Source organism: Dermacentor silvarum, chromosome 11, assembly GCF_013339745.2.
Source record: "Dermacentor silvarum isolate Dsil-2018 chromosome 11, BIME_Dsil_1.4, whole genome shotgun sequence".
In the NCBI taxonomy this organism is placed as follows: domain Eukaryota; kingdom Metazoa; phylum Arthropoda; class Arachnida; order Ixodida; family Ixodidae; genus Dermacentor; species Dermacentor silvarum.
The window spans coordinates 104,751,508-104,861,945 of record NC_051164.1 but is presented as its reverse complement, the minus strand read 5'-3'; the positions used below and the strand labels follow the sequence as shown (position 1 = coordinate 104,861,945).

At 45.7% G+C, this 110,438-nt stretch overlaps 2 protein-coding genes across 4 annotated transcripts in view; one reads left to right on the top strand and one right to left on the bottom strand.

Moving 5' to 3' along the window:
* Window positions 1-8,764: 8,764 nt before the first annotated feature.
* On the bottom strand, window positions 8,765-65,461 carry LOC119433019 (A disintegrin and metalloproteinase with thrombospondin motifs adt-1). 3 transcript variants are annotated; one of them, XM_049658622.1, is made up of 18 exons: window positions 64,823-65,461; window positions 62,799-62,953; window positions 57,511-57,574; window positions 56,328-56,512; window positions 55,303-55,428; window positions 54,504-54,711; window positions 47,127-47,274; window positions 45,912-46,182; window positions 44,218-44,301; window positions 38,165-38,283; window positions 36,312-36,361; window positions 34,435-34,576; window positions 27,464-27,595; window positions 26,021-26,180; window positions 25,820-25,915; window positions 24,037-24,258; window positions 11,934-12,045; window positions 8,765-11,233 (listed from the first exon to the last, which is right to left on the bottom strand). In XM_049658622.1, the coding sequence occupies exons 2-18, from the start codon at window positions 62,910-62,912 to the stop codon at window positions 10,794-10,796; spliced, it is 2,673 nt and encodes an 890-aa protein (XP_049514579.1). In that variant the 5' UTR covers window positions 62,913-62,953; window positions 64,823-65,461; the 3' UTR covers window positions 8,765-10,793. The 3 variants fall into 3 exon arrangements, with proteins under 3 accessions (XP_049514579.1, XP_037556098.2, XP_049514580.1); XM_037700170.2 differs by having other exon boundaries at window positions 8,765-11,230; XM_049658623.1 differs by lacking the exons at window positions 8,765-11,233; window positions 11,934-12,045 and having other exon boundaries at window positions 24,043-24,258; window positions 25,816-25,915.
* Window positions 65,462-91,278: 25,817 nt separating this feature from the next.
* The window catches only part of LOC119433731 (vitellogenin-2-like), a 34,184-nt gene continuing 15,024 nt past the window's right edge, over window positions 91,279-110,438 (top strand). Inside the window, 16 exon segments of the mRNA XM_037700991.2 lie at window positions 91,279-91,387; window positions 92,853-92,873; window positions 93,858-94,000; window positions 95,705-95,839; window positions 97,664-97,864; window positions 98,630-98,815; window positions 99,352-99,494; window positions 100,069-100,252; window positions 101,166-101,350; window positions 102,044-102,212; window positions 103,108-103,278; window positions 104,703-104,903; window positions 105,857-106,077; window positions 107,404-107,425; window positions 107,427-107,511; window positions 108,414-108,703. Of these exon segments, the coding sequence (XP_037556919.1) occupies window positions 91,345-91,387; window positions 92,853-92,873; window positions 93,858-94,000; window positions 95,705-95,839; window positions 97,664-97,864; window positions 98,630-98,815; window positions 99,352-99,494; window positions 100,069-100,252; window positions 101,166-101,350; window positions 102,044-102,212; window positions 103,108-103,278; window positions 104,703-104,903; window positions 105,857-106,077; window positions 107,404-107,425; window positions 107,427-107,511; window positions 108,414-108,703 (2,400 nt within the window). The 5' untranslated portion in view covers window positions 91,279-91,344.

Below are 110,438 nucleotides of genomic sequence, written 5' to 3'. Positions count from 1 at the left end.
ATCGATAACGGCTTATAATGATCGGAACGTAATCAATGCACCTGGCACCGCCCACCTGCCGTAGTTTGCTTACGTCATCAATTAACCTTGCCCCGCCGTCCGCAGCAGAGCGCTACCGTTTGTGCTGGTCGGATCAGGTTTCATAACATTGATAATGACACCGGGCTGCGTGGAGATGAGCTAGTGGCACAATGCTTACGCATACTTGGACAAATCTCAGAGCAGTTACGGCGTGAAATGCTTAAAACAGCAGTTGGTGTAAACTGCAGCTGCGGCAAAGGTCGTGACATTGTGAATGCACGCTCAAGAGATCTATAGCGTTCGGGTATAGAACCTACTTCTATTGCATGTAAAGCAAGGCATTTCAATACTAAAAAAAAAAAAAAGAGTCAAAAATGCTAATTTCTATACTGGGTCTGCCGTTTGGGATACCCTCCATGGTTAAAGACAAATCAACGTGATTGTGCACTTGTGCGGTGACAAAGTACGCAGCCCCTTCTAAATCGCCATCGGTCGCAGGATGGAATCCCCGCCGCGGCGGCCGCATTTCGATGGAGGCGAAATGCAAAAACGCCCGTGTGCTTGCGTTGTAGTGCACGTTAAAGAACCCCAGGTGGTCGAAATTAACCCGGAGCCCTCCACTACGACGTGCCTCATAATAAGAACTGGTTTTGGCACGTTAAACCCCAGAAAAGAACAATATATCGTTCGTTTCTAGAGCGTACTGCTTCCATGGAATAAAAAGCTAGTAATCGCAATAATAATAATAATAATCATAAAAAACGCTTCAGATCTTCTAATTTCTATATTGAGTCTATCGTTTGCGCGATACGCTAGGGTTGGCGCAACGCCATTGCGATCGTATACTTCTGCGCTGACAAATTATCGGCCCATTCTGCGATCAATTCGCGGAATTTCCGTGGGAGGAAAGATTCACATATATCCCAAGTATCGTGATTTGGCGTGCGTTATAAAGGGGCAGGTGGCCAAAATTATAGCAAAGTCTTCCAGACCAATCCCCCCTCCCTCCACCCTTCTTCATCTATAACGTCTATCACAACCCGGGTGTTACTTTGAGACACGTGGGTATCGCGAGATATGAAGCGTATACGCTTCCTTTCGCCTGACTCATGTTTTCGCCCTTCCTCAGCGCAGGGTAGCAAACTCGTCTCATCCTGATTATTCTCCCTGCTCCTTTTCCCTTATGATTTCTGTCTCTTTTGCCTCATCGATGGAATGACGCACTTCGCATTTGCTGTCATTCTCTGTAATGCGACTGCCAGTACATTTGTCCAACCATCGGTATCAGTGGTGTAACTTTAGAGGCCATTATTTCGTTCGTTGTAACAAAGCACACAAACGAAGGGCATTTCATTAATGGAGAGACCCGTGACACCTTCGTCACTGTTTGCGTCACCCCTCCCCCTCTCCTCTCTCTCTCACACACACACACACACACACACACACACACACACACACACACACACACACACACACACACACACACACACACACACACACACACACACGCACACACACACACACACACACACACGTACATATAACCCAATGTTGTCAGTAAAAAAAAACAACTAATTCTGATTCGGGAGACGATGCTAGCAGCACAACGCACGCACACACAGCGAAATGCTGTCATTAGAAAACTGAAACATTCTGCCAAAATACCGCGCAGTCCTTGGCTGCGATTTTGTTTACGATAAATCTCGTACGGTTCTACCCGACATTTCTTCTCGCAACTGAATATCACAGTCCGATCTACCGCTCGGTCCACAAACAGACGCATTTCGCTCTTTCTTTTTTTTTCCTTTCCAGGAATCGCCACGTGTGTCCCTAATGCCTGCATTTGTCCCTGCGGTGTGCAACTTGCGTGCGGCCTTTTGTGGCCGAACGCGGTTCGTTACCCCATTGTGCCGCGCGCAACTCGGATCGCGAACTGCGAGCCCTTCTTTCTGAGGACACGAAGCCAAAGCCGTATAACCCAACGGCAGTTGGGCGGCGGCGTGACCGCGGCAGCGGATTATCGCGCGTGTGTAGCACGCGACTCGGTGTATGTTGTGTTCCTTTGGCGGCGATTTGACGGTCAGCTCGCGCCGCGAGAATTCCGTGCCTGGCCAGTTGGCCGAGGTCGTATATACGAGTACGAGGAAACGAGAGAAAGGCTGCGAGTCAGCGCAGAACGCGGGTCGGTGGGAGGGTACGGTTATGCACAGGCGCCGGTGGTCCGGTTTCTTCCTGCGGGGATGACAGTGCTTATATTGTCACGGGACAGTTATCCAAGCACGCGCGACGCAGCGGAAGAAAGACGATGAAGGCGTGCCTCGGCTCGTGCGTGGATTTCGCGATATCGCCTGTTGTACAGTCAACCCCAAAAGTTTACGGATCACGGGGTCTCAGAAAACGTTCCATTACCGAGCAGCCTGTAGCAGTAGCCAGTAAAACTCTATACGACAATGTTGTTAGCATATTCTAGTCGAGGCCCGAAATGCAAATACCATGCTGCGGAGATATTCAGCTTTTTATCAGATTTCATGGTCCGCAATATTTGTGGTTGACTGTGCATACGCTACTATAAATACACATTTCTCCTCTCGCGTTCCTTGTTACGTTTTGGTGGAAGTGCTTGAATAACTATCCCCGTGACACGTGTCAATATTACGTCGACACGGAGGAAAACTCTCGGATTCCAATGATAGCCACCGGTCCCACGGAGTGATGAACAGCGATATATGGCAAGGAATGTCGCGGAAGCTGATGTTTCGACAAGGGGAGTTGTCTTCTCCCTGAAGAAGCTAAGTCGCCTTGTCGAAACGTTTCCGCCAGCGACATCCTTTGTTGTATCTCTGCTGATCACGCCATGTCTCCATCTTCATGTGAAATTCTGTCCTGTTTGTGTTCCGGTCCATGGAGTCATTTACTGCCTTAGAACGTAGATACGAAGCTTACCCGATGCTGGTAAGTGTGCCAATCACCTTCAACGTCCCCAATTTTTTTTTAATTTCTTAAACTGTAGCGCAAATTCCTAAAAACTGAACGAAGCTTTGTGCCAATGTCTTCTAATGGTTATAATACTCCTTCAAATCTTTTGCAAAACTTGTTTAGTTACCCTACTCTGCACTGTCTTTTTACCCCATTTTACCTTTCTGAAACAAACTTGAATTGTTTTCGGCCCCTCTGTCTACATTTTGCATAGCTGTTGGAGGAAAAACTTGTTACTGCAAGCGTATGAAAAACAATGTTTTTAAAGCTACATCATCTGGTTGCTAAACAAAGTCGACTATGATACACGGGACACACAACCAAAGATCTGGTCTGGCCTCCCAGGTCTTATACATTCAAGGGACCACGGAATGCATTTCGCCACCTGCAAGTCAGTGTCACCAGCTGTATATATTTACATAAACACGAAAGGGAGAACTGTCATAATACCCCGACTGAATAACCCGACTGTGGCACGAAGGTACAGAGTAAACATAATAGGGAATTTTCGGAAACCTTCAATAAAACTTCATCCAGCTTGAAGGCTTCCACAGAAGTGATTTCCCCATACCTATATATAATATTGATGTCGACAAAGCGTCAAAAGAAATAAGCGTTTTCTCTTTCTGTCTCCTTTAAAGCTTCTCGCCAAATAACGAACAAAATAATAATAAAAAAAGGTTTAGCGGTCGCCAGAATTCCTCGGTGCTCTTCCCCGAATAAATCTCGCAATTATTCTTTTCGCAGGAATTTCCAAAACGTCCTTTATTCAACCGCACAGCAAATGGGAAAACCAAGCCGCACGCAATAATCATCGTTGTGTAACGCGAAAGACGTTGCGAACTGCTCACTTTTATAAACCGTGCACTTTTTTCACATGAAAAGCAGCATGGTAAAAGTGAAGATGCATTTCCGTCTGATGAAGTTGAGGGTTATCAATGAGGGTAGGGATTTGGCGCCTTCCCTGTGAGTTCCATTTACAGCGTCATGCAATAAAGGCGATTCAGGTGGACAATATTGAAGAGATATCCAGCAAGGCCACATTGAAATATTGCTCCTACACCTTGCGACAAAACTAACTAGATCAAAAATACGAATGGGAAACTTGAAGGAAGGCATTATGTTAATCATTTCTTTCCCCGTGCCTGTTAATATGAACAGGACCATTCTTTTACAGTTGGTATAAATGACGGCGCCAAATACGACGATAGTACTCTCTTAGCATGCTCAGCAAAGACTCGTTCCTTTTGGCTAATAAGTAGCCATATTTCTCTTTTCTTCACCCTTACTCCGCTGCAACTAACAATGTCATGTATAAGTTGAAAGGCTTTCCCAAAATAGACTTGGTGCGCGCGTGGCTTTGACAGGATAGACGATGAGACGAATTGCCTGTTCCTGCAGGTCATGTAAATCTTTTTACTGGAACTTGCAGCTGCTGTAGGAACGTGCAGCTACCGCCTTCAAAGACGGCCGACGGGCGGGAGGAATCAAGAATCACGACTCCTCGTGGGCCAAACATTTGAATGCCGCAGTCAAAGGCGCGCGTATCTTCGGCGCGTTGCTATTCATGTTCTCTTACACGCGCGCATGTCCGACCAGCTGAATGACACGCATTTACGGCACGCGTGTGTTTGTAAATCAAGGGTAACACTTCTTACCGCCCCTCAGCCAGACGTGGCATCCTGCCTTTAGAGGATAGTCGTTTGACTATATCGGAAATGAATGAAACGCAAATGAATGAAACGACATAGCAAATCAGTTTACGCGTGTATTACTCCAGCCTGCCAATTGTCGATCGCGCGTTATGGTTGACGGTTAGTGTCAAAGCGCGAGACACGACACCCGTTCCCAGAGCGAAGGTAGAAACCTTATGAAAGAGCGCGTGTTGTGAGTCAAGTAGGGTTTTCAATCAACACATGGAAACATACCTAGCATACGCTGGAAAGATTGGATTTTGGCATCGTCGTACGCGTGCGCATATAATTGCGGTGCTAGTCGGGTAGAGTCATCATCATCATCATCCAACAGCAAATGTAAAAACTTTATGAAAGAGGGCGTGTTGTAAGTCATGTAGGGGTTTTCAGTCAGCACATGAAAACATACCTAGCATACACTGGAAAAATTGGATTTTGGCATCATCGTAAAAGTACGCATGTACTTGCTGCAGTGTTGCTCTATTAGAGTTATCATCATCATCATAATCAGCCTATTGTTATGTCTCTGATTGTTTTATATCTTTGATAGGTTGCGGTGGTAAGCACAAGCGCTCGCAGTTATATTTTTTTTGGAGGAAAAGCCCCAATAGCGACACTTTCCTGTCCAAGATGTTTGCCACTTGCGTTTGGTCACACGAAGTAGCCGAAAGTCGGCATGCAAAGAGTTGCGATTTGACTTGACGTTATGATAAATTGATGAAGTGCGTCCGGCGTCTACAGGTCATTACAGGTGCTGACCGCTGTCCAATGTTGGACGAAAACTCGTCAGGCGAGCGTGGTACATGTCCGAAACAAAACGAGCACTTGAAAAGTATAGAAAAAAAATGACTGGTGAGCTTTTTTTTTTTTTTTGCAAGTCCTTGTGAATCCACTGCCCAGAGCTTCCTGCAGAGCGTACTACAGCACATCTTTTACACAGTAGAGAGCATGAGAACCAAAATGGTGGCAAGTAAAATGTTGGATTGTTAATCGGATCGAGTTTTGCCTTGTGGTGAAGACGTTTGAAGATAGTTGCATGAAAGATGCGCATACGACGTGGCTGATGTCTCACAGTTGAATTCGTAGTTTACGTGACGGTAGTTTATTTGAATTTAACTGAAACGCAAGTGAGCAAGTGAATGAATGAATGAATGAAGCAAGGAAGGGTGGAAGGAAGGAAACGCCCTTATATTGGTTTTTTGAAGGCGTGAGTTTTTCCGAAGGCTGTCACACAGTCAACTCATGGGAGATTGAAATTCTGTGGTAGCAGATGAGATATACAAATCCTCATTCTAAAATCAAATGCTTGAACGGTCTATTGGATCAATCTTATTTTTAGCTAAGGCTGGTGCATTTATTTACACCAAACCAATTAAAACGCCAATTTAAAGTAAACGTATGAAGTTCTGGTTGCCTTGTGCTTACTGTAGAATCTTAATACAATATCGAGGAAAGTTACTAAGGTCAAGAGTGTTTTAAAATTTGGCAAATCCAACAAACGCCACGGCTTATAAATACGCCTGCTCACCCACGACAATAAAAGCGTTTAATTGTACCTCCTGATAAAGGCCAAGAATACGGTTGCACTCTCCTGCATTCGCGAAAACAAACTGTACATGACACCCTTCAAGTTTTTGTTTTACGGCAGCTTCGAATGAAAGTTGATTGGAGCTACCAAAAGTCTTTCTTTCCTTTCCCCTGCCATTATTTCATATAGTATGCACATTTATATATGTGGTAGAATATTCTTTTTGACTATGGCAAAACTCGATTGCGGTTAGCGCATGAAGGCCCATGAATGTCACATCTGGCGTTAAGTAACTGCTCTACATACCCTTCCTCGAAACAGATATGCCGAGAAATGTAAATCTCGAGACCTGACAGACACTATAGAATGCTCTAGCGCATGCAGACATTATAGCATCTTTCTGAAATTCGGCTATGGGGAGTAAAATGCGGATCAATGGTGACAGGCGCATTTACCTGGTTAAATATCTGCAATAACTGGCGCCTCGTTAGATACAAAAAGTGTTTCTGATATCCCCTGTCAAGCGTTGGCTTTCACGTCCAGTCGGCTTTCAGCTCACGGTCCCCGGTTACTGCTTGCTGTATAGGAAGAATTCAGTTCGTCACCGGTTTAGATCTTTTGCTGTGAGTGGCTGCGACCCTGTAGTGAGGTACGCGTATATTAATCGTTATTCAGTTGTTATTTAAAATGCTTCATGTGCTGTTAAAGAGACCGCAATAGAACGTTAGCCATAAAGCTTTAAATGCGCATTGAAAGGAGGCTCTGAATTGGTTCTGCATGTTTCTTTTTGCTGTTAAACAAAACTTGTTGAAAACATGACAATCAATAAATTAATTAAAAAAATGGTGAGGTCCTAGAAAAAAAAAAGTCGTCGGCCATTCCCCTCTGTGGGTGGTTGACCAGCGAAGCTGTATAAAATCACCGCAGGTTCTATTCAGAGAGAGACTTTTAAGAGAAGACATTATATATATATATATATATATATATATATGGTGTCCCAGCTATCACGCAGCACGATCTTACAAAAGAGGAACGGCTTTACGCGAAGCAAACCTAGTGCGTATTGTTTCCAATACAGTGAAGTAGCCGATAGTAATTTTTTCGTTACTGAGATTTACTTCGCTACATTGTAATTAATTATCTAACTCGAGAAGTACTGTCCTATATATCTAAGTGTCAATGAGAAAATTGTAGAGGGACAGGAAAAACACATGTGTTTTTCCGAGTGTGAAAGGAGCCCGCGAATACACGCAGAATTGTCCGCGCGACAGGTCACTCGGGGACACTTTGCGTCTATTCGCGGCTTTCATTCACGCTCGGAAAAACACTTTTATGTCGCACGTACTGAGCAACAGAAAGCTGTAGCGGGAGTTTTTCACGTTGCTCTACAATTTTCTCATTGACACTTTGATAATTCGGACAGTATTTCTCGAGTTAGATAATTAATTACAATTAGCTAATTAAATCTCAGTAACGAAAACATTACTGCCGACTACTCCACTGCACTGGAAACAATACGCACTAGGTTTGCTTCGCGTAACGGTGTTCTTTTTTTAAAATCGTGCTGCGTGATAGCTGGGACACCCTGTATATATATAACATAGTTTTCTCTTTTGACGTCTCATTTATTCCGTAACGCACGTGACGACGGCTTTATGGTCACTGTGATAGACGGCCCTGGGCTCTGCGAAGACACTAGAAAGGTGACACTAGAATAGACACTAGACACTAGAAACGTTGCCGCTCGAGCCGAAATGACAATCGAGAAAGTATCTTTGGAACCTGGCGTATGCGCCCTTGAAATCTTCCAAGTTGCACCTTGGCGCCGAAGGCGCTTTGCGGCATTCTCTGACTCACGATATGCGTCATCGGTTCTCGCTCGTCGCTTACGTGCCGCTGACGTGGGCAGTGACACGAGCGCGTTCGCATAGTTGCGCCTAAAGGGGCGCCAACCCTTTCCCCTTGGTTACCTTATCAGGCGCACACTACGTCACGCACTACGTCATACATTCACAGGGACACATCATTTTAGACACAGGTGGCCGTTAAATCGAGCTCCGACGCGAGCGGTGATATGCGTTCGCTTTTGTTGTTGGCTCTTTCACTCAATTTTGGGGAAGAGTTTTAGGGGCAGTTTTTCCGCGCTGACAGTTACTTTTTTCGCGCGGACGCCATAAAATCCCGGATTTTAGCCGTAGACCACTTCGCTATAAAAGTTTTTTAGAATGTTGCTTTCCGAGGCTGAAGTGCGACCTTACCGGGAGTTCCGAAATCTTTAGTTAAGCTGCGTCGTTAAAAGTGAATGATTTACTTGCTCGTATGAGAAGTATGTACAGCCAAGCCGAAATAAGATGAACATCGAACTGAAGGACAAGTACAAGCCAATAACAACAACAAGAAAAACGTGGCAGGATATATTAACGGCACCAAGCTTACTGCAACCCAGATGCGTGTGTCTTCTATAAACCTGCAGACTTGTGACAACCCCTGGTAACAAGCGGCATTGTCAGAAGTCTTTCAACCCAGGGAAACCAGAAGGAAAGTACACTCCTTGTTTATTTACAAAGTAAAGACACACAAAAAACAACAGTACAAAGGCTTGGAATGTGCTTCTTGATACAAAGCAGACTAGATTAACTTGGAGGTTCTTGTTTGACACCATAGTGACGGGGTTTTGGTTCAAAGCACATAAAGTGTCTGGAGGCCAGTGGTGTTACCTTTCTCTGGTTGTCACTTTTCTTGCTTGCCGCCTTCGCCGTCTCATGCAGTCATTGAATGGTAGGTCGCCTGTGCTTGTTTATTTGTGAATGACGCCTGCGTTCGTCGTGCACAGAGGAGACGTGTCCTGGAGGTTTCTCTCATGCAGGAGTGCCGTCACAGCTCCTCGTTCGCGCGAGCATCACAACCGCCCGAGTAACGCACCGACTGCTCCTTATCAGGACTTATCAGCAAGCTTATCAACAGCATCGGTGTTATTCCTCTAATGTTTCCATAGTTTCAATTGCTCTTTGTTATTCAGGCTTCGAGGAAATTTAAAAAGTGTGGCTGGCAATGTAAAGTTTGTTCCTTCTACATACATATCGGAATATTGAATTCGCACTGCATGACGTGACATGAACTCAGAAGCGTTAGCGCCACCATATTTCTAATGATCGTTCTTTCTTCGGTTCCTTGGCACATGAGATGAAATACTTACATCGCGCTAAGGATATTGTTTCGCAGGACAATTTGGACGTTTTGAACAAAGGCACCTAAGTGCAGGTTGTGAAATCTCGCGGTAAAACGCGCTGTCTCTTGCATACAAACGCGTCAGCCCCAAAGTTCAGCCATCAGTTTCCATCGGAAAAATAGTGGCCACACGTCATAGAGCACAGCCAAGCATTTCGAAACTGCAAGCCAAGTACTTGCACGGGATGATCGGTTGAGGCCGCTGGCTCGAAGTACAGCTTATTCATCCTGGTTTCAGGGGCAACACGTGATGTGTATTTTCGTAGCTACGGGAGTTGCAGATCATTCACATTGTAGGTCATTTTAGTTTGCGAAAATAAAAAGAAAAGCGTTCGACAACCAAGTATCCTGAACTCGAAAAAGAAGAGAGTAAAAAACTTACGACACCCGAATAGCGTTCTAATCTTCTCTTGAGCGTGCCTGCAAGCGTCAAGGCACCTAAGTTAAGATATCGCTGACCGCTGGTTTATCTCTCGCAAATGAAGCCGTTGCCATTTCTATGTTACTTAAGTGCATATTCTGTTTGGCTCCTTCTCGACTCATATAAAGATCTGAAGCGTATTAGATGGTGTGTTAGCGAGGCACCGAAGAGGCGCACTTCACAACATATTATGCTGCGCTGCACGATCATGAAGTTGGGTTAGCACGATCAGTTGCGTTGTGTTATATAATAGTCGCAGAATTTGTTTAAATTACCCTTGGTCTATGGAAGGCATTATTACGTTGGGTTGTCCAGCATAACTATCATAATCATCAATGGCAATGTGAAGAACTGATATTTTGCTTCGAGAAACTAAAGCGGAGGTTTGCGTGATTAAATGCCACCAGTAGTTTCAACCAGTGGAAAATGCGTCTAGTCCACAATCGGCTCTTGGCTCGCTCGCTATTGTATGACGTAGGCTTTGTCCACATACACTTTGTCGTTAGAGCGTCTGAAATGACTAAACCTATGAAAATACCTCAAATTAGTCATGGTATGATGCTTTTTGAGCTTCTCACGCAGAGGCGTGTAACATTTGCCCACGTACTGCCGGTACTCTCCTGGTCGATGACATTCGCGAAACATTTGAGCCTGCAGAAACACCTGTAGTTGGCTAACACGTAGTATCATCTAGGTCTTCCAAACGTTGTGATGCCGTCTTAGACCGTGCACTCTCTGTCTGCGTAGATAAAACTTGTGCAAAGTCCCTATTAGAATGCTTCTAGTTGTCCAGCATATAGTGTAATCTAGAGTTTCATGTGGCCTGCCATAGTCACTGTCCGCCTACTCCTGGTCGTCTGGCAGACTTTGAACGCCTCAAAAGTTCGAATCTGCTAAAGTCGCTCCAGTTTTCTACCGTATAGTATTATCTAGGCTTGTCGGATATCGTGACGTAATCTTTGTCCGCGTATTCTTGGTCTTCTGCGTCGTCGGAGCCCGCGCCTGCACTCGTCGTCTGAACGACGCCGACAGGTCGCGAAGAGTCTTCCTCGTAGATGAATGCAGCGTCGTAGATGGGTGACGGGGGCGCCCGCAGCGACGATAGGGGACGAGCATTCTGAAGACGTGGCTCGACGTCCACGTCTTGAAGGAGCCACAGGGCGCGTCCTTTGGACGAGGACGTCTTCGGCGGCTCGGCTTGGCACACGTGGTTCTGGCAGTAGAAGTCCTGGCGTCCGTCATTGTGGCACCAGGTGCCGTCCGGGAAGAAGGATCCGCCGAGGTCGTTCAGTTCGGTCCGCGGCGTGTACCAGGGCCCGTTCGTGATTTTGCAGTAGACGGCGCACGCCTGCCAGGGTCGGGCTGCTTCGTGAGAAGGAGAGAGAAGAGTTGCGCGCGAATCAGAGATCTTATATGGGCAGCACCAGGATAACACTGAATGATGGCGCGCGGTGAGGAGTGTGTACCATGTGCTTCTTCTCTTTTTGCCTGCATTACGCAATATTGTTCGCACACGATTGTTTTACTTATGGCTTCACTACAGAGCTATGCTGATGAAAGTGATCTCCATCATGTTCAAGGTGACAACCTGAAAAACACAAGGAAGCTGGGCCAACATTGAGATTAATTAAGTTCTGGCTACTGAGAACGTTACCGATGATAGGTACAAATGAATACATGCTCACACAGTCCATGTATATATGTTCATGTCTGCACATACATGTTCGCCTATTTATCTCATTTACGCCACCTAAATACGCGTACAGTTCTGCCATTTTTCATTTATACAAGTCGTGTTGTAGCGACACTCAACTTAGGTAGCGGAGATTGTCGTTGATCTGAATAGCTTCACTTAGTTAGAAAAGCGTCCGCTGATTAAAATGTACTCATAGGCTGGTTAGTTTGACTTAGTGATATTTTTCAGCACAAAGAAGGAACGACCGAATAGACGAGACAGCGCTTTGTGTTGCCATTGTCTTGTCTATTCGGTTGTGCTGTGTTTGCACTAGAAAACGGCACTAAGTTAACTGACACTTTGCCTGATCTTACAGTGAGTCACACTTACTCGGGTTGTGCCTGACTTGGGCTCCTTTCGAGGATAGGTCCTGGACAAGGGTCTTCCATTCTGCGCACTTGCGACTTGCGTAGACCACAGGGTTCTCCCGACGCTGGCAGATCTGCGCAGAATTGTTCGCGAATACTTTATACCTGAAATAAGAATCTTTGCCATCTTGGAAAGCCACGAGTGAACACCTCGTTCCCTCGATTAAATTATGTAACCAGGAGAGCTATCAGTTGTGGAAAAAAAGAACGCAAATTATTGTGAGCCCATCGTTCTCTGGGTCTGTTTAGGTACGCAAGGAAGGGGCCACTCATTAAAACAAAATGAAAGAAGCCCGTTCCGGCGATAATCATTTCAAGTCGTCAACAGAAAGAGCACTGGGAAGTGGCTAACTATTGGGAGCGCGATTCGGTAAACATAATATGTAACAGATATAAATAGATTTGTACTAAATATAACAAAATACAATAAACGACACACATGCAAGCTAGCAGTTTTATCGGGTGCTGCTGTAATGCGGTAAACCTAACAGATATGTTTGGTTTTGTACAAATGCTGCGTGATTTAGAGCAATTTACCGAAATGGTGTAAGCAACCACAGATATACAGATTGATTAGGCTCGTAAGAGCTGAGACGTGAGGCCCGTCCTTTGAAGGTAAGTAAAGTGAATAAGCACTATCTTGCTTGCTCTCCCGATGCCCTGCAACTTCCGCGCTGACCGCTCTTGAAGCACATCATTTCATAGCATAAATGAGAGGCACTGTTTGGGTTTGTCGCATAACGACTGTTTGTAAACTTCGGCGCCTGAAGCTGTCCCCCCGCCCACACACACACACGTAATCATGTGTCAATACACAGAAGGTTTCGTCCATCCCAGAGTGGTCTCGAAACATTTGGCAAACACTGCAGCTTTGTCTCAGATGCTCATCGCTGCAGACAGCGCCGAATATACTATAGGACGAACAAATGTGTACGTGCATTAGCTACTCTCGATGTCCTGAAGAGCGTAACATGTACGCATAATACAGAACTCGATACTTAGGGCACTCGCGTAGGCGAAGGTAAGATTCAGCATCTCCAAGGATGAGCATTAATCATGTGGGACAGGTTAAGCTGTAAAATCGTAATTAGAAGCTCGACGTGTGCCAAGTGAAAACTATTAGTACCATTTACTGTTCGTGTAATAAAGAGCCCGAATGAGGCACCAGCGAACGGAACAGAATGCACAATGCCTTATTGCGTCATCACATTTGCCTACGACCCGACGTTCTATCGTATCCATCTGCGTAACTCGCGTAATGAACAACTTCACCAGTTGCTCGCGTGGTTGGCAACGCAATACAGCGTACGTTTTCCTCTTTCGTATAAGATATAAAGAAACTTTAATGGCAGAAAGGTCGAGAGGTCGGCCTGAGTGAGGTTTCTCTGGCCTGCTACTCCACGCGAGGCCAGGGTCGTTCGTATAAATTTATCGCGTTTCATCACGGGTCGACAGACGCTCACTCGTTTTGCTGCGTGAACTACGTAATGCACGAGTTTAACACAAGCTATGTAATCACGGCACGGCGGGCAGCTTCTGTCATGAAACGTCAGGCTCAATCCAGCCGTCGATGGCCGCAAAAGTTCAGATCGAATGGTGTGAGAGCGGGAGAGGTCCCTACAGTTTGCCGTGGGTTTAGAGTTGCTCACTGTTTCTGTTGATTGGGTTTGACGTGGAGAGCGACACGTTGACATCGGCCGATGAAGTTGTCAGCAACTCACGTCAGTTCATACACCTTGAAAAACTGTGCTCCGGTTCTAGACTAGCGAAACGACGTCGGGGGATATAAAACTCTATGGTTTTGTTTGTGCTAGTATAAAACATCTGCGATGTAACAACTGTTCATTTACGCAGCGAACAGAAGGACGGAGGAAAGAAAGTCGGGTTGGCTGTCCTTAAGGGTGCAGCGGCCGTGGGTTACGTGAAACATCTTGTGCGTGCAGCAGAGGGTGTATATGGGCCCTAGTGGCACAGGAATTACGTAAACAAATACAGAGCGGACTATTATTCCCGCATTCGAAAGCTTACATTCCTAACTCATGTTACGGCTAGTGGGACTCATGGTCTAAATTTGCAATTGTGCTCACTCTCCATTCGCAGCGTAGCGAGATATGCTGACAAAAAAGGGTTCCCCTCTGCCAGCCCTTAGGTGGAAAAGCTCCAAAGCCAATGCATACAGCTGTGCCGTTTTCGACCACGACCGAGTTGGAATGCTAGCACTTTGTCTCGACAAGTATGTCGAACACAGTAACTGAAACGCAGGTGGCATGCCAACGGCACGGAACTCAGCGTGAGTTGCACACAAAATGTCAATAGATACGCACAAAAGTTCGAGGCAATTACGCCCGAGAGAATACAGCAATCTCTCGTGCTTCGTGGATGCTCCACAGAGACGTTCGCATTCTTTAAATATGGGACTGACATCGCAGGCGGGACACCTGTTTACGGAGGTTCGTTCTGAGAAATTTCATCAGTAGGTAGCGTTGGCATTGTTCGATTGGTATTAATACGAATGGCGTACGCGAATAGCAAAGGACTGTGATGCGCATGGACAAAGGTGAGTTGGCGCTCTCCCTCACAAACTGAAGGAATATATGGACCTATATTTTGCAAGGATTCTTTTTCCCGATGCACTATTGCTGGCTATACATCCTTGTTCAATGAGGCTTGCGTTTTTATTATTATTTTTTTTGCACCAGAGTTTGCTTCAAGCGTACTTCACGCTCTCTCGAGGATCTGAGTTTTAACGATAGTCAAACCAATCAGATAACCAGTACCAGTAGCCCATCCAAAGATGGCTCTGGCTCGGCAAATCGACAGATGAATGTGAACGTAGGTTCCGTTCATGTATAGGAGATTCTTTACGCCATATATAGCTACGAAATGAAGGTTGCCTTTGTAATTAAATGGCTTCGAGCATTACTGTGCTACTTACGGATTGTGTGTGATGTGTGACAGTGGGGCAAAGTTTCAAAGTTTCAGCCTAACGAAAGAGCTGTGCTATCACTAAAAGGAAAACAAAAGAAGTGCGACGTAAAACCAGAAAAATAAGAGGCATGAAAACACACGCCAAACTCAGCTGTTCAAGATTAAAATGAAAACATCTAACACGCTGAAATTATAGTGGGGCAAAAGTTCTTTTTTCTATGTCGCATAGTTCCTACGTGTTGTTCATTGTTTCTTGAACTTTAGCACGTTTAGGTGAGTTTATAGAAAAAAGACGGCTTAAATAAAAAATCTGCCCGCAACAGTCACTAGAATCTAAGTTTAAGCGTAACAAAATAGACTCCAATCCGCTTAACCAAAGCATTTAGGCATTTCAAATGCAGCGGTTCGAGCGCTGTGATATACGAAATCAACTTACAGCAATTTAGAGTTCAGGCAAACGTCCTTTCCCAGCAGCGAAAACTAATCGTATACACCCAAACAACAGTTCAACTCTGAACGCGAAGAGTAATTGCTTCGATGGCTATGCGAAACGTCTTCTTTCTTCTGTGACTGACTTTCTTTACTGTACGCCGTGCGAAAGGCTTGTGAAGGGAGGGCGATTGGCTTATTTGTAGAGTGGCAAATGTAGGCACCACCGACTTCTTTGCAACAATGACTTGTTAGGAAAAAGCTTGCTCTCCCGCAATAACGCCATGTGCGCTTAAAGCTTTATTATAACAAATTCCCGCAGTGCCCCCCCCCCCTTCCCCCCTCACCAGAATAAAGAAAAAAAAGAAACAGAGAACGTGAATGTGGAGATATACTGCGAAATGTGGAAACCTTGCTTTCACGTTTTCTTTAAGATGCATCGCGCAGGCTCTGCGTCGTGCACGAGCGGAGTGGCGGACGAGGATGTAGCCCACGTATTGCTGGGCCGTTCGTTGTATGCCAACAGCTACGCTTCAAAGCTCATGGAATCATGAAACTTGGGGGTTCTGGCGAATGGGGACGATACTTGCAACGTGGCCAGTATAGCGGTCTTGAAATGACCGCTTTCATTGCCACGCAATTGTTTTTTTTTTTTTTTTTTTTTTTAGAAATAAGTACCGGACATGCGCTCGAAATACTAGCGACAGTTTTATGCAGTGATTCAATTTCGTTGTTGATATTCCGCCGTTTATTTTTCTTTTCAGTCTTCTATGTATGGGTGTTTCTGCGTGCTAAAGTGTCACCTTGATGATCAATTTTTTATGTGTGTATCATTGTTGCATTGAAAAAAAACATATAAGTTCAATGGAGTAGCCGAAGGTCGTACTGCTTTCAACTTCTCCAGTTGACCCCATTCAGCCGAGCCTACCTGTAATCAAAGCCCACCTGACAACACTCTCAGTTAAATGCTCAGCATAAAAAAAAAATTGCGGAATAACTCATCTCCCGATGACTGTCAATGGTAATGCGAATAGCAATCGAGCAATGTAGCGAATTCAATTACACTAATTTCTTTACCCCTCCCCCGGTACAGGGTAGCCAACCGGAGATAATGTCTGGCTAACCTCCTTGTCTTTCCTTTGCCTATTTCTCTCTCTTTCTCTTCCCTCCTAATGTCAACTAGAATGACAGTTACGTCCGCGTTCTTTGTAATCGACAATGCTCTCTTCATGGCTCTTAACGTCACGCCTAATATTTTTCGTTCCATCGCTCGTTGCGCGGTCCTTAACTTGTTCTCGAGCTTGCTTGTTAACCTCCAAGTTTCTGCAAAATTTGTGAGCACCGATAGAATGTAATGATTTTTTCTTTTCAAAGATATCGGTAAGATGGCAGGTCATGATTTGATAATGCCTGCCCTATGCAGCCTAATTTATTGCAGGTAGGCTTAGGAGCCCGTCGGTCTTCCTAGTCATTCGGAGCGTTTCTGTTATTTCTGTGGTGAATAGGTGGCGACGCTTAGACAAAACGGCTGTCTCATTAAATAACATTATTATTACTGTCCCAATTTAAACTATGCTTCGGAATATGTGAATGAGCGTTTACTTTCTCTCGTTTTTTTCACCGCGAGCATTCGGGAGGCCCTGTAATTTTTTTTTCTCTTCACATAGCCGGTAGCGAGGGTTAGGCCCAAGGAGGTTCTAAAAAAATTGAATTTTTTTAAGCCTCGTTGGTTAGGCCTAACCTAAGATTTCGAAACCACCGTGCTATTGATGGCCTCCATGTACGGTAGTAAACTTCCGCGGTCGTTGTTCTGTTCTTGTTTGTTGTCCGGAAAAGGAGGACGTAATCCTTCCACTTGTCCTGGTGAGAGATGAAATGGATTTCTGTCGTTTTGTTTTCGCGTCAGATCGTTCATTTTCTTCATTGGAGCAAGCGTCAACATCGACTAGGTTCTGCGACCAACTCCACTGTGCGCCGTGCGAAGGTCTGGTATACGTTGCACCGTATATAGCTATACAATGTGTAGTGATTAGGAAAGTGGCATGTCGTCTAGGTGATCACGGGATCGAAACCAGCGTTTGTCAGAAAACTTTCTTAATTTTTAAATAGTCTCACGCGACTGACAATAACATGTAAAACATCTCAAATAATCTCTCATTACAGGTTTCGATTCAAATCCTAACTGGAAATCTTCGTGGAACGAAGGAAAACCATACCATAAAGGAAACGACTTGTTAGGTGCGTCTTTGTTCCACGTTTCACGTTCGTTAGAAAAAAACGTCTGTTGCGATAAGGAGTTCTTGTATTTTTTCCCTCGTGTCCTTTAAAAGGAACACCGTGTCGCGGCAACGCTACTACGATTATTTACGGCCGGATTATCGAATGCTTTTGCAGTAGAGGATCAACCAGCCAGGAGGTTTGCCGCTTCTATCTCGACATGTGTACAGTCACTTCGGAAACGCTTCGACAATAGTTTTCGCTGTGGAGTGCTCGCTCGAGTACCGCAACTCGCTTAATTAACACGGTCGCATGTCGTCTGCTGCTCGTGATAACAAGTTCAAGGGCGAGAAATGCATTAAGCTGCGGCCGCCGCGTAGTTCACTAACCCTGTCGCCGGCATTTCGACGATAATAAAAGAATGGGTAAATTCGCCAGAAGGGCGAACCACTGACGGCAATAGCAAAGTCTGGCGTTGCTCTTGAACTGCTCAGACCGTGCTCCAACTATACGCGTGTGCGACTAAACGCGAATCAAAACAAACAAGGGTGCGCGTAGTCTAAAGCTAAATACCGCGGCGGATAAACAAACAAGGACAGTTGATGGCTCTGAAAGCAAACCACGCACTCCCGTTGACACGTGCTCCGCTGCACACTTGATGAGTCGACAGCACGAAGGAGACGGTCACGAAATTAAAGCAGCTTAAAGGGAAACGAACACACGAGAGTGCACGGCATGCCGCGTCGTCGGGAACACCTTCGCGGCTTGCGACGTCTTCCTGCACACAGCGGCCATGCCATGCCGCACTTTCGCGGCACTCGCGGATCCCGCTGCAAGCGGCGACAGAGCGAACGAGCGGGGAGCCCCCCGCCACTCCTCGAACGAAACAGTCTTCGGCACCTCGTCATCGTCATTAGAGGCCCATTTACTTCGGCGGCTCGGATATCGCATGCTTCGCTAAGCGGCGGCCTCCCATTCGCGGTATGGCTTTACCTGGCACCGGCCTCGCGGGCCTGTGTGCAGCTGGACAAAGAAGTTTCGGTGCGCGTGCATAAAGGCTTTCCGATGCCGATGCCATAAGTAAACGCTTATACGCTTGCCGCCCGCGTATTCTAAGCCTCTGCGGCTGGTATCGGGTAATAGCTTGAACACAACGCGCTCATTCGTTCGTAGAATAAAAGGAGAGGCAGAGGTCCCTTCTGCCACGCAAGGCCTCGATGGTCTTCGAATTATCGCGCCGGCCGATTTACGCTTGCTGGCCGCCTTTTCTCGGGCAAATCGTATTATGCGAACGGGCGGCGCGCTTCTTCTGTCATGCTCGAAAGGTATAGTCTCGACTGAGGGGAAAGAAAGAATAAAGAAAGTGTTCGTGAACGCTCGTTATGGGTTTCCTGGACTGCGTTAGATCTTAGTTATTGGGTTTCTCTTCGCTACCACGTTTCCGGGGAGCATGTACGGAGAGTGCGACAAGGTGTCCACGACACGGCGCGTCTAGTGGGAACAGGCCGAATGGGTTCTTTGAGGAAGAGAATAAGTGCTTCATGAGCCATAGCAGGAGTGTGAAGGCGTCATGATGCTCTTCTAATTAGGCCTGGTGATTCCAATAGTCCTCATGGTCTAGCAGAGCGTTTTAAGGAGGCAGCCTGGCTATATAGCTCGAGACACGTTTTCTTTTTTTTTTGTATTTAGCTTCTGGAGGGCGCGCTAAGCGCGATATAAAGGTGCAAGCACAAGCGGAAACCGATCAGTATCGTTTTGGTCATGATTTCTGGAGACTGCATGAGGGGAAGGGGGGGGGGGGAGGGGGCGAGAGGATGTATACCTGTCGGGTTATACTTGCATGACGACAACAGGCGTTCTGGCCAACACGGCGACACCGCATTGTAGAAATTGAAATCTGGATGACATATTATTATTTGGCGTAGTGACAACCTGCTTGGATGTGTCACATAGCTGCTATACGAATGCATGCACACGCACGCACGCCCTCTCCCCCCTCCCCCGCACACACACGTACACACGTACACAGGCGCACGCACATGAGTTAACAGCGATCTCTTGAAAGAAGTGCGTTGAACGGGAGATGCCGGCGAAACCGGATTAGTGCGTAAGCACGCAGACTTCGTGAATGCTACGGTAAGCCGTTGTCTGGAGCTCACGCGCGGAAGCCTTTCTTGGGGACTGGAGCAGCTTTGGTCTCAAAGGAGTAGATTGCAGCATTGTAAATGCAGCAACTTTTGCTTTCTTCACTGATGCGGCCTTCATCAGTCTGTGTGAATATGCGAATATTAGCCGTATACACTTAATACACGCCAGGTTTTTCGGGCTTGCACGTTCGTGCATGTGCCCCTTTGTGCCTACGTTAGTCTATTATTGCTTGGTTCTTTGCTGCTTCGTTACTACTATTGCAACAAAAAGAGCTTATGCTTCTAGGGAGGCAATTCATTCTACTTCCCCAGTGAATGGTTCTCCATTCTTTACAACCATAGCACGGGTTTTCGTTTCCTCGTTAACGGCGTCATTTGGAAAAGTCTATTGCCGTACCCCTATGTGGTGAAGGAGTTATGGATGCTTTATATTATTCTAAAGCGCATAGACCCCGGGGGACTGGAGAGAATGGTTTGTTAAGCGATGTCTGACAGCCTCTAAGGAACGCTTTAGCCTTCTGAGACCCGAATACTGATTTGGGGTATATTCGCTCTTCAAGCTGGCTCTTATTGCCTACGGGTATGTTACGAACGTGAAAAACATTTTTAAAATTTAAATGCCACGATAAAGTGTTGAAAGCTGCATCTCCATATACGTAGAATAAGTAACCATCTCTTCATGTTTGCTGTCATAAAAACAGCATTTCATTACCTAAACGCAGAGATGAAGATGAACTACGTGTAGTACATTACCATGTTGTTGCTCCATCCTGGATTTTCACGCAATCTCAAAGAATTACAAATACACCTTAAGCTTGTTTTCCACTGTCAGTGACAAAACAGAGGTCTAGGCCAATTTGGAGTCCAGTTTCTCGAAAGAGCACGCGAAGAATAATGAGTAAACTACTTCTGCACTGTTCCCTACGCACCGGACATTTTTCGCTGGAAACTTTTTCGCTGGGATCTGTTTCGCTGGGATAACGCTAATAGGTATCGTGCTGCGACCTATTGGCTTGTGCATCGCAAACGTTTCTTTCTCAGATAACGTGTATCAAACCGAATTCCCAGAGCTTGCTAAATCCACTCACAACGTATTATTAGCCTCGATTTCCTACAACAATTGGGTGCCAGAGTTGACTGCGGTGCCGGCGAGCTTTTCCTCTCTCCTCTTGCCAACCAAGCTGCTACTTGTTCACGCATTCGCGCCGTCATTGAAGATGCTGTCTTACCGGCACGTTCCTTATCCCCAGTGCGAGTCGCTGCTTGCGGTGCCGACGCCGATACATTTGATGCTATTGTTGAGCCTGTGCCTTCGATCGTTGTCAAGAAAAGTGTGCCCATGCCTCGATGCGTCCTTCCTGTGGCCTGCGGAACAACTACACTGTGAGTGTCAATTTTATCCTCCCAGTCTGTTGTGCTACCCAGAGGTATGCGAATGGCCTCTTTTGAAGCGGGTGCTAGCCTCAACATAGACGCTATAACAGATTACACGTCACACGAAGCGCGAGCGCACGGGCCTGGCTCCGGTGTCCTTGAAGATTCGTGGCCGTTTATAAAAAGGATCAAGAAGTCATTGCCTTCAGAGAAGTGTCAGGTCTTGGTCAGCGTCCGTAGGAAGCATGCTTCATTGTTAAATTTCACCCAGAACGCTCACAATGTGCGCGTTACAACTACGCGGGCTCACCACAGAATGGACAGAGGATCCATGGATTCCATAAGACAGAAACCTTACCGCATGTCCTCATCGGAGCGCAAGATCATCGCTCAACAGGTCAACGGCATGCTAGCCAAGAGTATCATCCAAGATTCCTCTATTCCGTGGGCTGCGCCGTGATCATCCTTGTGAAGAAGAAGGACGAGTCCAGGAGGTTGCGCGTAGACTATCGGCGTTTCAATCCTCTGGCGAAAAAAGGATGCGTATCCACTTCCCTGTATTGATGACGTTTTCGACTGCCTCCATTCCGCATCCCACGTTTCATCTGTGGATCTCCGATCGGGTTACTGGCAGATACTCGTGCATTCAGCCGAAAAAGAGAAAACCGCTTTTGCGACTCCACATGGCCTGATCGAATTCAGCGTCATGCCGTTTGGTTTGTGCAACGCGCCTGCGACATTTGAGTGTTATGAACACAGTAATGCGCGGCCTGAAATGGGAGATTTGCTTATGCTGTCTTGACGCTGTCGTGATTATGGGTCGCACATTTGCAAAGCACAATAATCGTCTTGACGTTGTTATGACTCACCTTGCACAAGCTGCCCTTACCCTCAACTTGAAGAAATGTGACTTTGGCCAACGAGAGGCGCTAATGCTTAGACATGTAGTCGACAAGCGCGGTGGGCCACCAGACCCAAAAAAGGTCGCTGTAGTTAGTGACTTTAAACAACCGCAGTCACAACGCGAGTTGAGAAGTTTCTTGGGTCATTGCTCGTACTTTCTACGTCTTGGGCCCAACTTTGCCGATACAGCCTACCCTCTGATTTCATTGTTGCGCAAGGATATGTCTTTCCCCAGGAAAGCGGACTGCGATTCCTCGATTTCTCAACTTAAGTTCCTGCTCTCTTTCAGACCCATACTTCATTCTGAACCATCTGCCACAACCGAGTTGCACACCGGCGCTAGTGGAATCGGCCTCGGCGCCGTCCTCGTCCAGCGTCTTGGTGACGCCAAACTTGTCATTGCTTACGCCAGACGCTCATTGAGCAAGTCCGAACAGAATTACACCATCGTTGTTAAAAGTGCCTTGCTGTCTCTTTTACCGTCTACAAGTTCCATCCGCAAGTTTTGTACGGCCGCCGCTTTACGATCGTTACTGATCACCATTCACTAAATTGGTTGGTTGGTCTCCGCGACCTCTCTGGCCGTTTTGCTTTATGCAGGAATTCGTTTGCAGGAATTAGAATTTGCAACCCGTTACAAGAGTGGCCGCCATCATGCGGACGCTAACTGACTTTCAAGACTCCCTCTACTAATAACTGCTTGTGACGCCGATAATTTCAATGAGTTCCTGGCCGCCATTGACGGCATTCTTTTTCCCGACCTGCCCCTTACCGGGAAGAGCAGTGCAGCGACAGCAGCTTGGATGCGTTCTTCGCCTCAGCTGCTCAGCCGACAGGTAACAGTCGCTTTTTCATTCAAAATGGCCTGCTCTATAAAAAGAATTATGCGGTTGATGGCACCCACCTCCTCTTAGTCGTCCCTAAGAATTTGATAAATGACATGCTTCCTGCTATGCACGATGACGCGACCGCTCGGCACATGGGTTTCACTAGAACATACCACCACATTCAGGACCGATTCTACGGATACAGAATGCGACAGAATACAGAAAAGTACCTGGCCAGTTTTGACAAGTGCCATCAATGTAAGCACCATACTACTGCTTCGGTCGGACTCCTTCACCCTGTAACACCAACATCATCTCTATTCGAAATTATTGAAGTAAATCTTCTCGGCTCATTATCGCGCTCAACAAAGGACAACCGTTGGAGTACAGTCTTTGTCGACCACGTGACACATTATGCTGAAACCGCAGTGATACCATCGGCCACGGTTATAGATGTTTCGTGTTTCCTACTGTCCTATGTTATACTGCGTCATGGAACCCCCATATTATCGTGAGCGATCGTAGTCGCCAGTTGATGTCTGGCGTAGTCGAAGAGTTCTTGCGTCTATCTGCTTGCCAGTTTCGCCACGCGACCCCGTATCACGCACAGACAAATAGCCTCGTCGAGCACGCCACACAGAACGTTGACCAACATGATTTCGATGCACGTAGATTCTAGGCACCGAAATTGGCACAACATCTTGCCTTTTATCCCGTGTGCCTCAGCTCTGCAAAGCGTGAAACCACCGATTACCGCCCCTTTTATTTTCTTCATGTTAGGCCACCCCACAGCTTCCTTGACACCATTCTACCTCTTACTCCTCATGCGGACTCTTATATTGCCCAGACTCTCTGCGGCGCCGAGGGAGCACGTGGCATAGCTCAGTTCTGTAAGCTGGCGTGGGGACGGTGGCGCGAAGTTCCGGACAGAAGCAGGTGAGTCCCTACGGTAATTCACCTGGTGGTTCGTTCTGATATCGGAGTCAGAAGGCTAGCGTGTCCCGTCAATTCGCCGACTGCAACGCCAATCACTACGTGGTCGTTCAAGTGACGGTGGTGACGTGCCAACTTACATCGGCCACCGAATACTCTTCCCGTCAACTTTTGCGGCCATTTGTACATGACTCCCGAGATCTCATATTTGTAACACGGCGGCTACTTAGGGTTGCTAAGGCCACGATTTTCACTGACGTTTCACGGACACACAGCACTAGGAGCGAGCCCCGGACCCCGCACTAACCTTGGAGTCGTCGCAGAGTCTCGTTCTGACCGAGTCCCCGCGACAGGTGGTAGCCGTGTTGCGCGGCTTTGGCCGGTCGCAACGACGACGATCCCGGCTGAATCCTTTGGCGTTGTCGAGGCAGCCAGAGTGGCAGGAATCACGTCGCCAGGGACCCCATCCGCCAGTCACAGTCTTCAGGAAGCCAGCGCGGGCTGGCATGCACTGACCGTGAAGGCACCACTGCGCATGTGTAGAGAATGTTTATTAACTAGACTTCAGGCTCGCCATTTTGCTAGTTCATGTTCTGCCTATTCTTGTCTCAATTATCTGTGTTTGCTGCTTGTCTGGTGGCACCCGTTAGAACATAGAAAACACTCCACGACCGCCACCATCTTTACCGCCAATAGAAGCATTGACATATTTCCATCAATTGCCACATAGTGGCTTCAAATTGGTAATCTAATGAAATTCAACAATCACCTGAACAGATGTGGGTTGAATAAAGAGTATGGCTTATTCCATGCAAGTCCCAACGCTTTTCGTTGGGCAGAAAAACCGGAAAGAATTTAGCATTTAAGTGCCTTGATTTGGCAGCAACAAAGTGATTTTTTAAGCTGTCAAGGAGCCCTACGCTACCACGATAACTTGAACTTTCTAGTCACTACATCACGTTGATAGAAACACTCCATGTATGAGTCGTATGCACACAGCAATCAATCTAGTACTTCACTCAGAAGGCCACTTTTCCTGCTTTGTGTGGGCTTTTTCAAATTCCAGACATACTGTGACTTCACTGTTTTGCTGCTTGACGCGAAACAATTATGCTTAATTGACTCAATTAGGTCAGGCTCGAATAGCCAATTGAAAGGCAAATGTCATCGCGCGCTGATTGGTCGTGATAGCAAAATAAACCTGACCAAAGATCAGAAACCAGGGTGAACGTTAGCAATACCACATCTTAGGGCAAGAATACACCGTTGCGAAAAATACGTTGCACGCTGAGGTTGCCAAGAACGAGCACCAATGGGGCGCGGTCAATAAAGGGTCGATGGATAACAGCATCAATGACAATAACACTCCTAAAAGACGTTGCTAGTGTAACTTTGTGGCCCCATCAGGCAGGCAGGCTAGCAAGCAAGACATTATCGATCAACCACCGAACTGTTCAGTGGTTTATCCGTGAACGAAGGAACAATTTCACGCTGCTGACAGTGACAAATAAGCGGTATAGTCATTGTTGAATTCAATGCAACGGCATAAAAGATGCCGGTACCAAGATCGTCGCCATTCATTGTTTCTTGCATAGGTATTCCTTAGTTAGAAATCTGCCTGGTTCGACAGAACCCATATAACAAACCATATTTGAAAACAACATTAAAAACGATAAATCAAGCCCTGCTCATACTTCGCAGCCGAGATCGCAGTAAGTGTGACAGAGTTCCTTGAACGATTCTTTCTTATTCATTACTACTCAGAATGCGGGCAGCAAATTTCACTAGCAATATTGAATTTTGCCCCCATCAAAAATGCGGGTATTAGACTTTCGTGTATAGTACGAAACAGGAAAAACCTAAATAGACTTAGAGCATTTTATGTTTAAAGGTTAGCTGCCTTATACATAGAGTAATCATTAGTATGCTTTGATGCAACCGACTAGTGAGCAATTTGCACGGCCGGGTGAGGCCCATCGGATGAATTATCACAGCGGATGGCGCACTAAGCCAACGGGAGAAACGTGGCACGCCAACAAAGATGTCACGTGACATTTACAGCGCAGACTATTCGCTTGAAGCTCACACACGTTGTGGTCGCCACAGTATGTTCCGTCCAGAGCAGGCCCGGCCTTGTAGTAGCCTTGGCGATTGTGCGTCCTGCAGATGACTTGCTCGCAGACATTCTGAAAAAAAAAGAAAGGATAGGACAGAGAGGTGCAAGTGTCAGAGCTTAAGTGTGATGGGTACGTAATTTCAGTATTTCATTTTTCGGAGTTCACGAAACTAACGCTTATTAGACTCGTGTTGTACAGCAGGGCATCGTGGTCCCGGAGAAATATCTTGCACTGGTCGTGGGCATCCCATTCCTGTCCGGGAAGACTCTGTGGATCGTCTAGGTCTGGTAGGCCGGTCACTCCGTCCGGTCTGTTCGACAGGCATGTCCTGTCCCTGTATAATAAAAAAACTCAGGGTGACACAAAGGGAGGGGCTTCGATCGGTTCTTACTGCTCATTTCGAAGGCAGCATTTATATTCAAAAGTTTCAATTTCGGATAGTGGAATGGAAGTGATTTACGCTATTGGTAACCACGACACTACACTGTATTTTGTGGTTTGCTTCTATAGGACAGAGCTTCGGCACGCGAAGGAGTTTGATGTTCTGTGCTGAACTGAAGGAAGGAAGAAAGAAAGGAAAGAGTGGAGAAGGAAAGGCAGGGAGGTTAACCAGTTTAGCCCAACCGGTTTGCTACCCTACACAGGGGAGCGGGATGAAGGGGAATGAACTGAACTGAATAGTGCACTCATCGGCTAGTACGCTAACAGAAGGCGTAATTCGAGGAGTATAACAAAAATGGGCAATGGCGAGGTCAAACAAGCGTCTGTAATTTTTCTAGCTTGTTTTCATTTTGAAAACGAGAAGATGAGATGGCAAAGTATTTCTTAGCGTCTTGATTGCGATTTGACACCCGTGAATTTGGTGGTTCATGAGGAAAACACGCCGCTACTGTAATTTCTGATATGGGTTTATGCTGGCGCTACAGCCTCACTGCGTTCATCCCGCTTCCACTGTTCACACCAGATGCAAGCTTTCAGAGTGAGCTTCAGTTACTTCAAACGAACTATTACAGAAACTTTCTCAACTAAAATGTAATCCGCATTTCCCTGAAGTTAGGTATAAAAGAACGCTTGGTTGTCCGATTTGTCTCCATTTTCGACGCTCTCGAGTGCTGATCGTATCTTTTCCTTGTGCCTGTTTTGCTATAATGTATAAGTGAAGATCATTGTCGGCAGTTGTTATGCCTGTTCTCCGTCTAATCGAGTCATACACGGATTTATTTCATTCACTTCTTAGTGAATATTGGATTAAGAATGGTTGATAGTTTTACAAATAGTTCATAATATAGATGTTGTTGTGTTTCCTATTGCACTGACAGCCTGATTTTTTTTTTTCTTTTTTTCATCCCCGACGGATTTCAGCGGCCTTGGCCCCAGCAGGTGTGACCGGCACACAGCGTTTATTTATTTACAGTATAAGCTCTTATACTGTAAATAAATAAAAACTGTCTGACTCTGCGTGTTCAACGAGAGGACACCACAAAATTCACTCTGTGAAGCTATGGGATCCTGCCACTTTACCGAAATATCAGCTGCATACGTGTTCAAATAAACCACGCATCTTGTGGCGGCTCGCTGTTGCAAGGGTATCAATACTCGAAGGAATGTGGCACGAACCCCATCTTGTGGACGACGAGGGCGCTACAAGGAGACCACGTGGTCTCTCCTTTGGTGCCCCGGCTCGGGGACATGATGAAGCCGTTGGACGGGCAGTCGTTGTGGGGCCAGCCGTCGTGCAGCATGCCAAGACTACGCAAATAGCAATACAAATAACAAAAGCACACGTGATCGTCGGGTCTGGTACATGAAAAGGTTGGGTATATAGGAGAGTTAGGAGCGTTTACGATCCAAAGGTATGGTCCAAGCCTTACTTATCAACTTACGATAAATAAGACAGTTCGACGCATCCGCTAACACGGGTCAGATAGTATGTCAGATAGTAGATATGGGTGCCTACAGCACCCATACCATCATGCCACGGTGCCTTAGCGCGTGCTGATAGTTGTGGTGTTGCTCCAGACAAAGTTAGTCTGGCAATTTTAATGTACCAGCAATAGCAGCGCCTGAGTTTCGCTTCCCAGATCAAGAACACGTTTTAGCACCTAGTCCATCAAACCAATGCCATGAAGAAAGGCCAGTCACACGCTCGACATCTCCAATCGCATTGCCCTCAGTCGCTCTGTGAGCACTACTCGTGCAGATGTATTTGAATATCACCTTGGAGCTGTGAGTGTATGCATGATATCTGTTTCTCTCTTTATATATTGTGATACTCTGACGTGCGTTATGGATTTAGGCCTCAACAGGATGTGGGGCATCCAAGAGGGGCGTTCGGAAGAAGACGACGTGCGGCTATAGCTAGCTGAATCTCGATCGGCCCCGAGGTCCACTACGTTCGTAAAACGTTCGGAATACGTTCGTAAAACGTCCAGCTCGCCATCTTCAAGGTCGGACGCATCAGCTGCTCGCCGCTCGCCTGCTGTCTTCGTCTGCTGTCCTGTCTCGGGTGTGGTCAAGTATCGGGCGGCGGTTATCTATTGCTCTTTTAACGTCTCGATTGTTCTTTTGATTCATTTATTGATCTTTTTTCTTCACCTTTAGGATTATTGTGTCGCAAGTGTAAAGTCAGACTAACCTGATGTCTCTTTCTTCCCCCGGTCAAGGGCATTCCCCTTGGCTAGCCTCAATCCCTTCCCGAGAGTGGCCAATAGACTCTTTTTTACGCAGTGGCAACAAAAGTGTCCCTGTGGCTCTTGTGCCTACAAATGGGGGATCGATTCAGATGAAGAATCCGAAAGCGATTCAGGTGGAGCTTCGAAAGGCCTCCTCCCAGTTCCAAAAGATCACCGAGGTCCGCCAGTTTGGTCGCGGTGGTATTCTTTGCTGCTCATCGGATCAGGAGTGCGTTCGAGACCTTCTAAACTGTTCTGAATTCGCATCGAATCCGGTGAGCCCGTTTATTCCACCACACCTTGCATGCTCGAAAGGCTTAGTTCGTGGGGTCGACGCGAGCCTGGACCCCTCAGAAGTGCTAGACTTATTTTCAGTTGCTGGAGCTGTATCCGTATACCGGTGTAGCCGAATTATTGAGAACAGGAAGTCACCTACGGAGTCGGTGATTGTTACGTTCGCGGGAACAGTTCGTCCAACTGAAATCAAGGCATGGCCCCTGATATACAGAGTAGAGCCACTTTCCCCAAGACCACTACAGTGCTTGAAATGTTGGCGCTACGGACACACTATAAAAGGATGCAGATCGGTTACTCGATGCCGCCTATGTGGAGAGAATCACGACAGCACAGAATGTAAGTCGCAGGAAGAAAACTGCTGCCTATGCAATGAAGCACACCCTGCAGACTATTCAAACTGTTCTGCAAAGGAACGAGAATTAAGAATACTAGAAGTGGTGGAACGCAGGCGTTGCTCACGTAGGGAAGCAGTTACAGAAGTTCAGGGAAGATCCCAGGGCTACGCAGGCGTAACAGCTCGTCACACCGCTAGTATGGATGTTTCTCTATCCAAGGCCATAGCAGAGGCAGTAGAGAAAGCTATGGAAAAGGCAATGGAACGACTTGCAACAACTCTTTTTGAGTCCTTGACACAAATGATGACTAGCCAGATGGCGCAGGTCATTGGTGCAGCCTCTACCCAATCTCCTGCATACCAGGTTGCAAATGTACTAAACATAACTCAAAAACAAACATTGTCATCAAACTCGTCAGCTGACTCCCCTTGCGCAGGACCTTCTACTCAAGTAGAACGGACGGAACCGGAACCCCTAACGGAAGAGTATGAAGACTACCAGGATGTAGACATGGAACACAAAAGTCTAAAACGCACACGATCTCCTCCCCACAAAATTTCTTCAAAGTCAAAAACTCAAAAATATGAAAAAGTGAACCTTTCCAAGAAGGACTTTTTGAAAGAGACTATTTTGGATCAGGCGGTTTCCGCTACCGTTCTATCTTCACCATAGGGTCTCTAAAAATCTTGCAGTGGAATTGTCGTTCAATTGTTTCTGCTACTACAGATCTATCGTATATTTCTTCTCAATTTTCTCCAGACATCATTATCTTACAAGAAACCTGGCTTTCAAATGGTCAAAAATATTCTCTAAAATATTATCGAATGTTTCGTTTGGATCGGCCTGCCAGAGGTGGTGGCGTTGCTTTCTTGGTTTCAAATAAATTTAGTCACAAAGCAACGATATCGTTTCAAAGAATGTCTACCGAATGTGAAATTTTAGCATTAGACATTTCACTCCCAGACTGCTCCCCTTTTACCTTAGTTAATTTATATTTCCCAGCAGGAGTGCAGGATACATTTTCTCTAGACACCGTATTAGCTTCCTGCAGAAAAGACATAGTATTCGCTGGTGACTTTAATTCACACCATGTATCTTGGGGTTTTAAAACTGATTCAGAAGGAAAACGCCTGTGGGAATGGACTCTTGATAATAATCTATCTTGTCTAAATTCAAAAGTTATTACGTTTCTTCGCGGACAGTCTCAATCGGCTATAGATCTCACTTTCTCCAGCTCATCTTTAGCTATATCATCGTGGAATACTATAGACTGTGCTACGAACAGCGACCACCTCCCAATTATTTTTCAAATTGATTTCCCTGTGATTTCTCTTAGAAGGAAAAATAACTCATTTATAAACTATAACAAACTTCAAAAAGACTTGAAGTCTACGATGCTTTCACGTACGGATATGCAAGAGGATATTAGGGCTCTGAGCCTCTGTGCAGTTTTAAAGCGTTCCGCGAAGAATGCAACAGTTAATTTAACCTGCAACACAGGTAAACCATTAAGTCCGTGGTGGAATTCAGATTGCGCGAGGGCCCACCGAAAACGAAAAGCTGCCTGGAAGCAACTTCTTTGTAATCAATGTCCAAAGAATTGGAGTGATTACCAATTTGTTGCTGCAACATTCAAGCGTACGATAGATAAAGCCAAAGAGGAGTATGATATGAATAAATACAATCATCTGTCTAAATCAAAAAACAAAAAAGCCCTTTTTAGGTTTTTACGCTCTCGAAAAATGATTCCAGTTCCAGCAAATATTGACTCTTCCGTGCTTTCGCCACGTGAATTATCCGAATTATTAGAAAATATTGGAAAAGGACTGAAAGATAGGTTCACTTCAATCATTCCACCGTACATAGTGAAACCGTTACCACTAGAGGAATTTAGGGAAGTCACAACACAAGAACTGGCGGATGTTGTTCGCTATCTGCCTTCTTCAGCGCCAGGACCAGATGGAGTTACCACAGCCGTGATAAAAATTCTGTATGAATTGTCCCCAGAAGAAATTTTGAATATGGTAAATTACTCTTTAAAAAATGCGTGGGTACCTTCAGAATGGAAACTTGCTAAGGTAATTCCGATACTTAAAAAACAGGGAGGTCGATATGATTTAGATAATATTAGACCAATTTCCCTAACATCAAACTTAGTTAAACTAATTGAACGAATTTTAAATTGTCGAATTACGACCTACATTTCTGAAAACTTAATACTTAGCCCCTGTCAAATTGGTTTTAGATCAGGGTGCTCGATTTGGTGTGCGCACGTAGATTTAGAGAGTCGCATAAAACTTGCTCGTCGCCGAAGAGAATATTCAGCATTAGTGACCCTGGATCTAGCAAAAGCTTATGATTCCGTGGAACATAGCATACTGATAAAGCAATTAGAGAATTACAGGTTTCCGAAATACATCACGGCGTGGTTGTCAGAATTTTTAAGGGAAAGAGAGTTCTACTGTTTTCAAAACGGATGTTCATCGTCTAGGTATAAGCAACAGAGGGGAGTACCACAAGGATCAGTATTATCTCCTGTTTTATTTAATATATTTTTAAGCTCCATCCCGCTGCTCCAGGACATTCATGTGTACGTTTATGCTGATGACATCGCTTTTTTTGCATCGAATGCTGATCTACATTCACTTTATCAAATGTTACAAAATTACTTATCTATGCTTGAAACTTGGATTGAAACCATACATATGTCTCTGAACGTTAGTAAAAGTGCACTCCTTCTCTTTCCTTTAGATGTTCCCGTTCACATTTCACTGATGTATCGTCAAGAGTTCATTCCTCAGGTGGATTCTCTTAAATATCTGGGAATTACATATGATGGAACACTAAACTGGAAAAGCCACATTGATAACGTCGCGTTTAAGGCAACTCGGGCTGTAGGATGGTTGCGTAAAATCAGTAACCGACGATACGGGCTGCGAAGAAACACATTAATTATGATATATAAAATGTATGTCCGACCAATCATGGAATTTGGATGTGTCTTATTTTCTGGGTGTCCAGCTTATAAAATTAAACCTTTGGTACTATTAGAAAAGGAAGCTCTGCGTTTGTGCCTTGGACTCCCTAAGTTTGTTGCAAACAACGTTCTGTATATGGAAGCGCGACTACCATGTTTAATTAGTAGATTCCAAATCCTTACTGTCCAAACGTACCTAAAGTTTTACGATTCTCCCCAAAGAAGATCAATGTATGTTTTCATTAATGAACCAAGTACGTTTTTTAATACTCATTGGTCGCGACTGCACACCCCTCAGATCGTATTCGTACAGGCACAGCTAACACCACTGAATGTACAAATTCAATGTATTCACCCAATAAGTCAATCCAAGAAAATCCTCCAAATTGAATTTGACGATATCTTCCCCTCGAATGCTAAACTAATGCCATTCCAATATTTAAATGACCAATTACAAGATTACCTCTCTCACCAGGAAACAAACAATATAATAGCCACGGACGCTTCAATGTTAAACGAAAAGGCTGGCGTAGGCATCTTTTCTCCTTCTCTTAGTTGGTCCTTTTCTATTCGCCTTCCGGATTACACGACTATTTTCATAGCAGAATTATTGGCGATTGTTTTAGCACTGCGCAAACTACCCCCGAATCAATTATCAGCTGTCGTAGTAACAGACTCTCGATCGGTATGTGTGTCGCTTTCCTCGGCAACGAATTCAACTATCTTAAATGTGTTTCAAAATTTAATCCCTACAACGTTACAAAAAATTAATTTACTCTGGGTTCCTGGACACTGCGGTTTATACATAAACGAAATGGCAGATTTATTAGCCAGAACATCTTTAAATGGACCTGTGCTTCATATTTTACCGGATACAGCTTACGTCACTGCATCGAGATTCAGAACGTTTAGCCTACGAAATGACTTAATCAAATTATCGCTGATCCCATCTACAGACTTTCAGCATCTCGGTTTTGGCTGGAATAATCAGTGGTGTCCTTCTCGGCAGTTAGAAGTTACATTCTCCAAATTACGCTGTCGCATCCCGGAATTGAATTTCTATTTACACAGAGCTGGTCTGACGATGTCCCCTCTGTGCCAAAATTGTAAGGAAATTGAAACAATAGACCACTACTTTTTATCATGCCGACGTTATTCAAACCAGAGAACGAAATTACTCGAAGCTCCACTCTGCAAAATTGGATTAAGATTAAGTACACCAGTATTATTATCATTTGGGGCCTCCTCCCTCGGCTATTGTCACAGAGACGTTTGTTGCGCAGTCTTTCAATTTTTAACAGAAACAAGACGATTACCCTGTTAATTATAGTAACCCTATTCTACCTATCAGATCAGTATTCATTTCACTGAAATTTGTTTCTCCAAATTCGTTAGTAACATTGTATTTTTTCTGACCTTGATAATAACTATATTTTTCACCTTTCGGTTAGTCTGACTGCTCGTTGGCACAATACTCTAGGTATACAAAATTTTCTTTGTTTTTGTTTGTGCCTTCTTTACTTTGCGTATCTCATTGTCAAAAGAATTTTTTTTTTAGCTACCTACTGCCGCCCGATTCTTGGCCTATCCCCCTCAGTGGGTGCGAGCCATGGTGAAGGATCATCATCATCATCATCGATCGGCATTGAGCTGGTCAAGGCCGTCGCGACTCACTCTGCTTGGCTTATCAATAAACGCCGTTTGTTGGCGTAACAATACATTTCTTATCTTTCTAGGTCCCCCTCCTCTACGCCCCAATGTAGGGTAGCAAATCTAGTATTCGTTCTGGTTAACCTGCTCTTTCTTTCTTTCTTTCTTTCTTTCTTTCTTTCTTTCTTTCTTTCTTTCTTTCTTTCTTTCTTTCTTTCTTTCTTTCTTTCATCCCTCTCTAGAGCAGCTCAGCGCGGGCTGATGACGACTTCGAGACAATACTTAAAAATGAGTCTTCTTCATCTGCCCTCAGTGCAATGATCATTTACCAAAATAATTCATTCCAAGCTTGACGTGAAAGGTCAAACCGAAAAAGAAAGCAATTCGCAAAGCTGGAAACGCTGATCCTTTATCCTGCTATATTGAGACAGTATTGCCTTCCATTCCCAACGAAAGCGAAGCGTTGCTTCGTTATTGCCTGCAGCGGATGTGCGTATATTTTCGTTTCTGAAGGCCGCTAAAGCATGGCACACGTTTGCATTACCACTCATTTTTTTCTCATTGTGGTGTCTTAGAACGTCTTCACAGAGCCAAGTCAACCGCGCTCACGTAGATTCTGCACACAGGTTTGCCGTACGGCTTGACTCATCTGCTCACTTGTGTCCAATTTCGTGCGCAGCGACGTACGCTGATGTCCAGCCGGCCGCGGCGTACGGCTTTCCCGCATCGCTAGTCGTGCCGATCTCAGTGATGACACAGTTGTGGTCCCGGTGGCAGACGCCACCCACGGGGGCTAGCCCTAAGGCAAGGGGGAAAAAATGTGCTGTGGTAGTTGGTACTTTTAGACAAAGCGATTCATGCCGTGTTTCGATGTACAAGGTTTCAAACTATCACGCTTTGATTTAGCTTGCAGGAATTACACAAATACATAATACACAATTACACAATTACACAGTATATATACATACAGGAGTCTCAGGAGGTGCCGCTAAAGGCAACCGTTCACCTAGCTGGGCTTCATCGCCCACTTATACAGGGTGTCCCAGCTAGCGTTAGCCAAGCTGGTCAAAAATAAAAGATTAAGAACAGATGGGGCAAGATACAATGTTAGTGTTCGGTCGTCAGACCTCTGGCGTCCGAACACCGTATGTCTTATCACTGTATTTTGCACCGTTTTTTTTTCTTTAAATCTTCCTCTTTCGTTGAAGAGCTTTGCTAAGTTTAGCTGAGCCACACGGTATGTCACACTGTTCATGAACAAGGCTAATGAGTGTGTACCATGTGCAAACCACAGAAGCGTCTGAAAAATACGAATACAGTACAGGCAGTTGCAACGATGAAAAGTGTCTACAAAGTGAAAAATACAGCGGTTAGAAATCACACTCGTACTTTAGGACAGTGGACTGTTCTGCACACACGCACGCACGCACGCACGCACGCACGCACGCACACACACACACACACACACACACACACACACACACACACACACACACACACACACACACACACACACACACACACACGCACGCACGAACGCACGCACGAACGCACGCATGCACGCACGCACGCACACACACACGCACGCACGCACGCATGCACGCACATGCGCGCACACGCACACACGCACGCACGCACACACGCACGCACGCACACACGCGCACACACGCACACACGCACACACGCACGCACGCACACACGCGCACACACGCACGCACACACACACACACACACACACACACACACACACACACACACACACACATAAAAGAAAAAGAGAGAAGTCGTTGAATCAGTTCACATACTCTGGCGTGTTTCGCGCATGTCAGAGGCTACCAAGCAAGATTGTCCTTACTTTGTTTCATTATCACGGTTTGAACGTCCTTATTTGAGCGTCCTGATGACCTGGCTTTGAAAATACTTCTATTTCTAAAGGACATGTTGCTGGGCAAAACTTTCTGGTTTGCTATGCATGTTTTCTTTAAGGCGTCAAAACACAAGCGTCTACTCATTCTGTTCGAATTCAGAAGCACTCAAGTATTCCCTTTTTCTTCATTTGTTCCAGAATTCTTTTCTAAGAACTGCTGAGTACTTCTCACAGACCTTGCTCCCACCTTCTACAAAAGAGCCTCGCCATCTTCACGCACATATTTATTTTTGCCTCAGTTCTGCATACATATGAAGGCTAGCTATGTGCTGACTTATCTTGTGATGTGTTGTAGTTTGTGCATTGCGTTGATTTTGACAGACGACCGTTTACGTCCGTACTTCGCTTTCTTCAATGTGAGTTCTTATGTTAGCGAAATATTTGAAACTAAACTGCCACGCTCTTTTTCATCCATTAGTTACGGGTACTGATATCCCTTTTTCCTCATAACGTTCTCTCAGCCAATTTTTTCCGTTATTGTCCCATCATGATCCCGAAAAACGAGAGTGTACTTTATTGTCTCATCATGGCCACGAAAAACGAGAGTGTACTTCGTGTTTCAGCTGTAGAGTATTTAAGTGATTTCTCGCACACATATGCCACTCACCCATTGTCACGACATTTCTTCGGCCTTCTTCGATAGAGAAAAAGTTCAACCTGCAACGACAAATCAATTTAGAACGATAGAAAGCTTGGGCATGGTGGTAGGCATTCATAATGTTAAAATTGCAGACGTACAAAACACTGGCAGAAGAGAAAGAAAAAAGGATAACGTCGAGGAAGAATCTTTCCGGAGAAACCTCTAAGCAACCTGACTGTCTTTGAACGCGAGAGACCAGGAAGAAAGTTCATTAGCGCATTTTAGTCAATTAGCGAAAATATATCTCACAATTTTCTGGCTGCTAATATCTGCCTGGCTACGTATATAGCCTATCAGCAAACAAGACAGATACGCAGGTATGACAGCTTCCTTTAGAAAAAATAAATGTCACAGTTTCGCCCTAAGGGCGAAGCAATGAATGCGATAGCAACACAGCAATGTCATACGAAGTAAGGTGAACGGCTTTGGTAGCAATATGAATTGTAGTAAACATGAGCTGATTAAGTAAGCAGGTGTGCTGCGGCGTAAGTAGACCGACATGAAGAGAGACTCGATGACCACGAGAAGGCGCTTGTGAAACGGTGGTGTTGATGAGAAGCGCTTCCCGTGGGCAGCGCGTGCGAAGGGACACACCTGTAGTGCTGCACTGCCGATCCGGGCAGCATTGCATGTGTAGCGTGCGTTGGAAAATGTGGCCCGACTATTACTAACTGAATGAACAAGCGTGGTGTGAGCGCGCACAAACAAACATGAATAGATCACACTGAATGACTGGAGACAACGACTGTCAAAACGCTGGCAGCGAGCGCATGCGCCGCCGCGGGCGAAGGTACGTACGTGCGGTCTATCGCTTCAACGGAAACTGAGCGGCGAATGCACGGCGCATAAAGGTCAGAGGTGTGTGGAGATAAGAGACGGTGCGGACGAGCGACGAGCGCGGTTATTGGCAGCGTAGAAGTGCCCCCCCCCCCCCCCCCGCGTTCCCTCCGGCGCTGGCTTCCCGCTTCCTTGCTTGCGCGTGGGTGATTGCGTGCGTTCGCTCTCCGTGATAGCGCGCGTCCCCGCACGGTTCCGCTCGGGCATACGGCGCGCGGCGAAGATTTTATCTATAGGGAACCTCACGGCGACGGCGACGACGACGGCAACGGCAGAAATCCGGTTGAAGTGTCCATATAATTGCTATCGCAATAAAATGGATAGTTTCACCCAAGGGGCCAACCAAGCATTGACTACGGCAGCAGTGTTTACCGGGCCGGTGTTCAATGCTGCTCCCAGGCGTCTCACAACACTGGCGACTGTAATCTGATACTGTGCAGCACAATTTTCTTCATGAGATTAGAGGGCGTACAGTTGATAGATTATGTTATCTATATTCACGGACAACTTTCTGAGGGCAGTGAAGGGAAAGCGACGGAGGCAAAGCGCAGAAAAATAAGAGCGCTTCCGAAAAATGTTCCACACTCTAATCCGCGTTACATTAAGCAGGGGGAAGAGAACCCCTAAACATTCTATTTGCAAGAACAAGATACAACAAAATAGATAACCAATTGTTAGACTTCAGTTATTTCTGCATTTGTCTTCCCAGTTTGGGCAAATGCGAAACTATATATACTACACGTGGAAGCTACGCTGATTCAATATGTTCCAACAAACTCAGAAGCGCCGTCAAACGCTGCCGGACTACTTGCCACAGGAACACGTGTGCCGAAACTCCGTTACCGTAGTTTTCTCTTCCCTGACACAAAGCTGTACGCAACTATAGTACCTAATTTTAAAGACTGATCACATGCGCTATAGCTCATATAAGCTGTCACTGTAAAAACGGGAACGGCTCCGTGACATCCAAAATTTCGGGTTACCCTGAAAGGTAGAGGGCAGCGTCCCAGCGGGATTCTTCGGCAAGGTTCCTGTGTGCCTGATACTTGCAGAAGGACGACAACAGCAGGTCCCGGTTCCCGTTATAGTGTGGCAAGTCAGCCTAAAAACAGAATTAACACCGCTGATTTGTAATCTTAGCACAAATTAATTGTACGGAAGGTATGCAAAGAAGCCACATGGAAGCAACTCCATAGTTTCGTTGCCATATAACATTGGCCGTTTATCAGAACCATCAACACGGCAGCCCACTCGCATTTTGCTAGTGACTACGAACTTTCACTGCAATAGTTTATTTTTGTTTAGCTGATAACCATTTCTTTTCTTAGCCCTACATTTTAACCTGTTGTAGGCTGACATGATTACGGTGACAAGTTTTATGGGTCACATTCAGGCAGTTCATCATTTGGTTTCAACGCAAGAACACTGCTCTGACACGCGGTTAATAGTGGAAATTCAGACAAACCCTGTACCTATATGGCAATCAAACACTGTCACGACTCACTCGACGCCGGCCCTTATCGCCGCGCACACTCTGTACTCTTCAACACTCTTTCCCTTATTAACAATAAATACGAGCACTGAATAAACCAAGGCGTCTTTTACCTGGTCGGAACTGGCCCGTGCGTGTTATTCTTAGACCAACGACGAAACATGGTGTCAGAAGTAGTTACGCGAGCCAGCCGCTGCTAACCAAGGGAACATCCGCGAACAACCGCCACCAGCCACACAAGAGCTGTCATGGAATTTCAGAACAACTTCGCCAAGGGGGTGACACCAGTAGGAACTGGTGCCTGTTCAAACAGAAGTTTGGGCTGTTGGTGTCTGCGTCAACCCCACTAGGGAAAACGTATACAGGACCCACGAAGACAGCTCTCCTCCTAAGCGTGGTCGTCGACGACGGTTTGGAAGTATTCAACAACTTTGACTTCGGTGATGGCGAAAGCAAGCAGGATTATGACACCGTCATAAGATAGTTCGACGAGTACTGCGCATCACAGCTAAATGAGGTGCATGAACGCTACGTTTTTCGCCAGCAAATACAAGCCCAAGGTGAGCCAGCAGAGCAGTTCATCAGAGATCTAAGGAGGCTAGCGCAGTCTTGCAATTTCGGCACCCTGGCTGAGTCAATGATAAGGGATCAGATTGTGTTCGGAACAAACAATGGCAAAGTACGCGAGAAGCTGCTGCGCGACAACAAGCTGACGTTGACGAAAGCTGAGCAAGTGTGCAAGGCAGATGAGTTGTCTACCGCACGAAACGAGCTCTGGGACAGAGCAAATCAAGTCGAGGCATTCAAAGTAATGCCTAGCATCGAACCTCGCCCAGCAGACGGCGACGCCATGACACAGGACAGGTGCATCGACGCGGCAAGGGCAACGTCAAATAGAGGTGACCCAGAAGTGTTCAAGTGCCGTAGGTTTGGGCGACGACACGCGGCTCGGAACTGCCCGGCATTTGGGCGCACCTGTCGGCGGTGCGGTGGTAAAAATCATTTTGCCGTTAAATGCAACAGCAACAAGGAAGTTGCGGAAGTCAAGAGCAGCGAAGAGTTCGACATTCTTGACATCTCAGCCAACAGGGTGAACCACCTACAAGACTGGGTAGTTCAAGCACAAGTAGCGAACAAGGTGGTTGAGCTTAAGGTGGACACGGGTGCTCAAGCCAATCTTCTCAGTGACCACACTGCATGTATCAACGCCTCCAACCAAGAATACGACTCAAGCCTAGTAGCTCCGTACTACGAGCGTACGACGGAGGGATTATCAAGCACTTGGGAATCGCCACAACAAAGGCCAATATAGGCGACAAGTCCGCTGACATCGATTTTTTTCCTGGCGAAGAAGGGACCTCAAGCAATTCTAGGGCTCCACGCCAGTGAGGCCTTGGGGCTTTTCCAGCGATCAGTGAGCGCAGTAACGGCATGCAACCGCGAACAAGTGCTTACAGAATTTCCCGAAGTTTTCACATGCACGAGGCGCCTTCAACGTCCATAGACGATGGTGCTACGGGATGACTCTGTACCTATCGTCCAGATGGCCCGACGCGTGCCGCTGTTCCTGCAAGAGCCACTACGACAGGAACTGAATCGACTGCTCAAGGCAGGCATCATCGCCAAAACAGAGGAGCCGACAGACTGGGTGAGTCCCCTAGTAATTGTAAGGAAGCATAATGGCGAACTAAGTGTGCATGGACCCCAGGAAAATCGGCGAATGCTTGAAGCGCGAGCGCTACGAGATGCCGCGACGAGAAGACATCGAGGCTGAAATCGCGGGAGCGAAAATTTTTTTTTCTCGACTCGATGCTAAGTCAGGCTTCCATCAGATACCGCTCGATGACGAGACATCTAAAATATGTACATTTTCGACTCCTTTCGGGCGACATAGGTTTTTGAGACTGCCATTCGGAATCGCCTCGGCCTCCGAAGTCTTCCAGAAAACCATGAGCTAAATATTTGACGCCATCCCAGGAGTGCGCGTCTACGTAGATGATATTCTAATATGGTCGCCCACAAGGAAAGAACACGATGAAAGGCTGAAAGCTGTCCTGGAAGCAGCACGCAATTCTGGTCTAACATGGAACGCGGAAAAGTGCGAAATAGGGGTGGCGAAAATTTCGTTTTTGGGTGACGTGATTTCGGAAGAAGGCATCCAGCCAAACACCGATACTGTGAGATCGATGCTTGACATGCCAGCACCAACCGATAGGCTAGGAGTACAGCGAATGCTAGGCGTCGTCAATTACTTCGTAAAGTATTCGTACAGTATTTGAATGGAGTGAAAACCAGGCCAAGGAATGGAATGATCTGTGCAAATGCTTAACCATGCAACCTGTGTTGTCACCGTTCGACCCCAAGCGAGGCACTAAAATAACCTCGGACGCCTCCCAAAGGGGCATAGGAACGATACGGGGAATTGTGGAAACCTGTTGCCTACGCTTCGCGGGTACTGACCGAGACACAGGAAAGATACTCGCAGATAGAGAAAGAAGCAATCGCTGTAGTATTTGGATGCGAAAGGTTCCATCACTTCGTGTACGGACGGAAGATCATTCTCGAAACCGATCACCATCCACTAATAGCAATCGTTCGGAAGGCCATAGGAGTAGTGCCACCCCGACTGCAGCGTTTTCTTTTTTTCTTCGCTTGCTCAAATATGATTTTGACCTAATTTTTATTCCAGGGAAAAAGTTGGTGTTGGCTGACATGCTGTCTCGGGCTCCAGTCGACAGAACGGGCACGGACGAGGACAACGAAGAAGTGGAAGTACATGCCGTAAGCGTAGTTTCGTCACTCGTTAGCGAAGCCAGTCAAGCCCGGTTGTTGGAAGAAACGAATAAAGACAGTTCCTTAAAGTGCGTCATCGAATCCATAAGAAGTAACCGGCAGATAGACGGACAGCTCAAGGCCTTTTCCAAGGAATTAACTGTGGTAAACGGTATACTGTTCAAAGGATGCAAGGTAGTGCAAGTGAATGCTGATATTGAAAACGTCGTGAGCACGTGCGCAGTTTGCAAAACGTACTCCTACAAACAACAAAGTGAGCCTCTTATGATTCGTCCTGTTCCAGAGCATGCGTGGTACAGAGTCGGCGTTGACATGTTTGAGTATGCCGGGAGCTCCTATCTCTGCGCAGATGAAGCTTTGTCAAATTTTCCAAGAGTAGAATTGCTGCGTGACACGTCGTCTGCCACAGTCATTGATAAATTAAGTGCGATGTTCGCAAGGTATGGCATTGCAATCGAAGTTTGTACTGACGGAGGGCCTCAATTCACCAGTCGAGAATTCTCAAATTTTGCAAGAAGATATGACTTCAAGCACACCATTTCAAGCCCTAGATTTCCACGCTCGAACGGCTTAGCCAAAAAAGGTGTGCAAGTCGTTAAAATAATTCTGAAGAAAACCACCGAAGGCAAGAATGATTTTTGGCTCGGATTACTCAATTGCAGATCCAGTCCCTTGGAAGACGGTCAGTCACCAGGCGAGCTGCTTAAAGGTCGATGACTGCGCACCACGATACCCGACTTCCAGGAAGCAACACGCTAGCTGGTAAAAAAAAAAAAGCATCGGCAGACTATGCAAATGGGGACACGTCTTCCACCTTTGCAGAAAGGACAAGTTGTCCGCGTCCAGGGAGACACATCGTCAACCAAAGCAAGAGTAATCAGCCGCATGCGGCCCAGGTCCTACGTCATAAAGACGGAAAAGGGCAGTGTGATACGACGTAACCGTCAGCATCTGTTGGCAACGAGAGAGCCGTTTAGTAGTTCCGAGGAGGATGCGTCCGATGAAACGTCTGACAACGAGGAACCAGACCAGCGTCAACTACCAACAGGCAACGTGGATGGAGGGTCTGACAACGAGGAACCAGTCCGAACTCGGCTGCCACAAGGCCATACAATCAGGCCAGCCCAGGCTCTTAGAAGGTCTACGCGAAACAGAAGGCGACCGGAGAGGCCAGCGTACGGCGAGAACTTCGTTCAGCGCCCGTGACTGGTCACCGCTCATCCAACTACGGTTATGCAAAAAGTTTTTGTTTTGTTGTTCAAACTAATTCAAAGATGGAAGATGTATCGATATGGTAATCAAAGCCTGTCACGATTCACTCGACGCCTGCCCTTATCGCCGCGCACACTTTGTACTCTTCTGTTCTCCTCTGTACTCTTCAACACTCTTTCCCTTAACTTTAAATACGAGCACTGAATAAACGAAGGCGTCTTTTCCCTGGTGGGAACTGGCCCGTGCGTGTCATTCTTAGATCGACGACGAAACAAACTCTTCAAGTGAAAAGCTAAAGCAAATCGTGCAACTCATCCAAACAGTTTACGTTGTCTAACCTTATATAACTTTTGTATGTGAACTGACTGCAGAATGTAAAAAATAACTCAGCTTTAGCTGAGTGTAATATACACAAAGCATTTTGTGGTAATTATTACAAGTGCGGAATTTCCAGTTCGGATACAGCAAAAACAATCGATATTCTCATACAGTTATGGCTCCGCCGGCCAAAATACGGCGTCCGGTGGCACAGCTACCGAAACAGCCGATCCTCGCACTTTAAATTTCATTTTGCGTGTGGCTGTAAGGTCTTGAGTATACCAAGCAAGCAGGTATTAAATTATCGCCACATTTAAACAGATACAAAATGTACACTTGATGATGGCCCTCGACCCACCGTGGTGTCGCAGTGGCTTTGAGCTGCTAAGCCCGAGGGCGCCGTATCAAATCTCGGCCATAGCGGTTGCATTTCGATGGAGGTGAAATGCAAAAACGCCCGTGTACCGGGTATTGGGTGGACGTTAAAGAAGCCAGGTGGTCAAAATTATTCCGGAATCCCCCGCTACGGTGTGCCTCATAATCATATTGTGGTTCTGGCGCGCAAAACCTCAGATTCTTCTTTAAACTGATGAGAGAAAGCCCCCACCTCTCCAGTCAGTTTCTCGTCAGTACATATGTGTGCTGCTGTTTTTGCAGTGCTCGTGAGGGGGGTCTCACGCTTGTTCACAACTCCTGATAGCTCTCTGAACATTACGCGGTGATTTGATGTTATAGCTTGCTTCTGCCCTTTAAACAGCCGTAGGCCAGCCGGTGAGTTTCAGTAACATTCCTGACGTTGATGCTTTTTCATATTCAAACTCCCAAAATGAGATTTTAGCAGTCAGGGCTGCAGCGTAATACAGGCTCTTGACTCACTCCACGTTGAAAATGATGAAAAAAAAAAAAAAAAAACTAGCGCGAACAACAGAACGCACAACAAGGACGAAACACGACGACCATTGACATGACCATGTTCGACGTTTACTAACTCGCCCAGTTTTCACTTCTACTAAATACTTCTGAATATTCCACATAATCGACTAGAATATACCATTTCTCGGTGAGAGAAACCACCACCTCTCCAGTCAGTTTCTCGTGAGTGCATATGCGCGCTGCTGCTTTTGCGGTGCTCTTGAGGGGGTCTCACGCTTGTTCACAAACCGTGAATCCATTACGGCGGAGACCCGGGAGCTATCGTTGGAAAGGTTTATATCAACTCACCGGCTGCGTTTCCTGCAGTTCAAGATGGACAAGTGATATGTAGATCTTCTCTCTCAGGGAAGGCTGCACGTAGATTGCCTGCACCTGCGAGCAGGAAGAAAAAAAGTAGGGCACACAGCCATCACTCGTGGGAGCTCATCGAAGGGTGCTTTTGTGCCCCGATTTACAACTTGGGCAGATATCTTCTTTGAGGCTCTGATGGAGCCAGGAATTGTCACAAGGCCTAACAGTAGAAAAAGAGCCATTGTCCATTTAATAAAATTGTTTGTAAATGTGCTTGTTAGCATTAATTTGCGCGCATCGCTGCGCGCATTTGTGTGCGGCAATGAGTGCTGCAATCATTTCAAGGTGCGAGATGGCAAGAGCAAAGAAATACGTATGCTGCCTGAAGCCACGCCAATCCAAGCGACTGACAAAGAAAGCCGCCTGTATGTTACCGTTGGCATACTTCGATGTCGAGACGAATCTTAAGAAGACCGCCGATATCACGTCCGAACTTTACTACCGAGTTGAGGTGAGGGGAAGCGAAAGAAATTTGGAACAAGGTTCGCTTCATGGAGGAAGCAAAAAAGTCAGGAGGGAGCACTACGTCACGGAGCCAGCCTTGGCAAGGGAACGCTCCGTGAAGCCAGCCCTTTGTGCAGTGTCGGCCCAACACCTGACATCTTGGCTCGACATCACGGAGCAACAATCGAGATTTGCCGAGACTTTTGGTGTCCGGTGGTTTTTAATCAATGTGCACTTGTTTCGGGGGCCCTGCCGCAGCGCTGCATGCAAAGCGGGAGCCATAAAATTTACTGCGCGTTAGATGTGACTATCATGTCTTGGGTCGCCACGCTTAGCTTCAATCGCGTTGCGCGATGCTCCCTCTTAACGTTTTCCTTCCATCATGGTTCGCTTCTTGAGTAAGCGCAAATGGTCGACAAATGACTACTTCTTTGGGCGGAAGCAGGCAGGCTAAGCGTCTCTATATCAGGTCATGACGTAGTTTCCGTTCCATCCTGCCACTAGAAGTCTGCGAGAGACATAACCATAAACCGTTTCTGAGGTAAAATACACTCTCTGGGCTAAACTACGAACTCCAAACGTCTAAACATTACTGATATGAAACCATTTCGATCGGATATAAAAAATGATTAAAGTACTTTGCATTCATCATTGCGAAACAGGCAGACGACGGGACGAGTGAAACAGACGAGACCAAACTTAGTGCAGTTCATATTACTCCAAAAGTACGGTACGTTGGGCGCGTTGGTAATCCTTATTGTTAACTATTGACAGCGTGAAACGACACGAACGACAGAGGAAACATACACGGACAAGCGTTGTAATTTTACGTATTGGGTTAAAAGACGCCGAGTTGGAAAGATAATAGCGCAGACCTGTGGTTTTCCCTGTTCTTGGCACCGTATTCTCTTTCGGTTACTTTCAGAGATATTGAGTGCGTATGCTCATTGGCTGAGCCAGCGGTAACGGAACTGGTGAAAGGACTGGGTTAATTCCTATCAGTGTTATTTTCACGATGCATAGTTCCCTAGCACGTTGAGAGGATGCCGTTTGTTTTAACGAGGTGTTGCGCGAGACAGTACGTCACATGGCACTGAAAGTATTCCTAAAAGCAACTGATGGAGAACACAGGTGTTCCGCGAAGCCTTGCCTGACGCCATATAGGAATGGAGACATAGGGAACGTACCTGGTTCAGGTATCCCAGGACGAAGTCCATGAGCCTCTGTTCGCTACCCAGAAAGTGCAGGAAGCTAAGGTAGGCCTTCTCGTCGACAAATAACGCAAGCTCCAGGAACTTGGCTCTCCGCTCTGTTCTTGCGCCGGCGCCACTGGTGCCTTGCCGCTCGTCGTGATATTTTACAGGCCGTGTTCTGGTGCTGGAAGCAACGTTGGAGCCGTTCTTGCGGGAACCGCTCGAGCCTGTGCGCCTTCGGGTGTTGTTGCTGCCTTGTTTTCGCCTGGCGAGGACGGTGAAAAGTTAGATCTAACTTCCTTCCGCAGAATAACGATGCGAAAAAAACAACGACGTGCTTTCTTATCGAAACGTTATTTCACAGAAGCCGTGTTAGTACACCCAAAAACAAATTCTTGCTTTCATATGTAAAAACGCTTACTGTTCTTTGACATTGTTACGCAGAACGGCACAGCAACGAATGCAACGCGTCGATGGAATTCAAGTTCCTCACAAAAGCGCCCGAAACGGAGACATGAGGTCCTGCTACGCAGGCTTCGTTTGGTTGTCGCTCGAACACCTCTTACCGGAGAAAAAATTAAAAAAGACCACGGCGCAGCGTAAACCAGCAAATAGACCAATAGCTACTCTGTTGCTACCTTGACGATGAGCCCGTGGACACTTCACATTTGCTGTGTAGTGCACTGGTGGAGTGTATACACCAAATATTAGACGTCGTGCCACCCAGACCGAGATCAGTGCAACATGGAACGGGCTAGCTAACGTGCTTGCAAGGCACCTCGTATGTATCGCTGGCTCACATCTCCACGTGACTCCACGCAATTACGTGCTTATCGTAGACAACGAGCCCGTTCAGAGCATTTCGCGTTCTTTCATGTAGCGGCAAGCCTAGCAGTTCAATGGGCTTTGTCCCCCGCATAACTATATTTTACCCATATACACTCCCCCCCCCCCCCCCCCTACTTGAATTTCGCTAAATCAGCTAAGAAATCGGGAAAGACGTCTTCGTTCGAGCTTATCAACGGCTTAGGCTCTATAAATGTGTCGGGAGAATCAGCAGCACTTCGCAGAATAACAATGAAGATAAAGATTTCGTAAAATCGGTTTTGGCCAAACTGAGGAGTGACTGCACTGCAAAAGGGTCCCTTATCGTGAAAGCTGCAATACTGATTGAATTCGATCCCCTGTCTGAATCTTTGGTCCACGCACCTGTCCGGATGTGGGTACCTCTGAGGCCATCCTGTCGGCCGCAGGCTTGGCTGGCGTATTCGAACTGTCGGCCTGGACGTACGCGCTGTCTTGGGATTCGACGACCAGGGAAACCGATCGTTGTTTTGCCACGGATGCAACGTCTTCTCTGCCACAAGAACAGAGAAAGGAAGCAAGAACGCATCGCTCATCATGCTTCATTCGTTTAACAAACGGTGTTAATTAAAACTTACCAGAATGAGAAAAAATGGTTACGGAAAATAGCAATATTCTAGTATTTGAGCTAGGTCATTCATAAAGACTGAGTTTTCCATCACAAGATACTGAAACATGCATTTGACTAACAAACAAAATTTCCCAAAACTAATGCTTTCTTGGTACATATTTCAATTTGTGAATGGGAACCGTTGAGTTCGCAAGACATATTTATTTCGAGGTGATTCTCAGGCTGGCAGCAGTTCACAAACATAAATTTCAAAAAAAAAAAAAAAAACGCCGGCAAATTCGACGCCTTGTGGGAATTGATGTTATGCGAAGGAGTGTGCTCCCGCCTACCAAGTTAACGAAAGGGCCGTGAGAGCACCAATACGCAGGTGGCTCTTTCATGACCTACATGAGACACATGTCATGATAATAATCTCGTGACCTATCATTTATGTTCGTCATACACTCTTGTCATACTTTGCCAAATTTGGTACCTACCAAGTTAACGAAACGACCATGAGAGCACCGAGACCTAGGCAGATAGATAGATAGATAGATAGATAGATAGATAGATAGATAGATAGATAGATAGATAGATAGATAGATAGATAGATAGATAGATAGATAGATAGATACTCTCAAAGTGGCAAATGTTCGCCAAGAAATGCTTCGCATTTAAAAGAAGAAACATTGTATGTCGCTTATGTCTGTGTCACATTATTCATGCGAGACGTGTGTGTGTGACAGAGAAAGAGAGGAAGGCAGGAAAGTAACCAACTGTTTGTTTAGAAAGGCATGTTTTGTGTGATAGGAGAAGGACATCTGCCGTGTTGTATGAATCCATTGTACAGTAAAGCAGCAAACGCACACCCCATTTAATCCTTGCATATTGTTGTGCATTTTGAAAGAAACTTGCTCCGACTTGATCACGACGTTGTGGTGACAAATAATGAAAACGTGTACTTGCAGATTTGGGAACATAATGAAAATGAATTACGTATGTGCTCATGTGGCAAACGCCAACTGACGACAGATAAGCACAAAACCAATACAACTCGGCGAACAAGGTGATACAAGAGAGAACGCGTCGTTGTTTCACAGAGGAAACAAAACACATCAAACTGCAGCATAACATTCACTGAATCGACACGGTTGGCCGGTTTCTCGGAGCGACTCGAGTGCCCTTTCTGGCCGCTAGAGGTGTGTGTTCTTCGAGCTGCTTGGCCGTAAACGAAGGCGCGGTGCCGCTGCTCCATTGAGTCAGCAAGACGTTCAGCGCGCCCGTGTTGTCTGGGCGGAGGTTGACAGCTTAATAGCCGCTGACGAGACGCCAAGGCGTGAAGGCAGCCAGGCAGGCTGCGGCGGTGGCGATAAACGGCTCGCGTGAAATGCGATCGACGAAGGTCACTCGGTGCGATTGCATGTGTCCCTGCGGTCTCAACAGTTTGGTGCAATAAAAAAAGGCTACAGGCGAAGTGGTAGTAGCTATTTACTAAAAAAGCAGATGCTTTCTGAATCTGCCTCTTTCTTTGTCGTAGTATACGCTAAAGATATTCGCAATATTGGGGCTCACAATCTTTCAGCAGCTATGAGCCTGTGTGCCGACGCTTTTTCTGATTATTCTGGGAACACAGTAAGCATGTTCCTACAAATACAACACGTGGTATGGAAAATAAACGCGAGCAAATAAACCGTACTAAATCTTGCAGTGTCAGGGAATATGCCTTGAGTACTTCGCAACTTACATGTATCGGCTACGACCTCGAATAAGGCTGAGCTGAATGTCAAAAAGTAAAGGCTGAAGACGAAATAGTCACGTTATGAAAATTGCAACCAAAAGTACGGTTAAGCAATTAAACATCGACCTTCTTTTTGGTTTAGGCTTTGCTTTGATCAATGTCCAGTGCGAAGGTTCACACAGGTAGGTTTTTACGGACGTTAGATGGATGCAACCTAAGGGGTAGTTCGATGGATGACACATAAGGTTATTTTAGCTAGTGTAAGTTCAACGTCTGTGGAAAAGAGGTGCAAACGAGGGGTGGACGACGGTCGGCAACGACACGTCTTTAAACGATCGGAATTCTCTCAAGTTCTAGGGTTCTCGGAACAAAGTCTTGAAAACACCGGCACAGCTCCCCCCCCCAGCCCCAGCTCCTACATGTGTCATAATAGATGGTTATATCTGTAAGCATTTTGCCCCGCCGATTGTGTTTACAAGACACCTCGTAGCTCGGAAAGTAGCCCCATGCCAAACCTTTTTTCAATGTGGCCACGCTTTGTGGGTATTGATACCACAATGATAGCGCAATCGCGAGGAGAGCAACCCACTCCGTTTCTTTTGAAATCGTGCGCGGACGATGTTCACGTAATATTGTACGTCTCTCTCAAGAGAGCAGCTGAATGTTCTATGTCTATTGTTTCAAATCCGTAAGACCTATAGTATCGTACAATGAGGTGACCAAGACCGAGTAATACATTCCGAGTAACAATACTTTTCGCTGTACAGCTCGACTGAACGAAGGCCCATACTGACCTTCCCTTAATCCCTCAATAATACATTTTGTTGTTCGACTACATCCCAGGCCACCATAGCGCTGCACAAAACTACGAGCTACTGAGAAGACAGAAAGCGCGTACAGCCCACGGTCAAGGCCAATGTCAAAGACCGGCTTCTTTGGCGCTTCAAAGAAGAGGCTGGGCATGGCCGGCTGGCAGCTGGCCACCAACGTTCGAGCAGTCTGTCTTCACCACAGCGGAAGGCGTCAGTCTCTACCTCTTTTGTTGCTCGAAAACGCGTTCAGTGAGTCTTACGTCCGTCAAAACAATCGCATCTTCAAGCATGGTTGAGCGACAACGTGAGCACATAGAGTGTTTTTTTTTTTTTTCTTTAATGGACCTACGTCCACGCTACTGATTCATCGAGGCCTTTGCCGTCGTCTGGGGATGAACGCCTCCGGCGTAGAATCTGATGGAAGGAGGTACGCATGGCGGAGTTTTTATGCTTAGGTCCGTGTATGATGCCAGCATAGTGTCAATAGTCAGCGAGTGACTAGGGAAATTTATATTTGTGTTATATTGATTCTGTGATTTAATTATACAATTAACGAGTACGCTTGACATTTTTTCCTTCGAGGCAAATATGCTCCCCACATCGTTAAATGACCGAAATCATCGAAGAATACAGTCTCTGCCAGTTAAAAGTGTGATCGATTAAATAAATAAGGGAAAGAAATACGAAATAAAACAAATTATTCTGATTTGCACTTGAGAGGTCAATTATGAATTTGTAGGCAGTCGTAAAAACGTCCGAATAAAGTCATTGTGACAAGATGCGTGTTTTTTTATAGGCTATGAAGATACATGGAGTGATTCACGAGGAAGTGTAATGAGGTGTTATTTATTCACGCTGAATGACTCCTTTGTTCAACGCATAGAAGAACTACGAAAACATTTACAGCCACAATCTGCATTCGCGCGTTACCGGCGGACTTATTTAGTCCTTTTTTTGCGGGTTTAAACATGTCACCACAAAAACGGATTCAAATGATTGGATTGCGGTGCTCTTGACGTCGCCAAAAATGTACGACACCCCACTTTACTTACCAGCCCTCCCCCCCCCCCCCCCCCTCCCAAACACAAAACATATTGTCACGTGCCTTGAGAGAGAACGGGCGACGCGACGCTTATTGAGGGTAGCGGGCTCCTGAAAAGCACGGCGCTGGGAGCTGGCTTGCTTGCTTGCTTGCTTGATCCTCATCCGTGGCGCTCACCCACTACGGGGGATTGGCCAAGAAGCCGGCGGTTAAAGGTTAAACGGAAGGGGGAGATGGAGAAAAAAAAAAAAAACTAGACGGAAAACTAAATCAGGGTGAAGTATAGTGTTTATGATAATTTGGAAAGAGATTTACAGGGCAGAGACAGAATTAAAATCATTGTAATTGTATAAAAACAGCACAAAAATTTTGGTGGTATTAGAATAATTCCGAAACATCAATTAGCGATTTAATGAGTTATCCAATTATTTATTTCGAGAATTAACTGGGTAGTCTTTTTGTGTCACAGATATAGTCACAGAGGGCCACGCAGATGTTCCTGTGGCTAAAGCCCAATGAAGAAGCCCCGAAGGAGAGGATATTTTCAGTAGTTAGTGAAATACCCAATTTACGGAATGAAAATTCGAATTTCTTCCTCTCATTCCTAAAGCGATGACAAAATAATAGAAAGTGGTCAATGTTTTCGGGTTCCTGGCAGGTAGGACACAGAGGGGACGGTGCCAGACCGGACCTGTGTAGGTAAAAATTTAATGGTGGGATTCGGCAGCGTAATTTTGTTACGGAGATCTCTAATTTACGTGTGGGGCACCATTTGTTGTCCCACGAAAAGGACAAATGATTAAATTCCGACATTTGGATTTTCAGTTTTGTAGAATCTTGTAATAGGGAAAATTTTCTAAACCTAGCCGCAGTGACATAAGCCGAACTAGGCATGACAGACATAACTGGTCCATCAAGAGATATACGCGCAAGTGTGTCAGCCATTTCATTTAAGAATATACCACGATGGCCTGGAACCCATACCAATCGTACCAGACTTAAATTAGGAGGGGTTAACAATTTAAATGTATTGGTTACAGTAGTGTCTGCAGATGAAATGAGCGATGTACATACGGACAGTGAATCAGTCACTATAACCACTGTTGAGTAATTTGAAGGAAGTTTCCGCAGAGCTAAGATAATCGCTGCTAGTTCAGCCAAAAATATGGGTGTGAAATCCGGAAGGCGTACTGCATAAGACCAGGATAGTGATTCGGAGAAAATACCCACACCCGCTTTCTCTTCATTCATTGACGCGTCAGTCGCGATCACGTGATCTATTCCTAGTTGCGTTAAATGATCTTGTAACATGCCGTTTAAGTATGTAGTGGGCAGGAGTTTGGCATAGCTGGCTATCGAGCGGGCAGAGAAGCACGCGTACTTCTTTCTTCTTGTCCGTGCCTGCCTCAAGCACTGTACCCACTACTGCTGGTGGCAATACACCGACTGTGATTAAGCATTTTCCATAGTAAATATATGTTACTGTGGTAACCCGACGGCGTGGAGTAAAATGTAAATTAGCAAATCTTTGCGTTCAGGTTATGTCGTGGGGAAGCCGTTAGACCTTCACGTCGTTAAATGTGATAATGCCTACTATATCTCAGAAACATATCCAGTGCATAATATCTGCGTCAAGCAACACCAATAAAATTTGCTCTGACGAATGAGGGAACTTGTGCAAGGCCCTTTTGGTCCTGGAGGCGTAGCCAGCTGGCACCGCTTTCTTGCGAGATAACAGAGCAGTCTGAGTGTGACACTGATTCTGTGAGCGAAACCTGGAGAGACGCGATGAGCTACACCGTTTGCAATGAGTGACACTTAGGATGCTTAAGCCAGATGCGGAGAGACGTTAGGCGACGGCTCCCAAGGCATTAGCGCCAGCGATTGCATCACATGCCTTAAATGACACCGTTGCGAGGTGACAACACTTATCGCGGAACAAAAAGGCAGCAGCAAAGAAACGAAAAAGCAGAAAAAAAAAAACTCTCACAGGATGCCGGAGAGGAAACACAGGCTAACGACGTGAGCTACACGCAAGCGGCGGGCCGCCGTTACGCAGGGGCAAATCCGTGCCCGCGGCGTGCAATGAGCGTGTAACCACTACGTCCCTCGAAGACCTCAAAGCGCAGTGGTGCGTGAGTCCCGTAGCCACGCGCCACTGATTACGAGGGAGAAAGTCCCCTTGTCACGGCTCAAACGGGCCGGGCCACGCTGCCGAGGCGAGGAGGCGCTGCTGATGTAATCTCTCCCCGGTCGTGCATAGCGGTAGCCAAGACTGCCGAAGGACGCGCGGAAGGGCGTTCGGGCCATCGGAAGATTTCACCCACGAAACAAAGGGATTCGCAGCGGGACCAGTCGGCCTAGTTGTCGCGGTCGATGGCGATGTCAGGAATGCCGAGCACGTGCTTTGGTGTGCAGGTTTAGATACACATGTATCGATATGCTCGTACTGTTTGCCTTGTGTAACGCGGCGAGGGGGGGGGGGGGGGGACCTGCTGGGAACAGGGTGGCAGACCGATGGAGAGGCGCGCTTGATGTGATTTGTAGATCGTGCGTGTGGCCATATCTCCATAAGGTCAACCGGCGTATGCCGCGGTGTTTTGCCTATGGAAGTGGATTACGGCGCGGGAGGAAATGTTCGCGATACCTGGGATGTCGTATAGGGTCGCGTGAATGCGCGTTGCTGATCGTCGCGTTTTACGAGCATCATTTCGTGACACAGCATACTCCTGTTTACGCGTTGATTCTCGGGGACTCTAGTCTGTACCCAGTTGAGATGGATGATCTACAACCATGCGCTGAGCCAAGCGACATCGTGTGGCCCTTCCCAAAGGCCATTTTTCTCCCACTATGATGGCATTACAGATGTCCTTTTTCGAGCTGCTGCAGTGCCCACAACACGTTCAGGTATAACAAGTGATTGCGTATGCTCTAGAAACATTGATACATTAAAGTTACTCTACTAAGCTTCACACATGAGTGGGAAGAATCATTGTCCTCTTATAGCATGTACGGAAGACTAAACGAAGATGATGAAACCATTATGTACGAAACCAACCTGCTATGCAAACGCCAGATAAATAATTTGGATACCTGCATATGCTGCAGGGAAAGGTGGTGGTAATAAGCATATGTGTATAATCAATGATAACAAACAATGGATGTTTACAGCTTTAAACCTCTAAGGAAACAAAGAACGTTTTGAATTCAACTAAAAGGTCTCAGCCTCTCGGTCATAGTATTCCTGATGATGCTTGCAAAACAGCGGAGTATAAGGATGTTCCAGTAAATCAAGAGATTGATTAAGGAATGATAACGAGAAAGACATTTGAACTTTTTCTATAATGGTCAAATGTTTTTGCGAGAGCGTTGTGAATATGCAGCCGGCTCAGACCCACCACCTGTTACGGTCTCTCTTAAGTGGCCAAGCGGTCACAAAAAAAGTAAAAAGAAAAAGAAACGAAAGCAATCTGAAAGCCACGAGAAGCTCCAGCGAGGACTAAGTGGCTGCCACAAAATATGTCACGCACCACAAAACTGCTGTTATAAAGATAAGCGTACTCGCCAGTGGTCAACGTACCAGTGTAGACGCGGTTGTCCACAACTCTCGAAGACTTGTGCTGCGGAGGCGGCGCGGTGAAGAGTACGTGTGGGACGTCTTCCGTCTCAATCAGCGCCTGCCGGGGCGGGTCTGACTCTCTGTGGGCCACGTCGGGCACCAGGTGGCGCAGCCTGCTAGGAACGGGTTTCACCTGGAGTGCTTCCTCGGGCAGCAGGATCACGCCCGACTGCAGATCAAATAAATTTAATTGTTTTAGCAGAGTATATTGCTGGGCAAGTTGGTGCATAGATTTAACGAAATATTTGTGGCGCAAGTTAAGTGACAGGAAACACAAGAGGAACAGGACTATCCAAAATAAAAAAAGGGGGCTGACAGACAAAGTAGCACACGTTATATAACCTCTATATCAAGAGGGACAGGATAGGACGCCAGATCTATCCTGTGCATCCGGTCCTATACTGTCAGATCTATCGGTGTTATCGTGTCCCTCTTGTGTTTCCGGTCACTTACTTTGCGCCACAGTGCTTTCGTTAAAATTTAGTTTTACTGTCATTGTCATGGCACCGCTACGTGTTCTTAACAGCAAAGCAGCAAGTCAGCCGTCGGGGCGCCTAAATTCATTCACTATACAGGACAATTCGTTACAGTGGTCTTCGTTGCAGAGGTGTTCGCACTACACATGAATGAAAGGGTAGAGCCGGGTCATAATCAGTCCTTCGTTATACGAGGTAATTTAGTTGTAGACACATCCGTTGTAGCGGCATTGATCTACATTCTAAAAGCGCGGACTTCACTGGTAGCGACCCTCGCAACTTACGATTCCACCATCATAGTCGCACTCGCTGAAAGCGGCTACGACGCTGCCGTTGACTCCTAGGTAGTGGCAGTTGGTTCTCCTCAGCGATAGTGGGATCTCTCTTCCTCCCAGCGTTTTACGCACCACCTGAAAGTAACAGATACGAAGTGTGTTTAGTTCTAAAGAATGTGAGCCGTCTACTGTTGACAAGCATAAGAAGGCATGTAACCCTAAATCTATTCATGAGACGGTCACACGAAGCCCTTTCAATCCCGATGAGGCGCATCGGTATTGAATCTTTCGATCGCTATTGTCTTTCTTCTGCAGCTTGCGCAAATGAGTTATTCGCTATCAAGAAATTCGATCCCGATAGGGCACATCGCCATAGAAAGTGCTCTTGATCCCGAAGTATTGTATAGATCCATGCCAAGCTTCAGCAGAAGCGTTAACATGAGTCAAAACGTGTAAGTACCACATTGGTTGGATTAATTGTAAGTTAAGCGATAACCTTCCATCTTTCAAGTTTTTCAGTAAATCTCAAAGACTATGAGCAAATCATTCAGGGTAGCGCAATGACAGATCCGGATGATATACGAGTGATTACTATAACGACTTTCCATATAAAGAGTTTCGTCATGAACTTGTCTCGCTAGCGACACCGACGATACGCGTGAGGGAGCGCATGACGAGGCGAAAGAGAGAAACATCGAAGAGCTGAATGTACCAGAAGAATAAATGTATATGATATATATATATATATACAGGCTCTTCTAAGCTCTTCCGTCCCCTTTCTACACACAGACACTTTCTTAGACTTTGACATTCGTAATGCTGGCGCATTGAGAAACCATTGGCTTAGTCTGTGGCCGTGGGGACTCTCATTTATTATATCAAAGGTTGTAGTTACAAAACTCAGAATTTTAATGTGATAGAGTCTCAAAACCTCTGAATTTGCTCGTCTCTAGGCTTACGGTTTACTAATTGGAATCCCTAAGATTTCCTTAGACTGGTGGCGCACGGGTAGGAAAAAAACGAAACAGACTTACTCTGAGGTTCCGGGCTATGAGGGCCTGGTTCTTCTTCAAGTTCATCTCAAGGTTTCGTCCCAAAATGTGGGCGTAGTAGAGTAGCTTCCCGGACTCTTGACTGCTTGCGCGATACTGTGATGTTCGCGTTGCCGACGGTTCCAAGTATCGCTTGAGACGAACCTTAACCACCTGGTACTCTGGCACTGTAGAAGGAAACGAGATTGTACTGGGACAGTTCCGGTTTCACCACGGTGTTCAATAAGCCACATTTTGCAGTAGACATGCCGTGTATCAACTTAAGTTCAAGTGCCTATTTTCTACGTATAACGAACTCACTGATTGCTATTCAACACATTGCCAATTGAAAATACGAACATAGTTGCTGAATTGGAACCTCTTAACAGAATCCAAAATTAGAAAAATGAAGTAGACATTGCCATCCAAACAACAAAAGGTGGTCACATAAAGGAGAATACTTGAATTATTTCATAGTGAGAGAAAAAAGAAAGGCTGAGGTTTCAAAGTTCGCCTAGGCGAAGCCTGGAGACAAGTCGTCTTGTCGGAACGTAAGCTCCAGTCTAACACTGTTTGAGGCTTCCTTTGTTAGCTCTCCATCGATTTGGAGAGTAATAGTCATCTGAGCAAAAATGAAGTCATATTTATTGGACTGCGCTAATAAAACTGCGGAGCGCCATTTTCAGATCACCCTGTTAATGGCTTCGACCTGCGCTTCTCTGATTAGTATAGACCTCTGACCCTCTAAGTAGAAACTCTTATTAGCAAAAAAAAAAATGATGCTGTTACAGATAATGTACTGAATGCAAGAAATCCGTTTTTTTAGGGATTGCTTTGCGTTATACTAGCTACATTAGGATGGATCATGAAAATAAAGTTGTGGATCCTCACGCTGCGGATATATTTATTGTTGGGTGACCGTGCCTTCTCGTTGGTATATTACCTGCTACTTTTTGGCGAGAGTTCTTGCAGCCCAATATGCGCCCTTTTATTATTATTTAATAACGCGATATCAATTTTGACGGCCTACACAAAACACACAACTTATGACGGAACATGTGTATACAAAAATCTACTTAAGAACATTAGGTATTCTAATGTTTGTAAATAATCCTTAAATCTAAAGAGATAAACCTATGAGAACGTGCTACTGTGTGATGGAATAATTATGAGAGTAAAGCCTTACCATCTGCATGGGAGTGCACATCAAACAAGTCGACTAGCTCGTTCTGGTTGAGTTCCTTGTGTATCTGAAACAATTTCGGTGGTACTGATGTAAGAAATGCACGCAAAGCAAGCGTAAGTTTTCATTTTCGTCTCACAGCTGTTTCACATGTCTGCGACTGTAGCAAAAAAAAAAAAAAATTGGTGAAGTCGCACGCGCCACAATGTCGCAATATCTACTGTTTATAAAAACAAGGTGTTTGCCTGCTTTTCACATTGTTGCATGTGCTTTACAGGAGGCAAAGAGAGAAAAGCAAGGAAAGGCAGGGATGTTTACGGCGAAGTAGTTTCTTAGAATACTGCAATATGTTACGACCAGCATAAACAAAAGAAGTTCAATGCACTGGAGTAAGTGCAGTACGCCATTACCTTTTAAAGTGAGGGTTAATACAGGTGTCATAAGAATACAGAGTATGCAACACATTGAAGGTATATTAGTTTCTATGCAGAACAAAATTATAGATCAGAAAAAAGAGCTAAAACTGTTTAAATGATGCTTATTGCGCATTAATGTTTCGAAAACAAATTGTTGATGCTGTTCATTCCTATAGTCAAAGTGCTAAATATGCTATTGTAGAAAATTTATTACGAATATAGTTTGCAAGCTTGCTTTGCGAGCTTCATAAGCAGTCGCGTCTTGCAGCGGAAGTAACAGAACCTTGTAATGCGATAATTCACAGGGAAAAACACGCCTGAAAGCCGAAACCAACAGACTGCAAGTAAATGGTCGCATGCATAGCGTGACGTTGAAACGTAGGATACTATGGTGGCATGTCATATCCCCTATACAAAGCTTTTTACCGTAGTTGCATATACTTTAAATTGCTCCGTCCGTAAAAGCATATACTGCGCTGCAACTGTGGCGTTTTCGAATATCGCGAGTAGCTTGTACGCAACAAACCAGAAAATTGGGACTACATCCGAAGGCCCTGTCTCCTGGTGAGTGACGCCTCGCATCATTTACAACTAGCAGTGCATGTAAATAACCGAAAGGCACGCAAAAGTACATACTATCAGCCCTCGAAGTAAACGTGAAAAAAGACATCACTTAATTATCAACGTAGCGTTTCAACAAACGCGTAGAAACCACAGAACCGGATCAGACCTACGAGTGTTTGTCTGTCTTGTTCGCGTGTTGGTGCTGATGGTACGTATCGCTTGTGCATCGACGGATTAACTCATTTAGTTGATCTGTTAAGGGCCTGTTGAGCGACAGACGTCATTTACCAAAACAAACCGCGAAATAGCTCTCACGACTGTCTACGCAATTACGACGACAAATCGCAGCGATCGTTGCGACGTGTGACCAACCGGTCGGTCGCAGCCGCATAAGGAGAGGGGGGGGGGGGGGGGGGGGGGTTGAGGACGTCGACACCTGCGACTGTGATTTCTGTCGCATGCGAGCGAAATCGCACTTTCTTCCGGTGCCATGATAAATCGAATCAAGTGAAACAGTGTTTAGTCACATCAACCACCACTCGACGTAATATTAAAGAATATCCCATTGTTTGAAATTCCATGCTTTCACCCTGCAACAATCACCATCGTTCTTACGAATTCCCAGCGTTAATACTTTCTCACAAGGAGTGCCACGCGCATCTAAACCTTCCACGAGATTTAATTGCGTTCCTGAAAAGGAAGTAGCGAATGCACGACCTTAAGAAAAATAAATACACACTGCTGATAATTTTCGTTGCACGACAAGGCCACACGTAAGAAGATCTGCAGCCTCAGAGGAAAAGGCATGGCCACATCATTAAACACCTTAAGATACTTTACGGCGCAAAGCAGTTATGAACATCGGGATATACCAGTAAGGTCAAGTTTCCTTGTCCCATTACGGCTGCTTTATCATCACAATTCCTTGTAGCATCACAGCTGCTTGTCACATCACGGTTCCTTGGAACGTCACAGATTCTTGTAAAATCACGGTTGCTTGTAGTATTACCACTGCTTGTAAAATCACAGTTCGTTGCGACTTCAGCGTTCCTTGTAACATCACGGGTCCGTGTAACATCACTATTTCTTGTCCCATCACATCTGCTTGTAACGTCACGGTTCCTTGTAACATAACAGCTGCTTGAAATATCACGGTTCTTTGTAGCATCACAGTTCCTTGGAACATCCCACCCTGTAACAACATGGTTCTTTGTAATATCACCACTGCTTGTAACATCACGGTTTATTATAAAATTAACGTTTCTTCTAACATCACGGTTCCATGTAACACCACGGTTACATTTAGCATACCAAAGGATTTTAACATCACAGCTGCTCGTGATATGACGCTCAAGTGTCGGAAACAAAAATTTAGCATATGATGGATTTGCTTGCTTGCAGGGGCACAAGGTGACAACACTGCAAAGTGGCGATCAAGTGAAGACCAATATTGAGCATTGCTCATGTAAACAAACGTTCGGTTATTTTACTGGGGTTGCTAGGTCCCGCAAAGGGGCACATTGCACTTGAGCTGCAGAGCGCAACCTTTCACTCGGGGTTACTGAAACTGTGCATTTTCTTGTGTTGAGGACGTGCGTCGGTCACGTATACATCTGGGACCTGTCCGCAAACAAATAATGAAGAGCGATAAACAGACCCGATGGCTTTCTTTTCTAGTTGAAACGAACAAACTACTTGCATCATGAAAATAGCTGACTTAATGCTACGCAGATACCTGTTTAATTAATTACTGGCGAAGAAGGAACAAGGAAGGGCTTCAGAGGAAAAAGAAAAACGCTGTGCTGTCGGAAGCGACTGGTCACGCAGACACTTTCGTCTGTCAACAGGTAGCACCAACAGCGGGAGCCCGTCACGGCTGCACGGCGCTCGATCACTTTTTGCCGGGCGGCATCTACTCCTCTCGGCGCGTCGGCGGGGGTGCGTGTCAGAGCACTGTCGCGGTTGACGGCGCGCACCCAAGATGATGGGTGGAGGCGACGAATCTCATTAGAGATCTTACTCTCCGGCCAGCGCGTGCGGTTGAGCCCGCGGAGGCGTCTCTACCAACGCCTCGGGAGGGCTTTGGTTTCTTGGGTCGTTGACATCGCTCGAGCGGGCACAGACAAAACAAGTCGCCCAGCATGCGTCGTGCAGAACAAGTGACGAGAGCTTTCCGACGGTTCCGATGTGCGTGTGTGTGTTCGTAAGAGAGAGTCCCGTACCACTTGAGCGTAAGGTTCTGCCTGCAAACATTGCCTATTGCCTGCACTCCGCGCAGTCATGACGGAAATGAAAAACGTTCAAGGAGATACGAAAGTGTTGGCCTGTGTTTGTGTTCGGTATATTCGATGGCCTCCTGGCTTACGCGCCAGGAGGGCTTCCTGAGTGCACCTATATACCTCTTGTGCACTTTGTGGAGTCATCGCGGAAGCGGCAGCCTGCTGGCCGTCGTACAGCCCCACCCCTCCCTACCCTCGTTCGATCAGCAACGCTCTCCCGCAGCGACTAATCCCCCCTCCACCACCGCTTCCTGCCCTCCCTTTCTAAGGCCCTTTACTTCCTCGAGAAACCAGATCGCTGCTTAACGAAACAAAAAGTAGAGGAGAAGAAAGAACGAAGAAATAAAAACACGCACAAAAGCGATCTGGCAGGCTTCACCCTTAGACTCACCACGCCGCGAACGGCAAACATGACCTTCGAGTGAAAGCAAAACACGCCGTCGCCGACCTTCGTCGGAGGTGAAAGAACACCGATGTCGATGGCTTCCGATAGCGTCGCGGCAAGTTCAACGATCCGCCGCTGCGCCGCTCGTGTCGTACCTGCGTGCTGTTCGTGCCTCTTTTTATTGCTTACCGTGGGACCCGACGGTGGCCCTCGGTGATGAGCGAGGCGTGCGGGTTTCAAAATGTACGTGCGGGTCCGAATGCTTTACTGACTCGGTTCTGTTGCCTTTTTTTGTGTGTCATGGACACGCAAAGTGGGGACGGGTGTGGGGGCGGGGTGTCGGAGGGGTGAGGTGCTTTCGCTTGCGATGCCTGAGTGATCAGCAACAAAAAAAGAGACCCGGGATTCAGCAACCGGCATCTTTCGTGTGTCTGCTTTGAGTTTGCCCGCTGTCGAAGTCGTGAGCGCTGCACTGTTCCAATTTTTATGATCGCGTAATGTACTTCGTGGCCCAGTCATATTCAGTCGACAAGGCGACGTCATTTCAGGAGGATGTCGGTGGGTAACCAGGCCGAGTGTTTCTTCGGTGCTACTTCTCTGAGAACGACAGCGTAATGCGAAGAATTAACTGTATCCAGACGCTGACGAAAGAAACGAATAGTAGGGGGAAGTAATGTAACTCAAAAGGACTGTATTGAGCCCTCATTCTTGGCGTGGTATTACCAGTGTCTGCGATATTACGTCAATGCCAGACAGTTTTTGTCCAGCAGTACCATTGAAGCGGGCAGTGCTGGGGCAGTGCCCACCCAGCACTGCCGAGCAAATTTTCTGGGCAGTGCGATTGAAGCAAAAAAGTGCAATACGCCAATAACACCAGCGAATGAGTGCAAATAACTTTGCAATTTGACGCGCAACTTGAACTTCGCTATATCAAATGTCAGCGTGGTTTGGTATGTTGACGTCAACAGACGAAACCATGATGACGTTCTTGATTAATTTTACCAGCGCAATATGAACAGGACACGAAGTGTAGAGGAGACACCATCAAGTGTTCACTTGGTGCCCCGTTTATACTGTGCTGTATAGCATGAATCAGGAATCTAGCAATCAGCCAGTGGCGTAGCCAGGGGGTGGCACACCTGGCACGCGCCCCTCCGGCAATTTCTGTGTTAGTATGCGACTTTCCCAGTCCCCCTGCCCTCCTCGCCCCCCCCCCCCCCCCAAAAAAAAAAAAAAGGTGCCCGTACCAAAAAAACAATTTCTGACTACGCCACTGCACTCAGCTATCCCGCCTCGCCTAATGGCATTGCTTTCATAATGACGTCATATCTTAATGAAGGACTTGCGCTTATTGTTGTTATCAAGTGTCGCAACAAAAATTCTGCTGAAATAATTGGACTTATTGAGAAATAGCACACAAATGTCTGAAGGTACTGGTGAGCTGTTGTTTAAGAACCGAACACAGAATTATAACAAGCGAAACTGAAAAATGACAGTTCAATTGCCGTAACGGAATCTTCCGCATCACTGATGAAGTGTATCAGGTGTCCGTATTTAATTACAACCCATGGTACCGGCGAAATGTAAAGAAAGATGGATGGGCTGCAACGTTAGCCGTGATTGACGCATGTTACGTTGACCACTCACCGATGGCTGCAAGGATGGTGACACGCCTTCCCAGTACAAGGTGATAAGGAACAGCGTTCGCACAGCATGAGCCACCATGTGCGTTGTCAAGACTGGTTCGTGTGGCGAAGCCATGCTTTTTCCGCGGACTAGTCGAGAGCCAAGTTTTGCTAATCCTACAAGAACGGTCGATGAAAAAGAAAGAAACAAAGCGAAATTAGACCAACTGGAGTTGGCGTTAAAGACACCACTCTCTTTAGGCACAAGGGAACGAATGTCCATTTACCACCACATTTTGTCTTTGTGTCCTGGATTTGTTGCATTGTCCTGGATGGATTGTTACCTACGTTACTTATGCCTGTTAGACACCACTGTATTTACGGTATTGGAGCAAGAATGTCCACTGACCACCGCGTTTTGACTTTGTGCCTGGGATATGCTGTGGTGTCCTGGAAAGATTGGCACCTACGGCACCTATAACTCCGGTAACATTCTGTAACATCCCTTTATAACACCCGGTAAGACTCATCCTGACTTAACGGAGCACAATCACTCTTCACTTCTCTCCTGCTGCCAGTTATAAATGGTGTATTGCTATGTAGCCTAAAGGCAATGACGCAAATGAAGTGGATATATATACACTTCAAGTACACGAGGGGCGTATATTATATATATATATATATATATATATATATATATTAATAGCGAGAGAAGAAGGGGGAACCGAGGGGCTCGATTTTGTTACTCATGACCACATAAAGCCAAGAGACAATGAAGCCAAGGAAAGCATCGGGGGAATTAGGTGTGGTTGAAATTGGGCTGTAGAAAATAATGAAGCAAAGGGAAATGAAAGTTCACGCGTGCCTTGCACTACCAATTGGGCTACGGCGACGGCCATCAATTCGTCCACTAACGTGAGTATTTATGTTTACTATAGATCTAGCCGTAGGAGTGTTAGCCAGCGCCACTCATAACCATATATACACATAGATAGATAGATAGATAGATAGATAGATAGATAGATAGATAGATAGATAGATAGATAGATAGATAGATAGATAGATAGATAGATAGATAGATAGATAGATAGATAGATAGATAGATAGATAGATAGATAGATAGATAGATAGATAGATAGATAGATAGATAGATAGATAGATGTTTCTTGCGTCTTTTTTTTTCTGGGGTTTTACGTGCCAGAACCAGTTATGATTATGAGGCACGCCGTACTGCAGGCCTCCGGATATATTTTGACCTCCTGGGGTTCTTTACCGTACACTACAACGCAAGCACACGGGCGTTTTTGCATTTCGCCTCCATCGAAATGCGGCCGCCGCGGCCGGGATTCGATCCCGCGATCTCGTGCTCAGCAGCGCAACGCCTTGGCTGACTGAGCCACCGCAGCGGGTAGATAGATAGATAGATAGATAGATAGATAGATAGATAGATAGATAGATAGATAGATAGATAGATAGATAGATAGATATCATTTCAAGAAAACGTGGCGCGAAGTGGCACTCTTTAATTTAACTGTTTGATAATATCACTTTAGAATTTTGTAATTTGGTAAACAACGTGCTTTTCAGGCTCGCCTTCCTCAAACAACAGCCTGTCACTTTGTAACTCAGCCGTAAATTAAACTACCTATACTATAAACTAGCTATTTAACACTAACACAAGAAAGAACTTGACCCTGGCGATGACCACGAAACGAATCCTACTTCCTCTGGTTTTATAGTAAATGTGTCTAGCCATCACTGGTCGCATTGCATTTATAGAAACCAAATGCCACGTGATGCGTGATAATAAATACGTGATAAATACGTGATAATAAAGTACATTCGCTACGCAAGGACTCATGTTCACTGCCTGTAACAGCCACGAAACCTCTATGAAGCATCACGAAGACAACGAAGCATCAGGAAGAGAGACGCTACACATTAAATGAAAACAAGTGTACCATGACCGCCTGTATCGTGGTGACGGTGGTCTGCTAAGCACGCGAACGGCACCTCTTAACTGTGCAACCAAGCAAGAACACCCACCTTATTTACACGCGTCGCCGGTTCTTCATGCTGCTCTCCACGGATCTCTAAAACACTGCCACAATGTCATTGCACGGGAGCACCTCGCTGACGGGTCAGCGTCAAAGGTTCACAACAAGCTCACGGCTCAACGGTTTCAGAGTTCCAGCAAAACGACAGACGACGCTCCACAGTTCACTGGCGAGAGTTGCCGACCCTTCGTCAGCGGCAGCCGCGAGAAACGTCGTCTGCTCGTCGTTGGGCGCCAATTTTTCAAACTCAGCCGTCCCTCACCCTCCACCAGTCTCATGGTCCATAGCTCGGAGACCCGCTGGGAAGCACGGCGGACAGAGCAGAGTCCATTGGGCTGCTATACCCGGCAATGGAGCGGCGGAGGGAACCCTCCTGAGCTGGCCTCGATTTGGCAGGGGCCGGCATTCTCTCTTTCGCCACAGCGAACGAGACCTGCTCACCCCTCGGGAGAGAGGAGGGCACTCTCCTCCCTTTCATCTCAGCCTCGAATCCTCTCCTGAGCGACGCTCTCCTCTGCACACGCACTGTCATACATCCGCCGCCGATCTTGTACCTCGAGCGAAGCTCGCAGCGTCGTCCCGGTTCGCCATCCGTCCATAGGAAGCCCCTGCGGATTCGCACGAACCCTCACCCCTGTGTAAAAGCGACGGAGAAAAAGTGCACCTTGTTAGTGCATAGCATTAGGCGGCTTGCAACCACGTATGCATATCAGCGGGGCTACCGCGAGCGCCCTAGAAGCGCCGAAAGGAAAATAAACAAACAAGAGAAAGTGAAGCTCTAATGCGTCGTGATATGTGTGCGTGTGACATCGCTCCCGTCGCCATTCCTGTGCGACGGCTTGCAAAGAAGTCCGGAGCTCCGGGGAACCAAAGCTCCCGGACAACGATTCCTTTTGGCTTCCTTTTTCAAGACCTTCACATCCTCAAACATCCTGGGGTTTTACGTGCCAAAACCACGACGTGATTATGAGGCACGCCTTAGTGGGGAACTCCGGATAATTTCTGATCACTTGAGGTTCCTTAAACTGCTTTCGATGCAGTGTACACAAGTATTCTTGCATTTCCCCCCACTGAAATGCGCCCCACTGAAATGCGCCCCACTGAAATGCGGCCGCCGCGGTTGGGACCTAACCAGAGACCCCGTGCTCAAACGAGCAAAGCCATAGCCATAAGCTAGCGGGCCGGGCCAAACAAAAAAGTGCACCTAGTTGTGAAAGTGGGGCCATCGTTACACGTTGCGGCTGCCGAAGATTGCCTACTTTCGAACGACGCTAGGTTGTTTTGAAAATATAACTAGGAATGACGGTAGTGTTTTTTTATTCAGTACGTGGGCTTCGATGCTGTTTTCGCTGAGAACCGCTTCCTGAAGACGCGTTTCCGTGGAGGTGAAAGCCAGAAGGGGCTTCCCCTCTTTTCAAAGCGCAGAAAGAATGTAATGATCGCAGCTGATACTCAACCCGCTGCTTTATTTTCTTTTCTTCACTGCGACTAAGAAGTGACGCGGGGATTTTAAGACAAAAGATAAGGGCTAATTACAAGCTGTTTTTCCAAGACACGCTGTAGTGGAGAGGCACGGGCGTTTGGCCGACACGTTATTTTTGGTGTGCATGTAAATTCCAATTCCTAATTTAGCTAAGGAATTCGCACGACGAGTGTCAACGCGTAACAGACGCTAGCAAATTCCCAAAAATTAACGCGGAACACTTAAGATCAAATGACATCCTTTTCTAGACGTGTTACAGCAATTATATACGAGTAAGCTACCGGTTTAACAAGGGGTATAATTAATGTTGCAGAATGTAATAACGACATTTGGTTCCTGTTGTTTTGGGATAATTAAACACTTTTCCTCGCAATTTCTACAGTGCCTGCTACAAGTGCAATAGAATATTACAGAACACCTTTGGCATATTCAAGCACTGTGGCGTTACAATTATATGGATTTGCACGAGGGGCAGCAAAAAAACTGGCAAGTCTGCTCAGTGCTGTCGATGGTTATGTCTCAAACCTGTACCTCGTACCTGTTCACAGTATATATACCGCCTTTGTGAAAAACCTAGATGTGACATTCCACTGTCTGGGGTGGTTTCAGTGGCGCTCCTGACACTCCAGACCTCTGGACAGTGAGTGCCAGATTTCTTTTCATTCTGCAGGGCGTTGGAACTTATGAAATACCTTTGGAACTTCCTTAATTAGCCTGTAGTCATCCTGGAGGTCGCAGGTAACGTAGCCCGTACATTTTTTACAAAGAGTCCAAAAGACTCCTAAAAAAAATTCACAGGTCTGCGTGGCACACCCAGCGCAGTCAAAGAATAAGCTCGAGGAGCGGCTCCATAGGAGCTCCATTTTCGGCAGCACGCACAAGAGGGTCTTCGCGGCGAAGTCTCTCTGGGTCGTTTTCGCGAGAACGATCTGAAATATCTGCCCGGCGTCGACGGCGAGCTACGGCTTGTACTGCTTTCTGCACAGCGGTCTGCTGAGCCCGACATTGACTGGTTCGATTCGATTATGATGCCGATGCTGGTGTTCCTGCCGATGGTGATTTATTAGCATCCCCTTTCTAATGGGGCGGTGGCAAACAGTCGGCTAGCCTGCTTGATTTAATCAGGTATGCCGTATATGTTTTTCATTGTAGAATTTTTTATACATCTCGCTAATCTTCTTTTTCTACACAATACAACCCAACCATTTCTTGGCCAATGCTGCATAGTAGGTATAGGAGCCTGACGATTGTTGCGGCAGACAACGGCAGCGGCGGCGGCAGATGACAAGGCTATTGGATTGAGCCCACAAAGTACAGCTTACGCTGTAAAACAATTTCACCATACAGAGCAAACATTCCAGCTCCCCTCTGTACCCACGCCTCGGCACGCGGTCCTGCGGCAACGACTTCCGGCAACGCCGGCTGGCTCGAGCTGGTTGGAGCTCGCCGCGAAACCTAGGCTACGTAACTGTCATCGTAACCGGGTCTGGGACGAATTCCGCGGCACACAGCACTACCCCGTTCACGCTGTGCTTGCTTCGCTGTTTCTCGTCGCGCGCGCTTGTTATGATTTGTTGAGTTTCTTTTTCTCTTTTTTGCCACCTTTACCCGATCGGCACCGCTTTGGCGGCAAGCTGAGCTTAGGCAGGGACGTGACTGAGGCGCGACGAAAGTGCTTTGAACCTGGCCGTATTCACGAGCCGCCCCTGCCTCTTTGTTTTCCGTGCCGGGCGCGCAAAAAAAGTGTGTCACGCGAAGGGGGTACGCAGGTTACGTGAGCCCGAATATCAAAGGGTGTAATGCGAAAGCGGCTGCGCATCCTCCCACATGTACATATTTTGCACTGATTCGGAATTGCACCGATGTGCACATTTCACGTGCTAGGTATGCTAATGTAAATGCATGTTCCACTATAGTGCTTAGTTTTTTAGCAAGAATACATAAAGAAAATCTGCCTTGCGTGACTGCTTGCGCTGCAGGCATGGTTGTCTAGCGAGCATGGTAACAATGGACAATCCATGGCCGTGCCTGAACATCGTCTTTGTGTCGTAGTTCAGAGCGACCGAGTGGATTCTTATATGGGCCTGATCTAAGTTAACGTTTTTGTCTCGAGTACACTGCATGGAAACATATAGCAGCATCAAGCTTCGAATTTATAATGTTCGATGGCTTTCACAATAACGCAAATGCAAACGATTATTCAGGTCATCAAAATAGTTACACAAGTTGAAAGTCAGCTACTAAACATTATTTAGCTTTAGCAGTCTAAATTATAAAGAGTTCACAGAAAGCAACGTGAAGTGGCCAACAGTGGCCACCAAACAACCAAAGCCTAGTACTACACTCCAAGTTATAATAAAATATTGAGATGTTGAAAGATGTATTGATCTAAATTTTTTTCATGTCATATTGGCCGCAAAAGAAGGTTTTTTTTTAATTTCTACACCGCTCAGTGTTTCGTAAGTACGCTGAAACATTTACAACTTTGTACGCATGGACACCAAATGTTTTCTACGGAAGACAATACAAAATACAACTATCAGCAGGCATACAGTTTCAGTGTTATTTTATCTGGTAGACTACCACTTTTCAGAATACTCTGGGGTCATAAATATTTCTCAAGGTTCCACAGGTTGTCAGAAGGATCTGCACTATTTTACCATGTCAAAACTTCGAAATAACGTGCTTAAGTTCTTCACAGCGTATTTCTTCTTAGTTGCGTGCGTGACAAGTGCCTTTCGCAGAAAAAAGCCGCAACGTAGGAACTTCTTATAAATAAGTGAACTTTGCATGCAGCAAGACGTAGGTGAGAGGAAATCAACAATTAATAAGAAAGCGAACTCACGTGCACTTAACAAACCACAAGCGGAACTCTCCAATGCATCTTGCAGTTTCCTCCCCCAGCAAGCGGGTTCCATCTGCATTTTGAGCCCGGACTTTCAAAAGGCTGCACACATATTAAGCAAAACAAATTGTCGTTTTGGCCCACGATCATACGCGTCGTCATTTCGCTGGTCACTGGCTTTAGTTCGGTGTCCTGTGCTTTCTTGTAAAGAACGGTACGCGTGTTTTCCTCGCTAGTGGCAAAAAATCATCGCGCTCTCTGCGTCAGAGAAAGGAAGGCAATCCCAACGAATTATGAAGAATATTATTGAGGGACAAAGTTTGCAGAAAGAATGACGTAATCGTTTCAAGTGCATACAATTCTACCTGTCAACGCTGACGCCCGAGACGAGCTTCACCTGTCTTCCCATTTGCCGAAACTCCCACGCCCGCATCGTAAATCCTAGCTAAGGACAAAATTGTGTTGCGGTTGCAGTTCAATACTCACTACACGCGCACATACAGAAGAGGGTAGAAGCTAGTGGGTACCTAAGTGAAATACTGTACTGAGTCATCTAATAATTAATACAAAGAAAAACGATACTTTTAGGCAGCCGTAAAGGAAACAGCGCAAAAGAAAAGTGGTATGAATAACAGTCAACATATTAATGGACTAATCACAACACAAGAAGGAAACTAGCATAACTTAATATAACTCAAAAAGTCTTTATGCGCTTGTGTTCGTGTGAATATCGTGTATTTTTGAAATTATCTTTTTTTTTTCTTTTCCTTGCGTAAACGAATCTGGGATTTTGGGATAGCTAGCTCTGACGCAGCCTATATCTTTCAATGCTTCTAATCCCAAATAAAAAAAAAGAACAAAGTTTTGGAAGCAGGCCATATAGGTTACAAATGTCATAAATCTGGCGCTTAGATGTAATAAAAATAGTATCATGGAAGATTAAGGAATGTTCTTATTTTGGCATGGAAAACAGTAAGCTTACGTCGCCGGGACACAAGCGCCTTAACAGACCTACGTGTTTGCGTACACGGTGTGCACGTTATTCACGTCGGGAAGTACTCCGTGCTTTTGTGTGAGACAGTGGGAGGCTTGCCAGCTTTGGCATGGCAGATCCATACGCGACACGGGCCAGACACCCGACGTGTACGACGAAAAATAATGACTGTTTTCATTCAAGGAGTCCTACGTGGGAAATGGAAGAGACTTGGTGGTGGGGAGGGGGCGGTGTTGTTGCGTCGCCCCGCCACCCCGCAGAAAAGTAGAGCTTCGCCTGCGTTTGACAATGCACGCTGGACGGTCACGGGCACGCCAGACACACACACGCGCAGATGCCAAGAACAGCGCAAATTCAAAAACCGGCGCCCGCTTGCGTTTTCTCGGCGCATTATGACCTATATACACGGTGATTACAGCGAATATGTATTTCTCTTTTATGGAACAGAGTAATTTATAAATATAGGGCACTTGGCTGAAAAGAAGCGCGTGCTCGTTCCAGACACGTTGTGGGCGGTGGCCAAACAGCATCTTCGCTCGCGTAGTTACATCGTTAAGCGTAATTTAGCGATCAGCTGTTCGTATGTTAATGCGGGGAAAGCCCGAGTCATGTATATCCCAAAATTTTTAGTGGCTCCGGAGTTTTACACTTTGAACCAAAGCGCCTAACTGTTTGGTGGCAGTGAAAGTTACGTCGCCAAGGGCCGGAAACGCTCATAGCCACGCAAAGTCGATGGTTTTCTCATATTTTTCTCGGCAATCATAAGTTCGAAGCTAAAAAAAGGGTGACTTGGTGCTGTCGTGTTATCAGGTAGTAAAATTTATCCCTCAGAGTAATGTGATGGTTGAAGTGCGCGTTCTATACGTGGCACTTTCGTTATCTACACATTCGCCGTCCCCTTCGTGTCAAGACGACCGGTTTCGTATGCGAGAGAGCCAGTGGGCATTGACCACATGGGGAATGGATCCATCGAGGATGCCGAAAAGCAGAAGAGAGATCACGCGATGCGTCGGCGGGGCGAACTTTCACTATCAGGCACTCACTCTCGAAGGTCGAGGGAGGGCTGCCTCGCGTGATCAAAGTGACGGCGTGCACTACAAGCGAAGTAACAGCTATACCAACACAACATACTGGTACAACATGAGATAGACCTGCAGGCTCCTAACACAGAGAGTGAGTGAGCGACTTTCACGCGAAAGCGCGCCCGCCCTGATCACCGATTTCGACTGAAGGGTGTGGTGGTCATTGCTGACTCGAGGAAATCGCCTGGGGTCGTTTCTCTACGGCCCTGCCGCCGTGAAGGGAGTGCAGAAGAGGCGGTGGGAGATAAGTGGTCCTCGCGTAGGCATAACGTAGCGAGAATCCTCCGCTGTGTGTCGCGTACGCTAGCCGCCCCATAATGTCGCGCGAGGGTTGGGGAATGGCCCCTGTATCTACACCTGTCGAACGGGGAGCGCCGTGTTATTAAGTGGTGCTCGCGTGTTGTCCGGGTGAAAGGAATCCGAGTGAAAGAAATACCAGCTGCGGCACTGCGTTGAGAATGCACTGTCCTTTCCCTCAAATCCTACCCTCCTCCTGATTTCAGACATGCTTCGTGAAAGAGCAATTACCCTGGCCGTAGTTGTAACGTTTTTTTGGGACGTTGTATCGTCAACCGTAAGAACGTCACTTTGTTGCTGTTTGTGAGTTTGTAGGTTCACGTTGGCATTGGTGCTTAATTGAGAGCCAAAGGAAATTGCGCTCAAGGTAGGCCGTAAGTCGTTCGGGAGATTTACCTTTGACTAGAAAGACAATATGTCTCTTACCTTCGGTTATAACGACGTTACTACTAATTTACTGCAGACATGACGTCAGAGAATGGCAGCAGGTAGTGCAGCTCTCAACTGAGAACTTCATTTTCTTGCAGTAGAACCATAATCGGAAAGAAATCACCGAGAAAAAACATGCAAAACAGATCTGAGGGAAAATAATCTGCATTTAGCAAGTTGGAATGTCCGTTGAGAAGGACATTAAGGCCTGTCACATTCGTATGTCGTCTTATTAGCGGTAAAATGGTATGGAGGGGAATCAACTCTCTTTAGTAGTTATCTTAGGCATAACTTCTCATCTTCCAGGCCTGAGTTCTGCGTCCTTGAAGGGGAGTGTGTGTACACTCGGCTGATGGAATGTCGTTGCTCCGTGAAATTTTAAGCGCGTGCGCTAGCCTTGGGCTCTACAGCAAGCAGCACCTGTCACGAGGTGGCACCATACACAATCTGCTGGTTTTAGCATCATGGGTACCTCTTAGCTACAGTAACGTGGAGGAAAACGAAAAGAAAGGCTTGTTGGTCTGCCGGCTCTGACTAGGAAACGGGCACTTCTCACAAACCATTGCGGTGTTCACAGGCTACGACGTAGCTGGGTTAGCATACGCTCTCTCCTGGCGTAGTCACTATTAAACAAAAGTGATTAGCGTGACGAGTGCTATTCTTGGTGGAGAAACATTATAACTGTCGAGCTCTTAAAACGGGCAATGTCGATACTCGTATATCGCGGACAACACGAGTGGACAGTTTTCCAGGCTTTGCTTAAACCCGCGCGCAGTTCGTGCTGCATAATGCATGTTACGCGCTCGCTTTAAATTTCAGAGCGACTGGATCTTGAATGAATATGAAATGCGGCCAGAGCGAGCGTTTTAATCACTTGCGCCTGCTCGCGCATCAACAGATTTCACATTGCATACACCAGTAGCAAGCTCCCGAACTAATTAATGATTCCAAGTGTTGGCGCGTAAGGTTTGAGAAACCACACTTAGGCAATAAGAACCCCTCTGAGTCTTTAACGGGTGCCGAATCCACTTTTCGAATTCTTACCCTTCTTGAAATCACTCCCGGAGGCAAGCACCGAACCGGCGACATCATGCTGATTAGCAGGATACCGTATATAGCTCAGAGCCAGCGGCGTATGAAACTTTGCGCTTCGGCGTGAATGAAGAAATTATTGAGTGATATTTCATCGGCTTTTGAACTCTCTTACAAGGGCGACATTTGAGAAACCGAGTTTAGCTTGCAGTGTATAATCTGAACTTCGGAATACCGAACATTCGCTGTGCCAGGAGGTTGCCTGGTGAGTCCGCCACGGCGAAATATTCTACTTCAAGGCGTTTCAATGAAACGACGCCGGAAGAACGCGAAGGTACAACCCTCGCATCCATCCGGTCAAGCGGCAGCAGCACCGGCTTCACGAAGGATGAACGACGTCCAGATTGGCGATACCGCGAACTGCTGCATCGTGCGAGACGGTTGGGCAGAGCCCACCCCGAGAGCCCGGCATTCTTGGGGCGTGACTCGCCCGCTTGGCCCCGGTGCATGCGGGCGGCGGGTATTCCCTGGCCTTGACTCCCTCCGTTTGTGCTCGGCACTCCCGAGACCACCTATCTGACAGGCCCACCGTTGCGCGATGGTATCTGAGAGGGTTAGGGTGGTGAGCGGTAAGCATTTCTTATAACGTTGCCTCAGAGATGCCCACACAGGGGTTGCTCCCTTTATCTCCCCACTAATTGCTCTTGGGCAGGTCGTACAGGATTTAATAAGCTAGCTATGGAAGAATATAATTAAATATCGATCGCGGAGGAGGAGTATCGGTTGGCTGGAAGCCGTGTCACGGCGTTCCCAGGAGACGAAAGGCAGACAAGAGGTGATTCCGGGAAGTTGATCGTTCGAGCACAGGGTAATATTTTACCGCAAACGGGTAGCTAAAAGTATATGCTATGTTTCAAAGAAGTGTCAACAGTGCACCTTATGCTTCAAGGACAACGGATGGTTGCAGTGGGTGCTACTGAAGCACATGCAACACCAAGGATATGCTATAGGCCCTTTAAAACATCAGGCGCAACGCTGTGGAAACCGCACGTTCTTTCCATGCTTCACTGCGCTCCAGTAGAGTTTGCACGCACGAGCATGCACCTGAGGCTGCCGCGATGGTCTGCAAATAATAAACACAAAAAGAAAAACATCGTAAAGCAAATTTATCTAAGACAACGTGTCAGCAGTCGTGAAAGGGCATGGTTTTGTTTGTTTCCAAGTTGTAAATCTTTTTTTCACTGAGAACTGAGGCTAATAAAGAACAGTTTTCACAAAAGTCGGTCAATAAATACCCAACTATTTCTAAGCGGGAACGCAGTCACCGCAAAAAGTCTCTCTAGCCTCTACGGCGGTGCAGCTGATGTATGTAACGGAGTATAGGCAAGACCAGAAGTGATCAGGAACAAAACGTCATTCACGTACCAGTGGTTCCACATCTGTGTCTGCTTCTGTAGTATCTATCTTTGAAAGGCATTGATAAAGTAAAGAGTAACAAACTGGCCCGCTGAAACGCATAATCCAAGCCGAGAAGCCGCAGCTTTTCTCACCTTTGGCGCGGCGGTCAACCATCTTTCAGTTTTTTTTAAAGGTACCTTTGAAATGACCAGAAACAACCAGTGGTTGTTAGAAATTGTATTATGATAAGCAAGAAGGAATGAACTGAGGCTGTAACGTACGAAGAGTGGTCTAAAAAAATAAAGCACATTGTCTCATTCTGGGTAGGCCGGGATACCTTTCTGTAGGGACTGTAAGCCGATATCGGTCCGTCTTGAGCACAACGTGCTTCCTCAATGAGAATTTATGCGAACAGTAAGATAGTGCTAGCAATCATTGTTGCAACAGAGTACGCAGTCACCCCATTGCTTTATGTAAAAACTTTCAGTATATCTTGAAAGTCTCTTTGAGCTTCAGTCCGCGCCCATTATGCATCGCGGAAGTCATACACGTTCCAGGACGTTGAACTCTACGTGCATAATTTCCGAGTGCTTAAGGGTGAGCCCCCGTTATGTTTTCAATTATCGCTTAAGGTTAATCACTGTTTTCAAGCGTACGGGTTTGAGAGCACGCCCAATGGATCGGATTATGCATGCACCAAGGTACCATGAATAACGGTATTCGGCGAGCTCGTTAACGCGGCGTTTACTGCAAAAAAAAAAAAGAGAGAGGATGCTCACATAGCCGGAGATAACCAGTTTCGTTCACAGACGGCAAGGCGTCAGTTGCATTAAGGACTACATGAGAGCATACGTCGGTGGATTTACAGACTGTAGTGAAGAAGAGGACGAAGAAACGCTCTTGCGTCTGTTGGAAGGAGAAGAAAGAAGAAGGCAGCAGGTCCCGTTCTGCCCGGCTCTTGGGATTGTGGCCAAGGATTGAATAGTAGTTCACTCATTTTTTTTATTGTTAATTGCTTTACTAGGGTATTCGTTCTTTAACAAGTGCATTTTTTTTTGCTAATCAGACCAGACAGATGCCCTTTTCGTCACCAGGGCCAGGCGCTTTCCTCTGGCCCGCCTCTATTTCCTCGCACGATTTACCTGTGGATTCATTTCTGCGCAACGAGTTTACATCAGTTCCCGTGGCTCTCGTCCCAACTAATCATGACATCATACGGATGAAGAACCCGAAAGCGATTCAGGCGGGACTGCGGTCGGCGACAGCCCATCTATAGAATATCACAGAGGTCCGCCAGTTCGGCAGGGGAGGTATTCTCTGCTTTTTCCCTGACAAGCCCTTTGTACAAGACCTGCTTAAGTGTTCCATGTTTGCTTCCAATCCAGTAAGCGCATTTATTTCCCCTCACTTGGCGCGTGTGAAAGGGCTTGTCCGTGGCGTAGATGTGAACATGACACCAACAGAAATATTATAGATTTTTTCACCGGCCGCTGCATATCGGTGTGGACGGGTGATCGACAAGAACAGAATTCCTTCTAAATCGCTCATTGTGAGGTTTGCTGAAACAAATGGACCAACGTAAAGTAAGGCATGGCCCCTAATCTACCCAGTGGAACCTCTATCTCTTGTACTCGAAAACGTGAATATTTTTCCATCATGTGGCTGGTTCTTTTCTTACGAGTTTCCTTATAGTTTCCTACTTTGACTCTAAGCGGCTTTAGCGAGAGATGAGTTCACTGCGAACTCACGCCTTGTATGAGGAACGAAATTCTCAAATCGGCGGCGCTGAAGCTCGACCAACCTGTGACGAGAATGCACACGACTGATAAATGTCGGCATTGTGCCAGTCAAAAGAGAAATATTTCGTTGTAACGGAACGGTCATGCTGTTCACGATCCTGAATTGGTGCCGCCAACCTTCTAAAATAAGTAAACAGCTTCAGCCGTGACAGTACGAACACCAGCTTGCATTCATGGTTTGCATGACAACAGTACATGGTTCATAAAAGCATGCATGGGCCAGTAAAAGAAAGCCCTCTCAAAAAAATAAAAAATAAATACCACTTCCTAAAACCACCTGTTACAGCTCTTCATAGTCCATGCAGAAAAAAAAACGAAACAATTCACCCGTCATAAGAACGTGTTCCAGAAAAGTTCCTACGAAATCCGGAGGGCTTGTAGGAGGGTTAGAGAGAAGAAGGAAAGGCAGGAATGTTAACAAAGGTTTCACCCGGTTGGCTACCCTACGCGTGGTGAAGGAGAAAAGGGGAAGAAAGATCATAAGCAAGAAGGAGAGAAGTAGATTCATTGTGCACGAACTCGCAGATAAATGTTCACTCAGAATACGTTCACTCGTGATGAATTTTCACTCACAAGCGCTCACCTAATCCGGTTGTCTTCAAAAAGCGCATTAGCGCTTTGGTGGCCTTGTGCATACTAGAGAACATACTAGAGAAAGCGCTTCTGAGGCTCTTAAGAACTGGTCTTGAGTAAAAACGTATTTGTGAATACGAGCCATGGAGTTTCTTGCAACTAAACGAAAGTGTTGATATTTCATTATTAAAGGCATAAGAAAAGCTGTAGTTCTTGTTCAAATACTTCCTCAGATGACCTGTGGGAAACTCCTCAAATAATAATAATAATAATAATAATAATAATAATAATAATAATAATAATAATAATAATAATAATAATAATAATAATAATAATAATAATAATAATAATAACAACAGGCCTTACAGATATAAAGTAGTTATTTTATACAAGCTTCAACGAATTCTTCCACAATCACTCTTCAGATCTTCCTATCTTCCGCGCAAGTGGCTTCATTGTAACTATTTAAATAAGAGATAGCAACGACTTATCCCGCTTAACGTGACCGTTTTTGTGGTGTCCCGTATCAAATACCCTAGAGGAAAGAAAAATGCCGCAATGAAAAATCAACGAGGAAAAGAAGGAAACAAAACACAAGCGGATGCGCAACGGTTACAGATTACGCGGACAAGCTGTTGGAGGAGGACCTTGTCGCACCAGTCATAATACGCGCGGCGGCACCGTCGTGGAGTGGCCACTTGAGACGCGGTTCGCGTCAAACCCTATCCGACGCACGGCCTTCTTTTTTTGGCGAAGATGGTGCACGCTTGAAGGGCTATACGGACGTGTAAGAGTGCCGGTACACCCGAAAGTGACACAAAGAGTGGTTAGCAGGGACTGTGCCTCGATCACCAGACCGCGTCAAAACAACTCACCCCTCCCTGTTCTGGGACTTATTGATCACGGAAGGACTTGTTTTCGCCACGCTGGTTGTTTTGCATGATCGCGAGTTCCTCAAGAGTCCGTGCAAGTGTTTCTGTTCTTCCCTGCCATCGTGAGGTTAAGTGTCGGCCAAAAGTAATCTTGGCCAAAATAACACTACAGTCCGACCTGAACAACGAACATGTGTACCGTGAATTATACTCTGTACTGAGCAGGCAATACTTATTTAGAATATTTATTCAAAATAAATCTCTTTAAACAACCTCACCATAGAATATATCGAAAAAAATTAAATTAGGGGGTTTTACGTGCCAAAACCAGTTCTGATTATGAGGCACGCCGTAGTGGGGGACTCCGGAAGTTTGGACCACCTGGGGTTCTTTAAAGTGCACCTAAATCAAAGTACACAGGTGTTTTCGCATTTTGAATATATCGAACTCCAAGAGGCTAGAACGTCTGCCATCAAACCGTATCCTGCGGAATTTTTTCTGTGTATGCTTCCCGACGATATCTTTTTTTCAATCATGTGGCTGAGCATACTTGATATAGCATGATCAAACGTAACCAAGTAGGGTGCAATATGAAGCACAGCCCTACAAAGCGCCGTAGATCCTACCAAGTTGTTGCGTTTCTTGCTGAAAACGTGTACTTGAGCACGATATTAGAACATTGACAAAACACTGCATGTGAACTACCCAACTAGACAATACATATATTCTAGAAGTTCATGGATTTGTATAAATTCATGGTACCTGTGCTTTACTCCCACATTGCTCCATTTCTAACCTCTGTCCATTTCGTCCACCCCAACCAGCACGGCTTCCGTAATGGTCAATGTCGTGATACTTAAGTAGCACTATTTATAAATTACGTAAGCTCATGTATTCAGTCTGTCTGTATCACAAATTTTATAATTTTTCTCCTAGTACTTCAGCCATCCCAAGTGCGTTCTCGGTAATAAAAGAAACATTTTAATACCTACCTGTTATCGCCCATTTCTTACTACCGAAGGACGTAGAAAAAAAAAACGAGTATGTAATCGGCAGAAACCTATCAAGAAGGAATGGAGTTTCAGAAATTCATAAGTTTGTTATCAGAATGGTCTATTGCTCATACTTTTGCTTATACTGTAGCATAGAGGTCGCGAATTCACTTAAAGCACTTCAAATGTGCCAGTCAAGTTTTCCTGAAGTCTGCCAGTCAAGATCCTCTGAGTCAAGAGCACCTTGACGATGACACACGACAAGGCTGCAAGAACACCCAATCACACGTAGAGTTCAAGAGCTTACAAGAGCGGTGGTCAATATCGTCTATCACTATCAGTCGTAACGTATGCTGCTTGCGTTTTTGAGTGGGAAAGCTACACCGACTGACTTAAGCTGTAAGAGTGTAATCGAATGCTTCGCAGGAACTTGTCCAGATTCAGAGGTGTGGTCGACGACAGATGCAACCTTTCCATGGGCTCCTGACCGTCGGCCAGCCTTCGGCGCGAATTGTCTCTTCTGCCCAGCGACTCTCGCAGTTCTAACGAACCTCTTGTGGAGTTGTCCCCGGCTGCGCTAATCAAGGAACCACTACCCGCGAAAAGCGGGGCTGTACCCACGCCGCCCACGTGACTGCCACCTGTAGATATATGATTCAAATCATAGATCCCTGCTGGACTTCACTTAACCTAAACAACATTAATTATACATGTGCATATAAAACATGCTTGACGCGTTTTATACTGCAGTGTAAGCTTTCGCATCAAAGAAACAGTAATTTAAATTGGATGAATAAACCTAACTATCCTTTCAATCTCATATTGGAAACCTTGAAACTATGGATGAATACGATGGGGAATTGACATGCGTGGTGCGCGCAGGCGTACACATTTAGTTTTTGCAACAATGCACAGATGCGCTGTTTGCATCACTGGAAGACATATAATAGATTGTTGTGTGCTTGGTTAACCGCCGTTTTCGCGTAGATAGTTGATGATGTCGGCGAGCCGGCATTGGCAGCGCAAACGTGGGTGCAGGATCGAGACCATCGTTATCACAATCGTCACCATCATCGTATTTCTGCAAGGAAGAAAGGCACACGTCCGTCAGTCACTTCGCGGTGGGAACAGCAGTGACTCTTCCGATCGAAAAAGCACACACACAAAAAGAAAAACAAACCGACCATCGGCAATAGATGACAGAGGAAAACTAGATGAATAATAAAGGTTCATTGAAGATGGTTGAATACAAAATCGACCTTCAGCTCTTCACATTGCAAACATAAGCACCACAAAAAACCAACCGAAAAAAGCTGTCCTGTGTGATTAATTGAGTCGCAATGATTGGCCACATGATGCCTAAAAAGAATCTGCCATAAGTGCTGCACCCAACTGTTCTCATCATCTATACGGTCGAAATGTGGTGGGTGCAAGAGGCCAGAATGGCTAATTTACTTCTGAAGACTTAAAGAAGTCTACAAATTACAGTGAAATAGCCAGAACCCGCCGTGGGGGCATAGTGGCTGCGGCGTTGCGCGGCAAAGCCCGAGGAATCTCGGCCATGACGGCCGCATTTCGATGGAGACGAAATGCTAAAACGCCCGCGCAGCGTGCTTCGGTTGCACGTTAAAGAACCCCAGGTGGTCAAAATTATTCCGGATTCCCCCACTACGGCGTGCCTCATAATAATTATCCGCGTTTTGGCACACAAAACACCAGAATTTATTAATAAATAAAAATAGTCAGATGCCATATAAAATGATGAACCGGAGCAGCACTTACAGCATCGGCGCGGACACACAAACTAATTGGTTCGCCATACAAAATGGTGTTCTGCATTTGATGTGAGACACACGGTCCCTGTGGTGAATGAGCCCCTTCCACGAACTCGCACAAGAAGGGTGAAATGTGACAAAAGATTTCGCAAGAAACAAGGAAGTCAGTGCGACACTCGTGTTATCTGGCTCACATTGACAGGTTTGAGGTTATTCAGAATGACGAAGACTTACTCAAAAGCTCACGCAATGCTGACGGCTTCAAAGCTGGCCAACTGCGATCGGTTCAGGACAGCTGCTGTCTAGCAGCTCAAAATAGGTGTCGCTATGTGGCAACGCGTATAACACTCAAGTATGGGAGAAAAGGGGGCAAACGCCATCGTCCAGATATGTCGGGGCACTTGACGAAAGACCGAAATTTCACGATAAACGCTGAAGACGAACAGAAAGAAAGAAATGCTTCCTAAAACTCTTGGTCACGCTATCGCTGGCGAGTTCATGATAAGCAGTATATATATATATATATATATATACAGGGTGTTTCAGCGAACACTTTCAAAAATTCTTAAAGGTTGCCTGTTGCAGATAGCACAATTCTAGTTCATGAGCCGGTCTACTCGAAGAGGCGGACAATAATTGCACAAGAAATTGAAATGCATAATTGAATAATTAACATAAACTCACTAATTAAGTTTTCAGCTAATTACCTGATGGCCCATATTGTAATTTACAAATTGTAGCCGTGGAGTACGCAAGATGGATCCACTTGGAACGAATTCTCGGGATGACACCAGTTTCGAGATATTAATTCTCGAACTTTGCGGAGAAATGCATTGACGTTCCAGTTAATTTTGAGCTTCAATGCATGAAGTGACGTTTTGTTAAGAACCTAACTGGAACGCCAATGCATTTCTCCGCAAAGTTCTGGAATTAATATCTCGGAACTGGTGTCATCCCGAGAATTCGTTCCAAGTGGATCCGCCTTGCGAACTCCTCGGCTACAATTTATAAATTGCAATATGGGCCATCAGGTAATCAGTTAAAAAGTTATTTAGTGAATTTTTGTTAATTAGTCAATTATGAATTTCAATTTTTTCTGCAAGTAATGTCCGCCTCTTCGAGTAGACCAGCTCATTAACTAGAATTGGGCTATCTGCCACAGGCAACCATAAATAAATTTTGAAAGTGTTCGCTGAAACACCCTGTATATATAAACACATAGAGTTTGACGGCTGTCAAACAAAACTGAAGCGGCCCAGCGTAAGAAAACAGAAGAACATAATTGGGTTGGAGTGCATGCGGCAGGCGTTACCAAATCTAGAGGGGAAGCTTACCACTGTCGTGAAAAGAAAAGGGTACAATAATTTCATTCTACTGGTGCTAACATATGCGACAGAAACTTGGAGGTTGACAAGGAATCTCGAGAACAAGTTAAGGACCGCACAAAGAGCGACGAAACGAAAAATGTTAGGCCTAACGTTAAGGGACGGGAAGAGAGCGGTGTGGATCAGAGAGCGAACGGGGATAGCTGATATTGCAATTGGCATTAAGAAAAAGAAATGGACCTGGGCAGGCAATGTATTACGTAGGATGGGTAACCAATGGACCATTAGAGTTACAGAATGGATACCAAGAGAAGGGAAGTGCAGTCGAGGACGGCAGAAAACTAGGTGGGGTGATGAAGTTAGGAAATTCGCAGGCGCAAGTTGTAATCAGATAGTGCATGACAGGGGTAATTGTAGATAGCAGGGAGAGGCCTTCGTCCTGCTGTGGACATAGGTATAGGCTGATGATGATGATGATGCCGTTAGGTAGCATACGAAGGTTTATTAGCCACGTGCCTGCTCGCTTAAGTTGGCGTGTTACGTGTAGCCATCGGGCGAAAAAAGATGTATCACATCCGCCCGCCATTTCTTTGAGTAGCGCTGGCTAACACCCTCCAAGTGCTAGATCTAGTACACATAAATACCCAAGTTAGTGGATGGATTGATGGCCGTCGCTGTATCACAATTGGTAGTGCATCGCAGGCGTAATGCGAAGATTGTGGGTTCGGTCCCCCACCCACGACATCTTATCTTTTCATCCACTTGCTCATCTCTATAACCTCGTTACTTTATACATTTCGATTTCAACCACAACAAATTACCGCTATGTTGGCTTTAATGTATGTTGGATTGATATGATCGGGACTAAAAAAATCGAGCCCCTCTGATTCCCTTCTCGTTCATTCATTACCGCGAGTGATTCAGTGCTACATTGGGCTTAATATTAATGACTTTCAAGCGTAGTACAGACAGAGCAAGGAGACCTTTGATATATTCAAATTTTCTTCACGCATCCCTACAACAGACTCCACACCAATGACTTACCGCTTTAGCAACTTGGGCATCCTTCACACCCTTATTAGTCAGAATCGGTTCTTCCTTTGCTGCATTTCATCTGTGGTTGCTTCAACTGGCTCTCTGGCTTTTGTGAGCAGCCCCATGACACTTGATGTAAAGTGGGGCTACCCTCGCACCACGGACATTTAACCTTGGGGTACCGGTTAAGAAACATGGCGTCAAGCATACACAAAATTCTAAACCCGGTGCGGGGGGAGGCACAACTGTCCAGCTCGGACCTGGAGGAGCACCTCGTTTTCCTGGATCAGGTCCGGCGGTCGGCTAAAGCCAGCGGGGCCCTGGCTCCGATCATGTACTCCCCAAACCACCTTTCCTTTTTCAACAACAATGTTTCTATATATATATATATATATATATATATATATATATATATATATATATCAACTGGTTCGTCTTCTAATGACTTCATGTCGTGCATAAGCAAAGACGTCCCCGTTATCACAATTGCATATTACACGCACAGCGGAATAGACGTCATTGACGCTTTGTTCTTCACGAGAAGACAAAGAAAATGCAGGATTTTGATTCATGTCTCCGATAAATTTCGCGCTTTTCGCAAAGCGCCAAATTGCCGATTAGGTTAATGTTCAATTTATTATTTTGTACTATGCGCACAAGGCCCGCGATGAGACAACATGACGGCAAAAATTGCTGCCGTTGGTAAACATCTAGTTCATGTGGTCATGTATATCTATCAGGGCTGTGTCCTTCGTCGATGATTTAATCGCGATGTGATGCTCGATACAGTGGCTAGATTCAGGCATTTAGCGATAGTCAGGGAGGCTCAACATCGGGTATAGACATAGAAAAGAACGGTGATACCCGTAACTATAACCAAGGATACTGCAACACTACACATGTCATACGCGTATTGCAATACCTTCAGTCTACTGCAACACTCTCAGGCTTAGAATTTATTGAACGTCCATGCTATGCACGTATGTAGGCCAGGTTTCCTTTTTTTGAGCATCCAGTTTCTCCGATCGCTATATATGACCAGTTGGAATTAAAAGCGTGCTTGTATGCAAAAGACGTCTCCCCTCTCCCACATACAGCACCCATTTATTCAGTTCCAGCTTGTTTCTGGGTGAATTGTTGTAAGCCTGCAGTTTTGGATCTCATGGAAATAATGTTCTTATAATTTGGCTAAAATTGACGCTACATATGTACTAATCGGCGATACATATATTGACCTTGCAGAGTACGAAGTTACTGTTTGCTGATGCAGGAGCATGCGATAAAATATGGCTGGCTCAAGAATCCGTTACCAATCCAAGGCTGCGTGAGTTAAGCTCTGCAGATGGGGGATCATCAACCCGTCTTACAGGGCAGTCCAACGCACAGGAAAAGAGTTGATTTCAGTTGGTATTCTCATGAAACAGACACTGAAGATTCGCAGTCTAGCTGAAGATCTAAGCAATGACGTTGATAGCTTGATCAACTGTGGACGATCAAAGTTGTAAACACTTGATTTTTTAATGTAGTAATTTAATACCTCGACAATATTTAGAACAATCGGGTTGCAACGACTGTACTGTGCAGCTCACGATCCTTAATCATAGAAACTAATGAACTTGATGAGGAGGAGGAGGAGGAGAGGAGGAGAAGGCAGGGATGTTAACCAGAAATGCGTCTGGTTGGCTACCCTACTCCGGGGGACGGGAAAGATGAAATAGAAAGATCAGATAGAGAGAGGAGCGGAGTGGGGGAGGAAGGACACGGCGAGCTCGCGCACGAACGCGGAGGGCCTGAGCAATTCAAAGGCGTTCACATAGGCCAGTCGCCCTCAAGAAGGACAACAGTGCCTTCACAGCTTTGTGGGCCGACGAGCGATAGGGACGGTCTTCAAGGAGCACCTGCGCGGACAACGGCCGATCGGCAAGTCGTCGCAGTGCATTCTATCTTTAACTGCGTGGGACAACCCAAATATAAGGCGCGCCAGGCTACACGAACTGAACCCTTCGCTCCAACTCCAACCTCCACCCGGGATTCACCGACGTGAGGCATCGCTTCTATACCGGCTGTGGTTGGGAACGGCTTTCACGAAGGCGTACTGTGCATTGACTGGAATGACCGAAAGTGCTACGTGCGACGTCTGCGGCAGCGAAGAGAACATCGAACATCTCCTGTGTTACTGCGATCAATTTCAGCCGGAAAGACAAACATTATTGAACTTGAAGTTGCCAAGCAGGCGGTACGATACGGAGTGATAATTCACATGGGTCTGAATAACGTCTTTATCGATGAAGTATTGAGTCATGCTCGTTAATAAAGTACTCGCGTAGCATACAACAGTTAAGCGCGCCCTCTAGTGATTTTTCGGTGATCACTTGTTTTAGAGGAGCAATGAATACAAAGCCAGCAGATCTTGCTAGGCCTGGTACTGTGCACATATCAATGCGGACCAATAGTATGTATTGAATCTGTAACGCCAGGCCCGTCTCGCCTGCCATAGATGTGGTTCTAATTCCCCAACAGGCACTCACGGTGCCAACATATACTGCGTATGCTGAGCGCCTTACGATAGACACGGGCGATCAGGACAAAACCAAGCGAGTGACGAGCCCACAACCGCGATCGCCGTAAATCTAGCTGTGTTTTGATAAGTAATATCAACTATTTATCTGCGTTATGTGATCGCCACACTTTTGACCCCACTGTCAATCTGGCTCCTTGAAGGTGCTCGCGTGGAAAATAGGTTTTGCATACCTGTATTGCAATTCATTTCGCCACGTGCAGAATGGCGAGACGGTGACCTTTAGTTAACGCTGTGCACGCGATTTGTGGCAAGTGAAGTGATCCCCGAATGCTGCGAGCTCGTCTCGCCGGACAACGCCGCCGAACCGACGTGTATCGCTATCGGGAGTTTTCGAGGATACTCCGCAAAAGTGCAGCGATAACGAAAGAACAAGAAGAAAGGCTCGCGAAGAGTATAGGAAGACACGGTGAAAACAGATTATTCACGGCCCGCTGAAGCACACCGACTGGTCAGATAGTAGCCGCGTCACCTTTATCGATGTTCGCAGCCGGCTCCTTAAATATTTATGAGCAGCAGAGCATGCTCGAGACACGCGTTGCCCAGCACCCTCGCGTTCCGTTGCATTCTACTTGACGACAGAGAGAAGCACTCGACTGGGCCACTCGTTTTAGGTGCAAGGCTCTGCAGCAGTGGCACTGTATTTACACACTGCTATACAGACACACTCGCTGAGTCCGAAAGCGTGCGGACCATTATCATCAGTGACTTTCTGTACAGCGACGCGGACCCAACTTTCGGTCTCGGGTCCACCTCGAAGAGCGTTGGTTAGAAAGCTTGCCGCACAAAAATTTCCCTGTCAGGCTGCAAAGGATACCTAAATAGAGGATAATAATGCGGAGAAACGTCAGAATGGATTGGTTAGAGGTGGTGGTAGTTCGGCATGGCCAAGACAATCGCCTGCAAAAAATTATAATTCAATGGAGATCTGTAGTTTAGCATTTGCACAATGAATCTCCGCCGTCACCTCCTTTGTCAGTCCTAATCTGCAATGTCTGGTTTTTTTCTGCGCCCCTATTAACTTTACGCACTATACTCGAAAACATAAATTGCATGTGACACTTCTTCGTACGCAGTGCGTGAAAACTGTTGAGGCACCATGTTTATCCGCGCATTCCAATTGTTTCACAGCGGGCCTAACGATAGGTTCCAATGTGGTTGAAAGTGCTCTTTTGACACGACTTCAGGAACTACATAAAAACGATGCGTATATAGCAATGCTTAATGGTCCTTTAGCGATTACTTTAAGTGCTACAGCAACGACGTCCTTGTGCACACAATTAGAACTCCCGCTACACATACGATGTGCGTTTCAATGTTTCTTTGACACTTGAAACCATTAAGAGCAAGAACAGTATTAATGTGCATTGTGATGGCGCATGTGTCATTTTGCCTAATTTGTCGGGTACAAAAACAAAAACAAAAAAAAAGAACATGCAGATCAGACCGGCATGTTGCTATCTTACAGGCTACATAAACAACGGCAATACATAGAGCTGTCCTTTCGTGCAAGGTTTATGTTTAAGCAGCGGAAAGTTCAGAGATTTATTTTATGTAATTCTTATATTTATGCACTACATAATTCCCTAGCTATGCCGGAATGCAAACATTATATCAGGCGGGCACTCAGTGTGAGACGTCTACACAGCGACGGCACGAGGGTGACGTCAATGTACGATTTCTGTCGACGAAATACTGTCGATGACGATTGTACTCACAGAGGTCTATGACACATATCTAGCTAAAGTTAGGTATTATACTATTTCTCTGTCACGGTCACACATACCTATTCTGGGGGAGACATCCAGTGGCAGACATCCAGTAGCACATATCAAACGACTATAATCAACGAAAATCAGGTAAATAAAAGAATCCGCTGAATATTTGCATTGCTGCATAAAGAGTTTGCTGTGCTTAAGACATACCTACGAGGCAACCTTATATGTACACGTCTTATACCTTAATGTATTGTTTCCCTACGCGAGAACAGTGATCCGCTCACTAGTACTACTTTGCCGGTCAGTATACAGGGCTAATAAAATATATTTTTTTTTCTGAAAATTGCGCCAGTAGCACAAATTCTGTTTGAGTATATATCGACGAATAATCAGATGAAATAGCCGACCAAATCAGCCACAGTTACCACGGCATAACCAGGGCCGTTAGCTAAAGAAAGCTTCGTTTTAAATGTAATAGCACCGTTTCGTATTTAGCCCTCCCAACTGGTGCCACTGTGCTGACACATTCAGGATGCAGGGTTTTATAAGTTTAACATATATGTCTCCCTGACAGCATTCAAGGCTGTCAAATTGCCTTTGTTCAAAATAACCGGAGGATGTGGCAAAAGAATGATCAATGAGACTAAGGGCTTGAGTACAGCACTTGCTGCGCCCTAAGACGCCAACGTTTCAGGAAGAAGCTCTGGTTTAGGAGCGACCAGCAAGCGGCGAGAACTGACCATAGACGTAACTCTTTTATATGAAGAAACATGCAAAACAAGCCACGACGTAGTGCTGCAGTAAATTACCAGCGACGGTGCCGTTTCGGGCCACAGATGAGCCAACACAGAAAGAACGCTCCCAGGCACACACGACGCTTAAATACCAATCGCACATTAAAACAATTATGTCATAACACTACGTTCAACCAAAATCTGAAGCCCCTCAAAGAGGCTCTGAGATGATTGCAACTATTATGAGCATTGTCTCTTCCCGTGGTAACCTGAAAAAGCAGGTAGATCCCACCCTATGTGGGAATCGATGTTATGCGAAGCATTGCGCGGGGAGCCTACCAAGTTAACGAAACGACCATGGGAGCACCGAGGCGTAGGCGGCTGTTTCATGACCTACATGACACGCATGTCATGTCATTCATGTCATGACCTATCATTTATTGTCATGGCCTATGAAATGCCTATCATTAGAAATTTGTCATTTTTGCTAAGTCATGCTCATGACTATGACTTCTACCATCATCCTTTAGTGTTTCCTTCACGTAGTGCTCACGTCCAACCCATTCCAGTGGTATTTCGGTGTTAATCATTTTTGCTGAGTCATTGCATTTTTGCTGAGTCATGCTCATGACTATGACTTCTCCCATCATCCTGTAGTGTTTCCTTCACTTATAGTACCTACGTCCAAAACCATTTTAGTGGTCTTTGAGTATTAATCTTTTATCACTGAGTTCTTGTCATTTCTGCTGAGTCATGCTCGTCACTATGACTTCCACCATCATCGTTTACTGTTTCCCTCACTTCGTACCCATGTCCGAACCCATGCTACTTACATACCAAGTTAACGAAACGACCATGAGAGCACCAAGATGTAGGGAGCTGTTTCATGACCTACATGACATTGATGTCATGAATTATTATTTACGTTCGTCATACACTCTTGTCATACTATGCCACTTTTGGTACCTACCAAGTTAACGAAACGACCATGGGAGCACCAAGACGTAGGCGGCTAGATAGATAGCTACTGCCAAAGCGGCAAATGTTCGCCAAAAGATGCTTCGCATTTAAACGGTTCCGCATATTGCCTATAGCAAGAATTGAATTAGACATTACAACATGGCATAAAGCGTAGTAGCGTCTCGCTACTGTCTGCTTAAGGTAGGGCATAGTATAGCCAATGCGAAGAATATGCGGACACTAACTCTTTGTGCCTATAAATGAGGAAGGCTGAGAGAACAACCTTAACTGTTGCATGCAAAAAACGTAACTATCTCATGTGTTGGTTCTTGTTTGGATGACCGTCACGTTTCGGTGCTCAAGACCCTATCGACCCCAACCGTCTTCGCGAATGTATGGCGAGATAAGTCCACGTTGCTCGCCATACGTTGGCGAGTAACGTTGGCGACTAATGGTCGTTGTTAATAAATACCAAAACTTCATCGGCTCATTGTAACTTTTGTGACACACAATTTACCGTCTCCATAAGATAAGACGCATCAAGATTTCCGTAACAAGAAAATAGGAGGTGTCCAAATCTATTACCCAGAGAGGGTAACGGGCCTCCTCTGGGTAACAGATACACATCTCGAAGATCATGCTTTTGCTGGCTGCATGCGTCGGAAGTGATTGCGGGAGCCGGAAACGTCATGTCAACGAGTCCACAACAGCCATGACAATGAGTCAAGCACAAGCTGTCAATGAGTCCCGATCCATATCCAAAGCCCTTGACAAAGCTACTAAGAAGGCCTCGTCATGCCCATTCATTAACCTCTTTCCGCACAAGAACGAAAATTTTTAAGTATTCCTTCTCCAGAACAGTAACCAACTCGAATCCGCTAACGCCAAATTTACTTAACAATACTGAGAACTTTGACAATTCGTTGTCATGATTTTGCATGTGAATCATTGTGTCATGATTTTGTCATGATTTCGGAGAGATTCCACGGACGCTGAAGAAACGTTCGCGCCGTAGGTGTCGGCGCCACCATGTTCGTGTTATCAACCGCGTATGCGCGGCCCACGTGTTGAAGGCTACCTCCGGAGTAGCGCAGCTCGTTTGGCTGCAAAAACGACGAAGCCAAGTGGGCGCTGCGTTACGGTCCGCTCATTCGACACTGTTGGAGCCAGGGCAGCAAGTGTTGTGTGCACGCGCACACACATTAGCGCTCCTGCTGAGCAGCTGTGTGCGTGTAACAGCGTGGTGCATACACTTCATCTGAGCAGTATAGGGACAGTAAACGTCAAGCTAGATCTATGTAATCCTTTCTTTGGGCACCGAAAGACGCAGATAATTATTCCCTCCGGTCTCCTCACCTGCACCATCGAGGTTCGACATCTGAAACGCCTCGTGGTGGAGGTCATCGTCGCGCCATGCAGTGTGCCGAGGTGCTTTCAGCGTAATGCAAAACGTTGCTATCGACACTTCGATTTTTAAAAATAATTAACTATGGCCAAGTAACTAACTCTAGACACAGCCACAAGTATTGTCAGCTTGGCGAACAGAATGGTAGATTTCGGGGGCTGCACTTTGGGTGCTGGAGAATGCCGCTTTTGAGCCGTGAGGAGCCATCGCTTCCCGTGTTTGCTTCGTTTACACTGTTGTAAACCTAGCAGTGTAAAAAGGCTTTATTATCTGCATGGCGGATGGTCAAGGTATGTGATATCTCTTTCAACAGCGGCCACGAGGTCCAAGAAATTGTCATCGTTTCGCAACGGTTCCCATGGGACTGATCACACAACGCACTGCAGTCGCTGTCGACACCCACGCGCTGAGTCAGTCCAAGTCGTCATAACAATTTGATTCACTCTTCTAGTAATGCGGATCATCTGCCGGCAGCAAAATGAAAGGCACCGTCAAAGCGGGGATCAGCCAGTGCTCGTTGAGTTGCAGAAGTACGCAGGGTGCACACGAAGTTTGGCTGAATTTCTTGGCCGTTGCTGTACCAAAAAGGGAAGCTGATTTGCAGAGTGAGCTGCAACTGTGAGCTGAAACAGAGGCGTAAGTGAGCTTCCGGATGCACGATCACATGTAGCATCATGCCTCCGGGGTCAAAGAACAACACTTATCATTACGAAGGTAAAAGGAGGTTCGACGACCTTTCGCCGCGATTTGCTCGAGGAGACGCGTTCCGCTTTTGCTCTTCTTCAATAGGAAAATATTGGCCGTGACGAGACAAGTAACCTCTCAGGACGAAGCGAGCTCTTTTTTCTTCTTTTTGCATTTCGAGTGTTTCATTTCTATCGGACACGGAGAACGCTGTGTCGCCCTCTCATGAAGGGGGACCGAGACCCTCGAAGACGGCCAGAGCCGACGGTTATCACGAGAACACGCGCTACGTAAGGAACCGATACAGGCTCGTGAGCTCTCGCCGATACAAGTTATCGCCCTTTGCTACCTATCCGAAGAGCCGCTGCGCTCCTGTTGGTCATCCTGGGTCACGTGGGTGGCCAGAGCGGCTGTTATAAAAACGCACCTTTCCGCCTCGTTCAGGCAGCGGCCGTATAGCACGGAGTCCCAACTCCGTCCTGCAGTGACCGAGAGAGCGTCATGCGGCTATTGCTGGGGCTTGCAGCCCTTGCGGCTGTGGCCGGTGAGTACACGTCTTCGAGTTTCGAAACGATGGAATTTTCGAGTTGAGCGGTAGTCGGTGTATGGACGGATGGTGCCTACCGTACCGAACCTCAGGGCATCGGAGTAAGAATTTGGGCTCGTTAGCGAACGTTAGACTGAGCGCAGTACGGAGGTCGGTGAAAAAGGATGAAGAAATTATTAGTTCTCAGTTCAGGAGATATTGAGCATTGCAGGTTTCTTATCGCCAAAGGCTGTTTCACTTCCCGCTCATCTCTCTCAAATTTCAGCGGACTTTCACTAGCGAGAATTCGCGATAAGTTTCCTCCATTATTTTGCGCTTCTCTACTGAACACGCTTATACTGGCTACATTACCAGTAATATTAGTAGTGCCCTGATCTCGGCACGCACGCGTTATTAACTCCGCCCTAAAAAAGAGAGAGAGAGAGAGAAAGAAAAGTTATGCAGTATAGTACCCGGAAGCTCATTAGCTGAGCAGTTAGTACCGGGAAGCGTGTGACCAGCAGTTGAGTCGTTCAGCAGTTCAGTACAATGTAGAGGGTACCCGATAGTTTAGTAGTTCAGTAGCCGGAAAAGGGTGCCCGGAAGTTCAGTAGCTGCGCAGTACAGAACCTTGTAAATGGCACTGAACTGGTCAACTACTGAACTTCCCAGTACCCTATGCTCTCAGTTCAGTGCCCGGTAAAGGGTACTGAACGCCCATGAACACCGATCCTGTATGAAATCGCCACATTAGCTTCTATGTGACACGCGTTCTATGCTACTTATGTTCACAGTGCATGCTCATGATACTACACACTGTTTCCCGCTGAACCGCGTTGCAGAACATGTTGTGAAGTGCCTAGCGTATATACCAACACAATCCGAGAATATTTTTTCTAACGGTTCGACGAATTGTCGCGAGGTCTAAAGTTCTTAATGGTGTAATGTGACACGAGAATGGCACGTTCTATTGCATTTAGAAATCAATGATGGATATGAGGATTGTGGCGTTACTTTAGTAACAAGATGGCTAGCCTAAATGATCGAGTTAACTACCCAACATGCAAAGAACTGTAGCTTGTTAACTCGCAAAGCTTTCAGGCTCTTTGCCACTCCATGTAAGCTTCCTGCGCAATAATTGCGTCCTGAATTGTCATATCAAATAAATCCATTCGTAAAGTACATGCACCCCTGTCAAGTCAGCAGGACCAAAATAATGAATCATTCTTGCGGTGTGCAAGACCTGTTAATGTAGTTAGTGCAATTTAAAAGCTGAGTATAATTACTCTAGATTCAATTTATTTTTTAAAATATGCTAGCAGCAATAATAGTTTGAGCATTTATTAAGGTACAACATGCATGCTCCAAGGCACTTCCATAACAAAGCAAATACTGTCTGTTTTCATTGAACGATGCCCATTGCTTCAAAGCATATTTAACATGTCGCTAACGCCTGACTTCTCTTTTTTCTCTCCGCCAACAGTGTCCGTAACCTTCGGAAATGGTAAGATGTCCTAATTTATAATCTTCTCTAGGCGCGATCACAGCTGTTAGGAATTCCAAAGCCTATACAATTTTTCTGTGTTGGTCAGAGATTTCTTAGAGAGAAAATCAAACCGAACATTTTAAACAGTTGCGAGCAGTTCCGAAGAGTGGCTATCAGTACGCTCTAAGAAAAACTTGCACCCTTTCTGGCTTATCTTGACCCGAAATAGTGAGCGTAATTTATGTTGTGGGCATTTTTTTTCTTTAGTGCTACGCTGAAAGTTATTTCAGGTCACGATCGGCAAGCTCATATCAGCGTAGCATAGCGTTCTTGATAGGAAAGTAGTACACACAAAGTGTTTTTTAGAGTGTATACGTTGCATCTGGCTGCTACGAAATACGACTATAAAAGGCGAGCTACCATTGCCAAGCAGAGTGAACCTGCAGTGTCAACCCATACATGACATGTAGCATCTGTATGTGCAAGCTCAATTATATTAAGACATTCCTATGCCTCTCAGCAAGTAAGATTAGGTAAGATTTTTTCGAAAGTGGAAAACTGTTCAAACGTTTGGTGGCGCTGTTCGGGGGCCATAAAAGCGCTGTGTGTGAAACGCGGGATAGAACAAGTGAAAGGATCCGAGGATATGGCAAAACAATAATGAACCCATAATTAATGCAATGATTAGACATGTTTCGGAATGTGCCAAAAGTCGAAAGAACACAAAATCAGAAGTGCCCGTGGAACGCATAATTTCAATTCTGCGCATTTCAGGAGCGCTTAAAAAAAGCAGACGGAAGCAGGCAGTCACACATTATTTTGCAAGGACGATTGCGATAGGATGTCCACAATGCTCTTGTGTTCAGTACTCATTGGCACTGTTATTGACCTTTGTAGTATATTCTTCCTATTGGATAAAGTGCAAGTGAGGATTGCTCACGTAAGTTATATTCCTAGCTGCTGGAGTTTCACTAACTGCTCCTTATGTACTGGATCTCACAGGTTACGAAATTGGACGTGAGTATATCTACGACTACTACGGACACTTGCACACATTCATGTCGGAAATGAGTCAGCAAGTCTCTGGCGTCGTCCTGAAGAGCAAGATCTTGGTCCAGCCCAAGAAGGACTATCTCATTTTCAAGGTGAACACCAATTTATGCATGCGAAACGCCAACTACGTGGCAGTGTTGTCTTCAAGTCACACTGCCGTGACCTAATGAAGGGGAAATCGTTTTATAACAGTATACAGCATTCAGCAGAACGTCGCATCAAACTAGAGTGCGGTTGGGCACTACGGACTTTTTCAAAGGGTTCATGCGAAAGCAAATGTCGAAGAATACGGGGATCAATTGTTATTGATGGTACATCCAATGAAACAGATGAAACACCTTCCGGAAACCAGTTCACTGGAAAAATGGGCCAATACCGGTTATGAGAACTTCCGCTCAATACTGAAGCCTCCCCCCCCCCCCGTCTCCCCCTCCCCCCTTTTGAGTTAAAGTCATCGCCGAAAGATCCATAACAAATTCGCAGCTTGGCGCACAAGTTTCTTCAGCCTAAAGGGCTCCTACCAGCGTATGCGAAACGAGCAAGTGTGCAGCAAGGAATGTAAGCGTTCAACTTGCATGTCATCAGAAGGAATCAGCTTTGTTTATCGGTCGTTCGAGTGTTACGGCAGCATTTTTTAAAATTGTTTATTGGATTCACGAGGGTTAACGTCTCAAAGCAACACTGACTCTGTGAGAGTCGCAGTAGTGGACGCCTGAGCATTAATTTGGATCACCTGGGGTTCTGTAACGTGCACTGATATCTGTGTACAGGGGCGTTTTTGTCTTCTGCCTTCATCGAAATAGGGCGGCCGCGGCCGGAACTCCAACCCTCGACATCCTGCTCCGAAGCATGGAATTCATACCGACTGAGCACCCGTGGCGGATCGAGGAAGGGTTTTTTTATTGTTGCTTATTACTTAGACGCTGGCCCATTTGGTTCATTTTCAGACTAAGTTTTGCGACATGGTTTCTTGATTTCTCGACTACGGGATTCCAGAAATAGACACACACAGAGAGAAATGAGATGAGATAGGGAGGACCAGAAGTGATCAGATGGACCAGAACTGTGATGGGGAGGATTGGTTCACAACCTTACACTTGGCGCGGGTTTAGGAGGAGCGGGAAAATGGAAAGAAATAACGAAAAAATAAAGCAAATGCGCGGGAGAAACGGAAAACACGGGAGTTGGTCTCGTTATGTTACTCGCATGTTAGAACGTAAATAGCCGTTTGACCAACTTCTCGTGTTACGACCCTACAGGCCGGCATTCCAGGATTGTCTGTTCTGAAAGCGGTCGTTCGTCGAGACAGGCCAACGCAGTCGCAAGCGACCGCTGGTGGCTACTGTTAGCTATGATAATGGCAATCAACATAATCGATAGTTTTCTCGTTTACTCAGTCATAAGAAGAAATACGTCGGTAATTCCCGCGAGGAAATCGAAGGGGTTTGTGTACGCTAACCCAGCCCCTGTCGGCAAGGTACTGTATACCTCTGTCGGAAAAGCTTACAATATTAGCCGTTTTCCTTTTTACACAGGCGTGCTCTATTTTAGGAAGACGCTTACAGGCTTACCCACGTATAAATATTCATCACAACAACGAAACTTCGCAGTTTCGGAAATATCGCATCAAGTTGATTTCCCTGTTCATACAGTTGCTGCTGTACTGTGTTGAAACCTGAAGCAATATACGGAACAGTAGTGACACCGGACAGGTCAACTCGTGCCGTCCTTTAATATGAAACTTTTTTTGTGCGTGAAGTTTTAGGCGCTAACAAACAATTTTGTTTTCCGCACAGGTGATTGACATGAAGTTCGACAGGGTTCACAAGGATGTGGATGATTTCATCGAGCACCCGTTCAACTACAGGACGATCGACGAGCTAGGCCGCTTCATAGAGAAGCCCTTCACTGCCCGGTACGATCAGGGAAAGGTCAGTGAAACAGATTTGCGTAGGTGCACTAGCATGACAGCCCAGCTACGTGGTCGCGGTGTAGCGAGTTCGCGCTAAACAATGAAGATAGACATCACGCTTACAACACGAGCTCCAATGACAGGAGCACCCACCGCAGGGTACGAGGCCGTTTTTGCATTTCGCACAAAGCGGCCCTCAGCGGCCGGGATTTGATCCCGCTACCTTGCATTACGCAGCGCAACGCCAAACCCACTACGTCATCACAGCTGGGGCGCTTTTGATTTATGCTTTAAATTTCTACGACTCACTGCATCTAAACGGCAACTGGACAAAGTCCCAACTTTACATTGTAAGACATAGCGAATGTTTATTTGCCTACCTCCCTTGGGTGTGGCGTAGGTTGGTCGGTCAGTTGGTCATGTTCTTACAACCATAGATTTAGGGGTTTTAACAAGATGTTGCTCAAGAAAATAATTACGTGTTCTATGGGAAGACTTGAGGCAGGATCCCAAGGCGCAATAGCCCAATGATATTGTACCTGGAGATCCCGCGCAGGCCTACTAACTTACGGTCAATTCTCAGCTTTAGTGCCCTTCGCCCGCGGAATCTATAGTGCTCTGAAACCCTGGTTGACGCTTTGAAAAGCGCACCATGATTACTTTTTCCCGCTGCCACTATGCGCTCGCGGCAGCTTGCGATTTCAGGCAGTTGAAACGCAAACCTGCGCTAGTAAAGAGATATTTGATGACATTTTTAGCACGAGTGTATGACTAAACAATATCTCGCTGACAGTGATTCCCACGGTGCGTGGGATATGCATGACCATTTTTAATCTAGAGATTGTAGTGAATATGTTCGCTGGTCTTTCGCACAAAACATACGCATATATTTGAAAGCTATAATGGGCGTCCCCAACTATCATGCACCAATATTTAAAAATATGCAAATCCCACATAGCTGGACAGGACCAAGGTAATGTTTGCCATCGCTTGGAGTTACTCAGATTATTTATTTCATTCTGCGTAATTACCTAATTAGTCTCAATTAATTATTCAACTTTTGAAATGTTATAATTGGATGAAAAGTGTCAATAACAAAATTATAGAGCAACATGAAAAACTCCCGATACAGCTCTCTGCTGCTCAATATGTGCTACATAAAAGTTTTTCCGAGCGTCAAGGACGCCCGCGAATACAAGCAAAGTGCCTCGAGCGGCCATTCGCTCAGCAATATTGCGTGTATTCGCGGGCTTCGTTCACGCTCAGAAAAACAGTTTTATGTAGCACGTACTGAGCAACAGAAAGCTGCATCGGGTGTTTTTCAAGTTTCTCTACAATTTCCTCATTGACACTTTTCATCTAACTATAATATTTGAGAAGTTTATTTATTATTAAGACTGATTATGTAATTAGGTGGAAAGGAAAAATAATCTGAGTGTCTCCAAGCAACGGCAAACAACATTACCTTGGTTCTGTCCAGCTACGTAGCATTCGCATATATTTCAATCTTGGTGCGTGATAGTTGGGGCACCCTGTATATGTCACTTCAATTTACAGTCAACACCATGACCCTTAGTAGGCGGAGTCGTGGATGAAAGCAATCAACCAAAAAAAGAAAGACATTACGTAAGAAATAATGTAGTACATATCATAAAACGTAACCTAAAACAAGTACGATGGCTTGCACGAAAGCCACCTAAATTCAGTGCGAAAAAGGTCCCGGAGATGCTCATTCACGGTTTCTTTGTAGCCACCCTTGCTGCTGCTGTTCGGTTACTTTTTCTCCCCACAGATACTGGTCCTGTTGTAAATTTATGTTGTTCGCGTCTCTGCGTCGTCGCAGATCTTGAACATCCAAGTGACCCGAGGTGAACCAATCTGGTCGGTGAACATGAAGAAAGCCATTGTGAGCCTCTTCAATGTTGACCTGGAAGCGATCAACCCCATCTTGCCCAGAGATGAAGCTTTCTACTCCGACTGCGAACGGGGCAACTGCATCGGTGGCATGCGCACTGAGCTTCCAGGGATGTACCGCATTTACGAGGTCAGTTGGTCGTAACATTGAACATGACATGTGTGCCGTGCAAAATGTAATAACTCAAGCTTTTTTTTTCTTCTCCGCGCCAAAAAGAACAAATTGTGCAGGATTTGCCAACCCTTGTAGCGTGACTCAGATTCTGGCATATAGAGAAGGAATATACCAACGTCTCTGTACTGCGTGTTGTGTGTCTGCGCAAGCTAGTTGTGCGACTATATCTTTCGACGGAGGTGGCTCAAGATTGCCTTACGGAAACATTAATTCAATTCCGCAGTCGTTAAACTGTACGTAATATAAAAGAACTTTCTAACTGGTTCCGTTAATGGACATCGAGAACGTCAAATAAGAAAGAAATTACAAACGAAATTGAATATACTAAAGACTTATTCATTAACTGTTTTCAGATAATATCGGATTCATAGAAACGTTTTTACAACCCTTAACATATATTGTTCAAAACAACTATCTATACTAAATTAATTATTGAGAATTACTCTTTGAAAACTTAAATATCGACGAAAATTACTGCAGAAGAAAGCATTGTGTAGCGATTGCGAAAGAATGCTTTATCGTTCAAACGTGATCTTGCATAGACAACACTTTTCTCACTCGCATTTTGCTACGTACTGGTTTGAGTTCACATTATCGCTACGGGGAAGTGTTATAAAAATTGCTAAGAGATTGCTAGCCGGTAGGTGCGGCAACTCCACGTAGTGCTCTGTTCTTAGAGCACTACGGAGTTCTAGACTATTCTCTGTTTCTTCAACGCAGGATGGCATCTACGGCGAGTGCGAGACTGTCTACGACATCCAGAAGACCGTGAACCCCGAGAACCCATTCGCCAACGTCTTGAATGTGACCAAGATCAAGAACTACAAAAAGTGCCGCAACACGCCGCAGGTCTTCTTTAAAATCAGCCACGGCACGCGATGCGTCGACTGCGCCGGCGATGAGACTGTGAGTGAAAATTACTAAGTGGTCCCACAGACCACTCGTGATTTCAAACTACTTTCAGATGTAAGGAATATGATCGTGCATGGCGAAATAACCTTACCTCCAATGAATTTTCATGCATACTATCATGGATGGATGAGTACATTTGTTACGATGACTTCCTTATTTGAATATGGCACGTTCATCCTCATACGATCAGTCATGTCGCTATTAGTGACACTGTGAATTCCTAATACAAAACTATATACCAACCAACTGCCGCAAATTATGCATGCTAGAGTGCGAATGATAGTGGCGTAGGAGCGCTAAACTGACGAGAAAACTCGAAGTTAAGCTCGGAGAATTCAGCATGGAAGCTGCTGCCATTCGATGGATTGGGTTTAGGCGCTAAAGCTGGGAGTTTTACTTCTATCAAGGCTCGTTTTGTCCCGTTTGAAAGCCGCAATTTCACGCAAATGTCGGCAATACTTTTTGTTTTGAGACACTCGTGTTATTTGGCCCAGCAGTGTACTTAATGTTTTCGATCGCTAAATTCGCAGCACCCGCTGACATCCAACGCCGCCTACCACTACGACATCCGAGGAACCAGGCACAACTTCATCATTGAGAACATCATCGCTGACGGCGAGATAATGTACAGTCCATACACACCGGACGGAAATACCATTAGGGTCCTTCTCAAGTACGTCTTCTAGGTTGAATCTCACATTGATGATTCGGAAGGAGCATTGCTAGAGACTATCATTGCTTTTTTTTAGTTCAGACGCTTCAATCGGTAGAAATACTTGCAGATCGAACAAATAGTAGTATTAGACTAGTAGTATCGCGCTGACCGATAAATCAGAAGACAATTGAGTCAGATGCAGATGCTAGTCATAAGCAAAAAAAAAAAAACAATATTTTTGCTCGAAAGCGTGTATTCCCTCCCACGCAGCTTGGCACTTCGCAACTTTTACGCGCTATCCCACTACATAACTAATACCTCAAAATTTTTGTTGATTTTGCTGTCAAGAAACTTCGCGTGAGAGCATCTCCTGCGCATATCTTATGTAATGAAGCTTAGCGCCCCATAATGGGGAAGCTGCCAGGACTTGGTCAATAAACCTTAAAGCTTCAGACGAAAACGACCACCACATAGCCCGTCACATCCTGAATCACTGTGATTGCAGTTGAATGGTATTCTAAGATGCCCTAGATCTCTTAAACAATGCACAAACGAGCACACTGGCTCTGTTCTTTATGATCGTTCTCTACAGCCGCACACTGCACTTGATCGAGACTCGTGACAGCATCAGCGACATGACCTTCAACGAGGACCTGGTGACGTACCCCAAGCTCTCCTTCATCTTCTCCGAAGATCACGACACCAAACGCGTTGTGGATCTCAAGGACGCTCATAAGCTGATAGCAACGTACGGACTGAAGGGCAACGTGGACGAGGTACGTGTGATGTGATTTGGCAGCGACTTCGAAACTTGTGTCGTAATGAGCAAAAGTGATAAGGCAATCGATGTAGCAACGAGATTGGAGCACCAACAAAGAGTGCATTAAAGTGCTTTATCCGCACTGCCGAGGAAGCAGGTCACAGTGAAAACGCGAAAATTATGTCGTCAAGAAGAGTGTTTACAATGTAAGCGCTGCACCTCCAAGTCAAAAGGTCGTGAAATGAGTATACAGCATAATGCTATAGGCATGAACTGAAAGTTTGAACCATCAAACGGAATGAAACCCTCGTCGGGACACTTCAGCCTTACGGGCCTTACGGGCCTTACGGGTCGGGCCCGTAAGGCCGAAGTGTCCCGACCTTAGACCGGAGAGAATATCTTCAACTTGGTGGTTAATAATAAAAGATAACTACGATGATGCTAGAGTGCAGTGAAAATGAACCCGATTTCTGCACATTCCTTGTGAGATAGGTCCCGAGTAGAACAAAGGGCATACGTTTGTTTTTGACGGCTCTAGCGCAGTAACCTAATTGGTCGGAGGTTCTCACTTCAGATTATGGTTTCTGAAAACGCACATATTAGCTTGTCACATGTAATTCGGAATAGATAACTTAGCGAGGTATTATTATTATACTGTGCACGAACTGAAGACGGCTAAGAGTGCTAGAATTTCGCGAGCAATACTTCACTGCAGGACAGGACACTGATTCTTCACTTATAATGTGAAAGGGTGCCCAATATGTAGTATTTGTTGTAGGACCAGCGTTTTTGTTAACAGGCAGACGAGGAGTAAAAAAATTGCAAGGTTAATTTTTAAAAATAGTTAAATCCTCTCAGAATTTCGCTCCGTAAAATGAACTCTAAGCAGGAGGTGCAAATATCAGAGAGTGCTACTTGTGATTTCACAGGTTGGCAGGATCTTCAGGAACTTCGTAGAATGGGACATCAAGGAGGAAGACCTCAAGGAGGCCATCAAGAAGGACAAGCTGCCCATAAAGTTCCTCGAAGTCATCTATTCGTTCGTCCTCCTCGACTACAACCAGATAGACGACTTTTACCACCGCTTCGTTGAGTCTGGCTCCAAGGAACACAAGTGCGTTAATTTACTTTAAAACATTGCTGCTTTTTTTGTAATTATCCGTAAGTGAACAGATAGCAGACGCTCCAGAGGCGTCGTATGCAGCACCCTGCTGGAAACAAAATTATCCTGGTTCTTAAGTATGACAGCCACAAGTACACCTCTGCGAAATTAAGTTAATCAGCGCGGGCTATTCAAATGATGAAAATCGGCTACTTTAGTCACACAAAATATGATTTTTATAAGTTTTCCACAAGTTATTTGATATAATAACTGAGAACTTTAAAAGCGCTTAAGCATGTAATACCTTTAATTTCTTATTCACAAGTCGACAGCGCACACATCGAGGCTGAAACCACGAGATCCTTTCAGCACTCAAGGGAACATTATTGAACATTTATGTCCCCAGTAAGCTTCAAAGCCGATGATCCCCGCGCATCATACATGAGTTTGTATAGGATTACAAATAATTATACGAGATCACTGCATTTTTTTCTGTAAATGGGACGTCACTAGGTGGGCACTTTGCTACACACTCTTGACTGGTCCAGCTTTCCTATTTCGCAACAATACGGTCGTCCTTAGCGGGCGTAATCACTTTCGTCGCATTAACATGTGAACTTCAGTCGGAACTACAGAAAGCTGACATGGACGTATAACCTTTCACTCCCTGTTGGATATTTACATCTCTTCTGTCGGTTTGCGCAGGGAGGCGTTCCTGAGCGTGCTCACGGCTGCCGGCACGAATCCGGCGTTCATGTACGCCAAGCATCTGATTCAGAGCAAGAAGCTCGATGAGGATTCAGCCTCCGAGATGCTCATCAACCTTCCTCAACACATCCGAGAACCCACGGAGATCTTGTTCGATGAATTCTACGTAAGTGGCGCGAGCGCGGGACCCTTCCGTAGCGACATGATTCTCGGCACGCGAGAGAAGTATTTCGCCTGCCATTGAAGTTTCTTAGGCCGATTTGTCGAGCGGATCGTGACGTTTAGCAATGCTTGCTAATAGCCACCAATCGCTCAACGTGGCAAGAATGAACAGGGTGCAGTATACACATTCTACTTCACTTTCCCGTTTGGTCACCTTGGTCTTTTTAATAGGCTTAGTGACAAGTGATACGCTCACGTCACATGACACCTCTGTGGTATATTTACTCCACACAAGTTAAAACGAGACGATTTCATACTGTACTGCTGCTGTTGGCCTAGCTTTGGCAACCCCCAAAGCTAGGCCAACAGCAGCAGTACAGTATGAAATCTCGCTTTGACCAGTCGTACACTCGACAATATTACCAATTTCCTCGAAGCCGATGGTATTGTTCGGGTTGCCAAAGATATATATATATATATATATATATATATATATATATTAGGAAGGATAGAATTACTTTGCTTTTATTTGCCATATTGAAGATAGATTTCTTTCATTCGTTTCAATATTTGCACATTATTGTGCGCCCAAGCTAGCACTGGCTTTCAGCACCTGGTGCGTCAGTGCGAGACTACACTGTTTGAAGATCATTCGTAAAGTAGCCTAAATTTCGAGTCACAGAATCTCATTGTAAAAAATGTATTCATATATTAAATAGCATAACATGACAGCAACCTGAGCTCGCAAAATTGCTAGGGCAGTGTTTGGCTGTACTCACAAAGTACACTGGTGCCTGGAAACGAGCTATTATAGTTCAGGCGTTTTGTCACATGTGCTTGCGTATTTACTTGTTCTTGATTCGTTTGTGACATACGCGGTCTTCCTCAAACCATTGCAGCGTCTTTGCGAGACCAGCTACGTGAGGGAGACATTCAGCCTACGCTCGGCCTGCCTCAAGGCGCTCAGCATCCTGGTGTACGATACCTGCATCATCAACTATCACAACACTTGGAACGACGCCAAGGAGCACGCCATCTGCACGCCAGAACTCGCCACCAAATACTACAACGTAAGGAATCATTTGCTTAGCTAATTTGAAAGCGGACGGCGTATAACTCTGCTAAAGCGATGCAACTGGCTACTGAGACGAACAAGAAGGAAGGGGTATTAGACTTCAGAGCTTGTGAAAAAGAAGAAGAAAAAAAAAACACATGGCAATGTTTAAACGTTAGTCCATTTACTAGTAAAGTTTGATTGAAAGGACGGAAAGAATACGATGATAGTGATTTCTATTCTTCACTATTAGAAGTTAACTCGAATCGAGAGAGAAAACGGCTGATAAGGCACCTATCGTAAAAAGTAATAATAAACTAGCTCTAGATCTATCCCCGTATTTGTTACCCTTAACTAGCCGACCCAGCCGACACCACTAACAAAACGCGCTGACGCTATATTTTGGTCGCACTGACCTGCTGAAGATTCCTTATTTTCTAAGGACCATACATGATTGAAAATGCCCTACTGAAGCAAGTGATCAGAATGTGAATTACCGTTTTCGAGCCTGCATCGGTGTTGTTCTTTTGCTGCTATTTCTTTTTTTTCCTCGCTTTGTTTGCATTTGTATTGCCCGCCCTGCTTTGACCTTGAATCCGGAGTATTGAATAAATAAAAAAATTATAGAGATATTTGGCTTCGCCACAGTCAAAATAAGATTTAGGTAATCGCTATGTAACATTCACATAGCGTAACGCCATGTGCCTTCGTACTGGTCCTTCAAAGCCTCTTAAACAGCTTTTATTCCCGAGTAAAATATACAGCAGCTAAATATAGCTACTGGGTCTAGTGCCAGTCCATACAAGTAATAACAAGCGACAGAAATATTTTAATATTGAAGTAGTTGACTGTATCACAAGGCTCTAGGCACACTTACCCCTTGTAATTGAAATAAACATGTTTTAGTACAAATAGAGAGAAAGAAAGCGAAAGAAAGACAAGGAGGTTAGCCAGTGTAAATACCGGCTCTATACCCATGTTCTACATATCATCCATTTTTACACATCCTGAAGTATTATGAGCGAATTAAACCTTGCTGGGATCTGAATCCCCAGGAATACTGTCGCTTAATTAGGGAGAAGGAAGCTTCGTGGTTTGCAAAGAAGAAAAAGACATCATATTTTAAACTGCAGCAGAGGCACTACCAGGTGTTGTACACGTAAGAACCTAAGCAAATCAGCAAGTCAGTTCACGCAGTGTTCTCGAGAATCTTCATTATTCATTGGCGCTTTCATCGGCACCTATTCTCAAGTAGGCAGTTCCAATAAGGGCAAATAAAAACTAGTCCTGGGATAAACGAGGACGCTAAGATAGCCCTTCGTCCTGTAGTTGACACGAAATAGTTTGTTGAATGACAATAATGATGATGATCGTAATGACAATGAAAACAAGTCGAGTTGAAATCTTCAGCTCTTGACGGGTGATGCCTTCGTCTCGCAGTACCTCGTCCCTGTGTACGACCGAGAAATGAAAATCGCCGAGAGAATCCTGTACATCAAGGTGGCCGGAAACTTTGCCGTCAAGGAGACTCTGCCTTACCTGGCGTACTATGCCCGAGACAAGATAAACAAGTACCCAGCTTACCTGAGAATGATCGCCATCTGGTCCATGAGCAAGTCTGCTTTCCTGTACCCGGAGAAGGTGAGTGACGAATGGGCTGCTTTGCATCCAACGCTGCGCGATAGGATAGCAAAACTTACACAAGAGAAAGACAAAGAAGGAAGCAAAACTAGATGGGTCATTTATTCCACTACATCTATGCGCTTTCTTTCTGCTTTGACAATTTTTTATTCGATATCAAACAGTCAAGCATATACGATTCATAAACACTGATAATCAATTTGAGAATGAACGCGAGGATGTTTTTCTAATCGTCTCTCGAAGACAGTTCAATGAATCGCGCCAGTATTCGTCTTACATTTCTTCTGGAACAGTTTAACGTGAGCTGAGCATTGTGTGCGCTAAACTTCAGCATCTTGGAAGCACTGAATTTCGAACATTTGACAAGGTTGCATCTGTGCGCCATAGCTAACAGTTCTATTGATTGCGCATTGCCTTCCGCCTCTCACGCCTCTTTCCCATCTGACCGTGTAGTGTGTTGACCGTTTTAGGCAGGAGTTTTAAACAAGCCGTGGAGAATCTAACACGGTGAGAACAAGCTCGGGCATTGTAGTGCATGCCTAATTACACATTGCAGTTGATCTGTGCCTTTTATTCATATGCGCCACGTTTTTCACTGCTATATGAGAGCGTTTAATTACGGGCAAGAGACCTTTGCTAGTGTACGTCACGGGCGTCTGTGCTCGTCGCGCCATAGTTGACAGTTTTCGACAACCTGGGGATTCTCTGAATGCGAAGCTTGGTCATCTTTCACTTTCCTTTATCGCATTTCTAATTTTTTGTGCTTCATTTGCCTTCGACAACCCACAGATTTGGTCGTAGTCAAACTCCACGAGCCGTGTGAAACACTGTAGACCACTGCGTATTGCAATTGTTCGCTTTAACGTCTAATAACACTCAACGAAGCAAATATGATGCTGGTTCAGAAGCGACCTCCATATTCTTCAATTTTACAACCGGTCAATTTTGTGCAGGTTCGTGAGATCGTTTTGCCCATCTACCGAAACTGGACCGAGACCCACGAGATCCGGCTGGCCGCCTTCTCTGTTATCATGAGGACCAAGCCCGACCTGTACCTTCTGAAGTCCATTGCCGCCGACTTGATTACGAATGAGCCCAACACGCAGGTCATCACCTACGTCTACACCATGTTCAAAAGCTTCGCAGAGTCAGAGTATCCGTGCCACTTCGACCTGTGAGTTGACACCAGCCTTTAGCATGATTTCTTGCGTTCATTTTTTGTTCATATCTTCCGAGACTTGCCTCCACGATAAATGTGACCGAGGAAAGTTTGACTGGCACTAAAAAGACTATAGCGGCTCGACACTCTTAAGGAACAACAGGGTGTATTGTGAAAGGCTTTCACCTGAATATATACTTTGAACATATTCGCTTGTCAGGTTCCTAATGTTTTCATTGTGATGCCGCTACATTGCTCTAGATTGTAAATCTCGATCTTGAGTGTTAATGCTGAAATAATGTTTTATTGGAAGAAGCGTTGCACTGAAATTAAAGCCCCGCGCGCAGAGAGAAGAAAGATCAAATTTCAACAGATAATTGTGCAAGCACTGTAAGCGCCCATTTGTAAGCAGCGCAAGTAAAGCTTTTGAAAGCTTCCTGCAAAGCACTAGTAACTGCTTGTTAAGAAGAGGCAGTATTTCCGAAATGGAAATATAACAGCCTCTTTGAATTTCCGGAAAAAATTTTTTCCTTTGGTCATGAGATTATGAATGCAGTTAAGAAGGTGCCAAAATATATCTGAAATAATGCCGCTACAGTGACTAAGAGAGGTGCTAGACGTATTTTTACAGATTGTACTTAAAAAGCGTTTATTAGTACCGATGCATAGGTTTGTGCGAGTTTTAAGCGAAACCAACTGCTTTGCATGTAAATTACATTTGCGGGCACGTGCGGTAACATCACGAAATTTAGCAAAAACAACAATAAATCGTTTCAGCCGCGGATTATAGGTCCACCTCCCCGTAGTCACCGCTAGGTATTATCAGCCAAGATGGGGGTGAAATCGGCCATGTAATATCAACTCGCTTTTGTTTTGCTGCCTCATTACCGGTTCTTATGATCATATTCACGAAAACTACAGTTGATGCTTTGCGGACTACGCTTTTGTATTACAGGATTACATAAATTGCATTGCCAGCGTTAACAGCCCAAAATGCTCAATCGGCTTTTGAGGAACGCCGTAGCAGAGGAACTCCGGATTAGTTTGGACCCCCTGGTGTTCTTTTAAAGTGCACGCTAAATCAAAGCGCATGCGCGCTTTATATTATTGCCGCCATTGTTACGCGGATGCCGCGATCTGGTTTCGAACCAACGACATTGTGCTCGGCAGCAGAACGGCTTATCCCCTGAGTCACCGTAACGGGCCTACTGGGTACATACCGATCTGTCACTAACTGAGCACGGTTATTAATGAGTGCAACAGTTACTGGGAGGCGTCTCGTTAGGCTGTCTCTTCAAAATGGAACTATTCATGGGCGCAATTTCGTTTCCCACGTTCCAGGGCCCAGCACCTCCGCTACGTGCATGCCCATTATTGAGGAAAGCGAAGTACTCAAGGATATCAACGAATGGACATACTCGAAGCTCCTCATGGACACCGGCTACGAGCGTGAGTGAAGCAGTACCCTTCATATTAAGCGCTGTCCAATCATGTTTACTCGCAATGCTAAAGGTGCAATTTCGTAGAAATGCAAGAAACCTTATTCCGAGTCAGGAACATCCTTGTTGCGGCCTGTTCGGTGTGACACAACTTGTCGGACACAAACTTAGCCACTTTTCACAGCCAGGCAGACAATTTATTCGGCAAGATCACGATTAAAAGTGTTTCGCATTCAATTTACTTCACTTTATTACTTAGCAAGCAAAAGCCGAATGAGCTTCATGAAATGGTGGAATGACCTGACAATGTTTAGTCACGAAAAATAATCTGAGCACTCTACATGCACGGTGCATCCGTGATATAAGACCTCGCGAGAAGCGAAGCCGCTTTTTATTATCGATAATTTGCCAACAGTCGAGCGTGTTGAAATTAGCCGAATCGATTTCTTAAGAAAATCTCTTTCAGCTTCCTCGAGAGCGCATTTCGCTGTTCATTTGTTGGAGTGATCTATAATACGGACATGCTGAGCCAGCACATAGTTTACAAATGCGGTATTAAAAGTGATCGCATAAACATTGTGATCACATAAAATTGATTGCAGATCATTTGTGTCAAGAGAATAGAGCTTCACGTATACCGTGAGACAAGTGCAGTTATTCCGTGCTTCCCTACTTGTTGATCAATTAAACTGCTTCTGATCCCCAATGTATAATTCTACGCAAATGACTTTTTTTGAACGCACGAACATCAGCGCATGCACCACAATATCTTCGTATCGCTGTGTTTAAACAAACGATAAATATTTTACAGATGGCGTTTTAGTTTTCTTTTGTTGCTTTTAACGTTCAGTATATGTGGGGGTACACACAAAACGCACCTCGCACTTCTTGCGTTTTCGTTTCGTCTTACAGCGGAGTACGACTATGGCGGTTTCTCGATGCTTTCGTACATCATGGCCAACGACAGCTACCTGCCGCGCTCGGTCATGCTCAAGATGAACGACTACAGGAACAACTTCAACTACCACAGCTTCGAGATGACCTTCGACACCTGGGGCCTCGACCACGTCCTGGACAAGGTGTACGGACCCCGGGTCACCGGCGACGTTCACCCAGAGCGCAGCCTGTGGAACTTTTTTGGGCGCAAGAGGCCCACTCGCGACATCTCAGTCAACAAGGAGGTCAAGGAGATTGACCAAAACGTGAGCGAACTGTCGTTATGCCTTTGGCTTTGCTGCGTAAGCACACCTAATGAAACTTTTCGCAAAACGTCATCATAGAATGTCGACCCGACGCTTTAGGGGGCCTCTTTCCTGCAGACATCATCACAATATCATAAAAATCAACTTCCTCATTAGAGAAACTCAACCCACAGTAGGCCAAAGACAGCGTTTCTTGTTTGCCTATCTCCTACTCCTACCACGTCAATTTCGCACTTGCGAATGTCATAGCCTAATCATACTTAAACTATGACGGATGTGTCTACCAGCTCCAGTTGAATCGTTCACACTGTTAATCCTCTAGAACGATAGGACAGTCTACGGCAAATAGAATGGCCTTCCGACTCCTTTCAGCCGTGCACGCTTCATTTCGTAGTCTGTTGATTCCTATCGATTGTTTTGGAAGTTACCGTATGAGAAGTTACCAAACCAATTCATTCCGACGGTAACGGCACTCGCAAGATTCAAACTTCATAATGGTAAGATCTTGAAACGCACCTGGAAACACGCAATGAAGAGAAAGGAAGAAGTCCAACTAGCCCGGGGCGCCATCTTGTTGATTCACACTTGGCACAAAACGTCGATGCCGGACTCTACCGTCCAAGCTGAAGTCCCTGCATTGGTCTTCCGCCCACCAGTTTGCTGCCGGATGCGCGTTGATGCAGGGGCTTTAGCCCAAGCAAGAGCGAGCGAAGAGACTTATGGCATGCCATCTGTTGGCAGCAAGGTTAAACGTAGAACGCAATTTTGCATTTCTTGTCTGGCGGCAGTAGAGAGGGCAGCAGGGCTGAAGGAACCTTCCCCTCTTGTGAGGAAGCGATAAATTGATCTAGCTATATTTATTTTATTCAGCTTAGAGGGAGAACGTAAGGGGTGTTTGCAGGGTATGCGTCGCAGTAACATTATACCGTGCTGGCTTTGCAAAAATCTTGTATAGCGTTTTGTGTGTACCCTCACATCCCTAGTGTAAGAAAAATATCGCTTAGATTACTGTTAAGGAAGAGTTTTGATTATGGAATAAACATTTGATTTGAATTATTATTAACTTCAATGCAAGGGTCTCTGAGGGGTTATGTGTTAACGTCATGCTCGACACGTATTGGAAGCATGCATGACTTAAACAATCACTTACATTGTTACTGTTCCCGTGGTTGAAACAGTGGCTATGCCCATTATAAGACTGCATTATCGTTAGCTGCGTGATTGCGTTATTGTTGGTTGATTAACGGTTAGCACGCGAGTACCAGCGTGTTTTTAGCACAAAAGGGAAATATTTCCACGCGTTAACTTTAATTCGAGAGACTTACTGAGTTAAGCAAGGTACTACGCAATGCAAACATGGATGAGAAGAGCACAAAGACTGGCGCAGTCCTCGTGCTCTTCTCGTCTATGTTTGTATTGATTAGCACCTTTCTTAACGATGTACGACCGACTCGCCCAACAACATGCGCTATAGACCTACTGAGATTTGTTTATATTTTTATAGGAAGACCGCAAATCCGCCAATCTCCACACCTTGGTGGTGTGTTTGCATTCGTACTGAACTTTTATTTCACGGTGACATTTGGCACCCTGGCTTAGTTTCAAGCTAGGCTAAATAATTTGCAGTAATCTCGCTGTTACATCGTCTCTATTACGAGTTATGTATTCTATTCAAGAGTCGGCCATGTTTTACGTAAGCGTGCGCTTCCGGCGGATACTTGCTCGGCGCAAAGTG

Excerpts from the sequence above, each read along its gene's own strand:
- LOC119433019 (XM_049658622.1), bottom strand. The coding sequence starts at position 62,912 with ATGGCTTCGCCACACGAACCAGTCTTGACAACGCACATGGTGGCTCAT. Across the intron at positions 57,575-62,798 it reads CACCATCCTTGCAGCCATCG|ATACACAAGGAACTCAACCA; the intron begins GTGAGTGGTCAA and ends AAATTGTTTCAG. Across the intron at positions 25,916-26,020 it reads ACAACACGAGTCTAATAAGC|AATGTCTGCGAGCAAGTCAT; the intron begins GTTAGTTTCGTG and ends TTTTTTTTTCAG.